The 128268-nt window shown below is 45.1% G+C and overlaps 1 protein-coding gene across 2 annotated transcripts; it reads right to left on the bottom strand.

Annotated features, from left to right (window-relative positions):
• Positions 1-21945: 21945 nt before the first annotated feature.
• PRRX1 (paired related homeobox 1) lies at positions 21946-104911 on the bottom strand. 2 transcript variants are annotated; one of them, XM_032806175.2, is made up of 5 exons: positions 104212-104911; positions 35057-35232; positions 32147-32328; positions 29784-29852; positions 22851-22934 (listed from the first exon to the last, which is right to left on the bottom strand). In XM_032806175.2, the coding sequence occupies exons 1-4, from the start codon at positions 104450-104452 to the stop codon at positions 29798-29800; spliced, it is 654 nt and encodes a 217-aa protein (XP_032662066.1). In that variant the 5' UTR covers positions 104453-104911; the 3' UTR covers positions 22851-22934; positions 29784-29797. The 2 variants fall into 2 exon arrangements, with proteins under 2 accessions (XP_032662065.1, XP_032662066.1); XM_032806174.2 differs by lacking the exon at positions 29784-29852 and having other exon boundaries at positions 21946-22934.
• Between the last annotated feature and the right edge of the window lie 23357 nt (positions 104912-128268).

The raw sequence follows: 128268 nt of genomic DNA, 5'->3' as shown, positions 1-128268 counted from the left end.
ACACCCACCCACCCCCCAGGGAAGAGCTGAGAAAGAAAAACAAAGGAAATCAGCTGTTGCCACCAGCTAATTAAACAACCTGTGCACAAGCCTCTTAGAACACAAAAATCCTAATCCTGTTCTTAAAAAAAGATAAATTTTATTAAAAACAAAAAGAAAGAAAATACATCTGGAACTTAGACTATTACTAGATTTTAAAAGAGCAAATATAATAATTAAGCTTCAAGAATGGTTTTATTGAGGTCCATCTTAGTGGTTACAAGCAAAACAAAAGCATTTGGGGGTTAGAACAGAGAAGTCCACAAGCCACAAAGAAATAAAAGGGATAAACCTAATCATGTCTTCCTAGACATTTCCTGATCTACTTACATACCTGGGGTTTCAAATGAGTAGTTTCTAAGTATGATTTAATGATTTTCCATACTTGGCGTAAGCTCTTACCACATAGTCCGGTCCTGTGCCTGCTTTCCGGGAGAACAACCATACACAGACAAAAGGGGAGTCTTGTTTCAATTTTAAAAAGTTCTAGCCTTCCCATTGGCTCTTTTGGTCAGGTGCTCACTCATTTCCTTTTACCTATGCATAGCAGTGAGACTTTTCCAGGTCAAACAAGTAGAGAACAGCTACCAAGAGGGATTTTATAGCTAATGGTCTGGCTGGGTGTCCATAAAAAGGGAGCTACCTCCCCTCCACCCTTCATTTATCACAGGGGTATGGCGGAACCTTTGGACGGGTGCAACTGGGGCTCAGGCCAGCCCCCATGGGGGGTGTGGAGGAAGTGTTACTCAACACCGCTCCTAGCCCTGGCCCTGGCTGACAGCCCCGTATTCTGCACTCAGTGCGCTAGCTGCCGGCCCCATGCCCAGGGCCGTGCTCTCGCGCCCCCCAGAGTCCCAACTGCCAGCCTCAGCCCCCACCCCCAGCCTCAGTTCCCTTACCCCTGTCAGTGTCCGCCCCCTCCCAGAGCACAATCCTGGCCCTGGCTCGGGGGATAGCATGGACAAGGGTATAGGAGGGCGCAAGGTAAAAAGTTTGGCGACCGCTGATGTACATAGGTGCATGTCCAGATGTACACTGATATGACAGCACTTCTGTAGCAGATGGCAACGGAGGACAAAGATGCCCAGATTTCTATTAAAAAAACAAGCTGCTTTGGGTGGGTTTCTCATGTCTGAGACAAACCCATGATTCAATTCCAAGCTGACGCACAGAGGAATCTGGCCAGGGAAAAAGTAGGGTATTTCCCGCATGAAAATAAGTCCTTATATAGAAAGATCTGCTCTTAAGTACATTGCCACATTGACTCACTTTTTTCCCCACCAATCAGGACAGTGCTGTGAAAGCCAGACCTGGCCGATGGAAATTTCAGCCCTTAAGTCAAACATTGTTTCAAAGTTAATGACAAACAAAATCTATTTTTGCAGTGGTCTTGTATAAAATATTTCCCCTTAATACTCTGCAAATGACCATAATTGAAAACAGGGCTTTGAAATGCCAGTGCATATTTCTTTCATTCTATCCTGTGCCATCTGTTTGCAGTTACTGAAAAACTATTTTTTATGAAAAACAGGCTTGTGCCCAAGGAGACTGGGACTGAAATAAGAAAACAGTTCCCTTCTGAGGCATCGTTCAAGCCAATTAGCTTTAATCATTACATAAATCTTCTTTTAAGATTTATATCCCATCATAGGGCCCGTTCAAGTCCAGACCGGCCCAGATGGAGAAGCTACAGTGGGTAGAGGATAACAAAGACTCAAAGTCTCCTCTTCAGGTTCCGTGTGAACTATGTGAGATTAGAGCCCAGAGCAGTGCTAGCTTGGGGTTGAGCTTAGAGATATGGCCATATCCCCTCCACACTTCCCAAAGGAGCTGGGTCCCCTGGGGGAGGAGCTGTAGAAGCCTTGCCCTTCTCCAGCCTTCCCACAAGTGACTGCAGCTCCAGACGGCAGAAGCCAACTACGTTCACTCTTGTGCCAAGCTCAGCAACAGACCAAAAAATGGCCTGCAGTGCTGAACTGTGACACTAAGTGCCCCTGTGTTCACATCCCAGACCCTGGTATAAGAATCTTTGTACAAAATTTGCCTTTTGAGGTATCATTTGAAAACTAATGACTCACTGGCCATTAATAATCTTGCATCATGTATATATATGGTGGGTATTAAGACTTATGGACATATGCTGAAAATGATAACTAAAGTGTGTTCACACCAGGTGTGTTGGGGCAGGTGTTAAACAGGTCTGTCCTAAACAAAGGAATGCGTGTGTACCTCAATTTACCTATAAGCTGTAAACTGGCCAATCAAGCTAACAAGGGGTAGAGACAAACCTCACACTAACGAGTGAGGGAGAAAATAGCCTGGCATCTCCACCCAGCAAGAGAGAAAAACTTGGTCTGGGTTTTACTTTTGAGAAGAATCCATTTCAAATGTTTACTGGGCTATAAAGACAGTGGGGGGTTGAACCTCCAGAGATAAGCAATTGAATCAACTGGTTGTATAGAATATTATTGTATTATAAGAGTGCGTAGAATAAGAGGTCTTTTCTGACACACTGGTAATTAATAGCCTTGTAAAGGAGCTCAACACATGGTTGCTTTTTGTTCTTTTCATTCTTTACTAACTGGACTAAACCAATTCACATTTCTAGGTCTGACTAGATGCTTATAATGACCCCTCCTGGCCCTAAGAACTTATGAAGCTTGCACTGTATAGTGTCCTGAAATGTACTCATAATACCCTTTTTATGGTACCTTCCATTCCAAAGGATTGCTTCTCCCATCACCGATGAACCCACTTCTGGGATGGAAAGCAGCTGCTGTCAGACAACATTCAACAACACTATATTACAGGCTAGGGCAAGAAATGAAGGAAAACAGTACATCAGTTTGAAATATTTGAGGGATTATAGTTGTACAGAAATTAGAATTTGGACAGGCCATTGTAAATAGAGACCCTGGCCTGGCAAAAAATGACATGAGATCTTAGAGAACTTTGGTTGCCATTCCCCACACCCCATCCGATATGATATTAACTCCAGCAACACAAGGCCCTCTACCACCATATGGCGACATTGGGCCTGTAAAGCCATGATCCTACATAACTGAAATCAGTTCGAGCTTTGACATTGACTTCAGTGGCCACCTATTACATCATCAATAGTACTCTCTGCTATCCCATGGATTTTGCCTATAGGTTTTCTCTCCAAATAATGACCTGATCAAATCCTGCTAGGGCCCGGATTCTTCAAACACATGCATAATTTTATGCACTCAACTTGTTCCCTGTGTGTTTTCAAGAATGAGACCTTTGCAGGTCAGAGATGATGGCCCAGATCTTGCTTGTATTTGATAGTTCATAGCTAACTCTATAATTACCCAAATATTGGTAAAACATAATTATATTCTGGATTCCCAAAAGGAGACGGTTTTTACATTCTTCTGCTGCTGTTCCTATTTAATGCGGGATTTGCAGATGACATCCTTGCACTTGCTGAACATTCAGAGCCTGTGGAGGGGAATACGCAAGAGGTCTGTTATGGCAAATACAGAATGCATGACTAAGAAGAGATATGTTAGAAGATGAAGAGGTAAGTGAATGCTTGAGGGCAAAAGAAACCTTTAAGAAATGGAAAGAATTAAAGCGAATTAAAGAATTCCTTCCCCCCATCCTTACAGCAAGGGAAACTATCGCTTCCAAAGAGCTGGCCCAGAAGGTCTGCTCATTCTGGGAGTCCATTTTCAGAGCTGAGGGAGGAGGTTGGGTTTTGGCAAACATGCAAAACCGAAATGTTTCCAGGTTCATCTTCCCCTACAAAATGCATGTTCTGTATTAGAGTAGTTTTAGATTATATGGCTTGGGTCCTAGCTATTTATCATAGAGGTGGGTGATTTTTTTTGTTTGTTTGTTTGTTTTTAGAGTGTAGTACATTTGCTGAAAAATGCATTTTTCGGGGCACCGAAATGATTCACAAATTCAACAAATAGTTTTGGCAAAAAAAAATTGCATTTTTTATTAAGTCAAAACAGTTTGTTTTCATCTTTCATTTTGGAAAGGCATTCCATTTCAAAACTTAGCTAATTTCAAAAAGGGGGGGAAACATCTAAAAAGGACCCCAAATGAAAAACCAAAGAAGTATGTTTTCGATTGAACATAATATTTTGATCAGAAATTATCTTAGGACCTTACATGGCCCCGATTACCATAGTATCTCACTGTCTTTAATGCCAAATCTTTAAGTCCCCAAAAAATTCAGCTTAGGTTTGAACTGAACTGATTTCTTTCTACTTATTTTTCTGTCCAGCCCCTGAATCACCAAAGTCAACTACTTGCTTGGCTCTAAGTGATCTGTCTATCTCTTGCCTATAGAGCAGCAGTTCTCAAACTGTGGGGTGGGATCCCAAAGTGGGTTGCAAATGGGGTTGCCAAGTCTGGTGTTAGACTTGCTGGGGCCTAGCGCTGAAGCTGAAGCCCGAGTCCCACCATGCAGGGCTGAAGCCCAAGCCTGAGGGCTTCAGCCCCAGGCGGCAGGGTTCAGGCTTTGGCTTCAGCCTGGGTGGCGAGGTTCATATTATAAGCCCCCCGCTGTGGGCTGAAGCCCTTGGGCTTTGGCTTTGGCCCTACCCTCACCCAGGGTGGGCAGGGCTTGGGCGGGCTCAGGCTTTAGTCCCCCCTTCTGGGGTCGTGTAGTAAATTTTGTTGTCAGAAGGGGGTCACAGTGCAATGCAGATTGAGAACCACTGCTATAGAACTATCATAATAATGTCTAAGCCCCAAGAAATCAATTCTCTCAGCAGACTGGCAGGATGCAAACAAGAGTTTTTCGGTCAAGGCCACTGGAAGAAACATCTCATGAAGGGAGACACGGTGTGACAAAATCTGCCTGTGAGCTCAGTGGGGCTGTATGGAGCAACTGAGGGCACAATATGGCCCACTAATTGGGGATGTGAGGTTGTGATGTGTCTATCACTCACGTCATTCCTACATAAGGGAATCCAAGGATAACAGCGCACTCTAACCCAGAATCAGACTCCACTCAAATCAACATTCCAGTGGGTATTGGCATGGAAATCAAGGGTCTGAATTCCATACATGGACTGTACTTTGCATCACTTTCTCCAGTGTCCAATATAAATGTGCCCTTCCAATGCATTCCAGAGAGCAACCTGATGAAGGATGGAGCCTACAATCCAGCTTCACTCCCCCTTTTCAAACAAGATCCTTTCACGCTCCAGTCTCTCTCTGAAAAAAAAAACCATCCTGCTTTGTACAGTCTTGCGGGGCATGTGAGTGGAATGCTTTAGGATTCACAGCCACTGGAAAAAAATACTACTTGCTGCAAACTTCTCTGCCTACTACCAGCAGGACAGACAAATCCAGGGCACCTCTAGAGAGGAAGGATGGTTCAAGTGATTGAGGTGCTAGGGTAGGACTTGGAAGACCGGCAGTCACGTCCCCTAGCCTCACTGTGCCTCAGTTCTCCACTCTGTGGAATGGGGAGAACAGCTGTGCCCTCCCTCCCAGGGGTGTTGGAAGGATAAAGACAGTGAAGATGGCAAGGTGTTCAGATACTCTGACAAGAATCTAAGATTCTGAGCAACCAGTAATGATGCCAAGCAAGACAGGGAAAACGGATGAAGCCCTAAAGGGGGACAGGGAAAGACACATGCCAAAGAAGGCAGTGACCTCCTTCAGATCCAGGAAGATACATAATGCTATCAAAGGTTTCGCGCTTGCTCACTGTGCTGGTGGCTTCTGAATGGGGTTGGCATGTGTTGTCAAGAGCTCTTAAAGCTGGGGTGATTTCCCATCAAGCTGACTCCTGGGCAATGGAGTTTTACAGTCAGGGCACTTCTTCACTGACCAGCGCCGTGTGGGACAGCAGCAGAACTACTTACACCGGCACAGCTACATCAGCAATGGAAAAGCACCTACATTGCCTCTCCATTGCTTGAACTCCCACAACTATAGGGCTGCCCTAGTACTACAAGCAAGGTGACTATATTGATTTAACTACAGAGATCTATCAAAGGGGGGCAGATGTGTGTGTGTGTTTGTGGACATAGGCCTGTGCCCTGAAATATGGAGAGCTACATCAATCCAATTGTTTGCAGACCAGGCCACAGAGCTGGAGATGGAGCAAAGATAAGCAGATGAGATGTGAAAGGAATATGATATCCAATATCTGAATAGTCAAAGACTTCAGCCCTTTGGAAACTCCTGGAATCATACACCATGGAGCAAGAGACTCAGGATTTGCTCATTTTCCTGCTATTCTGGTCTTGCATCCATGTTCTACAGTTGCTATTCCATGCAGGGTGAGGGTCAGTTCTTGGTCCAGATACTGAAGGAGTCCCTGGTGCCTGGCAAGGAAGCCTAGTATGGATTGTTCCAAAAGTCTCTGAAGTTCCTTTGGGCAAGCTGTTCATCATCTGATTATCAACACCTTCCTGAAGTGCATCATTCCTATTCTTCAGGGCTGATTTTCAGCATGAGGGCAGGGAGATGACACTCAAACTCTGCCAACTGGTATCCTCATTGCATTGGAACCAGGGGTGGGATAAGAACTGAGACTGCATTTCCTTTTCCAGTATGTAGGGGCTGCATCCTTTCAGCACAAGGAGCTGCAAATGGGCCAAGTGGAGGCCAATTGGTTGAGCAACATGGGGGAAGCTTGTTCTGCTTCCCACGCTGTACCTGGCCCATGGGTAAAGAGAAGACATCAATCTAGCACCTTTCACTATGCAATTGTGGGACTGTGCTCCTCACCCTAGCTCATGCACACATCCAGCCCGAGTTCCATGGAGCAGTATCCACTGACTCCCTTGACATCTTCTTGGAGCAGTGGTTGCTGTCCAGGAGGGTATGCTCAGTGTTTCTCACTGGTTGCCTTTTATTATCCCTCTAGCCTCAGTCCATGCATTTTTGGATTAGTTCCCCATGTTCTGCTGACCTGGGTCCTTTTTGGCCCCTCCCCTGTGGCTAGGGGAGGGGGGAGTAGGCCATTCTGTCCATGAGTGAGGCTTCCTTCAGAGGCCATGCCTGTCAAAATGGAGATCAAATAGGTCATCAGTTTTCACCAGTGCCATATTCTCTCTCTTTCTCTACACACACATACACTTCTTGTTAAAAGAAATCGGCAATAAAAGATGGACACATTAAATCCGCCTACCTGATTACTGCTATGAAATCCAAGCTGCCCAGCGAGACAGTAACGAAGTAACTTTGGCAACAGTTGCCCACTGTCCCTTGTCACACTATGGAAGTTATCAAAATAGGGGAGGAAATGAGAAAAAAGGAAGAGAACCAGAGTAGACAAGGGTGAAAGAGCAAAGTGGGAAAGTGCTGGTAAGAGAATATGTGGGGGTGGAAATGAGGAAAAGTTGCCCACAAAAGAAAATAGTGAACAGCTAAAATTTCCAAAAGCATCTGTCTGACTTAGGAACCTAAGTCCCATATACTAACATGACTTAGACACGTAGGGTACATCTACACTGAAATAAAAAAACCCACAGCATCGACTCTCAGAGCCCGGGTCAATTGACTCAGGCTGCGGGGCTAAAAACTGCAGTGTAGCCATTAGGACTTGGACTGAAGCCTGGGCTCTGAGATCCTCCCTCCTCGTGGGGTTGCAGTTCCAGAGCTCCAGCCTGCACCTGAATGTCTACACGGCAATTTTTTAACCACGCAGCCCGAGCTCAAGTGAGCTGACCCAGGCTAGCTGTGGATCTTTTACTGCAGTGTAGACATAGCTTTAGGAGCCAGTAGCAGCACCACCTACCTCTCTGCATCAGGCTAGTCACTGCGCCATCTTCCCCTCACTCAGGCTGACTCTCTCAACCTGGCTTGGTAGCGCAGAGACTTGCTGCAGGGATGTGACTCTGCGCCCAAGTCATTAAAGAGAAAGTCCAGCCCTTCCGGGTATCCAAGTCCAAACCAAACATAGACGAGTCAAAGGTTGGCCTCACCCCTCCGTCCTGAGAACCTAACTCCTCTCCTCTGCTCTTCTTGGGCTCCTTTGAGGCTCTCCCTGCTCTCCATTGAGCAGCAGCTCTCGGGGCTTCCAGACAGCAGCCTCCCTTTGCTCTCCACAAGCTTCTCCCTTACCTCCAGCCCCGAAGATCTAGTTTAGCCAAATGACCTCCCTGTCATGTGTCTTGGCTCATTTTCTCCACCTAGGGAGGTGAGCTGGGTGTGCCACACGTGGGGCTGACCCCATCTCCCCTGAGAGGCCCAGCCACCCTGTGATAGACTCTAAGTCACTTTCGAAAATAGAACTTAGGCACTGACGTCACTTGGCTGCTTTTGAAAGATTTTGCCTAAAACTCAAAGGATGATGTACACAGAAAGGGATGAGGTCCAGACTGAGCTCTACACGGAGTACTTTGGAACGATGTTGCACAGTTAAGTGCTCTATTTGTGGAACGATTACCAGTAACTGATCCGTAGAGACAAAGCTCCTGATCCATGCACATGAATCTGGGTTCAAATCCTGAAGAGTTTGCAGAAAACTCTTTCTGAAACCCTTAGCCCAGGCAGACACCTCTTTCATGTCCCAGAACCGAGCTGTCTTGCTCCCCTGCAGATAATATGGCAGAGCAGTCTAGTCTGCTGCCACGACTCAACAGACAGTGTGCTAAATCCAACAGTCAAGATACATTGGGCATGTTTGCTTAGACTATAGCTACACTTGCAGATGTAGAGGGCTGGGAGTTAAACCAGCCCTCAGAGATAGCAGTAGGAAAAGTGCTGCCGTCTATTTACACAGTCAGCTGCAAGTGGCATGGAGTGGCCACATTAGCATTTCTTGCAATGCCACAGAGCACAGTGCATTGTGATAGCTATCCCAGGGTGCAAGTGACTGCAGCATGCTTTTCAAATGGGAGGGGAGGGTGTGGAGTGTGAGTGTTGTGTGTATGTGGGGGAGAGACAGTGTGTTTTGGGGGGGCAGAGTGAGCATCAGCATGCTGTCTTCTAAGTTCAGACAGCGGCAGGGGAAACCCTAACATCAGCCTTCCTTCCCCCCACTCACACACACACACACACGCCTGCCTCGGCGGCAGTAGCATTCCATAGTAATCGTTTGCTTTGTATCCCAGAGCAGATAAGCATGCGGGATGTCAGAAATGGAGCTTTGAAAAGGGATATTGGCATGCCTGCAGCCGAGTTCAAACAATGACCAGAGTGGCCACATGACTTCAAGGGATTATGGGACATTTCTGGACACCAATCATTCATGGAGGTGGATTACCAGGGGCACTCCAGCCACACAGTCCAGGCCCTCTACATGCCTTGCCAGCGTGGACACCAGGAGTTAGGGTGTCTTGTGCTGATTTAATTCTCACTAATTTGCAAGTATAGCCGAGCCCTTAGTGTTTTCCTAAGATAATAGAACTGATGGCTGTTTTCAGAGTGCTGCACTGAGCCAATGTAGAGGGTGGGGATACAGGCCAGCCACTGGGCTACAAAAAACAACCATCATCCCAAACCTCAATGCACACTCCAAACCTCCTCTGAGTTTGGAAAGGTTATGTTCCCATTTCCCCCATGCCTTTTAGTCTTAAGATGAGGCCAGAAGCGGCAGCAGCTGTCTTACATCCATGCAGCCAGATCAAAGCCTACATCACAAACACATGCCCGATTTGCCAGCCAGAATGCCATTCCCAGCTCTGTGCACATGATCTTCTCTGACGACGACTCCAGCCCCAATGGGCCACTTATGTCGCCTGCTTCTCCCTTGGAGAGGTACATTTTGGTGTCACCTTCTGGTTTCCTGAGTGGCTAGAGATGGTGTTAAGAAAGGGCCACTTTCTCCACATTCCCCATTTATGGGAAAACCAGGACATTCTGTATCCCTTCTCTCTCCACCCAAAGGCAAAGGTGCCTCTTTGCCTTGAATCTCCACCTGGCAGGAGAAAAGCCAAGCAGGAGAAGGCAGAGAAGACATCGTCTTGGCCTTCCCTTCTCTTTCCAGGGCAAGGATGTGTGTGTGCAGGGGAGGAATTCTAGTTGCAGCCCCAGTGCAGACTTCTCTTGGGATACTGAGAGACAGGGTACAAGAAAGATGTTCATAAGCACCAAGGTGAATAAGAAGCATGAATCTGACTTTCAAGTGCTTTTGAAAGTGCCACCCACAGCCTTTTGTGAACCTGGAAGGTAACTTTCTGGAAAAGAAAGACCAGTCTCTTCCCAGCACTCCTGCGTGCCGTGCCTTGAGTAATGGGATCAGAGGAAAACATCTATGGCAGAGATGGAGAAAATGAAGCCTCATAAAAGAGAGAAGCTGGCACAGAATGCAGCTACAGCACTTCAAAGCTCTCCTGGAAGCCAGTGGTACTAGAGGGAAATCTGAGGGGGTGACATTTCCCCCCCTGCTACATATGGGCAGCTCAGAAGCATTGGAGATCTCAAATACATTCTAGTGGACTGCAAAGTGTTAGACAAGTCATATCAACATTTGAAGGACAGGGTGATCCAGACATGGACTTCTTTTGGGAAAGGCTCCTGGGGCCAAGTTGTCTCCTGGAGTAATGCCACTGAGGCCAGTGGAATTATCCTAGCAAGTAACGTGGCCTTTTGGCTTTCTAAAAGATGATCTGCCAGGTGAGGCCATTGACTATAACAATAGACCTAAGTCACAAAGCTAAGTCATGTGACTATGAACAGGTTACACATGGATTAATTAGTTTCCTTAGCTTTTTTCCCCTTCCCAGGAGAAGCCAAAGTTTCTAGGGGATGTGGACAGAGGAGCATGCTTGTTGAAATGCCTCGTCTCGGGGCAGAGTGCCATTCAGGGCTGTTGTGTAGCATCTCTCCTTTGTATTCTGACTCCCTCTGCACATTATGCTGCGTAATTTTTATTTGTATAATCAGAATACATTACCACAGGATGAGATTCCATTTTTATTAGGCTAATTGAGAGTCTCTTTTTAGTATTTCTGGGACTCTCAGATTTTCTTACTGGGCAGAGACCTCATAATCAAGAAGCCTCATGTTGTTGCCTCCCTGTACATGTGCACATGTGTTTCCCATTAAAGCTTTCCCACTGAAAACAAATCTGACGCCTCTTAAGGCTGGAGTTAAAGGTCTGGATTTAGTCTTGCATGAGCCTGAAAAAATGTTACACAACCAGATTAACTCTGTACTCACTAAAACCATCTCATAGGCATTGGACTTGTCTTCCCACACTTGATTTTCTTGGTCTAAGGCTTTTCAAAGTTGCCTAAGGATTCAAGCCAATCAGATTTGAGCACCTAACTCCCATGGGCTTCTTTGAGAATTGCAGACCAGGAGAAGAAGGTGACAAATGTAAAAGAAAGTACTTGATAAATCATGCTCCATTTTTGTAAAGCTGGTTAACATTTTTGACTAAAAAATTTTCCTAACACATGACAGAGTTTCCTAGAAATAGATATTTTTCACAGGAAAATGTTGATTTTGACAAAAAGAAAATCTGATTTTTCAAATGGAAAATGATAAACATAAATACTAATTATAAAATTTGAATTGACATTTTGAAAATATCAAAATTGTCAACATTTCAAATGCGAGAGAAGGTGGGTGAGGTAACATCTTCCAGTGGGTTACCTTCCATTGATGAAAGAGACAAGCTTTCAGGGAGCTAATGAAGAGTTCATAGGCTTGTCTCTTTCACCAACAGGAGTTTAAATCTACATTTTGAAACGTTTCAGTTCAATCGAAAACAACATCTTTTTCCTTTTTGATATTTCCAAACAGAAATATTTTGGAATTTTTTTCACCCCATGGAAATTTTCAATTATTTTGACCTTTTGTTTCATTTTGGGACAAACTCAATTATGAAATAATCATTATTCCGAGTCGGATGGAAAGTCCATATTCCAAACAGCACTATTCCTGAGAGACACATACATGCAGACAGAGACAGAAATTCAATCTAGTAGTAAAAGAGACAGAGGTGGGCAACTGTCAAAATGTTTATTTTGCCTCAAATAAGCAGCCAAAAGTTTGGATGAGTTTCTAAGGCTCATTCCAATTCATTCCTAAGCACTTTGGTCTTAGTATCAACTTAGATATTTTCTGCGAGCAGTTTGCAATATTCATTACCCTTCTTTTGCCTTGCTAATCATTGCCTTTAAATACAGTTTTTCATCTACAAAGGAGTAGATGACTAATTCTCACGGAAAGATGCGGGGGGAGGCTGAGTAAGACTTAAACCACAGAGACAAGTGAAAATGTAAGAAAATAAATATGTTACCCTAACTGTTTCCAGGTTCAGAGCAGTAGCTGTGTTAGTCTGTATCAGCAAAAACAATGAGGAGTCCTTGTGGCACCTTAGAGACTAACAAATGTATTTGGGCATAAGCTTTTGTGGGCTAAAACCCACTTCATTAGATGCATGGAGTGGAAAATACAGCAGGGAGGTATAAATACACAGCACATGGAAAGATGGGAGTTGCCTTACCACGTGGGGGATCAGTGCTAACGAGCCACTTCAATTAAGATGGAAGTCTCAACCTTAATTGAGTTGGCTCATTACCACTTAGGTTTTGATTGTGTTGCATTTTGCTACAGAATAATCCTATCCATTTGCACCTCTGCACCACATGGATCCAGCCCTTTATCAAACCTAGTAAAATCCAAAATACTGTCAATCCTCCTGGATTATTAACACAGAAACATCCTCATCAAAAAAATTATCCTGACAAGAAAGGCTCAGCCCGGCTTGGCCCACCTTCAGCTCCCTCCCCTCCTTTATAACAAGTTCTTAAGAAACCGGCTGCAGCAATGAGTCATCACCCCCTTTACCCTTTCTAGCTAGCTCACTCCTGGAGAAATAAGGTGGGTATGTGAGGCACACTTGCCTGCTTGTTACCGTGTCCTCCTCTTGTTGAGTGCCTTTGTTTCCCCATCTAGGTTATTGGCCCTCATAGCCATCTAACCATGTTGCCCACTGATCCATTCTTTCCCCCTGCCCCATCTGCTGAGTGCCCCATACTATTTCCTCCCACCTGCTGGTTCCTCCCCTCCCTGATGCCTCCCCAAAACTCCAGAGGGCTCCCCCACCCACTTTCCTTCACCTGCTGGTATTTTTTCTTTCCCCCCACCCTCCCTCTGGAGAAGGTCCCATTTACTTTTCCTGTCAATCACTTCCTCTCAATCTCTAAACTATTGCCCCTACCCAACAGGGAGTCAAAAAACACAAATGGAGAGATCCAGGCGCTAAAACCACAGGAATGTTCTGGGCTGGCCTGTCCATAGACCCACCCCTTTCCCCACTTAGAGAAAAATATACTTGTTTTACTTGCATCCACGCCAAGAAATTCCATTTGAGGAGCTACAACTCAGCAGCTCTGGGTGAGACACAGGTGAACTCACAGTCCATTCTCCCTGCCCTCCTCCTACCCACGTTGAGAAGTAGTTAGCTGCATTTTTAAAGTTGTGCAAAAGAATAGCTGTAGGGCAGGTGGGAATTTTTAGAATTAAAAAAAGGGGTTGGGGTTTTTTTTGGAAATTTTTTTTTTTTTTTGGAGAAAAATTGTTGACATTTTAGCAATGTTTCATCTTCTGTGAAAAATATTGTGACTATTGCTTCTACATTTCCCCCAAAATTTTAATTAAAAAAAACCAACCCATTGTTGACATGCTTCTCATGGGTTTTAGGTAAATGAAAAATGTCAAGACTTGTTTCATTTTTAATAAAAAAATTTGGAGTAAAAACATCAGATTTTAAAAAAATATAAAAACAGATCCCTTTGATGTTAAAACCTTAAAACTGCAAAATTTCTCATGAAAATGTTCTTATTTTTTGACCAGCTCTAGAAATTAGGGTGTGCATCTATCACAGACTAATTAAGTACCCAGTGAGGTCTAAGCCAACACCCACGGAAGTGATTAGAAAGACTTCCACTGACTTCACTGGGTGACAACGCAGGGCTGTTGGCATTACAAGTGGTAGCCTGCACTGGGGAGCCTCTGAAGCTCCAGGCTGCTCTTCCCAGGCCAGGGGAGAATGTAAGTCAGGCAGGTCTGCTCAGTGTGACACTCTGTCCATTTCTAGTGGCGGCCAGGCCAAGTGGAAATCAATGATCCTGCTACAAACTTGGCTAAGAGACCATTTGTAACCCCACCAACCCTAGATGTGTTGTTGGCAGGGGGAATCAAACCTGGGACCACTGGAGCTTAAAACATGAGCCTTTGCTTTCTGAGTAGAGCGACCCAGTCTGTAGCAAGCTGATTAGTCTCTAGATGACCTAGTTACCAGTAGAGGAGGACAGAGCACCACGCTGAGCCAGCTTGGCTGGCACCTGAACTTTTTTAGGGGCTACTGCACATCAAATGCCGTTCACCAGTTAGTCCACCCTTTACTGTGGAAGGAATACAGTCCTCTTCATTAGTGTGTCCTATCTATCATCCTTTCTGAATCAACTTACAACCATCTTGAGAAGAAGGCTAGTGAGGTGATGATGAGACTCTGGAGCTCTTGGATTTCTGTCTCTGCCCCAGGCTCAAAGGGTGAACTCACTTGATGACTGTGGGTAGGTCACATGGAGCAGGCTTTTCCAAAGTGCCCAGTGTTGGCCTAACTCTGCTCCTTCTGAAGTCCGGGGTAAAACTGTTGACTTCAATGAGAGCAGAGATAGGCCAAGGCTGAGTTCTGTGGCAATCCCCCACTTAATCTCTTTGTGTCTCAGTTCCCCACCTGTGAAACTGGAACAACATTTCCTTTCTCCCATCCTTTGTCTGTCTGTCTCTTCAGGACAGGATCTGCCTCTCACTGTGTGTATGTGCTGCATCTAACACCATGGGGGCTCTGATCTCAACTGGGGCCCCTAGGCACTTCTGTGGCATAAACCATAATAGTAAGGCCATGTCTGCACCACAGCAGCACAGCTACAGCACGGCACCTATAGTGCAGACATCGAAGCACATGTCCTTACCTCTAGGGTGCCCCCTTTTGCCTGGGCATGGCATTGAAAGGTACTTCACCTCCTGTACTCCCTTTTGTGGCCACTTCCTTGGCCATGATATAGGGTTGTCAACTTTCTACTTGCACAAAACTGAATTCCCTTGCCCCGCCTTGCCACTCCTCCAAGGCCCCATCCCTTGTCTGAGGCCACAGCCCATTGACTCCACCCCCCCTCCCTTCCCTCACTCATTCATTTTCACTGGGCTGGCTCAGGGGGTTGGGGTTTAGGAGGGGGTAAGGACTCTGGGTTGGGGTGCAGGCTGTGGGATGGGGTCAGAAATGAGGAATTCAGGGTTCAGGAGGGGGCTTGAGGTTAAGACAGTGAATTGGGATGCAGAAGGGAGTGAGGGCTCTGGCTGGGGATGTGGGCTCCAGTGTAGGGCCAGAGATGAGGGATTGAGGTGCAGGAGGGGGCTTTGGGTTTTGGAGTGTGGGAGGGGCTCCAGGCAGAGGGTTCAGGTGTGTGGGGGGATGAGGGCTCTGGCTGGGGGTGCAGACTCTGGGGTGGGGCTGGGAACGAAAGATTTGGGTTGTAGAAAGGGGTTCTGGACTGGGATTGAGGGGTTCTGCGAGAGGGAGGGGGATTAGGGTTGAGGCAGGGGGTTGAGGCACAGAGGTGGGGATGAGGGCTCCAGCTGGAAGTGCAGGCTCTGAAGTGGGGCAGGGATGAGGGGGTTCAGGGTGCAGAAGGGTGATCCAGGCTTGGATTGAGGGGTTTGGAGGGTGGGAGGTGGATCAGGGGTTGGGGCAGGGAGTTGGAGTGCAGGAGGGGATCAGGGGTGCAGGCTCCAGGTAGCGTTTACCTTAAGCAGCTCCCGGAAGCGGTGGCATGTCTCTACTCCAGCTCCTATGCAGAGGCACGGCCACGTGGTTCTGTGCCCTGCCCCATCTGCAGGTGCCACCCTTGTAGCTTCCATTGGATGTAGTTCCTGGCCAATGGGAGCTGTGGAGCCAGCACTTGTGGCAGGGGCAATGTGCAGAGCCCCCTGGCTGCACCTACATAGAAGCTGGATGGGGGGGACTTGCTGCTTCTTCCAGGAGCCACACAGAGCCATGGCAGGCAGGGAACCTGCCTTAGCCCTGCTGCACTGCTGATTGGATTTTTAACAGCCTGGTCAGCCATGCTGACCAGACCCACCAGAGCCCTTTTTCAACTGGGCATCCTGGTCAAAAACCAAACACCTGGCAACCCTACCACAATGGCCAGTCACAGCTGATGTCTTCACCTATCTCCCTCCCTAGGCTCTCTGCAGCTCAGCCTTCCTGCCAAGTCATGCAACAGATCACTCCCCTTCTGGGGTAACAAGGGTCCAACTTAGAGTCCAAATCACATGCCCAAACTGTTAGTGCTTCTGTCCCTCTCAGGCACCACTGGTGCCCTCTACTTCTTAGCCCTGGCAGAGCATCTCTTGTCTTGCTTCTTCCCCAGCAGGATTCCCCAGCTGCTTCCATTCACCAGGAACTTCAGCAGTTTGTCTGTAGGAATCTCCCAGCTCCTGCCACAGGTCCTAATGCAGGGCTCCCAGAGGGTTACTCACCCTGACTTCCTCAAAGTCCTCCAGAGGGCACTCCCCTTGTTCCTGCCTCCAGAGGCTCCCCCTCTACTGACTTCCCAGCTCTGTTTAAGTAGTGCTCACCTGCTGCACCACCACTGCTGGGGTCAGTCTTTCTAACTAGGCCTCATCACACCTGGCTAGGGTCATTAATTAGCCCTTACTTTGCCAGCTCCTCACTGAGGCTGAGGGCTAGCTGCTAAGTCAGGAGCAAGGCTGAGCACAGCTTGCCTCCAAGGGCCGGCCAGCCCATGACAAGATGCTTCCTACATCGACAGAAGGCGTTTTTTCTGTTGATGCCGTTCATTCACCCCTCCAAGAGGTGGTAGCTAAGTTGACAGAAGTTTTTCTATTGAACTAGCCATATCTACACCAGAGGTTAGGCATGAAATTTTTCACAGCCCTAACCAACGTGGATAGGTCAATCTAGTTTTGAAATGTAGACCAGGCCTCAGTCTCCAGGAGCAGACCCTGGAAAGAAAAGTGACATTGGGCTCTGGTTCGACTGCCACTCCTCCGGTGCCCTGCACCTGGTGCTCTCTCCAGACTAGCACAGCAGACACAAATGCATGACAACAAATAGAAAGGGAGGCAGGGGCTCCATTTATTGAAAATGATCATTTCTACTCTAGAGCAAACATAGTATATTTTACATCGCAAAGCAGGATATAATTTACAGAATATATTTTCACAAGATCTCAAAACCCCTCAGTGGTGTTTGCTCCAGTCCATCATCTTCACAGTATTTTTATTCTCAGCCCCCCACCCCACACACATGTACTTAAAATTTCATACAGTCCACCATCACCTTGTTTCTGGACAGACCAATGGTGGAGAGTTGCTCATCAATATTTGTCCATGAGTGTCAGAGGGGGATATGTCTCATGAACATGTTCTACCATACGGGTCCCCAAACTTTGTGACACCAAAAGTTAACTAGGTAACTTCTAAGAAGCCCAGACACAATGCACCTGAAACTTCTACTAAAGCCGTGGAGAGTTTCATGCCTTCACAATCAGGCCCCTAATTTGCACGTATATTGAAACAGTTTTATAAAATACAGAATAAACGTGTGATCACACTATTGCGCTTTTGCTGGGTAGATGAATAGAAAATCGCTTGTTGGCTGAAATCATCAGCACTGAAAACCTGCAGTTGATCAGCTTTGTCTGTGGACTATATTTACAAAAGCTGGTGGGTGCTGGGTGCATTTTTGGATGTGGTGGTTTTGCGTCTGACCCTTGTCAGGATACTCCCACTCTGACCTGGTGGAAGTTTACCAATGGGAGAGTGAGAATCCAGCAGATGGGATGACTTCACCAAAAATAAAATCATCACCACCTAAATAATAAGGCAAAACCTGGAGACATTTCTATGGTTCCACTGCTGCATATATTTATACATACGCATAACTTTACTCACATGCAGTGAATGTGATTACTGTCATGAGTGAAGTTAAGCATGTGCATAAGTGTTTGCAGGATCAGGCCTTAATTAAGTCTGGTGTTTATAGGTAAATCTCAGTTTAAGAGTCAACAATTCAGGGAACACAAATTGGGCAACTTTGGTCCCGGGAGTTTGCACATTCGTCCTTTGTGAGCTGTTTTCCCACCAACATAAGAAATGGATTCCTTTGCTGAGACTCAAGGTAATTTCTGCCTGCAGAAGATGCCTCGTGGTGTATCAAAAAGTGGAGAAGGGCTAGGATACCACCAAAATGCAGCATTCATTGATGGAAAACTTTGGCCCAGATTCTCAGCTAGCATCTGTCCTCCAGTGACTTCTTCAAAGCCATGCCACTACACATACGCTGAAGATATGGTTCCTGATTTTAATTTGGATGTGAGTCCCCTCCCCGAAGCTCTGCTTGTCACAGGACTGGGTGAGCTGAAAGTACGCCAAGTAGCAAATTAAAAGCCGAGAAAGAAAGGAAAGTGGAAGCTCTTTGCACCATTTCCTAGAAGTTTGCTATGGTGACTGGACCTCTCCAGACAGCGTCTGATCTCAAGAGTTCTGTGAAGATGAACCATCACCCTTCTTAACCCCAACACAGCAACAGTTATCCAAAAGGATGCAATTTCTCTCCGCTGGGAAAATGCAATTCTGAATTCATAGTTTAGGACACCACATAGTATTTTGTGCTGAGCTATTTCCTTTCATCTGAACATCTCCATAAATGAAGCCTCACAACACTCCTGTGAGGTAGGTAAGTACTAGTCTCCCCATATTGCAGAATAGGAGAGCCAGGCACGAGAGGCAAAATAACTTGGCCAATATCATGCAGTGAGTCGGCAGCGGACACAGCAGCACAGCCTGGGAGTCATGACTCCTAGTGCCCTGCTAGACAATACAATGCACCTCAGAAAACTGGAGATAACATTAAATACTTTCCAATATTTATACTTTCTTGTAAATTTATTCTTATATCCCTTCAAGGATGTATCTGTAGGCTGGTGCTGGAAAGAGTGGATAATTAAAGGGTGTCTTTGTCCTGGCACATATCTAAGTCCCATTGGTTGCGCCTACACTAATATTTTTCCTTTAAATTTCTCCCTATTGCACTACCATCGATCGATGGTAACAGCAGACAGAGGTTGAGTGTAGGCCAGTCACAGTCATTTGAAGGGGTAGCTCAGTGGTTTGAGGAGTGGCCTGCTAAACCCAGGGTTGTGAGTTAAATCCTTGAGGGGGCTACTTAGGGATCTGGGGTAAAATCAGTTCTTAGTCCTACTAGTGAAAGCAGGGGCTGGACTTGATGACCATTCAAGGTCACTTCCAGTTCTATGAGCTAGGTATATCTCCATATATTTTAACCACTGTGTTGCCTCAGTCTGCTCTGAGGGCTATGCCCCTCAGTGATTTGAACACCAGCAATTGTCAATTGCTATGCCACCGGCAGAACTGCACTTTTGGTAGTGTAACAATAGTGTCATCCCCCAGGTAACCAAAAATCATGAGTCAACCACCCCCAATAAATCATAAAATCAACTTAAAAATAATAGTTCATAGAAATGTAAAACTGGAAGGGACCCCAAGAGGTCATCTGGTTTGTCCCCCGCCCAGGAGCCGCGCCAGGGTTTTTGGTGCCCTAGGCAGGGGTCCTTCCGCGCTCCCGGTCATTGGCGGCAATTCTACAGCAGGGGGGTCCTTCCGCAGCTCCTGGTCTTTGGGGCACTTCAGCGGCGAGTCCCGGAGTGAGTGAAGGACACACCGCAGAATTGCTGCCAAAGACCCGGAGTGCGGAAGGACCCCCTGCCGCAGAATTGCCACAGAGGGTGGCAAAATGCCACCCCCCTAAATCCTAGCACCCTAGGCGACTGCCTAGGTTGCCTAAATGGAAGCACCGGCCCTGCCCCCGCCCTGCACTTGGGGGCATTGGGTCTTGTAAATATTGGGTCATTTTTCTTTACAGTCTAACTTTTGAGTCATTAGGTGACACTTATCAGAAGGGTAGCCGTGTTAGTCTGGATCTGTAAAAGTGGCAAAGATTTCTGTGGCACCTTATAGACTAACAAATGTATTAGAGCATGAGCTTTCATGGGTGAATACCCACTTCATCGGATGCATTGACTATTTTCCACTACATGCATCCAACGAAGTGGGCATTCATCCCACTTGAGTCACACTGTCTCACTTTTCTTCACAACCACAAAGGTTAGAATTTTGTGGGGTGCAGTAGGGGGATGCTGAATGAAAGCTGAGATTTTCTTGCAATCATGCGACTCCAGGACCTGTGGCTTTAGGAACCCCACCAAATATCCCAAGAAAGTCATGAGGGTCAGTAACCTTGATGCAATGGTGGGAAGTTTGAAGCGGAATGCTGGTGCCGACTAGGCAATGGCTGGCTGTATTATGACATCCTCGTGCCATGCACAGAACTCTTAGGGACATCCGCAACTGCATGTGACCTGCCAGCTAGAGCTCAGAAGCTAAGCAGAGTTAGATAGAGAACTAGAGGTGTGGGCCAATCTGCTTAAAAAGTTGATCTGTTTTGAAGGGCAAATTCTACTCAAATCAGAGGGAGAGAAGGCAAGTCTATCTGTCCGGCATAGCATGTGGACTCCTAAATGGACCGGCCTGTAAGATTGGGCAACACAGTTGCACCCTGATGTTGGTGACTCAGCAGGAGGCGCTCATCCCCTGGATTCAGTCCTGAACGAATCCACGCCAGAGCGCACAGAGACGCCGTCTTTTAGATACAACCAAAATCCTGGCTGCATGGGGGCCAGCTCATCACCTCATGCAAATCAGCCCAGCACTGCAGTCAGCGAAGTGACACCCATTTAGACCAGCAGAGAATCTGGCCCTTGGTTCATATGCTTTTTGCAAGTGTTAAGCCCGATGCTCAGGCTAAATTCCAATTCATATTCTGCCTACGTAACATCTCACCTTCATTTTAAATGGCTGTGCCTGGTTTTAGAATGGTGGGGTCTATTGCCAGACCAAAGCCATATTCCAGCCAAAAGGTGCCTGCTTCAGCACCTAGATATAGATCTATGGTACTGTTTGGGAAATGCTCTGTGTATATATAATCATCAGATCAGTGCCCAATGTTTAGTCACATCGAGTAGTACCTTGAACTTCAGTGGGGCCATTCAAGGACCAAAGTTCTACTCAGCGTGAGCAATGGGCTCAGCACCTGGCCCTCAGTGGCTCTACTTCTGTGCATAAGTGCTACTTGGCGTGAGAAAGGCTGACAGAAGCAGGCCGTCTGGTTTCACTCAGGTGTACTCCCACTGGCAGCAGTAAAAGCACAAGGGGATCATCTTTCCCTCAGGATGTATGGACAGAGGGAAACTTTTCAGGCACACATCCAAGACAGCTTCATAATGTTGTCCCTCCTCTCTCTAGACCCACACAGGGTTGGGGGAAGTACAGAAGGGGATCTGATAGGAATCTTATCCCTGTCTGAGTTTCACAAGGGGGAGGACATTTCAGGGGAAAAAGCACTGCTGGCCCCTGTTGTCTTACCTTGGTATGTAATCCCTCCATGGTGGGAGAACTCCCTCTATTGCTTGGCATCGCACCCAGTGGATGGTCCTGTGTCTTCGGTGAATTTCCCAAGATCTGACTGGATCTGAAGTGCTGGAGGGCCAGAGTCCTCACTTCTCTGGAGGACCAAACCCTACTCACTCCACAAAGGGAACTTTACAATATTTCTTCCCCCAGGGCCACGTCGGATGGGTTTTCCCATAGGAAGAGATGATCTAGCCCTGAATATTGACCTCCAGATTTGGATCAACTGGATCCTGAGCTTTGCCTGACTAAAGACATGGGGATTTGGCCAACAGCTTGTAATGTGCTGTGGCCTTCTGTGAGATGAAATGTTCTAAGTATAAGCTATTTATTATTGCTATGATTGAGGGCAGCATACGACCATAAATGGGAATCTGGCACTCCGATATGTATCTGTCTCTATAGGAACTTGGCTGGAGCACACACATCCTGAACGTTTTCAATGTATTTTTATTTTGTTTAATAAAAAACACCAACCAAGCTTGCATGTATATCTTATATATATAAATATATACAGTATATATAAAACAAATGCGTTTGGACAACACCTTTACCTGTGGCACAAAATATAAGGCATAGAAAGAAGTGTAAGGCAAAGTCCTAATCTTTGAGCTCTCGAGCAATCTCCCCCATGCAGACACGCAGTCTAGCTTGAGAAGGATCTTCTCTTCTTTGGCTTTTTAAAGATGCTGGGCCAGAAATAATCAGAAAGAGGCAAATAAGTTCTAAACTCAAGATGGGTATGAATGAAACGCTGAACATTACAGGTAACTGGATGAGAGGAATCCACCGTGTTGCTCATAAAGCCTCCTCAGAGGCTGATGATAACGACTTCGCAGCTGCAGCCTTGGTCTGGAGCGATGGAAGGAGAGACTTCAATCTCATCCAGATACAACAGAGAGGGCTTTGGCTTCGGAATTCCCTTTTCTAGAGTGAACTGGGGCATAGAGGTGAGGGACCTGTGCTGAACCTCAGGAAAGTCTAGAGGAGAAGTTCAAAGGTTGGATTGATAGGGTTTCTTTTGCAGTCACGTATAAAATAAACAACAAGGATGGAATTGTCCTTAACTGAAGAAGCTCATAGTATACCGAGCAGAAGCGATAAACCTGACACAAAGTGGTGGCATTATCCCACAATGAAAGAGGAACATCATAACAAATTTGCAGTTCATTTTTCTCCTGCTTTTGTCCCAATAGTCAGTTCAGGGTTTACTTTTTCAGCATGAGCAAACTGCTAAGCAGGACAGGTGCCATTTTGTTTTACTCTTTCTTTGAGACAGTGTTTAATTGACTGTCGGTACTTGGTTCCTCTGTAAACTATATTCCTTTGCTTTCAGTCTCAGGTTGGCAATGCTGTTGGCCATGTTCATGCCCTGGGCAGGGCTAGCATTGGTACACGTAGCAGAATAAGTAGCCATGGCGCTGTTAGGGTGGAGAGAAGAGGAAAAAAGAAAGAAAAACAAAATCAGAATCCAGCTGCAAATCAGGGCTGCACTGAACTCAGAAAGCAGTTGCTAGATGAGTGGGTGCTGACATGGGCATACATCATGATGTATAATGTTTCAGTTACTGGATGCAACATTCCTTACCATGACTGGACATTTTAGTAATTTCTCTTTTAGCGCACTGATGGGTCACCCTATCTAACGACATTTCCCAGACTACAAGCTGATCCAAAGTGAGCTGAAGTCAAAGGATTATGAACCGGGCCCACAATGACCAAAGTACAGGAGAATGTACTACAAATAGTCACCAGATGCAAAGCTCACATATGGAGCCAACCTTTGTCAAAGTTCAGGGGTTTTCAGGTCTGAGATCCTGGCTCTAGAATATACTGGAAGGAACATGCCTGCATTAGCAGGAAGATAGACTAGACACAGCCCTTTTCCACCTCTGATTTCTATGATTTCTAACGGCAAGTCTACCTCGGGAAAATTTGGGAGTTTACTACAGGTAAGGGAGCAAAGGTTTTGTCAGTGTGCTGCACATATTCCAAATTGCTGGTGATATTTCTAAGTGACTGCACAAGTCAGAGCTGGACCTTTAGAATTTTACATGCAGTTCAGTTATATTTGCTGCTCGAGACAGAAACTTTCAGATGATCCAGAACAGACCCTATTCCAGGTCAAGCAGCTACCAGACACTTTTCACAGGAAAATAAACTCAGGAAAGTCCATTTTGCCAAAAAGACCCAGATGGACTGTGCCACCACTTCCTGTATGGAATGGCAAGCAGTTTTCTGTCACTTGCATCCCAGCCAAGTTTTGTCAGTCACTAGCATTCATTGTTACATCACCTGAGTGGCCTGGCCAAGGAGAGAAAACTGAACTTCATACCAAACACCACCGAGAAACAGAAAGAACAGATCATAAATACTCGCATTTCTCACTGCCCAGCCTAGAAATGGGCACAGTAGCAGTGCCATGCCTTAGCTTTAGGGAACATTATCTCCTAGACTACAGGAAGTATTTGACTCATCACATCCATTCAGACATTTGTTTTCTAAACACTTCCTTTGTACTTTTGGTGGGGCTGTGGGCAGGGACGGCTCTATGTTTTTTGCTGCCCCAAGCACAGCAGTCAGGTGGCTTTTGGTGGCACGGGTCCGCTGGTAACGCGGATTCAGCGGCATGCCTGCGGGAGGTCCGTCGGTGCCGCATCATCGGTGTCCCCGCTGCCAAATTGCCACCGAAGCCGAGGGACCGGCGGACCTCCCATAGGCACGCCGCCAAAGGCTGCCTGACTGATGCCTTCACTGCAACTGGCAGGCCTCCCCCTGTGGCTTGCCACCCCAGGCATGTGCTTGGCATGCTGGTGCCTGGAGCTGCCCCTGGTTGTGGGATAAGATGGACTTTTATCACTGGATAAAACCTCAGCAGCATTCCTATTGAGACACTTTACTCCCATGGCTTTGCTCCATTTTCTCTGTTGTCCCTTTTCTTGTTTCACAGCTGATCGGTAACTGTGAACATGGATGTGGCATATCCCTTTACAGCCACCGTATGGCTGTAACCTGAGATGTCTAGCACCAATTGGAGAACGAATGCACAAGGTGTTACAGAGTGTGACAGTAGCTGCCACTCAGCATCACTGGACAGCGCATACATGATCTAACAGTCATCTCTCATAAGGCCCAATCCAAAACCTACTGTAATCAAGGGGATTCCAAACTGTCTTTATTACGAATGCTCAAACTGCTTTCGACTCATATTAACTTTGTGGATGGGAAAGATATTCAACCTGATGCAGGGAAATAATGTGGGAAAGATGTCAAAACAGCATTAAGGATGAACAGCTTGGAATAAAATACAAACCCACCTGCACCTTTGTCTTGTACCGTAAATTTAAACCTTCAACCCTGAAGCTTTCCTGAGGCTCAATAATGTTTGGTTAAATTTATTATTAATATTTATTGGTATTGTGGTAATGCCAAAGAACTGCAGTCACAGACCAGGATGCCATTGTGCTAGATGCTGTACAAACACTGAACAAAAGGATGGTCTGTGTCCCACAGGGCTTGCAATCTAAGGGTATATCTACACTCCTCAAGCCAACATACCCAAGTTAGCTTGAATCTGGCTAGCTCGGGTCCCAGAACAGGGAAGCTGTGATAGCACGGGCTATCCCTGGAAGTGATTACCCCAGGTTCCAGGCAGGATCAGATAGCCCACGCTGCTGCAGCGTATCTGATCCTGCCTGGAACCTGGAGTAATCACTTCCAGGACTAGTTCGTGCTGCCACAGCTTCACTGCTCCAATTCCTGAGCTAGCCAAATTAAGGCAGACTCGGATACCTCAGCTCAAGCTGCAGTTGTACCCCATGATTGCAGTCTAGACATACCCTGTGCAAACTGTGTTTAATTTTAATGCTACATCTACCTTTCCAGAACAAAAGTAGAAATTCCTTGTTTCTGAGAAATTCCCTGAGCAGTTTTTCAGGAACAACAGGTGTGAGTCATTCAGATAAAAGCCCGATCTGAACTGGGGAACTTGCAATGATTGCCCGATGCTGATTTAAAGATCCCGAGGAAATAAAGTGCACTGAATGAGTGAAACAATTTTTAAAAGAATCCCAATAGTTTGACAGGCTACATTTCTCATGTGTACTGCAGACAATTGAGAAGTATCAGGATATCAATTCGGTTTGGCATTTTGTCAAGGCTGATCCCAGTTTTCTGTGATTTTTAGCTATATCTAAATATTGTAATATAATTTATGCTAATAGGCTGGCATACACCCCTGCTAGGGAGACCAGATGTCCCTATTTTATAGGGACAGTCCCAATATTTGGGGTATTTTCTTCTATAAGCACCTATTACCCCCAACCCCTGTCTTAATTTTTCACACTTGGTGTCTGGTCACTCTTAACCCCTGCGCAAAAGGCCATGCACCACTTACATCCTTAAAAAACATTTTATATGAGACTTAAGTGGTGTCTGGGCCTGGGGATGAGTGCAAACCTGGCAGGCGGGGAGTGGGGGCAGTGTAGGAAGGCCCAGCATCCCTGCAATGGAAATATGCTGGGAGTTCTGCTCCCATGTAAACTTGTGAACAGCTGGGGGAGTGATGGAGGGGACCTGCAGAAGCTGGAGTGGCACCCAGGATTGGGCTGGGGAGCAGAGAGTGGGATCTGGAGGGCCTGGAATGGGCCTGGGAGCAGGTAGGATCCCTTGGGATCCTTCTTCCCAGCCTGGAGCCAACTGCCGTCCCTCCTGCCCCATGTTGAGTCTCAATATCTCCCCTTTCTCTGTCGTACCCTTCTGCCTTGCACCCAGCCCACCTGATCCTTGTGCTGGCTCTCTGTATAGAGGTGACTGTCATCCTCAAAGTTTTGAAAGCCCTCTAGTGGTCATTTTCATTATAATACTTCTTAGTACAGGAAAGAGCCTGTTGCTGGGTTGTACTTGTCTCTCGTCTTGTCTTATGCATTGATTGTAAGATGTATGGAATCATATTTTCATTATACTGGCATACAGCACCCAGCACAAGGGGGCCCAGATCTTTTACTGGGTCCTGGAGGAGCTACCACAATACAGATAGTGAATAATAATTACACTATCCAGAATCCCAAACAGGAAGAGTCTGCTTGGAGAATGGAAAAATACTGTAGCGTTTAGTAGCACAACTCAAGGTTTCTGTTTTTCATTCAGTTAAAAATCTCAACTTCATATGCACAACTATATGACATCTGGCGAAATTTCATCTTCCCTCACCAGGAAACGGCTAGACATAAATCCCAAATAGGTGCCAGTTCAATGGGATTTGGGCATCTAATTCCTTTAAACTCCTTTGAAAAGCTCCATCTACACAACCGCGGCACAGCAAAGGGTGCTACAACAGTGCCACTGGACTGTAGATGCTTCCTAAATCAACAGAAGGGGTTTTCCCATCAATGTAGATAATCCACCTCTCTGAGATATGGAAGTTAAGTTGATAGAAGAATTCTGAAATCAGCTTTGCTGCACCTACTGTGTGGGTTGGGGGCCATGAAATTTTTCACAGCCCTGAGCGACGTAGCTAGATTGACATAAGTTTTAGGTGTAGACCAGGCCTCAACCTTTTTGTTACAGTGGCTCCTGGTAGAGGCTGGTTTGGCTTCAGTGCTAACCGTCCTGTCTACACCATGAATTATAATAACCAGGTGGTCAAAGGTCTCTCAACAATAACTTGGGATAGGAGAATTTGAGGGGAGACTAAATTTTCCACTCTAGAGACATTCTACCTCAACAGCAGTCATTATACAAAAGAACAAACACCTGTCAGGGATGGACTAGGTATACTTGGTCTTGCCTCAGCATAGGGGTCCGGACTAGATGACCTCTCACGGTCCCTTCCAGTGATACATTTCTATGATTCTGTAAAATGCAGCATAGAGCTGTGTGAATAACCAATTTGTCAGTTCACCAGCAAGTCAAAAACCAATATATATATATATATATATATATATATAAAGTCATTTTGAGTCTACTCAAAACCATTTTTCAAAATTTTCAGAAAATTGAAAAGTAAAAGAAAAAAAAAGTTTCCTTCAACCCGAAATGAAATATTTCGTTCAGTTTCAAGCATTTTCAATTGTTTTTTCATTAAATGAAAGAAAATTTTGAAGCAAAAAGTTGTTTCAAGCTAAAAAAAAAAATTGATTTTGGGGTAATATTTTGTTAGGGTTTTTTCCAGCCAAAACAACTCATTGAATTTGCAAAATATTTTGATGTTGCCATATCTGCATTCTTCACCGAAAAAAAGATTCAGCTGAAATTCATGAGCTCTAATGCTGCAGGGCTCTACAACAGTCCCTAATACAACAGCTAACAGCGTCCTTGCAGCATCTTGGGCCATCACTGTAGAATACTATGGTAGTCATGGTAAGGCGTTATTATAAAACTTGGGACCCTAGGGCTGGATTTCTCTTTCCCTTACTTATATTGTACTATAGCGACCCCAGCCCAGTGAACTACTCCATAGTCTGCTTCACAGTTTGTGCAACTCTATTCCAGTGAATTTCTTAATCCACTCCAAAATATGACTAGCAACTGACTGAATTTTGAGGGGTGCAGAGAACAGAGTACACACAGGAGAGCAATTTGCCTATAAAAGATCAATAGTTTAATACCCCCACTGCTGTCTTCTTTTGGTTCCAACATAGGGATGTTACATTTAACTCCCACCAACATTAATAAGCTTTGTTTGCATACATTGTAAAATGGTGCCAAGAGGCCAGGACACAGAATTTGAAGCAAAGACCACCTTAGTTCTAATTTTGAATCTGCTACTGTGTTTCTCTGAGGCTTTGGCCAAGTCACTTGATTCCAGTGGAATTTAGGGGCCAAAATACTTTTAAGGATCTGGGCCTTAATCTCTCTGCTTCACTTTGCCTGTCTCCTAAATGGGAATAATATATCCCTAGCTAACTGGGGTGCTGTGAGACTGCATGAGCTAATGGTCGCAAACTACCTCAAAGTTCAGCAATATGTGGTGTGGTTAAGCACAATGAAGTTTATAAGCTCCTGGGTCTTCCCTTTCTCCGTTATAGGGTGGCACAAGAGTTGACAGCAGCCCATTAACCTATTTTTCAGAATAGGATAGAAACAATGGTATTTAAAACTCAGTCGGGTGTTTCCAAGACCCACTGAAGTAATTGCACAGGTGCATCTTTCCTGCATCTCCCAATAGCAAGGCAGCTCTGGCAGAGATGCCGGGAGGGAGGGGGGGGCCTAGGTGACGAGAGTTTTTTCCTCTCAGAGAAAAGCTCCCTACAGGGCTTTCTTGTGATCACCCCAGCCTCTGTTTCATGGGCTCTGCTGCTGGTGAAGGGCAGGGCGATGTGGTAAGGAAGCCATTAGCTGTTAGCACGCCTACCTCAGGGAAAGCAGATCATCTTTGTGGATCTCCCACCTTTGCTTGCCTTACATCTGCCCATGGCCCATGCCCATGGCCACTGCCTGCAGAAAGGATGGTCCCAGAGCACAAAGGGCATAGCTCTGTGTTCTGCGGGACTCCGTGCTAAGACACCTGGGCTTCAGTAGCCCAAGTAGCCCGCAGAGGGGCTTGTCGCTGAGGGCTCAGAAAAGGGAAGGATCAGTAATTGGGGGTGGGTGGGTTGGAACAGGGCTGCTTGTCTTTGAAAGATGAACTCCATGTCACAGCAAACTAGGGAGTCACAGCAGGAAGCCGGAGGATGTAGGGGTGTGCTGGGAGTGGGTGCTGACAGAGCTGGACTCCAAAATCACTGAGCACTCTGTAGGCCACATGCTTGCCAGGTATTTCTGGGCCAGCCATAAGACTTTGTGTACACACTGCAACCCTGAAAGGGAGAGGGCAGCCCTATGAACTGTGACCCTGAAAGGAAAGGAGTCTCCCTATCAACTGTCATATGGTGGGAGGGGGAACCTCTATGAGTTGACTCAGGGTAGGGGAACCCTTATAAACAGTGGCCTGGAAGGGACAGAACACCCCTAAACACTGTGACCTAGAGAGAGGAGCGCACCCATCCACACGGACCTGGAGCAGCATGGGGCACCCCTCTAAACACTGCATCTGCCCTAGGCCCACCCACCTAAGCCACGAGCCTGACAATTTCCTCTTGCTGCTGTTCCTTCTGTGCTCACTGCCAGGGCCTGGCATGGCTCCCGTTTGAGCCCACTTCAGTCCCTCCTCTTTACAGCAGCCCAGACCAGCCTAGCCAGCTGGCAGTCTCCTCCTTGCCTTTCCAGTGACCATGCTGCCTCCGCCCCACATAGCCCATACAGAATGCCCCCTGACCCCTGGAAGTTACCTTTGCAGTGTCTTCTAGAATCCATTATGAAGTCCCTCGTGTAAACAACATCTTGGGAGGGACGAGGATCTATTTTTAAAAGTGTGAGAGGTAAAAATGAGCCACGTAAGTTCAACAGATCCCTGTTACCGTGACCATAATAGCTATAGGGGGTGGGAAGGGAGCGGTCATCTGAACTCATCTCTCCTGGACCGTCTCACCACCCTACTCTCCAGCAAGCAACACTGCGGGCAAAGCCCCCAAGCCAGGATGCATGCTGGGAGCCAGGCATGTAAAAACAAGAGGGAAAGGCCTGGCCTCAGTGTACAGGGCAAAAAAGTGGGTTCATTGAGTTCACCTAGTGTCATGACCAGACCACACTCCTTGCTGTACAGAGGGGGCGTCCTAACCCCCTCTTTATTCTAACTTGAGGTTGTGGTGTGGACATGGTTGAGGACCACTGAGCAAAGATACCAACATACAGGGGATGCCACTTGGCGAGTGATTGTTTGTTGCATGAGTGCTGCGAGGAATAGGCCCAATTGACTTTGGGCCTGAGACCTTTGATCAGGTATGGCTCTCTAAGGCCAGCACAGGGGATGTGGCTTAGCTGGGCTGACATTGGGCTGTGACAGGATGAAGCAATGGCCAAGAGTCTCAGGCCTTTCATTTAAATTCAAGCCACAGTGCTAAAAGCATCCACCAGCCACCTACCCCTCCCCACAAGCCAGCACAACCTGAGTTCCCTCATACCCCAGAGAGCAGGCCCCAGCTGGCTGGGGACTGCCCACAGAAGGGAGGCGAGGGCTGTGAATTGTATGAAGTGCAAATGCTAAGGAGATTTTTTCCCTTTCTGATTTTACACTGGCAGCATTTCACATGGCCCAGTAACTCCTAGAACATGCTATCAGGCCAGCTTCCACTCGTGGAAAGGAACGCCCTCCCCTGCTCTTGTTAGCAATGTATTTATCACTTCCTCCCTCCGCCGCTCCAGAAAGCTCCCTCTGCTATGTGGTTCAGCAGAGAGGGAAGCTGGGCCCCTGTTTTGCTACCGTGTTTGTGTATTTCCAATACTGGCAAGTCACCTGTGTGAGTGGGAGCAACCAGACCTACCAGAGCAACAACGCCAGTGCCAGGAAAAACACTTTCCATGGCAGCAATGAACCTCGCCTGCTCACGTTTTCCCCTTGGCTTAGCCTTGTCCTAGTTAAAATAAAAGACCTGAGACTTTGAGAGCTCGCCAGCTTGCAAGCCCCAGCACTGAGCAGGTTCAGGCTGGTGCTCTGGGGCCCAACAGCTGAGTCTTGTTGTCTCCTTACCCAGCCATGCCCCTGTGCCCTAGAGCTGACCAGACAATGCTGGGATGACCCAGCTGAGCCTATTGCTACATCAGGGTACAGGAAGTTCCTGGAACTTTGCCAACCTGCCTAGGGATGGAAGAGTCACGTCAGTTCTTGGCCTCTCTGCTGAGACTGCCAACAACACGTTAATGCCTGTGCACTAGGAACAAGAGAGAGGAACCACTCACTAATCTCACATTTGCCACCAGAAGGCGACTTCTTTCAGAGACTGGTGCCACCCACACATGCGTTCAAACAAGCATCCCTCAGAGGAAAGACTCGGCATTCCCTCTCCGCTCCTGCTAGCCCCCTCAGGGCTCAACAGTTCTAGTTTTTTAACAACAAAAGTGGCCAGGTCCTTAAAGTGCTCAAAAAAGGCTACTATTGTATCAGCATCTCCTTACCAATGTGGGTGTTCTTGTGGTGACCCCATTTAATCTAGATGCTGTATTTCAAATGAAACAAGCCAGAAATTAGTCACATTAAATTCTATTCTTTATTTAAGAAAGCTCACAAAATATAACGGCTCCGCCTTTCCCTTCTCCCTCCATTCTTTTTTCAAGCTGTCTGAACTGCATAAAGGGGCCACAAAGAGACAAGAAACAGCCCCCTAAAGAATCTCTGTTGCAAGGGGGTTTCTTGCCTGGCACAAGGCTGACATAAATGTTCTATGCTAGCCTCACTTGCAGCCCCAGGCATAGGGGGTGTGTTGAGGATGGGCCAGGGCAGGAGGGGTTTGGCCAGAATGCTATGTGCTCCAGCTGTGCAATGCCTATAGGGTGTTGTTACAAGCCAGTGCAACTTAGAGCAGTGCTGAGGCTGCTCTAAAGTGTGCCCGGAAGCCTCACAGGTCAGAATTAAGGAGGCACAAAGGTGGCTTAAACCCTGAGTGTGGGAAAGGAGCAACAGGAAATCTGGCCCAAGATATGGCTCTCACAGGGTGCTCCCGGTGAGCGTCACTATCAGATGAAGAAGGAGCTCTGAAGTTGATGGCTGAACAAGGCCAGAGGAGGCTGATCACCTAGAGATGGGATATGCATTCACCTGTAAGGCGAGGCTGTTCCCCAGGAGAGATAGTCAGTGGGTCTTGGAGCTGGGCGAGGTACTATGGGCTGCTCCACCGCAGTCACATCCCCTGAATAGGATTTGAGAAGGGAGGCGTTCTTGTTGGCCAGCATGGCTCTCTCGTTCCTGCGGAACTTTGCTCTTCGGTTCTGAAACCACACCTAGAAGGAGGGGGAAAGACAGACAGGTCAGTGATTATAACCTGCTCCACCGACGTTCTGCTACTCTCCCTGCATTATTAGATACTCGGGGGCCCAGGCACCCTGGTGTGATGGTGGTCTGAAGAGCCAGAACCCTGTTGTGAGGAAAGGACCAGCAGTGGACTGATGAACTGTGTTTGCAGGAGGAGCTTCCATTATGCCTGAGCAGCTAATCATCTTCCCTACCCAACGTGAAGCAGCAGCATGTGCGGGGTCATGTGCTTCCAAGCTGGGACCCACAGGAGAGATGCTCATGAGCTGGACCTCTACTGCTTCTGGATATTCCAGGACCCAGGATGATGCTGGTGGCCTCATGTCTCCACCCCAGTGTCCGAGCACCAAGAATCCTCTCAGTGAAGATGCAGATGTCCTGTCTGGCCTTTAAGATCATGGCTGCTCTGGGAGAGGCTGCTGGCTGCTTGAACCTCATTCCTGAATGAGGGGGATTCTTGGGAAGCTGCTGCTGGTCCATTGCCCTGAGCTGTAGAAGCAGCTGCTTTTATGTTAGTATTTGCCCTGCTGTCCTAATGCATGGTGATCCCTTCCCCTGACTATGCCTGGCACTCATGCCCTGCCCTAAAATTCAACACACATACTTTTACTGCTAACCCATGCATGCACACACATATGTATGCACACACACAAACACTCACACACGTGTGCACAAGTTATTCGGCTTAGTACAGGGGTACTAGGTGAATTTGAATAGCCTGTGTGGTGCAGGACGTCAGACTAGATGATCTAACAGTCCCTTCTGGCTTTAAACTCTGAATCTATCAATGAACAAACATACGCATATGCACACAGGTGTTCTCTCTCTCACACACGCACACCTCTCACACCACATACCCATAAGCTCTTCCCCTTCAGTCCAAGAACTATCAGAATTTAAAAGGCCAGTTTCATTCATTCCCTGTCCCGTCTCACTCTTGTGCTGTCAAATTCAAACTGCTCAAGGGCTTTACTTTCACCCTCCACACATCTTGGGGAAATCTTGCTCGGCTAAACTAGCAAATGTAAGAACAAGAGAGAGTTTATGCTGTTATAACTCTGGTGACAACTGATGTGAACAGAGGTTTGGGAGGTGGACTATTCCCTGCAATGCCACTCTAGGCCTGGATACTCACTGGGTGCATCCATTCTGGTTAAATAAATCTAACTCAAACCTTCATCAGAACCTCTGGTGGAATCCAAGTCTCCGGCACTTGGATAAGGCTGTGAGCAATTTGTTTCCTTGTATCTTTCAGTTTCATACAGCTCTGTGTTTCTGGGCTCTGGCAAGGATTGAGAAAGGTCACTCACAGAGTGTTTCCAGCCTGAGCAGAAGCAGGAAGCCTTGGCAACCCCATGAAGAACCCTATCCTATTGTGATTCCCTACCCGATCTTGAAATCTCTTGAGGGTCAGAACAAGTCAGGGGGATTTTTAGCTGATGCAGACCATTGGTGGCACTCTGGTGGTGTGATGAGACTCCTTGGGTGCACAAAGCTGGCACAACCAGCTCTCTCTGCCTCCCTCTCTGCAGGACCTTTAAGCAACAGCACATGGTTAGAGTGATGGTGCACTCCATCAACTCCCATCCAACATAATAGCCCTTTGGAGCCTGTTACTGCTGCCACAAGTCCTGAGGCTGCTTCTTCTTGCACAGGGACACAAGAGGGGGTTCAAATCCACCTTTGCTTGCCATACTGGGTCTACACGGAGTGCACCTTAGCCAGATCAGAAGGCTAAAGCCATGATGCACAACTCAACTTTGAGATCTGACCCAAAAGTCTCAACCTTTCGAGGTTTCCCTCATCATGATCCAGAACTTTCTTCTCTACCCCCCAAAATAGCATACATTTGCCACCATAATTAAATATTGGGTGTAATGTCTCCATAGGAAGCTCAGTCTACAGTGTATAACCCATACAGCTCACTTTGGAGAAGGCTTCTTGACTTGGCATTTTTGCCTGTGAGGTCAAACTGATTACAAAAATAGACACCATTTCCAAGCCCCTGCTGAGTTGTCTCTGATTGCTAAAGCAGATAAGATCTGCAGTTGTGTTTCTTTCATGGCACATTCCTACAGAATTTAGTGAATTCTCTCCCTGCTATAGAATTCCATAATCTGGCTGAAAAATTCTACAGAAAGGATCCTATTCTCTATTAAATTTTTTGGATTTTTCAGATAGATTTGGGGCAGGGACTGAGGATGAAATTTTCAAGAGTACCTAAGTGACATAGAAGCTCCCATTTTCAAAAGTAACATGCACCCAGGAGCCTAAATCCCATTGACTTTCAGTGAGACTTTTGAAAATAGGCTTCGAAGTCACTTCTGAAAACTTTGACCCTTTTCTTTGCATGGATTTGTACAACACCTAACGCAATGGGGCCTCAATCCCAATCTGGGGTTCCGGGGCTCTACTGTGATAAAATTATTGTTATTGTTCTGTTTGATTTTTGGAAAACCCTAATGTTTCACCCTATGAAATATGATAGAGCTTTTCAGAAGGATCTCTATGGCATTTACTTGTATGAGAGCTTTACTGACAGTAAGACCTATATTCTTGTAATGATTTTAAGGCCCTTGTTCTTTAACAATCCTCTGTCTCTGCAGCCATCCTGCTGGCTGAGTGAACGCTAAAGCCGTGGCTTGCTGACAGTACCTGGATGAGATGGGCAGAAGATTGACTTCTGGCATTACTTACCTGAACTCTGGCTTCAGTGAGGTTGACTCTGCGTGCAAGGTCTTCTCGTACAAAGGCATCGGGGTAATGTGTCCTCTCAAAGACTCTCTCCAATGCCTGGAGCTGACTGCTGTTGAAGGTGGTCCTATTTCTTCTCTGCTTTCTTTTCTTCTTCTCTTCTGAGTTCAGCTGATCATCTAGAATGGGAGAGAATCAGACAGGTGAAGTGCTGGAACTAGATTACTCGTATTTCTGAAGCATCAGCATTTACTTTTTTTTTTCTTTTTCTTTTTTTAAACACACCTAATTTAGATCTCTGCATCATTTGGATGAGAGATAAAAACCAAGATCCTGGACACTTGGATCAAAGTTGAGATACACATTTTTCATAGATTCATATGAATTAATACATTCGGAGGCCAGAATAGACCATCCTTATCATCTAGTCTGACCACCTCTGGAACACTGGCCAGAGAACTTCCCCCAGTGATTCTTGTATCAAAACCCATAACTTCTGTCTGAGCTAGAACAGACCTTTTAAAAAGAGATTCAACTTCGATTTTGGAAGTCTGGGCCTATGGCTTAAGGTCCCTTTCTTCACCTATTTGTCCCCTTTCTTGAAGCTGTCTTTCTAATACAAATGTTTCCCTCTGTCTCACATTGCAGAGGGGAGCAAATAGATGAAAACCTTCCAAAGTTTGGATAGGAAATGTGGAGGGAAGTGGAGACTAGACTGAATGCTTCCCTCTGCCCAGTGCTGATAGAAGCCCTTCTGCGCAGACAGCTTAATGCAGATATAGGGTCAGAACCTCGTCTGATATACACTGGCATAGCTCCATTGAAGTCAATGGACCAGATCCCCGTCTGGTGTAAATCAGCAAATCTTCACTAAGATCAATTTTAGGAAAAGAAAATAGGAACTCTGGATCTATTCAGCTTGGGGAGCTCACCATCAGCATGTAGGGCCCTTGATACAGAGAAATTGCACTGCTACAGCAGATGTCCAAGGTCCATCAGGTCTGGACTGGGATTCCTCAAACCCCTTCAAACTCTACACGATTTAGAAGGCCAACCTCCTTGCCTCTTCCGCTCTGACATTAATTCATCTTTCCACCCCATTAGACTAGGATAAACAGACTGTTCTGTGAAGGTAGAGCAGCCTTGAGATGAAGGCACTGGCATAGCATTTAGGAGACCTGGTCTGCCATGGATTTTCTCTGTGACTTCGGGAAAGTCACTTAATCTCTACAGGCCTCAGATGTAAAGTAGAGATAACAACTCCTTCCTCCCACCTTCTCCCTGTCTGTTCATTTACAGAGTGGGTTCTTTGAGTCAGGAATTGTCTCTTATTATGTATTTGTACAGTGACTAACATAATCGGGCTCGCATCTCACTTGGGACTGCTAGAAGCTAACCTAATACACATTATTATTGGAGGATTTTTGTATTTGGTTTTTCTCTTGGCACATTTTTTGCGCTGAAGAGGATAATGTTGTTCTCTATCACTAGCTGCTGCACTCGATGCATGCTGCTGAGATCTCCCTAATTCCCACCTGCTTTGTTTTTTTGCAGCTAAAATTCTTTGACTGGCCATCTTCTTCTGCTCCAAAGCTTTGCCAGCGAGACCTACCATAAATAGTGGCTGCTGCATATTCCCCCTCCTCCATCCCTTTATGGCCAGAGGTGATTGGTTCACATGGCTGAGCAAAGGACCAGCTGTACAAGCACCACCCATGTCAAGCACCTACCCTATTGCACTGAAGCCAGAGCACAAGTATTGAGCTGAGGATTTAGCACCACCAAGATAAAAACCATGCGCACTGCATTAATAGAGAAATGCAGTGACAATCCTATTCCCATATGCATAATTGTCCCAGGATACTTAATGAACAGCACAGTGGTCAGATACAATGGTAACCGAGATGCAGGGCCGGTGCAACCATTCGCAAGGATTTGGGGGGCACCATTTTCTTCGGCAGCGACCGCGGTGGCCGGATCTTCGGCTGCCCTGGTCGCCACAGGCATTTAGGCAGAGGGAGCTGGGGCAGGGGAGCGCGGGGAGGACCGCCTGCAGCAAGTAAGGGGGTGGGGAGGTGGCACGCAGAGGAACTCCCCACCCCATCTCACCCTTGCCTCTCCCCCTCCCCGAGCACACCATGGCCACCTCACTTCTCCCGCCTACCAGGCTTGCGGTGCCTAAGCTGATTGGCGCTGCAAGCCTGGTAGGCAAGAGAAGTGAAGCAGCGACGGCTTGCTCGGGGAGGAGGCAGGGCAGGGGTGAGTTGCTTCATTTCTCTTGCCTTCCAGGCTTGCGGTGCCAATCAGCTTAGGTGCCGCAAGCCTGGGAGGCAGGAGAAGTGAAGCAGCAATGGCGTGCTCGGGGTGCTCGTACTTGTGTGCGGAGCAGGGGTGAGCTGGAGTGCGGGGGGTGCCTCAGGGTGAAGGGGGGGAGCTGCCACGGGGAGGTGCACCTCAGGATGGAGGAGGGGAGCTGCCCTGCCGATCCACTTACTCATTGTTCTGCCACGATGCAGCTAGTCATGGGCAGACCCAGCTTCTGCTGTTTTGTGATATTGACCTAGATCTGGATGAACAATTCACCACCAAATTATTTATTGATTTAGTCCCTTGTTGCGAATTGTCCACAAACGGGTGGCGATTTTTACATATTTGTTTGCTCATTAGCGTTGTTGGATGAGTTCTGAGCATGAACCAATTTCAGCTTAGGCCTTGTTCACAAAGTGTCTGTTGCCACTATGCATTGTTCTCGGGTCACCAGTGTAGTAAGATGAGGCCCTGAAATATAAACTTTTGTGTCAGAGGCCTAGTCTGAGGCCTGAAGCCTGAACCAAAGTACTTTCAGGCATTGCTAAGCAAAAGCTGGGCTGTGAGCCAGCGGCAGGCCCCGCTCACAGAAGTTGGTGAGAAGAGGGTTGTTAGAAGCAGATGCATTCACACATATAAGTGCTAACAAGAGGAACTTGTGCCAAGATGGCACCTGGACAGCCCGATACAAGGACACTCCATAGACATAACAAGAAACAGGCAGGTGCATCTTAAAGACAGGACAGCATGATCGATAGATCTGTTTGTCTGGAACAACATGATCAAAGGGGATACAGCACCCTAATAAGCCAAGGGGCTGTACCTCAATACATCAGTAGGGATGAGTAATCTGTCCTGTAACTGTATAAAAGTAGGTCCTGGAGTGCGTATCTTTGTCCAGCCTAGGGGGCAGTGGAGTCTCCCGCCACTGACTGAGCTGTGTCCATTGCCAGGGGGCACATATTCGTAGTACGTCCTGTAGAGTCTATAGGAAACTTTTACTGAGCTTTGTTTGACAATAAACCTGGCTCGGGTTCCTTCGTACCTTACTAGAGTCTGTGGTCTTCTGGGGGTTCTCTTGGGGTTTGTCAAGCTATCTGCGCAGAGCCGGGGCAGCACACAGAGGGAACATGCACACAGCCAACTGTTATCATAATTGAACAAGAGCAGAGCACCCCCACACCGGTAGCTACTGACAACAACTGGTTGCCCTACGTGGTTAGTCACCTAACTCACATGGTTGGGTTTCCATTTACCCCAGTTTGGAAGAGCTACACTTTATAAACAGGAAGACTATTTGAAGAACTCATTGGTTGGTTGCTTCTCTTAGGAAAGCACTGGAAGATCATTATTATCCTGCTCACCAGATTCCAATTCACACCAGTGCAAAGGCATCCCAGGCAAAGGTGGAGTTTGGTTCCTCCCATTACTCCCTGCTCCACCTTATGCAAACTAGCTCGCTCGGCAAACTCTCCTTCCCTTTGCTCCCTCATTACTTCTTCCATAACAGCATCACTGTTCCTGCTTTGTCAGAGACTACAGGGCCCTTTAGTTCCACCAGAACCCTTAGTATTTGATGCAGTAATGTGGCAGTGTGGCTTCAGATGTCCCCCGAAGCATTTAGGGAGCTGTATGTTTATATACTGGGTAGTCAAACCTTTGGTCAGCTAGGTAGGGAACTATCCAAGATGCTGGAGCAATAAGACCATGTAAAACATGGTCTGAGATTCCTTCCTCTTCTCAGTGGCTTTGTTTCTGCTGAACTAGTCTTAACGAAAACACTGAGGAGTTATTTTCTCCTCTTTAAGTCACTCATTGGCCTTATAAAGAGGCTTACATCCACCATGATTGATTATTTGCTATTTACACTGGTTTTATACCAAGGGAACTTCACTAATGTCAGTAGAGTTGCACCTGCATGACCATGGTGTCCTGGAGCAGAGAATCAGACCCGTAATAGTTTGACATGGCTGCTTCCTGTAATCTATACCCTGCCTGGCTTCATATTATTCAACTCTAAGGGTAACTCTACACTGAAAAAAACAAAACAAAAACTGGCAGCAGCGAGCCGCAGAGCCCAAGTCAACTGATTTGGCTCATGAGGTTCCCACTATAGCATTAAAAGCTGCAGTGTAAACCTTCCTGCTCCAGCTAACGCCCCAGCTCTGAGAAGCCACCCCCTTGCTGGGTTTCAGAGCCTGGCCTCCAACCTGGGCGGGAATGTCTACACTGATGTTTTTAGCCCCGTTGTGTGAGTCCCGCAACCCACAGTCAGTTGACCTGGGCTCTGAGACTTGTTGCTGTGGACTTTTTCCTCCCCAGTGTAGACGTATCCTATGCTGGAACTTTCAGAGATGTCTATGGGAGTTTGGCACCCAACTGCCATGGAATTCCAAAGGGAATTGAGCTCCTAATTGAGCAGGTATTTTAATAACAATGATTTGCACTGACAGCGTCTTCTCTCTGAGGAGCTCAAACATGCATGAACAGTTTCACAGCACCTCTGTCTGTCAGGTCAGCATCTGTTTCCATGCAATGTGGGGAAAGGCGAGAGTGAGGAAAAGATCTGGGTCCAGCAAAGCACTTAAGCACGTGTTTAACTTTAAGCATGCGAATAGTACCACTGAAATCAATGGGTCTGCTCATGTGATTAAAGTTAAGCATCTACTTAAGTATGTTGCTGGACTGGGACCTTAACATTCTTAAATATAACAGACCAGATCTTTGGCTAATGTATATCAGTGTGGATCCACTGAAGTTGAAGGAGATACATCAGCTGTACCCATCTAGGGATCTGGCCCAATAGATTTAGAATAAAATAAAGCATTGTGAAGTAACCCTGCCTTGCCTCTCCCATAACAATACTGCCTTCTCCCTAGTGTCCCTGGGAAAGGATGCAGTCCCAAAACAGGAAAGTTTTTATTAAGAAAATGAAATCCAAAATGTGTTGTTTTTCTGAGCACCCATTTGGGATACTTTTTGCTGTCCATCTGGTAACAGTTACTGCACCTGAACACCTAAAATCCATACAATTGGGAACAAAGGGACATTCCACTTAAATTAAAAAGTAGTTTTCAGATTCCAAAAGGTTTACAGCTCCCATACCTTCTCTTCTCCTCAATAGACAGCCAATCCCTGGACAGATTCCTTTCTAGTCTGGGAATGCTTGGATACAAACATGCCCATGATTTCCTTGTATCTGAGAGGAAGTGTTGGGAGATTAGTTTTAAACAGGAGTTTTGAATCTTTAAGCAAGATGGAAAGGCAGGAATGTGTTAGAAAAGCTAGTGTGTTTAGGAATTTTGGAGCATTAAAGTATGGCCACATGTGGTGACAACGGGTCATCCTGATCAGGCTACAGGAAGATGAGTGAGGGAGAGAGTGGGAAACAATTTAATTAATACTTGTGTTGCGTATAGTGTTGCCATTTCTGGTTATGATTTTCATGGGTTTATTTCAGCCAGTGATGGGATTGATATATGAAGGAGATGATGCTGTACTGCCTTCCACCTTGTGTGGTCACCGAAACCTGTGCAGAGGGAAAGAACTCACCCAGTGATGTGAGGGGACAGTTCTGACAGGGTAGCATTTCACCCTCGGAGCACACAGCGCAAGGCAGGGGAGAATCAGTCTCACAATGTTTCAGTCCCTTGGACAGTGGGAACACTGCAAGACCAGCTGCTGTGGTTTGTGGGCCCCACAAATGGTTCCTGGAGGCATTAAAAAAATCCATGAAAAGGGTAAGTGCCAATACAAAGTTAGAGATTTGGCTTTTGAGGGAAGTGTCCACTTATGGCTTCCTCTGGAATCCAAATGAAGGTCTCTATTAATACAGGGTCAGTGGAGGATAAGAGGGTCAGATCAGGGAGTCTTTCCATGGACTTCAGTGGGCACTGGATTGGGCCTGAAGTAAGGGCAATGGAATAGAAGCATAAACTCCACAGAGGAACCCTAGTGCAACACTGACAAAAGATGGGCGACCCTCATATGGGCTGAAGGTTCAGTGTAAGTCATCTGTGAAGGGTCAGGTTGGTTTTTTTTCCCCAATATGTCTGTGGGAACCAGGCAGCTGTTTCCAATCAGCAGCACTGCGGGTAGGTGGTTGGGTCAATGTTCAAATAATACCACCTCACTCTTCAAGTGGAAAACCCAAGTGCCTGGGGCCTGAGCTGGACTGTTTTGTGTAGGGAGTTTGGAAAGGATTCTGAACCCCGCCCAGCTGAGCCACATGTGTTGTGTGATCCCCCGCCTCCAAGACTGGCCCGAGTTGTTATGAGTTTGGCAGGCATAGCTTCACCACAACTTCATGACATTTGGATCACAACATCCATTGGGTTACGTTGCTGCAAACATCATCACATTGTGCTGATGGCCCAGAATGTCCTATGCTTTAAGCACCCAGAAGAGGGAGGGTTCTGTGTTTGAGCTCAGAGTCTAGCTCATTGCCCTTTATGACCAGAATCTAATTCCTAGGGACGGAGGAAGAATAAAAGGGATCCAAATCCACACATACTTCAGCCTAGCATCCCTGCCACCTGAGGATCTCTTTCTCCATACACCCCAGATGGACTCTGGTCTTCTTTCTGCCTCTTAGTGCTTGATCTTCCTCCTAGAGTGGAACAGCTCAGCTCAGCATACCAGGAGGCCTGCTTTGTTATCTGTTACCCTACCTCTGACTCATTGCTCTATCTGGGACCCTACGGACTAGAGAAGGGCATTATAGGCTTTTCACTTTCCTTTGATGAATAAATTTTTGGCCAGTGCTGGAGGCAGGATACAGAATTATATGGCCCATTGGTCCAATGCCAAAAAGCAGATTGTTTGTTCCTGTGGTACCATAGTGACGGGTCACCTTATTTCTATCTTGGTTGGTCATTTCTAGACACAATGGACCTGTTTTTCTCCAACTTATAGGAGTTTTACATTAGTGTGCCTTCATTGACTTTGGTGGAAATATTCCCAATTTACACCATCGTAGATGAGAGGAGAAACCATTGGCTTCTCTTAATATTCATGGAAATATGGGTTAGCTAGAAACATGGCTAAAATTAAATTAGTACAAATCCTAGTGGGAGACTTCTTTAACTGGGTCAGCTCTTATACCGCTCTTCTCATTATAAATCTCAAAGTGCTTTACAAAAGAGTGTCAGTATCCCCATTTTACAGATGGGGAAACTGAGGGAAGGAAGTGATGTGACCTGCCAAAGCTCACCCAGCAGGCCAGTGGCAGAGCTGGGAATGGAAACCACCCAGGTCTCCTGCATGCCAGTCCAGGACTCTGTCTACCAAGCATACTGCCTCTCTTAATTAGATTCAAGAGTATCTAAGGGGGGTCAAAAATCAGATCCCAAACCGTGTATACACCAGTTCTAAGATGCTAAACATAATGATTTTAATGGGAGTTAGGCCCTTAAATATCTTGAAGAGCTAGATCATTGCTTTCTCATGTCCCAAACATTTCTCAGAAGGAAGCTAGCACCTAAGGGCTCTCTTGGGGTTTCATACCTCATCTTCTGAAACATCTGGTACTGGCCACTATCAGAAACAGAATGTAGGGGTAGGTAGACAGTGGGTCTGATCCAGTCTGGCAATTGCTACATTCCTGTGTGACTGTTACACATGAGAAGCCCTGAGCTCAGTGCTGTGGGGATGGGAGAACAAAGGAGACGGCCTGAAAAATGCCAAATAATAATGTGCATCCTGCCAACAGCCCCAAAAGCATCATCACAATTTGCTTGGTTCTTCCTGGCATGAAGGGAGATGCCAGTGATTCACAGCTCACTCATAACAGACGGGATCCAAAAAACAAAAGGTCAATAAAAGGTGACTTGGTGCAGGCACTGAATGGAAAATTATGAGCAATCATTATATTCCAGTGACTCATGTGAAGGTCACCCAGGGCCAATTCACCTCTGCCATCTATTGGCATGGAGCGTGGACATTGCTCACCCTATTACAGGAAGTATCTGGACACAGATTGCTAGGCAGCTAAGCCCAGAGGTGGTTTTCCTTGACCACAGGCTTGGGTAAATTACAGGGACAGAGACGACTAGAGGGTATAGCCACACAACTCCCAGTAACGTCAATGAGGGCTGGTCTACACTACGGGGGAAAATTGATCTTAGATACGCAACTTCAGCTACGTGAATAATGTAGCTGAAGTCGAAGTATCTAAGATCGAATTACTCATCGTCCTCACGGAGCGGGATCAATGTCCGCGGCTCCCTCTGTCGATTCCGCAACTCCGTTGGGCTTGGTGGAGTTCCGGAATTGATATAAGCACGTTCGGGGATCGATATATTGCGTCTAGATGAGACGCGACATACCGATCCCCGAGCAATTGATTGCTACCCGCCGATACGGCGGGTAGTGAAGACGTAACCTGTGTGGCTAAATCATCTCTTAGGTAGCTTTGAAAAATCTCAACCATCCTCAGCACCTTGATTTCTAATTCCCCTCCTACCACTATCACCATTTCATTTCCTGGAACACCCTTTTCTTTTCTTCTTCATCCTTTCCTTCATTTGCTGAATAGCAGAAAGTGGTCAAAACCAGCATCTGACCTCTGCTCTCTGGTAGTTCAGAAACAGGAAATATATCATGGCTCAATTTGGTTCACATCCTCCAAGGCCCGATCCCCTGGCATGCCCATACCTATCCCTGCCTACCAAGCACCCACGCCCACCCCATCTCTGGACGAGACCCATGACATCTCTCCAGAGGGCAAGGAGAGAACATTGCAGGGTAGACACATGCCCAGAACTAAACAGAAGTAGAGAGCATATAGCACTTTGCTGTCCAGGTTACTCAGCACATGCTAAAAGAGAGAGGAAGGACCATCCATTGGTTAGAGCATTAGCCTAGGATTTGGCTTAAACTCCTTGTTCTGTCATATGCTTCCTGTGTGGCCTGGGACAGATCATGTATTCTCTAGAGGCATCAGTTCCCCAGTAGAGATAATAGCAATGCCCTGCCTCGCAGGTGTGGTGGAAGGTGCTCAGATATTATGGAGATAGGGGCTGTATAAATACCATAGAGAGAGCCTGAGAGGAGGAAATAGAAAGAGGGGAAATAGGAAAGAGAGAAATACTATAATAGGACACAAGATTTGTGGGTCAACATTTGCTGTTATTTAGATTGTAAGTAAAAGGATTGGCAGGACTTGAACGCAAGCCTGGAGGCCTCTCACACAACCAACACCCCCACACTGCCAGCCGGTGGCAGCTGCAACCTGGACGCTCCCTGTGAGTCACAATCCACAGGGACTGATGGACAGTTGTCTTTAGTGACCCCTGATTGGCTCCTTGATCCTACATAAGCCCATGGGGCTTACCTGGAAGGGCCTAGGCAACAATATGGATTACCAGCTAGCTGCCATGACAATCCTGCTTCTCTGCCTTTGAACTCCCGGTACTGACCTTGGCTCTGATTTGGATCCTCATTTCTGATTGACCCCCTCAACCCCAACGCTAAGATTCTGATATGTAGTATTGATCCCTGGCCCAATTCCTGACTTTGTCTCTGACCCTCAGCTTTGGCTCCTGACTGAGGGTATGTCTACACTACCTGCCAGATCGGCGGGTAGCGATCCATCTATTGGGGATCGATTTATCATATCTAGTGTAGACACGATAAAATCGATCCCCGATCACTCTGCTGTCGACTCTGGAACTCCACCGCGGCGAGAGGCGGAAGCGGAGTTGACGGGGGAGCTGCAGCGGCTGACTCGCCGCCGTCCTCACGGCCAGGTAAATTGACCTAAGATACACCGACTTCAGCTACGCTATTCGCATAGCAACTCCCACCCCACTGTAGACCTAGCCTTACACTCTAGCTCTGACCCTCAACTTGACTCCGACTCCAGCTCTGATCCCTGGCATCAGTTCCTGGCTCCCAAGACCCTGCCACTAGTCCTCCCTGACTTTGCCCGGGATCCTGACATTAAGCTTTTTGAGGCAGGGGTTGCCTCTGACTATAAAAATTTGTACAGCACTATGCACAATGGGCTCCTGTCCTCTGTAGGGTGCTCCAGCCACTGCAATGATAATAACTGTCAGAAACTGAAACAAAAGAGGAATCATTTAGACACAGCTACTGATTACTATAAATACAATAATCAAATCCACATTGAAACTAAACAGTTTGATTTAATCCAAGAAGGGTATGAGGCTTTTTCAACCCAAGACATTTAACCACAAAGCATAGGATGCGCCAGGAAAGATTTTTCACATCAGTTGTGTAAGCTGGAAGCTCAATGACTTAATTCCAGCAAGAATACAAGAGCATTGAAATATGTTCCCAGGTCTCAAAATACTGAGTGAGAAAATTTAGCGGAAAATTTAACTTTTGGTAGAAAAAAGTAAAACTGAAAGTTTTCTGCCAAAAGCCAACAAAAAATTTAGGTTTGGTGTTTGCCAGTAGAAAAAAGCAACACTTTTTTGAGAAAAATAGATACTTGCTGTGAAAATTTTTGTTTAATCAAAATCCAAATTTTCCAGACCAAAAAAAAAGGTTTGATGGGAAATTTTTGAGTAACTTACTTCCAGGAGTTCCAGGAGATTCCTTGCCAAAGTAAAACTTTGTATATGGCCATAACTCTTTGCCCAGTTCGATGCTTGCTTGGCCCTAGTGACATTTCCTTTTATATTTGAAATACTGTGTCCCCCCACTCCCCCGCAACACATTGTGCACTACAGAACAGGGAACTTAGAGGGGAAAAGGGCTGAGAAAAGGAATTCAAAACTAGCATTAGGTTTGTTTATGAAAAGAAATTAACAAAGACATCATGAAAGCAATCCTTACAGCATGATAGCAATCTATCCAGCTCCAAATTATCAACAGAAGTTACTTTTCCCATTACAAATTGCTGAAGGCAAAAACCATTAACACAGACAAATTCTGGAGAGGCAGTGCCAGTTTCAGGAGCGGAGTCCATATGTTTTTGAGTTGCTCTGTGAGTCAGTGAAACTGGAAAAAAAATCCTCATGTGAATGAATATTATATTCTCTCAAAAAGTCTCTTTAAGAGAACATCTTCTAACATTCGGTGGTTAGAAAATGCCAACATTAAGTTTTCAACTGCAAACTTAAAGAGACTGTGTCAATCTGAAGATCACTTTTTCCCTGTAAAATTTCTATTTATTATTACTAGCAGTAACCCCGAAGACCCCTATCATGGAAAGAGAGTTGAGAGAAAGATTCTCTCTATTTTTCTTCAGTTTATTTTGTGCCTTGAACAGCATTTGGTGTATGGTCAATTTCATCACTCCCTTGTTGAGGGTCATTTGCACGTGGTGTCTCATGCTGAGATCACTCTTATGCAGTCCTCACACTCTGCAAGAGTCTATTTACCAGGAGTAGCAGTAGTAAAGTTAAAACTGGAAAGGCAGCAGGCAGGTGTGAGCACAGAGAGAAAAAGGGGGAGAAGAGACCCAAGCATGTAAGGGTTTGCTCTCAAACCTGCACAAAATATCCTTCCAAACACCCCTTAGATATACAAAACCCTTATTTTTATGTTTAAAAGTCATTACAGAGTTGTTGCAATTACCAAGCACTGCAAACTCAGGAAAGTAAGAGTTAAGGTTACGATTAAAAGAAATATAAAATTGTTCAGGTAAGAAATGCCCAAGTAAGTGATCCACACAACTTAACTCTGCCCTTTAGTGACACAATGCAATGACCACACAAATATAATTTTTAAAAAACCAAAACCATCTGACCGCACACTACTAGATTGTGACCTGCTACCCCATATTGGAACCCAGAGGGGGCCTCATTAAACAATTACAACCATATTTGCTGGGGACCACATCCTGAAAGAAATAGTTTCTAAAGTCCCTCTTCTGGCCTTCAAACAACCCTCCAACTTCATCAGAAGCAAGCTCCCCACAGACCAGGACACTCAAAGTGGCACCAGACCGTGCCAGAAAAACAGATGCAAAACCTGCAGACATATCTCCACTGCTACAATGATCAACATCCCCCAGAACACATCTTTCAAGATCCATGGCTCCGACACATACTTATTGAAACATGTCATGTAACTCATCCAGTGCACTAAATGCCCCAATAACAACTGTGTGAGTGAAGCAAGACAAGGTGGGTGAGGTGATATCTTTTACTGGACCAACTTCTGTTGGTGGGAGAGAGAAGCTTTCACCAACAGAAGTTGTCCCACATTATCTCTCTAATTATAATTAAGACAGTTTAATATTTGTAATCCCAGATCAGGTTGTACTGATTTTTAACACACATCAATTTTTTTTTCACATTTTCCCCCCTCATGGCAGACTATCATTGTTAAGTTAGTTGATGGGTTGTTTCTTTTCCAGATATAGCCTGTACACAAGACTTTAACTGATTTTACTATATAGAAAGTTTGGCTCTACATTATACCATTGTTAAAGTCATTCGGGATAAAGGAAAGACTGAGTCAGATGCTAAATGTCTTAAAGGACCCAGTTAATATTTAATTTAACTCAAACTAAAAAAAAAACAGATTTCCTTGTTAATTCTCAGAAAAGTCACTTGTCCTCAAAAGAGTAAGGGTGATAAGTTTGGAAAGCAGTAAGCACTTGTTGTATTTTTCATTCAAAACAAAGATCGAGTCCTTCTTTAAATGTAAAATGAACTTGTGTGTGTGGATATATGTATGTATTATTTCCTGAGCAACCAGAGCTGCCAAATGCATATATGTACACCATGAATACTCTTCTATTTTTAGCATATTAACTCAATCAGAACTAACCTGGGTATGTCTGCCTGATCTGGAAACTACACCTCTAGCTGAAGTGTAGACACCACACCAACAAGGTTATGTCTACACTACAATAAGTGGTGTGATTGTAGCACGTATAGACATGCCTGAGCAAGCTTTGAACAGCAATAGCAGTGAAGCTGTACAAGCCCAGTTGGGACCCTGGTATGTACTCCATCAGAGCAGCCATGCAGCCGTCCATGCTACTGCAGTTTAAGTGCGCTTGTTATCTGTGTTACCTGAGCTAGCTTTGATCTAGATATGTCTGCATACTCTGCAGTCACACCTCCGACATCAGTGTAGTACTGATGTTGGGCACAAATGTAATCCTGACAGAACTGGAAGAAGGGCACAGATTCTCTCATACCAGTAGTTTGGAAAACTTGTCACTAGATGTTAACCGTCAAAAAAAGTATTTACTGGAAAAAACACACCTACAATCATATTTATAATTTGATATAAAGCTAATGAGCATCTCACTAGATGCCACAGACAAGACTAAACTGCTGTAACTGGGTTCCTTTTACTCTGGATATGATTTCAGTTAGGATTTGTCACACCCTCCTCTGCCCCTAACACACGTGCATAGACCCAGCCCTTTGTGTCCTTCAGTGATTATTAAGGAGAATGGTTAGTTCTCCTTTTGTAGCAGGGTTTTTAACCAGGGCTCCAGGTCAGATGGTTCCCATAATATGGTAAGTCCTCCATGGATCTCGGACTCCAAGGCATGTGTTTGGAATTCCTTGTCTGTTTCATATTTTATTTTACATATTATAATTTTTATGTGACTTATCACATTGGTCCTTGGGAAATGAAAGAAAAACAAACACATTGTAAAAAGCCTTGCCAGTGGCGAATTATAGAGGTCAGGCTAAATGACCACGAAGGTCCCCTGGCTCTATAAACTATGAATCTATGGCATGTCTACACTCCAATCAGAGGTGTGATTGCAGCTCCAGTGGATGTATTTGCACTAGGTTTACAAGCACTAGTACAGCTAAAAATAGCAGTGTAGGTATGACTTGGTAGGCATCAGCACAAGATGTATAAGTCCACCAGTACCCATGGCATGTACTTGCATTGCAGAAGCTGGAAGCCCTGCATCTACAGTGCTAGTTTTAACCATGCTACCACAGGTGTAGCTAGCACAGGTATTTCTACCCAATCTCCAGTTGCACTTCAGACTGCAATATAGACGTACCTTATGTTGTGTTTGTAACTGGTCAACACACCCCAATCCACTGGTGCCTGTTGTCACATCTCTTAGAGAGCATGCAGTGACATAAAACTATGCAAAACAATCCCAAAGCCAGCACTACAAAGTCAATAGATATCATCCCCTCCCTTATATGTAGAAACATTGGGTTCCATTGCCCACCTCACATTCACAAGACTCTGGCACTGCCAAAATTAACACACGCGTTTAACACTGAAGTCTATAGCACTACTCAAGAGTGAAAATATAAGTCTGGGCATAAATCTTTGCCGGCTTCAAAGCCAGGTTTACAACATCTGCATCTCTGGCCATCTGTTCCTCAACCCCTCAGTCATGTCTGGTGATGTCTCTTGCTAACCAAAAACCCTTCATATCTTTTAGTGCAACAGTTTGAAATCAAATATTGTATAACATAGTTTTAAAAGTTCCTGCACTCTGTTTTCATTTCCTCCAGCAGCATGTCTACATGCTTGCTTCCTTTTCTGTCACCATTTCATTTCACTCCAAAACAACTTTTCCTTCTTCCCTCTAAAAAAACTCCCTCTCTGTTCATTCATTGTGAAAATTCCTGGATCATCAATGGGTTAGCGTTAGATTCCTTCCTGACTCCAACGAGTGATCATCTAGTCTGGTATCTCATCTCCAGGGGTGGCCAGTAACAAATGCTTCAGAAGAAGGAGTAAAATACCATAGAAAAGGCAATGAGGAAATATCCCACTCACAAGCAAACTATACTAATCAATTTGCCTCATTAGTATCCAGAAGCAGTAAGCGCCACAAGGTAATTGTAAAATGCATCAACAAAAAGTATTTCCAGATATCTCTTTTACAGTTGCTGCCCCTTTAATGTTTTAGCTGGTGCCCTCTATTTCCTGTACTTGGATACCTTTCTCCTTGTATGGGGCAAGAGTAAGGGGTCTGACTGCTCACTTTAACTGGACAAAGCCCACAAACATCTTGAAGCTGTGAACAGGTTTAAAGTCACATGAGACCCCCATAAGTCATAGTGTAAAAAGAAATCAGCAGAGAAACACAGAGTATTCCTAAGGACCCTCTGGCATTTCAAGGACCAAACTGCTGGTTGGTTTTTTTGTTTTTTTTTTGTTGTTGTTTTTTTGGACTGCTGGAAGAATAAAACCCTAGTAAAACCATCTTTGGGGATATTATTTCCTATCTGTTATCCTGGCAGAGTGCTCCAGCCCTCACTAGATCTCACACTTTGGTGGAGGAGCCATGCTAGGTAGTAAACGTTCCACAATTCCTGAAGTCATCGTAAAACAGGATGGAATTCGCAACATCTTTCTGGCTTGGTGAATTCTTAGCTATAGTATTCTCCTTATTTGAAGCCTATGATGTATATGACTTATGAGGGAGGAGAGTACCCAATACCTGTCTGGTTTTAACTTGCACCCTGAGGAAAACCAGCAAAAAAAACCCATCAGGCCACATTTCTGCCCTCTTAAATCTGCAGTGACCCCACTGAAGTTAACGGATTGCATGTGGTGCATATCTAGGCAGAATTTAACCCATCATCCTTGGACCATACTCATAAAAAGCAGAACACCTGGAGGGTATCCCTCGTCATTTACATTTTTTCCAGTATGGCAAAATATAATGTGTTTGTTTTTACAGATTATTTCCCAAGATCCTCAGCCCTTTTCTGGTCCCTGTGTATCACATAAAAGTGCTGGAGCAATGTGAAGGGTTTGTTAAAGCCTCATATCTTCCCTGGGCATAGGCATTGCAGGAGACAGTAGTAATTCTGTTGTCAGAGGACCCTCTTGCAAACCCTGGTGTAGGAGCAAGCTGAGGATGGGGCTGGGGGTAAGAGGGCTGTGTCAGAGGCAGGATCGGAACATGCAGTACGGTGGAGACTCCAGGTAGCACTGCAGTCAACAGGGCAATTCTTTAGGCTAGGGGGCGCTCTAAAGAGCAGCTCAGTTTTCAGCAGGCACAAAGGTGTCTTAAATCCAGCTCAACCTGCATCTCCCTGGGCTGTGAGTTCTGTGGTGCACATGTAATACAGACAGACCACGGTCGTCAGCAGGCAGGATCAAACCTGGGACCTTGGGAGCTTAGTGGATGAGCTAAAAGCCATGTGACTGTTAGCTAAGGCTGTAGAGCAGGCTCATTAATCTCTCTCTCAGTGCCACTAGACGGGACAGAGCACCACACCCAGGAGGTGTGTGGGTTACACACAGAATCTCACCTGTTATCGTTATTACTATTCATTTATATTGTGGTACTGGCTAGAGGCCAATGAGATTGCTGCCCATTGTGCCTTCCAGCCTCTCTCTCAAACAGGCCAATCTGCGGCCAGGAACACATGCGGCTTCACTTGTTTTTACTTTGTACTCAGAAAACTGTAAAAATCCATGTGGGTTTCAATTGGAAAGAATGGAAAAATAAAAGACATTTTGCACACAGCTACTAAAAATATTTTTGCAAGGAGAATTAAAAAAAAATTGCAAACCAATTGTTTGGCATTTTGTGCATTCCTAACAGCCTTTTCCAAACTCTGTGGGAACTACAATGCTCTGCAAAACCACCCAGAACTCCCTTTAGCTTGCACTGGCAAAGAGTTACTCATTCCTACTTGATTCATGAATAGCTTTGCTTGTTTGGGTCCCATAGCGAGCTGGCTTTGCTGCTGGGAAGTGTCATTACTACATAGCCTTGTCCCACCTGTATCTGGAAATTCACTTTGACATGTTATTTTGTATGTATGGCCCATGTGGACCCACAGTCAATGGCCTGTGTGATATGAGCGCCAGCTGGCCTCCCCAGTAAACAAGAATGGTATTTGCAATAGATATTTCATCTATTTATAATTTTAACACACAGACCTCAGACAGCTAGAAGAATGTCAGCTACCGATCACCTAGTGTGCCACATCCTGTTAGTTCTTGTTACCAAGGACTGGATCTATAGTGCTGTAATTCACGGCATTGACAGGATATTATGGGAAAACATAAGATGCAAATTAACATGAAAAAGAACATTATGGTCAGATCTCTGAAAAGGTCATTTTCCTTTCATTCATATCCAAATGTATTTTGACTCAGTTAGATGATTTTCCCCAAGTAACGCATGCATCCTGAAACCATTAGCAGATTCTCATTTAGAAATCCCGATCTAAACCACTAAAGCATTTTATGGGTCCCTCCTGATCAGGCCTGGAAAAATGATGGCATAAGAGATCCAGTAACAACAGAACTTGAGCCTCGTTATTAGCTTCTAGGCTACATGCCTCATCCAAGAATGGAACATCCAAAGAGGCACTGTTTTCTGTGGATGCTGAATAAAAACCTTTTTATCTAACATTGTTAGAGTACCAAGTCTGTGGGATTAGAGAGTTTAGAGCTACTTAAAAAACTAACTTTGTTCCTCATTCTTTTCACTGAAACCGATAGCCTGCTATTAGCTGGTTCTAGCTGAAAGATGATAGGCCTGGGAAAAGGAAGAGTCTGCGTTTTCTTAGGTACAACTTGCAACTCATACAAGACAACAAGATTCTGCAGAATTAGCAAAACTATGGGCCAGATTCAGAGTTGGTCTATAATGGTGTAAATCCAGAGTGACTCTGGCGACTTCTCTGGGAATTCTCTAGATTTACAACAGTGTAAACGGAGATCAGAATCTGACCCAACTTGTATACTTAGCCTATTACATACACTGAATGCATTTCATATTAGCTAATAAATTGCTCCATCTTATGTGTCTTAACCTTTTGGAATGATGAATATTTGGAATGTATTTTGAATGGTCCTCTGCCAAAGTCTAACAGCTATCTAGAGATTTGAAATCAAAAGGATGAGAAATGGAAACCTATTCATTCCCAGTAGAGGAGGCAGGGTAATTATTATCAGAGCTTTTGAGAATTGGGGAGAATGAGTGATATGTTGGAATCTACACTGTACAATATTGCATAATGATCTTCACTTCCATGTAATGAATATATTATCAAATAATTCTCCTTTACTGCCCTTAATCAGTCATAATTAGCTGACACCCCAACCTGGAAGTCTGGATGATTCAAGGGATTAGTAATGAGCTACAGAACATTGCATCCTAGAATACTGCTTTAAATTTGGTTCAGAGCAGTAATAGCACTTCGCCCTTCTGTTGCATTTTAATCTAAGGATCTCAAAGCACTTTAAATGCATACAATTTACCACACCCCTGTTAGGGCATGTTATCATCATCCCCATTTCATGGATGAGTAAAGTGAAGCAAAGAGATTTAATGACTCACCCAAAGTCACATAGCTAGAAAAACAAGGGATGGAAGCCCCAGCCCCCTTACTCTAACCACTAGGCCATGGTGTCTCAGTAAACAAAAGTCATGTGATGACTGTTTCACGGGCTATTTGCAATCAGTCAATTAGCTCAGCCACAAATCTGGGATCTTGGATACAAAGCCACCATCACAGTAGATGATGACATCACTTAGTATGCTTGTCTTGTCAGAGAGGCCAACACTTGAATGGGCCAAAAAGAAAGCTACACTCTCACCTTTGGCTATGGACTGTCTAGACATGCTGGCAGGGCAGTGCTGAGGGATTTATATTGCAATTTCCCTGCTTCCTGTGTTCTGCTGAAAGAGAATTTCTGCCTCCAGGGCTGGCAGTATGGCACCTTGGATAAATTTCATAGAGTTGGCCAAAAGAAACCAATAATTCTTGTATAGGAAGATTTTTAAAATTCATTTGTTTTGTTTTTCCAAAATTCCTTCAGAAATTTTTTTTCATAAAAAAGCAAAAACTGAAAAAATTGACTATTTTTGTTTCCAAAAAAATCAGTGTTTGAAAACCAAAAAATGACAATGTTAACGACAATTGCAACAGAAACCTGAAATATTTTAACAGCCAATAAAATTTAACCAATGTTTTCTCTCTCTAAAGGTAAACATTTCAATGCCGCATGTGTCAACTCTCATACTACCCCTGACCATCTCTTGTGAATGGCCATTATATTAAAGCAGGATCATTTTATCTGAGATACGGAAACCAGCAGAACCGTATGTTTCTCACACTCATTCGGTTAAAAAGTCTCTCCTAGCAGACTTCCAGCTATACGTTTGAATGTCTAGGGTAGGGGCAAGAAACAGAAGCTAAAATCAAATGTATTTAAGTATCAGATTGTTGTAACTATGCAAGGCCACAAAAGGGAATAAACAGAACAAGTCCTAGTGCTACCTAGAGACTGAAAGATGTCACCAAACTGCCCAAAGATAATCTAGTGCCCTGACCTCACTTATATCCGCCAAAGGCCAATGTGGTGGGGTAGTCTGTCCCTTGAAGGCACTACTGGCTAATGGTAAGTCCATCCTGCCATCTGGCATGGTTCTTTATGAGCTGAAAGATCTGATTGTAGACACCAGGACATGGGAGATATTGGAAGGGAGGAAGCAGTCTTGCAAGTAAGAAGTATTTGGGAGGCAGGGCTGGTGCAATCCATTAGCGACCTAAGTGGTCGCCTAGGGCACTAGCATTTGAGGGGCGGCATTTTGGGTCCTTCGGAGGCGACCACGGCGGCTGGATCTTCGGCCACCCCGGTCGTCATTGGCATTTAGGCGGAGGGAGCTGGGGCAGGGGGGCATGGGGAGGGCTGCCTGCAGCAAGTAAGGGGGGGCACAGCACACCGGGGAACTCCCCGCCCCAGCTCACCTCTGCTCCACCTCCTCCCCTGAGCACTCTGCCACACTCTGCTTCTCTCCCTCCCAGGCTTGCGCTGCCAAAGAGCTGATTGGCGCCACAAGCCTGGGAGGTGGGAGAAGTGGAGCAGCGACGGCATGCTCGGGGAGGAGGCGCAGCAGAGGTGAGCTGAGGTGGGGAGCTGGCGCGCAGCTCCCCAGGCCAGGGGGTGCTGCCACAGGAGGGGGCAGGCACCACAGGATGGAGGAGGGGAGCTGCCGCAGGGGGGGCGGGTCAGGGTGGGGGGGGTGCGGAGAGCTGCCACTGGGCTCAGGGGGGATGCAAGGTGGAAGTTTCGCCTAGAGCACGAAACATCCTTGCACTCGCCCTGTTGGGAAGAAATCCCATTATTGCTTCTTTAAGAGCTGGAGCTTTGCAGAAGGGATGGAGTAAAACTCTCCTCTCACCCAACCAATCAGGGATGAGTTGGGAGAAGGGGACCAGCATAAATACTGCAGAAGACTGCTAAACCCTCTGAGCCTGAGGACCAAGTGGGGTTGGCCAGGGCCAGCTCCAGGTTTTCTGCTGCCCCAAGCATTTAAAAAAACAAAACAAAACTGCGGCAGCGCGATCGCACCGCTCCACTGTTCAGTGGCAATTCGGCAGCAGGTCCTTTGCTCGCAGAGGGACTGAGGGACCTGCTGCCAAATTGCCACCGAAGACCCGGATGTGCCACCCCAATAGCAGCCAGAGTGCTTCCCCTTGATATTGGCCGCCCCAAGCACCTGCTTCTTTAGCTGGTGCTTGGAGCTGGCCCTGGGGCTGGCTGAGGGAGAAGGTGGCTACAACCCAGCTCCAGAAGTACAGCTGGGGAGCCCTGGTAAGGAAAGGGACAATAATTGCTTGAATGACCCAGCTTCAAGAGGAGGGCTGGGGCTTCTGCCAGAAGGAGAAGTCACGGAGACTGAGAAATGATTATGAAAGGACTGGGAACGGAGCTTACAGGACAGGCTTCAGGCGAACCCTAAAAGCCAGACGCACCTTTAATTTAGTTGGGATCTTTTGTATGAGGTTTTACAATAAACCAGCCTCCCAGAAGGGTATATATTAAGTCAAGCATCAAGATGTCCTGAAGTGGATTTATTGGCTTCCTGAGAAGGGAAACTGAGGCAGGGAGTCGCTGCATCACCACACTAACTCAGCAGGGGGCACTACAGGGCAGACATGCCCTATGACAGGCAGGGTCTTCTCTGTGTTTAGTACCTTAACCAAAAGCACAACAGGCAGATGCAACAAATCAGAGATCTAGACCAAGATGAACATAGAAGGCCAGTTACCTCTCAGTGCAAAATCAGTGGAGTTACTCCAGGGATGAATTTCATCCAGAAGGACAAACTCAGCAGTGGCATAAATGATAAGGTAAAGGCTACATGCTGGGTATAGGGTGGTTAGAAACTAGGTGTAAGTGACAGTGTTGGCTTGTACCAGCTCAGCATTCAGGAGGTGAGCAAAATGAGTGTCACTGAAATGCCAGCTTAGTGGAAAGGTAACTAAATACCTCCATCTAGCCTGTGCGACAGGCCAAGGTGGGCATATCATTCATTTTTTAAGATTACCAAATGGCAGAGGTTCTCTTGAGGACCTGATTGCTAGAGCATCCACACACCATATTAGTGGATCAGATGCAGATACACACTTTGTATCCACACAGGGCTCTCCTGGTTGCTAACAGCCATTATTGTCACTGCCTGCGGGGAGCACAGCATTTTTGCTGTCAAGACCTCTGCCACTTGGGCTCAGAACCAACTTGGTTTCTCATAGCTAGCCTTTGGGACTACACAACCAGTCCCACCCTAGGCCTCATCTCTGGGCTGATCATAGACAGAGCATAGAATGCTAATTCCCCCTTCTGTCCTGTGCAGATCACCAGCTCATTCAGGTGGAAGGCAGAGCTGTTCCTGTGAACCACTGTGGTGGTCTGCTCGTGACAGCACATCCTGGGCCCTTTTTCTTTCCCAATGTTCTTAGGAAAATCCTACCCAGCCAATAGGCCCAGGGGAACAGAAGAACCAGTCAGACACTACAATCACTGTAGGATGGACACTCCTTCCTCTCATGGCAACATCCAAAGCTCTCGTATGACCCAATCAGAGAAGTGGGAAGGGACATCAGCACAGGCATAAATAAGCTTTGCCAGAAGGGATTCTTATAAGTCAACATTCCTGCTGTGGAGGAGACAAAGATCTTCTCTTCCACCGTCACTCACTGAGTCACACTCCACAGAACTAACCCAGACTGAAAATCAAGTCTTCAACCAGCAATGCTTGTCCTGAACTCCAGAACCCAGCCCCTCTGTTGTGAGGAGCTACCAGCCCACTTCCCTGAGATCACGCACACCTGCGATGGCCTCTCTGGGCATCAAGGGCAGCAAGCCAAGCCAAGCCAAGCCCGGGCCCAGTAACTTCCTCCCTCCAAGGATTTGGTCCATGCATGCCTAGGAAGCACTAATAGAAATCTGAGCCATGACCTACCGCCCATGCCTAGTGAGAGAGGTTAGAGAATTTGGAACGCTTTGTAAATGGGATCACCAACCTTTCCTTTGAAGAAGGAAATCTGCCTCCTGCCTTGAAACATGAACTACTCTGAGCAGAACTTAAGAAATCATTACTTAATATAGTTGACTCACAAATTACTGCTCAGTGTCCCTCCCATTTCTGAGCAAGCTAATCAAGAAGCTAGCAGAGAATCAACTCCAAGTCTACCTCTCTACTGCCAACAGGTAGAGCCCTGCACAGATACAAAATTTGTATTCACATCTGATCCCCAATCCACAAACATGGTCCATGGATATCCACAGATTTGCAGAGCTCTACTAATGGGAACCCTATGAGACAGCTCCAGCCTTTTCCATCTTGACTTTCCTATCCTTCTTCTCTGACTTTCTCAGTGAATTTGGGCAAATTATGGCACTGCTCTGTGCCTTAGTTTCCACATCTGTAGACTGGGTATATAATACTTGCTTCACAGGGGCATTGTGGAGATTAATTAACTTTTGGACAGTTCCTGGGACACTCAAAGTCCTGTTTAAATGCTAGGTGATGGTATTTAAAAAACTGGAGAGCTGATGGGCCTTAAATCCAGTTGGGAGAGGACCCTTACTATAGAATTGGCCATCTGATCCTAAAATGGGGTTTTTAAAATGCAGCTCATTAAGTGTGTGCTGGAAAAACAGAAAAGCATTTTCCATACAGAAGAGGACATCCAAGAAAAGCCCTTTTGGACTGAAGTTGGCAAGGGGCTGCCGAGAATTTATCTTTGGCACAGAATGTGCTCTGTCAGGGGGTTGTAACTAACAATACACTGAAAAACATGCCACAGACTTCCACTGTATTTTATTTGGCATGGAAGGATTATTCCTCAGCACAAAGTATTTGCAACTGGCATCAGTTAAACGAAAAATTACAACCTTTAAAAGATCTATTTATCATTGGCCACAAAGTAAGGAATTTGCCGTGCAGATTATGCACCATAAACAGCACACTCACATACTCTGCTTCAATGTGTTTGGCAGTGAACAGCTAATTTAGGATGGAACAGTTAAGAAGCTGATGTTTGGTGCCCCTTCTTCAGAGATTTTGCAATAAATTACTCTCCGCAACCCCATTCCTTCGGTTTGTGTGGCTGACAAATTCAGAGCATTTGGATCGAGCTACAATCAGGCTGATATGCTTTTTAATTTTTCCTTTTAGAATAGCCTGTCAGAGGTAATCAGCAATCTGATAACCAATTCTTGCCACTGGCTCCAGCCAGGCTGCGAAGTAACCCCCTAGAAACAAAGCAACATTAAGCCTGGTTAAGGGGTACGTTATTTAAAATGCTGAATACATTGGGTTCTGATTTCACTTCAAACAGTGGCAATCCAGAGTAACTCCAATGCAGTCTGTAGGCTAGATTCTCACCTAATGTGAATCAAAGTCAATGGAGCTATGCCAGTTTATCCCAACTGAGAGACTGCCTCTGTATGTTTCGGTTTGAAGTCAATAGAGTTGTTTGCTCTGGATTTATACTGGCATAAGGGAGAAAAGTTTTGCCTTTAGTGACCAGCATCTTCATACTGGCACAAACTAACTTAAACCGCCTGACTACCCAACTGAACTGGAAGTCTCATGAGAAAGGTCTTTTTCAGGGTATTCCCTAGAACAAGGAGAGGCCAGAACATAAGAACAGCCATACTGTGGCAGACCAAAGATCCATCTAGCCCAACATCCTGTCTTCCGACAGTGGCCAGTGCCAGGTGCCCGAGAGAGAATGAACAGAACAGGTAATCGTTCAGTGATCCATTCCCTGTCATCCAGGCCCAACTTCTGGCAAACAGAGGCTGGGGACACCATTCCTGCCCATCCTGGCTAGTAGCCTTTGATGGACCTATCCTCCAGGAATTTATCTAGTTCTTTTTTAAACTCTATTATAGTCTTGGCCTTCACAACATCCTCTGGCAGAGAGTTCCACAGGTTGACTATGCGTTGTGCGAAGAAATACTTCCTTTTGTTTGTTTTAGACCTGTTGCCTATTCATTTCATTTTGTGCCCCCTAGTTCTTGTGTTATCAGGAGTAAATAACACTTCCTTATTTACTTTCTCCACACCAGTCATGATTTGATAGACCTTTATCATATCTCCCCACCCCCACCGGTTGTCTCTTTTCCAAGTTGAAAATTTCCAGTCTTATTAATCTCTCTTTATACGGCAGCCGTTCCATTCCCTTAATCATTTTTGTTGCCCTTTTCTGAACCTTTTCCAATTCTAATATATCTTTTTTGATACGGGGCGACTACATCTGCATGCAGTATTCAAGTTGTGGGTGTACCATAGATTTATATAGAGACAATATGATATTTTCTGACTTACTATCTATCCCTTTCTTAAGGATTCCCAGCAGTCTGACTGCTTTTTTTTGACTGTCGCTGCAAATTGAGTGCAGAAGATATGAATACATGAAAAATAAGCATTAAAAATATCATTTAAACTTTTTTGGCCTGTAAGAAGGTTCCTCTCAGGTTTGGGATGAGTGTTAGGAGAAGGTTTAGACAAGCAGTTCATTTGTCTGCACCGGTTTGCTCACACTTAATGGAGGAAACTTCAGCCAGATCTTCAGTGAGTGTAAAGTGAAATCAGCAGAGATGTACCAGTTCATACCAGCTGAGGAGCTGGCCCTTAGTTTGCAGCCAATATTTTCTAGACTAAATACCCCTATCACAAGCTTTGTCTCATGCACTCTGACGACCTCAAACTGTGTGGCACAAGACTAAAGGACAAGCGTCTTCAACCACTAGAGAAGGGCAAGGAACTGCATTTTTTTAAAATGAGAATTACCCTTTCTGTCTGTTAGCTTGCATGTGCATGTCTCTCTTTTCCTGTACCCTGGCCCATCCCACATTGAGCTACATCCCAAGGGACTCCTCTCAGAAGGATGTTTCCTCCACAGCATCCTCTTCCTACCAGGTCCCTCTGGTGGGGCACATGGAGCCCCATGAGGGATCTGAGGGTGACAGGACATGGAGCAGGGGAAGTGCTGCATTCCATCCCCTGCTGTGCACCTGGGTTTCCATATGGTAATTACCTTCCTCTGGCTCATTTCTGTGGCTGCTATTGAACAGCACCTGGAGGATCTACCCATCTGCAACATAGATCCTGCAAGAGTCAAATCAGCCATGGAGAGGGGGACAGCTAAGAGGCAGATGTCCCTGCAGGACAGCTCCTGCCTCTTTGCAGAAGAGTGGTTCCTTTCCCACTGAGATATGTGGGGCAGGGAGAAAGTGCATCCCCGCAACCCTTACCATTAGAGGTTATGCTGCTGAGAGCTCTGCAAAGGAAAAACCTCAAGGTTCTTTTAAAACACTTCTGACATTTCCAGAGGGAAGCGGAGGGAGGTAAGTAAGTGTGGGTGTGAGTTAATTAATGAGCTCTGACTTGGTGCTATTCTTTTCCAAGAATCACACCACTCTGGATATCTCTAATTTTGGTAAATTAAAAGAGGGACCGAAGCCGATTCTCAGTCCAAAACTAATCTCTTTCCATTGGCTCTTGGAATGAACTCACAAGAAGGGAGCCTGAGCTAAATTAAAGCTTTCATCCAGCAAACCCCAGGCCCTTTTCCTGAGTGGTAAATGTTCTCGTTCTCTCTGTGAGAACTTTACTGTTTCCTTCCTCTGGTGGAGACCATGCTCTGATTCAGAGAAAGCAGCTCATAACAACCTGTAAAGACCAGTTTTATTTGACAAAGGCCCTTCATTTAAGCTGCTGGGGTGGGATATTTAAATGTTTATAGGGTTTTCAAAACAGAAAAAAAAGGTTTGGGGGGCGGGAGGATTAAAATGATTTCAAAGGGCAGCTCATCTACTTCCACAAGGGGAACATGTGCTAAAGCAGTACTTCTGCTGGAAGCGCTCCTGGAAATTCATAGGATTACAAAGAAAATAAAAAAGAGCCTTGTTATTTGGTCCTGTTTGAAACAGATTTTAAAATGCTAGCACATTCCACATGGCACCTGAATTAGCCCCTGATCCTGAAGACTTACCAATGGGTTTAACTTTAAGCAAGTGAGTTGTCTCGTTGACATGAAATTTAAGCACATGCGAAAGTTCTTGCAGGATCAGGGTCAGAGATATTAGCTGTGCTGCATCATGGCTATAATAATTCATTGCATTCTGGGCATGAATTGAGGGCACAGATCATCAGTTGGGGTAAATCGCTAAATTAGACCATTTGAGTTTAGGGCCCTAATCCTGCAAATGGGTGGCCCTGATTACAGGATGGAGGACATAGGATGAAGAAATATTTATGGGTCTAGGGCTCTTCTCGATGTGGCTGTATAATTCTCCATAGGGCCTATTCCCTTCTTGACAGGTTGCATAACTCCCATTTTTATTATGATTTATTACTGGTAACATGGCAGAACTATTGCTAACCCCAAGCATTCACAAATGATGAGTCAAGCTCCCAAAATCATAAGATAGGCTTAAAAATAATAATGAGATGTTTTAAAAAAATAATATATTGAAGGTTATTTTTATTGATCTCCTGCTTGCTTGTTTTTTTGGTTTTGTTTTGTTTTTTTACTTTTAGGCTGCATTTGGGTCACATTTTCAAGCTTTACTCCCTAGCTATAAAAGCTAGAGACTGATGTATTTTTTTAAAAAAATGAAAGCCAAGGTTCTCACCTATTCACATGGCTCCAGGAGCTGGGGCTTGAAAAAGAACCACCAAACACTGCAAGACTCACAATAAAACAACAAAAGTTGGCAACACTGCAACTAAGACCAGAGCCCAGTTGTACCAGGCACTGCACCTACATGTAGTAAGAGACAGTCCATGCCCTAAAGAGCTTACAGTCTAAATAAGCAAGCCACACAAAGAGCGGAATGCCATTAATAATAGTCAGTGATTAGCTAGTTTAGCCAATTTTTTAATTTTTAGTGCCTAAAGTGAGCCGCCTAAATCCATATTTAGAAACCGGAAGCCAATGGAAGCACAGCACCTCTGAAAAATCAGTTCATTTATAGTTAGGTGCCTAAATATGGATTTAGATTACTAGCTTTAGGTAACAATATTTGCAAATGTTGGCCAAATACTATGTATTTTTACTCAGGCAAATCCTGTAGTCCTTTCTCAGTTCTTATTCAGGTAAAGAGCCCACTGAAGTAGATTTTTAAGTTCACTCTGCTACACATCAGTGAAGAGACTCGTGGTCACCATCAGAGCAGGGCCAATAACATCAATAGTTATTTGAATCTATTTTTTCCAACAATTGATGTAAAAAAAAGTATCAGAATGTTATTCACCTAATCAAACCATCAATCAAAATTGATCAAATAATTAAAGATATATTTGCAAATGATCTAGGCACCAGTCCAGAAAGATGTTTATTCCACACAAGCTTAACTTTAAGCATGGGTTTAGGTGCCCTTTCTGAACAGGGATGCTTCCCTGAATCAGGTCTTACTTAAGGAACAATTCATCACATAAATTATTGCTAACAAATATTTTGACCAACTCTGCTCACAATATTAGAATTCTGGGAGCTGGAGAGGAAAAGCCCCTGTTAAACAATAGATTCCATCTCCTATTCCCTAATAAAGGAATTAACATTTATGAAATCTGATATTACATTTAATTTTAGCTAATGGGATTGGCAGTTCTGTGAATACATTGAAAGAAGCAAAAATACTCCTGGTGACTATCAATTAATTGCAGATAATGTACAAGTCGTATAATACAGTTATAGAATGTAAAGGTTTCCCAAGAAATCTATTTTTATTAAAATTATGACAGACCAAATGTTTCCTCTTAGTTTGTATTTCACTAACCTTAGTGGTTTTATTATAGAAACAATAACTATAGGTAGGCTTGGAAGGATTTGATATGTATTGGTAAATGTCAGTAAATATCTCTGCACACACACAAACTGATGAAAAGTACTTCCACTGATAATAATCAAAATGTACAGATAGGCAAAGTAAGAAAAATGCTGCTGCAAAACTTAAAGTTTGATTTAATAATATTTACTGTGTACATTGTAACGTGATCTGGACAATTTGTGTTTTAATAGTTATAAAGTCATATGAGTACGTAAGACAGTGATTCTGGGTGTCCCATATGTTGCATGTTCAACTTGAGACACCTTAGCCTATTTCTGAGAGAGCAGATGCTCAGGACCTTTAAGCTGCCGTAAGCTGGACACCCCAAATCACTAGTCCCACCTGAAAATTGTGGCCAGAACACTTTTGATCCCAGCTTTACTCCAGTGGGACAAATGCCATCTATACAGAGCTAGCTCTGCTGCTGCTTCCCATGGGAGAACTTCCATTGTACTCAGAGCTCTGCACTGAGGCAATTTGATGTGTAATGCCACGCCCCACTGTCCTTTTAGCTAGATTGACAGGGAGATGTGCAGACCTGTTATAGGTCAAGTCCAGCTAGGGATGGTGAAACAGCCCAGATTAAATAAAACAATCCTGATTCCCTGGAGTTTCATTCCTTACTTGAACTAAGCCTTCTTGCTCCCCCCCACTTAAAAAGTTTGAATAACTTTTGCTGTTGTTTTTCTTTCTCGTTGCTGCCTCTGTGTACTCAGGCTGTAGCTCAGAGAAGCTATCAGAGGCTGCCAGGGAGCTCTTTTCCTGGGATTTTCAGCTCAGTGTTGTGGAAGCAACTGATCAAAGCGGCATCTGATTTATAGGGTACCTAACAAATTCCCCAAAAACAAGAAAACTGCACCATGCAAAATACCCAGAATCAGAAAACATTATTGCCCTGAGAGCCAAAGAAAACAGGCTACATAAGTCAACCTAGCAGAGTCACTGACCTCTGTGCTACTCCAAACACAACTTCCTCACCTCTACTTCTCGTGACTAGTTATGAGCGAATAGTCCAAATCACATTCATTGCAACTCCACTCAACTCCAAATGAATTCTACCTATCACCAGTTTGTTCACAAGTACATACCTAAGGAGTTTAGGGTGTGAAGTAAAGCCAGCGTAGAGACTTCCATTAATTTCAATGCATTTTGGATCAGGCTTTTAGCACCCCATGAATGCATATACAGTGTATCCTTTCTTAAGGAAATCTCTGCATGGTACATACATGGGACCCCCATTGCCATGGGGCCTGATACCTCACAATCAGCAATGTATCTACACTCACAGCACATCAATGAAGTAGGGAAGTGCTATTATCCCCATTTCACAGATGGGAAACTGAGGCATGGAGAAACAAAGTGACTTGCCCAATTCACAAAGGAAGTCTGTGGAACCACTGGACCATGCTTCTTCCCCCATACTGAATGAAACTAGCTACAAATATTACTATGTTTTCAAATGGTTGTGACTGGGGCATATGAAAACCAGGTTTCTTCAAGGCCGGGTCCTTCTCCTCGGACAGGACTGTTTCCATGGCAACCTGCAACTTTAAAAGTTCAGCCATTTCAGCTTTTAGATCCCTTCCGGAGAAAGTGTATTTTTTCCACCTTCCTCTCACTCAAAAGTCCTTCAACTGTTTTGGCCTGAACTTTTCCAAACTATTCACCTAGGGGCAGAGAACAAACCTGGCAAATTTCAGCTTCAAATATGAATGCTTCAGAAAGTTATGGGTTATTGAAAACTGGAGGACAGAAAGGAAAAATCTTCGCAACCTTAACTATATGGGAATGTCTGTACAGTGCAAGTCCAGTTATGTGAAAATCCTAGTTATCTGAATCCAGGGTGTACCTCATGTAACCCTAGTTAGTTAATAGCACTACCCTTTATCCGAACATTCAGTTATCCAAAAGTTTCCAATATCCTCCTGGCTATTCAGATAAACAGGAGTACACTGTATCTGTGTCAATGACCCCTTTTGGTTTCTCTGTACTGCACCTTTAAACTGCAGCAAAATGAGATCTATGCTTAACAACATACCAGGAGAGTGGAAAGAAAATTTGAAAAGCACCAGAGTAACTAAACATTTCTCTTTCTTTCTTCTTGGGCTTTGCACTCAGGACAGTTGGCATCTAGCTCTCTTCACAGTCTGCCATGTTATAGAAATGTACTTGGGGCTTTCAAAGCAGCCACAACAGAGAAGGCCTTTTCTCCCTAGAGAAACACCGCATGGGACTGTCTGGAATCATGGACAAAATCAGGCCAATGGGGAATGCATTCCAGAAGAGAGCAAGAAACAGAGAGAATCCAAGAGCCATAACTCCCATTGGCTTCAGTGGGAGTTGGGTATGTGCAGGAGAAGCAGAATTTACCCAATGGTGATTTGCCCAATGAAATCCTATTGAGTTGGCTGTCTAACTCTCTTAGGCTACGTCTACACTACCCGCCGTATCGGCGGGTTACAATTGATTGCTCGGGGATCGATATATCGTGTCTCATCTAGACGTGATATATCGATCCCCGAGCTCGCTTATATCGATTCCGGAACTCCACCAACCCCAACGGAGTTCCGGAATCGACAGTGGGAGCCGCGGACATCGATCCCGCGCGGTGAGGACGGGTGAGTAATCCGATCTTAGATATTCGACTTCAGCTACGTTATTCACATAGCTGAAGTTGCGTATCTAAGATCGATTTTTCCCCGTAGTGTAGACCAGCCCTTAGGCTCCCTTGAAAATCCTGGCCTAAATTCTTAAGCCTTCCACCTTCCTTATGCCTCAGTACCCTCGTCCCTATTCCCTCCATCATCCCTAGAGAGCTGCACTCCCTGCGGCTCCTGTCCTTTCACCATCAGATAGCTGCTTACATCTTGCAGCTGGAGAATCAGGCTCTGGCAGACTAACAAACAATCCGCCCACTGTAAGACTACAGCACTGGAGGAATATAGGGAGAAATTCTGGCTCCATTGAAGTCAATGGCAAAACTCCCATTGACCTCCCTACGGCCAGGATTTCACCCTTAGGGTGTGTCTACACTGCAGCTAGGGTGGTGTGATTGCAGCATGTGTAGACATAACTAAGCTAGTTTTGATCTAGGTAGATCAGAGTTAACTCAAGTAACAACAGCTGTGTACAGGGCAAGGCACCTGGGCTGTTTCAATCCAGCCCCCTAGTCTTGGATAAGCGAGCTTTATGGAGGTCTCTCACGTGTTACATTCCTGCCCTGACTCCCATATTGAAGGAGTGAACAGAACAGGGATCTGTCATGTGGCACTCCCAGCATACCTTACTATTGCTTGAGTGCACAGTGCAGATCCTATGTCTTTTTCAGGTATCACAGGGGTAGCCGTGTTAGTCTGGATCAGTACAAAGCGACAAAGAGTCCCGTGGCACCTTATAGACTAACAGACATATTGGAGCGTAAGCTTTCGTGGGTGAAGCGGTTAATCCCCAAGACATTACACTATCCTGTCCTGAGCATCTCCAGTGCAGTTGTCTATCTCCTGGTCACTCTGTAGTTGGTTGCTGTTCTAACTAGCATTGTTCTTCTATCTTTCCATTTATTCCCATTTAATCACTTTTAAAATGTGACTCTACCCTCTGTCATGTTAAACAGCAAGAGGACAAACACAGGTTTGAAGCTGCTGCCTCATTTCTGTTCTCTCATCCTAAATGTCCTTTATTATCATCATTATTAGAGTGGACAACCAGGTCTACCATAGCTAAGGTCAAAACCATCTCTCTGTTTAAAGCTTGACTCGTCTAAGTTCTTGCCTGCACAACTACTCAGACTGACTTGAAATTTGGTGTGCTGCATGGGGCAGGATTAGTGATCCAAATTTGGGGTCATTTGGTCCAGGGGTTTCCAAGATTTTATATTACGGTGGTACCTAAAAGACCCCAACTAAGGTGAAGGCCACAACGAGCTTACAGACTAAACCCCTAAGACAGACAAAGGATGAGAGGGGAAACAGGCCCAGAGGGGGAAATGATTTGCTCAAGGTCACATACTAGGTCAGTGGTAGAGTCAAGAACAGACTCCACATTTCCTGAGTGCCAGCCCAATGTTCTGTCTGCAAGCCCACACCGCCTCCTGAAAGAGACCTTTACTAGTCACATCTTTACAGTGAGAAGCCTTTACCTGCTGGTTAGGCAAGTACCAGTCTGTCTGGCCTCTTTCTTTAGCAAGTTGGCCGTCTGCACAGCACAGCCAGCCAAGAACCCTCTAAAGAAATCAGTCAGTGAGGATAGGTTTTCATACTGCTCGCTTATCTCAGCCTAAACTGTACACAACTCAGAATGTTCTTTGTGAGAAGATGGATGGTCCTTGGGACCTGGGAGACCAGCTTTCCTGTCTGCTATTGATTTCCTGTGTAACACTTGGCCTCATTGGGTACATCTACACTGCAACTAGACACTCGCTGGTACCAGTTGCTTTGGGTTCATGGGGCTCGGGCTAAGAAGTTGTTTAATTGCTGTGTAGACATTCAGGCTCAGCCCGAGCTCTGGGACACTCCCTCTTTGCAGGGTCCTAGATCCCAGGGTCCAGTCCCAACTCAAACGTCTACACAGCAATTTTTAGCCCCACAGGCCAAGCCCCACAAGCCTGAGTCAGCTGAACTGGGCCAGCCATGTTATGGGTCTTTTATGGAGGGAGTGTGGGGTCTGGGAGGGAGTTCAGGTGCAGGAGGGAGCTATATGCCAGGGGTGGGCAAAATATGGCTCCCAGGCCAGATCTGGCCCATCTAACATTTCTGTCTGGCTCGCCATGACTAACATTTCTGTCTGGCCTCCTCTGCCCCCTCACGAGCTCCAAGTCTGGGCCACTAAAAGTCCCGCGACACAGCAGGACACTCAGGCAGGCTGACTGCCTGACATGGCCCCACACTGACCCCAGAAGTGGCTGGCTGCGGCTGGCACATCTCTGCGCACCCCTGGTGGCAGGGAGGCAGGGGGTAACTCTGCATGCTGCCCTTGCCCCGAGCTCTGTCCTCACAGCTCCCATTGACTGGAACCAGCCAATGGGAGCTGTGGGGGCAGTGCTCGTGGATGTGGGCAGCGCACAGAGACCCACTGCCCACCTCCCCCGAAGGGGCACGCAGAGATGTGCCAGCAGCAGCCAGCCACAGCCACTTCCAGGAGCGGCATGGGGCCATGGCATGCAGGCAGCCTGCCTGAACCCTGCTGCGCCGCCGTCCGGGAGCTGCCTGTGGTAAATGCCTCCTGGCCAGAGCCTGCACCTCGCATTCCCTCCTGCATCCCAACCCTCTGCCCCAGGTCAGAACCCTCTCCTGCACCACACTTTGTCCCAGAGCCCACAACCCTCATCTTCTCTTGCATCCCAACACTCGCCACCAGCCCAGAGCTGCCTCCTGCATCCAAACTCCCCCTCAGACCCTGCATCCCCTCCTGAACCCCAATCTCCTGCCCCAACCTGGAGCCGCCTCCTGCACCAAACTCCCTCCCAGAGCCCACTACCCTCTCCTGCATCCCAACACTCGGCACCAGCCCGGAGCTGCCTCCTGCACCCAAACTCCCTCCCAGACCCCGCACCCCCATTAATATAGTAGAAATATGCATCTCGTGATGACTTATCAAAATTCATGGAGTGGCCCCCCTGTGAAAATTATTGCCCACCCCTGCTATATGTTTAGCGCTGTGAGGTGCACAGGTACTACTGTACAGTCATATAGGCACAGAAGACAGACAGACCCCTAATATGCAAATCTCACTGTGTGTCACTTCCTGTTGTCATGGTTACATCCCATGTGAACAATGGACTTTTTGGTTTGCTGACAATTCTGGAAAAAAAATTATACTAGTTTCAAGCCGAACCAAGAATGTATCATTTGAACATTCCAGCAAATCAAAAAGTAAAAATTTCAGGTTTAACAAACTACTTCATTTTAACAAACTCAAAAAGTTTTGTGTCCATTCTGACAGTTTTTGATTTTTTTTTTAAAATAAATGTAAAGGAAATTTTGAAATAAAAAATTGTGTCAAGCCAAAAAAAAAAAATTATAAGCTTTTGTTTCACAAAATGTCAAAAAGAAATGTTTTGATTTTTTTTCAGAATTTTTTAGGGTTTTTTTCCTCTTTTTCAACCAAAACAATGCGACAAAACCAACACAAATTCACAAAATGTTTCAGTGTTGTTGCCACTGCATTTTTCACTGAAAAACTGTTTCATACAAAAACAACGAGGAGTCTGGAGGCACATGCATCTGTAATTTTCACTCCAGGCATCTGAAGAAGTGGGTTTTTTACTCATGAAAACGTATGCCCAAATAAATTTGTTAGTCTTTAAGCTGCTACTGGACTTCTTGTTGTTTTTGTGGATACAGACTAACCTGGCTACCACTCTGATACCTGAGTTTCACACAAAGTATTTTGCCCAGGTCTAGCCATAATTGAACTCAACCAGTAGATGGCACTAAAGTAATGAAAAAAATAGTCTCCCATTCTCGTCCTGTCCTTTCCCCTGTTCAAACATTAGCCCATTCTAGCAACCTTCCCTCTTGCTTTACTATCTAAAGGCCAAACATTAGTCCTTCCTCTGAGATGGTATTGAAAACGTTTTTTCTGAGCTCTTCTCAGAATTACATTCACAGACTCCACTTCTGCACCGAGTCCAGTACTTTTCTTTCAAAAAAGCAAACTCTCACCTCTCACGTGCAATTGTTACACTGGGGCCTGGTCTACACTGGAGGGGGAGGGGAGCATCGATGTAAGATACGCAACTTCAGCTATGAGAATAGCATAGCTGAAGTCGATGTATCTTAGTTCGACTTACCTTCACAGTATGGAATCGATGGCTGTGGCTCCCCTGTCAACTCTGCTTCCGCCTCTCGCTCTGGTGGAGTTCCGGAGTCGATGGGAGCACATTCAGGATCAATGTATCGCATCTAGACGAGATGCGATACATTGATCCCCGATAGATCAATCGCTACCCGCCGATCCTGGGGATATGGAGCACGTATGGGTTGGAGTACTTGTGAATAAGAAGCACATGACCACAAGGACAGCGGTCCTGATTCAGTGTGGTGCTTGAGCATATGCCTAACTTCAACCATAAGAAGCATCCCATTTTGTTCACTGCTTAAGTGCCTTACTGAATAGAAGCCCTGATCCCAATCCCCACTGAAGTCAGCGGAGTCCTTCTGGTGACTTCAGTCGGCATTGGATCTGGCCCCGTATACTACAGCTGTAGGGTGTTAGGGGCAGCTGGGGCGTGTGGGATTTTTGCAATGTTCATTTATACACAATCCATATTAATTTCTCTGAGCCAAATTCCTCTCTCAGCTACCCTTGGGCAGCTCCATAGCCCTAGCTGATTGGTCCTTCTGGGAAGGACATGGCAAGGTCAAGCACCTTCTGACATTTGGGAGGTTGCTCACAGACATGGAGATGGGCTGGGTAGTCTCACTTTTACTCCAAAGATGAGACCAAACTGGCCCACAGAACCTGAATCCTTCTGATCTTTAGATCCAGGGCTGACTCCAAACCTCACCGTTCCAACCCATTTCTACCCAAAGAATCTCCCATCTTCACATATTACCTTCAGCCATCCATTTCAACAGGAGCCTCCTGTACTGACCTATTTTAGTGCACACTAGTTATATTAGTGGTCGTTCTATCTGGCCTATTCTCCTGAGTCCAGCTCCACTCCATGACATCATACAGGCCTCCAGCAACATCAATGAACACCTTGTAAGGAGTTGGTGGCTGCACCTTGGTAAAGAAGTGCTCAGCCCAGCAGGGCTGCCAGGTATGCTGCATGCATCCTTGTATTTCCCAAGTTTGACTGGATAGTCTCTTAAAGTAGTTTCCAGAGCCTAGGTCCAATCTAGTCCATTCCCCGTCACTGGACGTGGCTTGGGCTTTTGCAGCTGTGCCCAGAGACCATTCATTCAAACCGATGAAACAGAGCAATGCATACCTGGCAATCATGTGAAGGCAAGCACCTTTTCCCAGATGCCTTGCATCCCAGTCATTTTGAACAGTTGTTCTGTTCACAGTGATGGTGAGACACCAACCGGGTGCAGCAGCACTGAAGAGTTAATACCAAAGGAACGCAAGATAAGCCCAGACCAGAACCCAGCATCAGCCCCACCCCATCCCCAGCCTCTCCCTCAGCCTCCATTTTGGGAAAGGCCAACTCTGGATCTGTACATTGTGTCTCATACCTATTGCTATAATGGGTCAAAACCAAAATCCTCAATACAAACACCCTTGAACTTTTGGAAAGTTCTGATTCAAATCTGGAATCCCCCTCCACAGAGGAGATGCCAGACTGGATAAGACCATAGAAAGTCAAATATCCTGTGCCCAACAGCGGACAGTATCCAATGCTTCACAGGAAGGTGAGAAATACCTCATAATGACCAGTCTGTTGCACCATGGTGAACACAGTTACCTTCTGGAACCCTACTGTGTTCAGCTGGTGCCCTGAAACAGGAGCTGATTACCTTTATCTTATCCTGTGTACTATTTATCATTAGATGATAGCCATTATGAAAGTTTTTAGTAAAGCCAGTCACAGGGGGACTCACAGGAAAGTCTTGACCTTCTTCTTCAAGTTCAATAGGAAGCTTGAGTCCTTCGTACAAGTCTTTTCTTTGGGAGTTCCCACAGCTCTCCAATTAATTGCTCTGTCCTCCCTCTCACAAGACAATTTCACACCCCAAAATATTTTTAGTCAAACATTTAATAGATTAAATGATTCCTTTAATTCCTTGAGTCCAGAAACTCTTCACAGAACACACACACACACACACACACACATACACACAACTGTATAACTAGCAGTTTAACACAGAAGGAGCCATTGGGAAAGTCAAACCTGTTTCCCCTTTGTTCCCAAGAGCGAGCTCCTGTTTGCTAATTCCCCTCCTCCTCCATGACTGTCAGCATGATTATGAAGTGCAGCAGTTGCCAGCTCCAAGTCAGCTGGTGGATTATCGTCTCAATAACACGCATGCAGAATGAGCATCTGGGGCTGGGCTGAAACAGCTGGAGAAAAGTGACTCACAGCGATTGCAATGCGCACACCTGGTTGCTCTGATCTCATCGGGACAACAGGGTTCAGTCTGGTGCGTGAGAGTCATACAAGCCCCAGAAAGGTTTAACAAGCAGCGCTGGCCCTGAGAGGCCAGTAGAACCCAGAGGTCTGGTCCTCCACTGGCTTGGCAGTGCTGTGACTCCACTGACTTCACTGGAATTACTCCTGATTTACACCAGTGGGACCAATGATCTCAATCCTGAAAGGTGCTAAGCACTCCAGCCCCGATCCAGCAAAGCTTTGCTTTAAACTGGTCCAAAGGACACTGGATGAGTCAGTGGAAGTGGTGGGAATAAGAGTCAGGATTTCAGGCCCCCAAGGCCCTATACTGACCAGCAGACATCATTCCCTCCCTGGTTCAGATCCTGTGCAGAGTATTTCTGTCCAGGGAAAAGCAATCCCTTGATAAGCATTTCACAGTTGAGATCAATAAAGTGTCTAGCTAGTGATGTGTCAGGCAAGGAGCCCCTAGTGCTGCATTCCAGCTTGCAATGGCTGAGTGTCAAGGAGGACTCAGCAGGAGACGAGAATGGCGAGCAGCCAGGTGTAGGATTTGCCTGTTTTCTCAAGAAGAGAGTTAAAAGATGGCTGGGGAAATGAGCAGGATTGGAAGAGAGATAGGAGCTAGAAAGGCGGAGCAAGATGGTTGAGGGCTCTCCCACCCACTGAGGGAGAGACAAGCCACCTACTGAAGGAGGTGCACACCTGGGACTTTATGATGACTAGCGATAAATCCAGGGAAGGCTCCCTTTGACTAAGGCCACAATCGAGTGCCTATTGAAATCACTGGAAAGATTCCCACACACATCAGCGGGAATTGTCCAGGCCCTTATACACTGCTATGGCACAGGTGGGGGAAGAGAAGCACTGGCATACAGAACAAGTCTCCATTTATGACAGAGCAAAACTAAAATGTCTATAAAGATGAAGACCCTTTTTAAAAAAACAACAACATATATTATCCCCTTCAGCCTCGACACAACCCAATCAGCCAGAACAGACCGAATTCTTCTTACTGGCCACATAGGGCGATGATGATTATGGCACAGGGTTACCTATCCTAAACCTAGTAATGAGGGCCCCTTTTTCCTTTCAGAGCCACTAAACTTCACCTGATACTTTTTTCAGCTGTGACACACAGAACCCTGATGGAAACCAACAATGAAAGCTCCAGGCTAGGCCAAGCCGGGATAGCTGCCTGGTTAGGACTCTAGCCTGGAAGGTAAAGATTCAGATTCAAGTTCTGCTCTGCCACAGGTTTCCTTGGGAAAGTCACCTAGCCTCTCTGTGCCTCAGTACCCCACCTGTACACTAGCACTTCCCTGTTACCAGGCTGGGGTAGATAACCATATTAAAGCTTGCGAGGTGCCCAGATACTAGGGTAACCTGTACCAGATAAGTACCCAAGATATGTACACTGTGAAGAACAACTATAGTTACTGAGGGCTTGACTTTTTCAGCCAACATGAGCTAGTTTGGGGTACATCTGTGGTGAGTTTGGAGTATGTCTGAACCAAGTTCCAACTAGCACATCCAGGGGAAGTTTGGCATGAGCCTGGGGGTATATTTGGAGTAGATTCCAGCAAATAATTTATCACAATAAAATTTATTTGATTATTTTGCCTTCCCCCTCTCCCTGCAGAGGCAATGTGTGGGGGGAAGGGGACCATGTAGGTCATATGTCCCCCAGATTCGCTGCTTAGCTTGGAGTGAGCATGCTCACACAGACTGAGCATGCTCAGTAACACTGCTGAAGCCAGCTGCCCTCACTCTGTTCCCCCCCCCCCCCCCCCCCCCCCCCCCCCCCCCCCCCACACACACACACACTACTGGCAGGCTCGGTGGTCTCTGCCTTCCTGTTTATGAATTGTCCATAAGCAGACTGCATTTCTTCAAATACAGTTATTACCACTTGCAAAATAATTTCTGGGATTTTCCAAAGTGCCTACTAGAGCTAGATGCATTTGAAAATACCACCCTCTGCAAATTATCCTTTGCATGTAGTGGATTTGTGAAAGGTCTTTGAAGATGAGAACCATGGAGGCAGTTAGTTGTGTGTGATTTAATATCAGAAATTCAAAATTCAACCAGCTTCGATGGGACTGATGTGATTGTTTTTTTCCCCAGTGTGACGAAGGGAGATCATAGGATCAGCTTACCAGTGTGAAACACTCATGATTAGGAATTGAGGATTTGATTCTGGGACCAATCTGCAAGATTTGTTTACATTTTTCCATTTTCATAGGCAATCCTGCTAGTAAACTTGTTTGCTAGGATATTCATGGAAAGTGAACACCAAATAGAGTGCAAACAGCTGAAGAACTGGCTTAAATTTCCAACTGAAAGTTCACAGCAATTGTTCTGCAGTATTTTTATTATAAGAATATAAGAACAGCCATACTGGACAGACCAAAGGTCCATCTAGCTCAGAATCCTGTCTTCCAACAGTGGCCGATGCCAGGTGCCCCAGGGGGAATGAACAGAACAGGTAGTCATCAAGTGATACATCCCCTGTCACCTGTTCCCAGCTTCTGGCAAACAGAGGCTAGGGACACCATCCCTGCCAATCCTGGCTAATAGCCATTCTTTTCTGAACTCTGTTATAGTCTTGACCTTCACAACATCCTCTTGGACCAGGACTCCATTGTATTGAGCAACCAACCCAGAATTTCACCAAAAACCCACATTCACTCCAAATTTGAAACTCTTTCTGAGGCTAGAAAATGTTTAAATAACCTTTTTCCAAGTTCAATAAGATCAAAAGAACCACAGTTACCAGAAAGGCAATTCACACGGAATATTCAGCACAGCCAGAAGTGGGAAATACCAGAAATCTCGTGTGAAATCTTGTTCATCTAAGAATTCCAATTTACTTTTGTGGACTCAAGGAATCCAGAGAGTGCAGAGAAGATGCATAGAGATATCCAGTTAGTTGCCTACTAAACTCTATATCTTTAGTGGCTTTCCCAGCATCACCATTAACAGGGTGTGGGGGATTGTTTTGTTTTGTTTTGTTTTGTTCCGTAAGTGAATATGGAGTCTGGTTCTAATAAGGGAAGGACTGGGATATCGTCCCCTGCATTATCATCAGAGCTAAGTAAATAATGCAAAAAAAAAAATGCTGTCTTTTGTTCAAACCTATAACCAAATTTGCACTGAATGTGTTTCCTTTCTGCAGCCATTCCAGTGAATAAGTTTACTGGCAGGAGTGTTCACTGAAACCACAAATTGTAAGTGAATGTTGCAAAACATTCATAGATTCTAAGGCCAAAAGGGTCTCCTAGAGTCTGACCTCATTGGTGACACAGGCGATAGAACTGAATCCAGTTACTCCGGTATTAAACCCATTAACTTAAGTTTGACCACAGCAGCTCTTCCAGAGAGACAGCCAGTCTTGATTTAAAGACTTAAGAGACGGAGACTCCACCACTTCCCTTGGTAGTTTGTTAATTGCCCTCACTGTTCACTTTTTGTGCCTTATTTCTAATTTGAATTGGTCTGGCTTTAATTTCTCAGCCATTGACTCTTGTCCCGCCTTTCTCCACTAGAGATATTCATGGAAAGCAAATTTCAAATTCAAAATGATCAATATTTGCAAGGGAAACCTGATTTTAAGAGTAACACTCATCCTGTCTGAGGACACAAACATAGCATATGCCAAATCGAAACATTCTCAGTTCAGAGCTTGATCTCTGGAATACTTGAAACACTAAACACATCAAACAGTTCATGAACAAACTGAAAGCTCAGTGCCTCCTATAAGAAAATCAGCATCCTCATCTACAGTGAGTGTCAGACAGAGAACGGTAGCAGTGATCACAACTTCCCACATGCCCAGCCATTATCCATTTTCTGTGTGTTTTCCATTAGAGGTGTCTTGAAAGAGGACAAGGGAGTGGCTCTATGGATTTGGACTGGGAGCTTTTCATACTGGTGCTGGAGAAAGCCTGAAAATAGTTGTCAGGGAAGCAGAGTGATCTAGGCTGGCATGGTCAGCAGAGCTAAGACAAGAGGTGGTGGGATCAGGCCCCAAATTATACAAACAATACACATCTATGGAGAGAAAGGAAGATCGTGTGCCTAAAGGCACTGCACTCAGGATCAGCTCCCATCTCTGCCACAGCCTCCCTGTCTGCCCTTGGGCAAATCATTTAACCTCTCCGAGCCTCAATTCCCCACTGTATACAATGGGAATAACAATGCTCTCTGTCTTGCTTGGCTATTTCAATGGTAAACTCTTCAAGGTAAGGATGGTCTTTTACTGGATGTTTGTACAGCACTCAGCACAATGGGACCTTGATCTCAGCTGAGGCCTCCAGGTGCTACATACAGTAACAAAACCATCTTCCACAGAAAGCACCAGTCCCAGCAGATCTCAGGGTGGTATGGGAGATGGAGATGGAGTTTTTCTTCTTAGCAACTTTGTGTCTTGCAAAATCTCTATTCTTTCACACACACACACATACACAAACACACACACACACAGAGTTCTGGATCAAACAGTTGCTGTCCAGTTCCCCAGCAGTGATTCAGTCTCAAAGAATTTGTTTTCCATTTTCCCCCCACATGCTTTGTCTTGTTCTGTCATGACGTAATGCCTCCCTGGTGCCTCCTGGACGCCTGACCTCACCCAGCACAGCAGCCTTCTGTATGTGTCCAAAAGGGAAAGAAAAATATCCCATGCTGGGAAAATGGCTCTCCTGTTTTGATGGAGGTAGCAATTGGAGACTGATGCTCATTGATCTGCCTGCTAAGGGTAATCAGATCACAAGCTTCAGGGCACAAACTGACCACCACAGAGATCAGGAAGAAATTCCACCCCTGCCCATTAAAATGAAGCATTTCACAATAGCAAAGTCCCACATGCTCTTTCCCTGCACAAAGACCAATGAAGTAGGGTTTGCAAAGAGGAGGTGGCCAAAGGGAATACATCTATGGAGCTCCACTGTAGGCTGTTCATCCAGTCTCCCAGCCCCCTGCACACAGAAGTGTTTAGCCAATGGGCCCATGTTGTCAAGGGTCAACTAGCCATTCCTTAATCACATGAGACCGAACGGAGCAGAGCCCCAAACGATCTTGGAAATGGCAACCATGCTAACTCAGCATGCTTCTTTTAAGTGACAAATCTGAGGAACTGTCCCAGATTGAGGTGTCATTAGAGGAGATTTTGGAACCAATTGATAAACTAAACATTAATAAGTCACCAGAACCAGATCGTATTCGCCCAAGAGTTCTGAAGGAACTCAAATGTGAAACCGCAGAACTACTAACTTATCAGCTTCTGTACCAAATGACTGGAGGATAGTTAATGTGATGCCAATTTTTAACAAGGGCTCCAGAGGTGATCCTGGCAATTACAGGCCAGTAAGCCTAACTTCAGTACCAGGAAACTGGTTGAAACTATAGTAAGAACAAAATTGTCAGATACATAGATTAACATAATTTGCTGGGGAACAGTCAAGATGGTTTTTGTACAAGGGAAATCATGCCTCACTAAATCTATTGAATTCTTGAGGGGAGTCAACAAGTCATGTGGACAAGGGGATCCAGTGGATAAGTGTACTTAATTTTCAGAAAGCCTTTGACAAGGTCCCTCACAAAGCGTCTTAAGCAAAATAAGCTGTCATGGGATAAGACGGAAGATCCTTTCATGGATTGGTAACTGGTTAAAAGATAGGAAACAAAGGGTAGGAATAAATGGTCAGTTTTCAGAATGGAGAGAGGTAAATAGTAGTGTCCTCCAGCGGTCTGTACTGGACCCAGTCCTATTCAATATATTCATAAATGATCTGGAAAAAGGGGAAAACAAAATGAGGTGGCAAAATTTGCAGATGATACAAAATTGCTCAAAATAGTTAAGTTCCAGGCAAACTGTGAAGAGCTACAGAAGGATCTTTCAAAACTGGGTGACTGGGCAACAAAATGGCAGATGAAATTCAATGTTGATAAATGCAAAGTAATGCACATTGGAAAACATAAACCTAACTATACATATAAAATGATGGGGTCTAAATTGGCTGTTTCCACTCAAGAAATAGATCTTGGGAGTCATTGTGGATAGTTCTCTCAAGACATCCACTCAATGTGCAGCAGCAGTCAAAAAAGCAAACAGAATGTTGGGAATCATTAAGAAAGGAATAGATAAGATAGATAATATCATATTGCCTCTATATAAATCCATCATACACCCACATCTTGAATACTGCATGCAGCTGTGGTCACCTCATCTCAAAAAAAAGATATATTGGAAATGGAAAAGGTTCAGAAAAGGGCAACAAAAATTATTGGGGTATGGAACAGCTGCCATATGAGGAGAGATTCATAAGACTGGGACTTTTCAACTTGGAAAATAAATGACTAAGCGTGGGGATATGATAGAGATCTATAAAATCATGACTGGTGTGGAGAAAGTAAATAAAGAAGTGTTATTTACTCCTTCTGATAACACAAGAACTAGGGGTCAACAAATGAAATTAATAGGCAGCAGGTTTAAAAGAAAAAAAAGAAGTATTTTTTCACACAATGCACAGTCAACCTGTGGAACTCCTTGCCAGAGAATGTTGTGAAGACCAAGACTATAACAGGGTTCAAAAAAGAATTAGATAAGTTCATGGAGGATAGGTCCATCAATGGCTATTAGCCAAGATGGACAGAGATGGTGTCTCTAGCCTCTGTTTGCCAGAAGCTGGGAATGGGAAACAGGGGATGGATCACTTGATGATTACCTGTTCTGTTCATCTCCTCTGGGGCGCCTGGCACTGGCCATTTTTGGAAGACAGAATACTGAGCTAGATAAATCTTTGGTCTGACCCCCACATGATATTGTTTCTGTTTCCTGATTGGATATCTCAAACTTTTATTTTAAAAAGGACTAAGGTGTAATGAGAAACAAATTATGAGTAATCAGCACTACTGACTAGTGACCACTGTTGTTCGTGCACAAATACCCTTGATCCCATGTGACCATGGGACATGGAAAAACCCACATATACAAAACAAACTGTCAACAAAGATTCATTGCTCAAAAATATTCATGAAGAATGACTAGCCATTGGAAATAACATGGCCAAATCAAAATCTATTGGAAATATGAATGTATGTCGGCGACCTGCACTGGAGTTACAGCTTCAATGATGCTACATCGATTAACACCAGCTGATGACATGATTCGCTGGTTTTACAATAATTACCAGTTTACAAAGTCAAATCCTCAGTGCTTTCCTCCAGCCCTCTCTGTAACTCTCACTGATTCTGGCCACCAAAGCCATACCATGGTGTGATATAAATGACCACACCTAACCAACACAGCTCATATTCAGAATGTCACATAAGAAAGACTGTCACAGATCAATCCATTGGGTAAAAATAAAACTTACCCAACACATGCTGAGTGAACTTAAATACATTCGAGGAAGTTGCATTCTATGAGCAGAGAAAGAGGATATGTTTTACAGTAAATTATTTGCTGCAAATTACTATCTCAGCTCCAGGAGAAGAACGCAGGCTTATTTCTAGCTAAGAAATAACCATTGAGATGCTGGAAAGTAATGGACCAGCTTAGAATAATCAAGGGCCAGAGGAGAAACCAATGAACCTCACTGTGTCACTAATAATACCTAGCTGTTGTATAGCACTTTTCAGCAGATCTCAAAGCATTTTCCAAAAGGAGGTCAGTATCATTATGCCAATTTTACAGATGGGGAAACTGAGGCACAAGGTGTGACTGGATATGTCCACAGTCACTCAGCAGGCCAGTAGTATGTATAGGACCCTGGCTCCTAGTTCAACAATATATCCATTAGGCCAGAGGTTCTCAGACTATGGTCCATGGACCACCAGGGGTCCACAAGCTCCATTCAGGTGGTCGGCAATAGTTCCCTCTAAGGTGCATGTCTGGGTGGCCGCACAAGGGCCACCCACTTAATTAGTGGAGTCATGCAGGCACATCAGACACAGGGACTCCTTTCCACTTGAAGGTGCAGTGCACAGGAAACAGAATGATGAACTCCCTTTTCAGTTACCCAGCTATCGAAACATAATAGACCTGAGCTACATAATTTGGTCAGGATTTCAAAACCCCTTCAAAGGCCAATGGATTTGGAGCCAGGTTTTGGTTCAGTTCATTACAGAGAAAGGAGCCAACTGTGCTCAAAGTATGGGGACACTTTGATTTTGGATATGGATTTGGCCTGCTCTGAATCTACTTTCTCCAAGTTCTCACAGATAGGTGCCCACAATCAGCTCTATCCTTGGCAATCACAAGGGAGAAGCCAAGGATTGAATGGGAGCCATGGAGACTGCACTGCTCTCTGACCCCTAGCAATGAGCCCTCCCTCCAGTTCAGGGTGCAGGCAGTGTAAAGGAAGCAACATACTGTACCTGTTCTGTGGATAAACAGAGTCCTTCACTGTCCAACAATCTCTCCCTCTCTCTTCTACCCTCACGCTATCTAGATTAATTCCACACAAAAAGCTCTGGTAAAAGGACACTAAGGTTGCACAGTTGAGCAACTGAAAGCAACTTAAAGCATGTGTAACCTTATCTCTGCTTCCTTTGTGCCCTGCATTACAATACACCCTTCGCTTGCCTGCTCACATACTACTTGTCGAACAATACAGTGCAGCAGGCCCTTCTTTTCCACCACTTGCATTTCAATTTTGTGACTACTTTTTTTTTAAAAGGAAATAAGGAAGAAAACAAACCCACCCCATAACAGGAACCAGGGGGTAGCAGTGTGACCCCTATTCTGCCTCCTCACAAAGCTCTCTGGAAGCTCAGCTACTATGGCACTAAGATTTCTACAGTGAAGTCTTCCTCCATGCATGTTCCTCCATTACAACCATGCATATTCCTCCATTACAACCCTCACTTAGGGCTCAGTCCTGCAACCCTGGCACATGGGAGTGATCTTAAATAAGTTATAGCAATGGATGGCGCATGCGAGTAGCCCCATACACCTTCACATCTCTCCATCCCTGAAGCACACAAATGCAGTCCCTGGCCCGGTGGCCCAGTGAGGGGTCCTTCTATAGGGATGAGGTTGAGATGAAGTAAATGGAGCGACTCTGATTTGCACTCACTTAGGATCTAGCGCTCAGTGGTTTGCTAAACATCCCATGGAAATGCTGCTCCATGTCCTAACATTGTCTTTTCAGGGGGATTAAGTAGCAAGTCCCCACAAATATTTGGGAGCCACAGACCCCATTTTTGCTAACTTTCCATAATGACGTGTGGCTTGGGAATAATTTGTCCCAAGCTGTGACTTCCCCACTGGGTTTACTGATAAAAAGCAGCAGCTCTTCCTGCCTGAATGAGAGGAGAATCCCATATCGTTGTTCCGAATGCAGAGTAATAATGGTTAGAACATTCTATACAGGTCTCCACATATGAAAAGGCAAGGTCATTATAAAGATCCTTAAGAAAATAGCCCAGGCTTCATGGGGGGAAAAGCAATGTGGGACCTCACAAGGCAACTGCAGCCATTTCTAAAATGTCAGATCCCAAAACTAACAGCAAGGGCTTGCCCTCCACACAGAGTTAACTGGCATTGGAGCTCAAGTGTCATCCCTATATGGAGGCCCATCCCCACACACAGATCATCAACGACTTAGATGTTGGCATAGAAAGTATGCTTATCAAGTTTGCAGACGATACCAGCTGGGAGGGATTGCAACTGCTTTGGAGGACAGGATCAAAATTCAAAATGATCTGGACAAATTGGAGAAATGGTCTGAGGTAAACCGGATGTTCAATAAAGACAAATGCAAAGTGCTCCACTTAGGAAGGAACAATCAGTTTCACACATACAGAATGGGAAGAGACTGTCTAGGAAGGAGTATAGCAGAAAGAGATCTAGGGGTCATAGTGCACCACAAGCTAAATATGAGTCAATAGTGTGATACTGTTGCAAAAAAAGCAATTGTGATTCTGGGATGCATTAACAGATGTGTTGTAAACAAGACACGAGAAGTCATTCTTCCGCTCTACTCTGCGCTGGTTAGGCCTCAACTGGAGTATTGTGTCCAGTTCTGGGCACCGCATTTCAAGAAAGATGTGGAGAAATTGGAGAGGGTCCAGAGAAGAGCAACAAGAATGATTAAAGGTCTTGAGAACATGACCTATGAAGGAAGGCTGAAAGAATTGGGTTTGTTTAGTTTGGAAAAGAGAAGACTGAGAGGGGACATGATAGCAGTTTTCAGGTATCTAAAAGGGTGTCATCAGGAGGAGGGAGAAAACTTGTTCACCTTAGCCTCTAATGATAGAACAAGAAGCAATGGGCTTAAACTGCAGCAAGGGAGATTTAGGTTGGACATTAGGAAAAAGTTCCTAACTGTCAGGGTAGTTAAACACTGGAATAAATTGCCTAGGGAGGTTGTGGAATCTCCATCTCTGGAGATATTTAAGAGTAGGTTAGATAAGTGTCTATCAGGGATGGTCTAGACAGTATTTGGTCCTGCCATGAGGGCAGAGGACTGGACTCGATGACCTCTCGAGGTCCCTTCCAGTCCTAGAGTCTATGAATCTATGAATCCTGAGCTCTAGTGCAGTGGTACTTTTAAAGGAGTTGACTCACTCCAAAGGGGCTAGAAGCTAAAACTGGGCTCAGCACAAACTGCCACAACTGATATGTAATGTTGAGGCAGGCTAGTGCCACTCAAGCACTGCTAGTCTTCCAACACCATCCCACAATTCCCTCTGTGCATCCAGAAAAGACAAACAAATTCTCCCACAATTCACTGGGAAATAACTCACAGATCCCACCAGTTTACCGTGGTGCAAAGAACCATGGAATAACTTCTTAGCATCACACCCACATGAGGGCAGCACCAGTGGGGACACAGAGCTAGGGAGTTATTTCATAACATGGCCATTCTTACTCCAACCAGGCTAACTTGAAAGGAGTAACTCAAGTGTAGATAGCTCAAATTAACTCTGCAGCGAAGACAGATCCAAAGAAACACTTCAGAAGGCAGTGCAGTCTCCCCCTGCTCCACACCAGCCCTTTTCCCTCATAGCATTTGTTCTTTTACAGTTGGCAGGGAAGATAACAGCAGGTGAACCAAAGGCCCTTTACCTCCTGCTAGGCAGGGATGTTTACCATTCTACATCCCTACCCAGGAGCCAAAACTCATTTGGGAATTTTTCTCTGGCGGGGAAGGAGAAACACAGTGATTCAACCTTGCCATGGGTCAGGTCAGACTTTACAGAGGCCAGAGTATATAATATTGTGACACACCGTAAATTACTCATGATGTGCTTAATTATGCAACAAAAAAACTTTTCAGGAAAATAACCACGTAACCCCCTAGGGTGTACTTAATATGTAAATCACAAATGATTAAGAATAGAATAAACAACAAGCAGCACTGAACTACCTGGCTGTAATCCCATCAAGGGGTTCTGGTGATGTCATAAACCAGGGGAGCAAATTTCAAATGGCCAGAAAACCGCAGAATGAATTCTTACCCTGTAATTCAGCACTTGCTTAGTCAATGGATGTTTTAAAATCTCATCTTCTCCCACACTTAACTTTTTTTGTTATGCCCTTTCCCAGCGCTTCCACTACTCTTCTCTCATGCCCAACCCCTCCATATACTCTGAAGCACCTCCAACATGACCGATGTAAGCATAACTGATGCTGATTGTGGGAAACCTCTGTTAGTTAAGGGCCCACTTCTGTTGCCACTCTGAGCACCAAGCAACTATACAGTCTAGGCCCAATTCTGAAGCTGCTACTAACAGGAATAGTTTCATTATCTTCAGGAGAACCATTCACATGAGTTGGGGCTGCAGAATCAGGCCTCTGTATACTAAGGAATGAAATATGCAAACTTTGCACTCATTGAGCAGCATTTACTCACATTAGCAGTCCCACTGAAAGCACTGGTGTAAGTCAAGTTTGCACAAATTAACCCTAAAATCATATTTTCCCCTATGCAATGCGATCAGTCATTGTTTTATACATCGTTAAATGGGACAAAATACACTTCCTCGTAGTAGAAACTCAGTGCAGAACACAGAATGCTGATGGTCATTAAAGGCAGTCCGTCAAATACCTTAGATAGAACATTTTGGTTTTATAGTTGATTTCAAAATCTAGTGTTAGAAATATTTTCACTGCAATTGTTTGGGATTTTTTAAATAAAATTCAGTAAAACCCTTTTTAAATTAAAAAAGTTGGAAACTTTGTGCTGAAGTATAAAAAATACAAACACAGCAGGAGAACTAGGACTTGAAACTGATTATAATAAAAAAAAACAACAAGGAGTCCGTGTGGCACCTTAAAGACTAACACATTTATTTGGGCATAAGCTTTCATGGGCTAGAACCCACTTCATCAGATGCATGCAGTGGAGAATACAGTAAGCAGAATATATATATTATAGCACATGAAAAGATGGGGGTTGCCTTCATGTGCTATAATATATATATATATTCTTCTTACTGTATTTTTCACTCCATGCATCTGATGAAGTGGGTTTTAGCCCACAAATGCTTATGCCCAAATAAATTTGTTAGTCTCTAAGGTGCCACAAGGACTCCTCGTTGTTTTTGCTGATACAGACTAACATGGCTACCACTCTGCAATCTGATTACAATAATTTGCTCAGTGCACAAGAAAAAAAACTTTACTTATAGTACTGCAGACAGAGCACATGCCGCTTTATTCAGCTAATCAGTGACTCTCAATCTTTCCTGACTACTGTACCCCTTTCAGGAGTTTGATTGGTCTTGCATAGCCCCAAGTTTCACCTCACTTAAAAACTGCTTGCTTATAAAATCAGACATACAAATGCAAAAGTGTCACAGCACACTAGTACTGACAAATTGCTGACTTTCTCACTTTTACCATATAGTTATCAAATAAATCAATCAACTTACTGGAATATAGATATTGTACTTACATTTCAGTATATAGTATATACAGCTGTATAAACAAGTCATTGCTTGTATGAAATTTTAGTTTCTACTGACTTCGGTAGTGCTTTTTACATAACCTGTTGTAAAACTAGGCAAATATCTAGATGAGTTGAGTACCCCCTGACAGATCTGTCTGTACCCCTAAGGGTATGCATACCCCGTGGCTGAGACCCACTGAGCTACATAACAAACGGAGGGGCAGGGGTCAAAACACCCAGTAAGTAAACAGGAAATAAGGGAGGGGTGGTGCATGGCTCCAACCTATTATACTCTGAGTAACTCATTTAACACCTTGGCTACCACTTTACTGCAGATCAGGAAGTGAAATTGATTATAAACGGAAAAGTCTAGTTTTATTCTCTAAAATAAGGGCAATGTTCAAAAATAATGAATTGAGCTCCAGAAAACCATCAGACTTCTTTTAAAATAATACATTTTGGAGTCTTTTTCTTTGCCTTCAGGTTGCACTTGGATCACGTTTTCTAGCTTTCCTCCGCAAGCATGAGAGCGAGAAAATTGCTTTAAAGGAAAGGAAAGCTGAGATTCACATATACTCCAGGAGTTGGGGCTTTAAGACAAATACCAAATACTGTGAGACTTACAGGACTGTGAGTGACATGCAAAAAATACACACGAAACATAAATGGAGAAAAGTAAATCAGACTTTAAACAGATTTTTTTTTAATTATCTAAGTCCTGCCGTACAACCTTTACTCACCTGAGCAATTGTTACTCATGCAAGAAGTCTCAGTTTAGTCAATTGGACTACTCACCCGAACAACAATTACTCAGATGAGTAAAGTTTGTACGATCTATCACCTGTGGTTATTAAAATGGAGGTAATTAATGTTTTAAAAATAATTTTGGTCTAAACCTAACAAAGTGGAAAGGATTTTTCTCATTAACTTCAATAGGAGCAGGATTGGACCCTGAATTTCTATTTTGACAGCATTTCTTTGGGGATGCCCAATTACATTCAAGAGTTAAATGCATTGACTGGTCTGCCTTGTTTACATGGTCTGTAACCTGTTGATGTAACCAGCCAAACATTTCTGTACAATTTCCATTTGCCTACTATTACAGAAAGTGGTGGAAAAAAACACTGACAGCTGCTAGTTCTAGTCAATGTAAAGTCCCTAATTATTTTTTCCTATTTTTTGTCCCTCCAAAGTCCATAAACTCCACATCTCTGGGGGAAAACCCTGAGTTTTGAGAATAAAAGATGCTAAAACCAGGAATGCTGAAATAAACCTTTCCAAAGAAAGAGCTTGAATGGGATCTCTGGATGATCTTTGCCCCTTATCTTGCATCTGCGGTCTGTGCATCTCACCCAATCCATAAGGCAAGTTTTCACTTGTATAGCTTTGGAGAGATTGGATGTTTCATATTGGTGGCAGGCTATCACATTCGGGCAGAATGCAATGTTCTGCCTTCTTTTCAAAAGCAAGTTGTTTTAAGGGGGTGTCTATGCAAATAAGAGCACTTAGCAGTACCAGTGGGAGTTAGGCACCTAAATATTTTTGTGAATCCTACCCCGTATGTCTATCATGCCATTGATCTGAGAATCTCAAACAACTCTACAAACGACCCTTCCTATCGAAGCATTAGCTTAATTTACAGCCAGCATGTAAAGTGGTCAAACCAGGACTGGAAGCTCTAGTTGAACCAACAAAAGGGGAAGAGGAGAGCTGTGGGAGAGTCCTGCTTACCAAGCCCAGGAAAGGATGGGGAACAGCGAGCTGTGTTCCTACCTGCTTCCCTGACTTTAGTTCTGGCTTTCATAGAAGTGAACAAAGGTACAGAGAGGTTATGTGACTTGCTGAGATCACACAACAAGACATAGAAAAAGCCAGGACTCCTGACTCCCAGGCCTGGGCTTTAACCATTAGCCCATAGACACAAGCGAATCTAACCACTTAGCCTGGGGAAAGACGCCTCAGTCCTAAGCCAGTTAAAAGAACTATAATAAATTAAGATGACAGGGATTTGTACATAAATCAGGTAGAATTGATCGGGAAATTATTTTTCCCCATAAAAAAATTCAGGGAACAAATATTTTCTCATGTTTGTCATCGTTTTTCTTCCAAAATTGTATAGGTTTTCATTTTTTTTTAAAGAAAAAAAATCAGTAGAAAGGTTTTTAAAGTTTCAGCCAAAAAACTGTTGATCAGCTCTAAAGCTGAGATCCTGTAGCAGCACTCTGATTCAGAACGTCTAGAGACCCCACCCTGAAGAAGCCATAACACCTCCGTTAGGGTGTTCTCCTAAGGAAGGATACAAAGGACATTCAAAGATAAGTAATGCTGGGTTTTTGCACAAGAGAACTTTCCCAAGGAAGTGCACAGGGAAGAAGAGATGGGAGATATGGCTGGGTATCTGTAATGGGAGGGGTTGTCCTCTATGGAATGGAGGTCAGTGCCCCTGTTGAAAATTGAAATACAGGTCCACCTCAGCTTTAGCAGGAGACTCATGAAACAACAGCATCTTAAACTAAACATCGGTTTTGGTTTGTCTTATGTTGTGGGGGAATTTGGCCTTTAAAACACTTCCAGTTCAGCTACAGATGTAGGTCAGTTGGCTATATATTAAATTGGCTTTTAGTCTTTTAGGGTCTGATTTTTAGAGTTGCTGAACATTTGCAACTCCATCTCAAGTCAACAATCCTGAAAATCAGCCTTTTACTATGGTGACAATAGTCTCCTGATAGACATTAAGATAAAAGTCACTACTTTGTCAGATTCTATATGCTATTACAATGGGGAAAAAATGAATGAAACATTTACCCATTGGAAAATGATGTTTCACTGAAATTAAATTTTTCAGTGGAAAAAAAATCAAATTCAGCTGAAATGTTTCATTTCAATCAAAAAAGTCTGAACAAAAATGTTTCACCATTTCTGATTCAAAACTTTCTGCAACTTTTCATTATACAAACTGTTTCAATTCTTTTCCTCACAATTTGGGACTAAAATAAACACTAAAATATTGGAATTTCCCACAAGATAGAAAAATCAATTTTTGATCTTTTCTGCCCACTACAAAAATTTCTCTGAATGGTTCTTACTGTCCTTCCTTAAGCAATGTATACAACAGTGAAGCCAAGATAGATAGATAGATACATCTGTCCTCTAAAACAGATCTGATTTTTTTCAGAGAAGGAGAAAAGATAATTCCATTATCTCCAGTATATTTTTCTTACCTTAAAATACTTTTAAATTATACCTTATAGGGATATCTGCTGCCACAGGACCATTACTCCAAGGTCAAATTGATCACCATATTTGGAATCACAAAAAAAATTCCCTTCAGCAAGGAAGGAACCATCTGATATTTTTGGTCCTTTTCCTGCAGGAATCAAACCTTTGAGTTTGGGGGACAATCATTTTCTTGCTATTACTGTGAGCTGATTTGGACATTAGTGGAGATTACTTATTCATATCTATACATCGGTGTACACTTAGGCAACAAAATATTGTTTTCCATGAAAATTGGCTTTTTGATGGAAAAGGAAATTCTATGCAAAATGTCCATTTTCATCAAAATATTTTGGGTATTCGTCAAAAAATGGAAGTGCAAAAATGTTTCAGTTTTACCCTCCCTCAAAAAGTCTGGTTTTGGTTCTGAAAATTGAAATATGATTTTTGTGGGATTTGACAAACCTCCTCCCCCCCAAAAAAATTCTAAGAAAAATATTTGTTTTTGTTGATTTTTCACTAGGAAAAAAAATCATTTCCAAATTAGCCCTAATCAGGAGCAAGCAACTTCCAATCCCAGGTAGTTTTTGATTGTCACTTTCCTGTCTGTCTCCCGTAAAACACTCGATTCCCGAAGGACTGGGATAATTAAAGGACACAGCTGGTATTTCTAACCTTCCCCTCTGCCTAGTTCACAGAAATACTTACTGTACCATTCACCAGTGCCAAACATGGCAATGGAGAGATTCAATCCCAATTCCATTTACCTTTAGTGTGACTTGCTTTGCAAGCTAGAAGAGCCCAAATCAGAACAGCTTCTTACTACTGTTTATCTGAAATGCAATCTGAATGACAAAATGATGTCTTGGGTTCAATTTAAATTGTATGTTAAGTCTTTGCTAGTAACATGTCATAATAGTATCCTTGTGAAATACATCCCTGTAGGGGCTTTTGGATTGTGTAGGAATAATGTAGTGATTATTAATAATTATTAATAATTGCGTTTGTTGTTCTTACAGATTCTAAAGCCAGAAGGGACCATTGTGATCACCTAGTCTGATCTCCTGTATATCACAGGCCAGAGAACAGCCAGAAAATAAGTCCTAGAACAGAGCTTTCAGAAAAAGAAATCCAGTTCTTCAACTCCTCTGTATTATCGTACATTGCACTTTATATTATTATGCTCCCAGTTCTGCAGTCTTTATTCATGTGAATAAGAGCTGAAAGATTGGGTCTTTAATTATAACTGTATTATTATTTCAACAGCAGATCCAGTTGGCCACTTTACTGAAACTGCTGTGCCTTTACATTACCAGATTTTGACGGCAGGGATTATATTCTCTGTGTGATCTATGTTGCAGGTAGAGCTGCGCTGTTAATCAATTTTTCGGTGTGGGGGCTGAACTTAAATATTAAAATTAAATTAATAAAATCATTTGGGAGTTACCTGAAAAGATTTTTAGATTTGTTTATTTTTTCGTGAAGCAAAAATGTCAGAAACATTTTACTTTGAGTTGAACAAAATGTTTCATTATACCTATAACAAAACATTTCAGGTTTTTTTTAACCTTCTTAAAAATTATAAAGGCAGTTAAATTTGAAGCAAAAGACTCTTGTGAAACAAAAAGTCAAAACATTTCAATTAAAAAAATGTAGAAATAAAGCTTTTTGACTTTGTCAGAATTTGTTTCTTTGTTTTTTGACTGAAACAATTTGGCAATTTCAGCACAGATTCAAGAAACCTTTTTGTCCACCCAGATCTGCATTTTTCTGCAAAGAATAGTTTCAGCTGAAAAATTATGCCCTGCTCTAGTTGCAGGTCATAAAACAATGTGAATGGCTAGAGGGCAATATAAATAATTATGGAAATGTTGGTAGAAATGCTATAGTTAAGGCTATATTTGTTTTTTCAGTTAAAGTGGAGTTTAAGTAATTTTGTTAGGAATGTAAACAGATGTTAATTGTAGGCATAATTAACCCAATCACTTCCAGGTAGATTCCATTTTCTGGATTATTACAAGTAAAGCTTTTTAATTATTTAGAAGTTAGAAGGAGTTGAAAATAAGCTATTTTGAAATATGCTATTTAACTTTTTTTGTTCTAAATTTAAAAATGGCTTTAGTTTTAAATATTAAACTTTAGATAGATTTCAGTCTAAACAATACCTACCATAGACTGTTTTTAAAGACAAAGGTTATTTATATTATTCCTCATAACCATTTCTAGTTCCACTACAAGCTCAGATGGATTAAAAATTACCCAGGCAAATGGTAACATTTGCAACTTTACATATTAAATCACTGGCATATTGGAATTGTAGCTGTGAGCTCTTTTGAGACGGAAATACGGATAATCCCCATCAATGCAAAACAATGATGGATCATGTGGGTGAGTGGGTGGGTGAAACATGTATTTGCAGAAGGAACAAGTGTTCTGTTTGTCCTCAGTTGGGGGCAGTATTTCCAGCAGAAGATGCTAAGACCCAGTGAACCCCTTACATCTGCTTCTCAATTTGGATTTTCCAGGAGAAGAGAAGCCCATTTTTCTCCACATTCACCCAGACCGCCGCTGACACATAGCTCCAGCCCTTCAGAGAAAGGACTCCTCTTCAGGAGCTGTAGAAGAAAAGCCCCTCCTGATTCCCACTTCTCAGTAAGCCTGATCCAACTTTCCCTGAAGTCTTTCCATTAATTTAAATGAGAGCTGGTTCAGACTCCAGGGATTTGCCAAAGTTCAAACAGTCTATTCTCCAATGTTTTGTACCTAGGATGAATGCAGAAGCCAGATATAAGCTAAATCCAGGTGCTCCAGCCCCAGAGAAATGCAGAAACCCTCCTCCAGGCCATGTCTACAGTACAAACTTTGGTTGACGCAAGTTATGTCAATGTAAAGCTGCCGCAGTTAGTATATCACTTGTGCGAATGCATACTAGGCTACTTGTGTTGGCGCTGCATATACTCACCAGAAGTGCTTGAGTCACTGTACAGTGTGGTGCACCATGAGTAGGTATCCCAGCATGCAACTTGCCACCATTCAGTGCACTGTCTTTTTGGACATTTTGGCAATGCCTGGTGGGGCAGAAAGGAGTCATGCGTGTGTGAATGGGAGCAAGGAGTCAACTTCCCAGCACGTAACTGTCTCCATCCCATCATATTATCAAATTCCCATAACTTTTGCATCTTTTTAAAAACTCCTATGAATCTTCTCAGCACTCCTCTGACAGAAGCATGGGACCTGCACAGCTATGCACTATTGTCATAAGCTTTGCAAACACGGGATGCACAATCCTCTGTTATTTGCAGAGCCTTACAAAGAACCAGATCAGCAGGGAACATGATTTCTTGGAGGACAGATTGCAGTGGGACATTCTGAGAACCAATTCAAGGTTGTTGGTGGTGTTCCTGGAGCAGCTGCAGATGGTGGAACACCACTTCTAGCCAGAGAAACAAGCATTTACTGGTGGGATTGCATTGTAATATAAGTTTGGGAAGATGAGCAGTGGCTGCAGAACTTTTGGATGTGCAAGGCAACATTCCTGGACCTGTGTGCCGAGTTTAGCATAGCCTTCTAACACAGGGACATCAAACTGAGGGCTGCATTGACAGTGGAGAAGTGAGTGGTGATCGCACTGTGGAAACTTGCAGTGCAAATTGCTATCTGTCAGTGGCAAATTATTTTGGAGTTGGAAAATCCACTGTGGAGGTGATTGTCATGCACATGTGTGGGGCCATTAATTATATCCTGCAGTGTGGGATTATGATACTTGGCAATATGCAGGACGTAGCAGATGGATTTGCAGCAATGGGGTCCTCAAACTGTGGTGTAGCAATAGACAGTATGCATATCTCAATTTTGGCTCCAGCCCACCTTGCTGCAGAGTACATCAACATAAAGAACTACTTTTTATGGTTATGCAAGCATTGGTGCATCACAGAGGATGCTTCACTGACATCAGTGTTGGCTGGTCAGGGAAGGTGCATGATGAGTGCGTCTTTAAGAACACAGGACTGCTCAGAAAGCTAAAAGCACGAACTTTCTTTCCTGACCAGTGGCTTTCCATTGTTGATGTTGAAATGCCAACAGTGATCCTGGGGGACTCAGCCTACCCCTTGCTTCCCTGGCTCCTGAAGTCATACACCAGCTGTCTCAACAGCACCAAGGAATGATCCACCTGCTGGTTCAGCAGGTGTAGAATGAGAATTTAATGCACTTTTGGTAGATTGAAGGGATATTGGTGTTGTTTACTCACAAGATTGGACCTCAATGAAAAAAAATATCCTAGTAGGTATAGCTGCCTCCAGTGTCCTGAATAATATCTGTGAAGCAAAGGAAGAAAAGATGCTTCTGGGGTGGAGGGCAGAGGTAGAGCAGCCTGAGTTTGAACAGCTAGACACAAGGGCTACTAGAAAAGCTCAACACAGCTATAAAGCTCAGGTAAGTTTTGAACAAGCACTGTAACAGTGACTAACAGTAATACATTGTGATGTACGGTGTTCTACCTGACCCCAAACAGCAGGGCCAGTTAGAAGCTGTATGGTCCTTGGAGTACATCTATGAATATAACTCTGACAATGCACCTATTAATTTTGCAGAGCTTGCTGTGCATTTACAATAACACTGTGTTTTTCACTGATCATGTGAGTTGTATCTGGTGTGTTCAGAACTTCTAGGCACTCTGTAGCATATGTTGTGATGAATTATTTTCCAAATAATAGAATTTTATTCAGTAACAAAACCAGCACAAAGAAAAATCTTTGCAATTTAAAAGCAAATACATTAAAAACTTAATAAATTAATGGAACAGAACAGGAGGAAAAAACATTCACATCCATTTTACCTATGTATACATCAACCATGGCTCTCACAGGTCAGTGTATGTGAAGCTGTGTTTGTACTTAATGTCCCCTGGGGTGCACTGGTAAAAGTAGGAATGCAGACCCTGATGCCATATGGAATGTTAAGGGAGATATAAGGAGGTGCTGCAATGGAATTCTTCATGGACTTCAAAGAGAGGCAAATTTGGGATTGTTGAACTTATAGGTCCACCAGAGTCTGCAGCATCTGTGCTTGCTTGCAAAGAAGCCCCATTATGTCCTGGTATGTCTCCCTCTCCTTTTCCTGCTGAGACTCCTGGGCCTTTTGTCCTGCCCACTCTTTCCTTCTCTGGGCTGTCTGCAATGCTCACCCTCCAGGACCTTAGTCTGATGCAGCCCTTGTAGGATCTCACTGAACCTGTCATCCCAAGTCCTCTTCTTTCTCCTCCTTATCGGTTCGGCTGTTCTGCGGGTGTGGAGGGAGAGCCCCTCAAGGCCACAATGGCAGTAACTGCAGATAAAACACACACAGGTACCATTGTCATTATAGCCACCACAGAAAGCAAAAGTTAAAATTCAGAACTCCCCTCCCTTGCTCCCCTAAAGTTTTGAACAGGACACCCTTATTGACACTTCTGTTTGGAGTGTTTGTGCACGGCACCATTCACAGCACTATGGAGAGCATGGCCCACCGGGGTGAGGGGAGGGAATTGCTCAGCTGCATGCAACTATGAGCACAGGGTAATGGCACCGGCAGAGGTGATGTTAGCTGATATCTCACTCCTGGGAATAACCAAGGCACAGAGGGCACAGCTGCTGCTGGCATCCTGAAGATGCCTGGGCCAGTAGCTGCTATCCTGTTTACTGCAATGGTGTAAGCCAAAGTTATCGCTGACTGGCATGGGAAAGTGTCCTACCACGGAGGAAGAAATAAAGCTGCCATTGCAGAGTATCTCCATGGAAGTTTCATGATCTCTCAGGAGGATTCAAGGGACATCCCTGTGCACATAAACAAACTGCTCCACATGGTCCGTCCCCCCCACTCTCCCCCCGCCCACACACACCTAACTCTACAGGGGAATGAAAAGCAGAGAGCAACTCCATCTCTCTTTGTTTTACTGCTACCTCTTCTAGTGCGAGTAAATTAATGACAAGGTGATAGCTGTGTCCTGTTAAATTGGGGGGGGCATCAGTACATCACTGTAATGGGGAAATAAAATTATACACTTACCAGAGGTTCCTTCCCTTGCATTGGGCTCGCCTGTGCTTCACTGCCAGGACTGACCAGACTGGAGTCTCAAACAGGTCCTGGCTTCAGGCATAGCTGGACCCCCTGTCCATGTCTTCTATCCTCCTCTGCTTCCTCTTCCACTTCCTTGCTGTTCATGCTAGGGGCCTGTGACTCGGGTTCCTCAGAGGTGTTCACAGTGGTTCATGAAGTGGTGGTGGAGTCTCCGCCAAGGATGGCACGCCGCTCTTTGTCAAAGCCGCAGATCTGCAGCTCAGCACCAGGCTGACTGTTTGCCTTCCTCGTCTGCCACAATTCCTTTGCTTTCATGTAGTACTGCTGCTGATCCCTGTTCTATCTCTTCTCCTGTATCCCTCCTACAATCTGCTCATAGATGTCCATGTTTCTACAGCTGTTCTGTAGCTGTGCCTGCACAGCCTCTTCTTCCCACAGGCCCAGGAGATCCAGTATCTCCCATCTACTCCAAGCCAGAGCGCTGCTGGAGCATGGCCAGCTGGGCAACTGCACACAATGGAGAGCTACTAGCTGTGCTCACCAAGCTGGAAAATCATGAAAAGGCATTTCAAAAATTTGTGGGGCTTTAAAAGGGAGGGGTCCTTCGTGTCTCTGTGATGGGCAGTGGAGTTCACAATTGTGACCAGAGTGGTCAGTGTCAGGCATTGTGGCACAGCTGCTGGAGGACTGTTAGGATAGACAGAAATAATGCAGTGGCTACATCCATGCTGCATTAACCTCAGTACATCAACCAGGCAGGGCCGGCGCTATCATTTAGGCAGCCTAGGCAATCGCCTAGGGCGCCAGGATTATTCGGGGGGTGGCATTTTGCCGGGGGGGCGGCAGGCAGCTCCGGTTGACCTGCCACAGGCATGCCTGCGGAGGGTCTGTTGGTCCGCGGCTCCAGTGGAGCTGCCGCAGTCATGCCTGCGGACAGTCGGCTGCTCACGCGGCTCTGGTGGACCTCCTGCAGGCATGCCTGCGGCAGCTCCACCAGAGCCACGGACCAATGGACCCTCCGCAGGAATGACTGCGGCAGGTTCACTGGAGCCGCGGGATCAACGCAGGGGGCGGCGAAATGGCCATGAGCCTAGGGCACGAGAAACCCTAGCGTCGATCCTGCAACCAGGGCTCGATGCAGTTCAGAGACATGGTGTTACTGCATCACCATAATGGGGCACTCACACCACACCAGTGGGAGATGAATTTAAAAGTAGATACATGCACAACTAGATGGATGCAAGGCAACTCATGTCAACTAACTTTGTACACCAGGCCTCAGTCTGATTCTAAAATCAGCCAGCAGCATAAGCTCAGATACACCCGACAAGGAGAAAACAACAGCCCTGGACTCTGGGGAAGCTCAGTTCTCCAGTATCAGCTCAAAACGTCACTCTATCAGCTGTGTTAGTTTAACAGCTTCAGAGGAGTTTACTTTGGATATAAGGGCAAGAAAACCCAAAGGCTGGTTTTCAGTGTTTCCCCAAGTCTCCCTCCCCAAGTCTGGTTTGACTCAGCAAAACACGTGTGTGTTGGTAACATTGAGATGTAAATATTCTCTTTTTTCTGTACTTTGAAATTTGCCAATGAGAAGCACAATCCGAGAGCTAGTTAATAAAAAAAAAAATGATAACAAACACTTTGGCTTTGATTTTGGTGTGGAAGTTCAGACTGACTGGGGATATCTGATAGATGATTTTTGACTTTCAATTGAAAATAAGGATAACATTTGCAGGTTACCTTTGCTGGATTTACCTTCAATAAAACAAAACACAGTAACACACTAATACTAAAGGATTACACAAGTTTGCCTCTTTTGAGCTGAAGAGTTAGTACCCTGATCTATGCTGGGCAATGGTTTACTGGAATATTACAATCTCTTCCACCCTCATGTCAGGGGCTGCTGTTATATCCACCCCAGAAAGCTGCTAATTCAGGGGTAAATCCAGCTTCATATTTTTCTTCCTCAGAAAAAGAAAGAAGTCTCTTTTAAATCGGATTTCAGACAGAGCCTTGGAGCTCAGAGTAGTCTAGAGAAATGTAAGGCCTGATCCAAAGGTTGTTGACTTTAACAAGATTTTTACAACTGCACTTTGGATCCGGCCTTTCCAGCAGAGCAGGCAGCCCCCATGCAATGCACACAGGGGATCCTCAGAGGAGTACCCAGCTGCAAATTGGGGGCTGACACTGTGCATCCCCGGAATGGGAAGCGATCTCTGCTAAGCGTCCGGAGAAATGGTGCGGCAGTGGTGAGAGGATTCAGCAAACTCGCGCCCAGATAGCGAGCTCCACACAGCAGAGACATATTTGCATCAAAGTGCTTTAGCTAGCAGGGCTTTTAGGTCCGTCCTCTGCCCCCTGCCCACCTCCAGCAAACCTGGAAACCCAGGCAACTGGGGGTTACGGACAACAGCCCGTCATAAAGTAGCAAGCACCTGGACATGCTGTTTTAAAGGAAGGTTTCTTGTTCTACAGGGCTGTTAGGTACAAACCTTTAATTACTGGCATGGTGGGGGATAGGTGTGAGATCACTATGTTTACCCCCGAGTTCTTAGCGCATTTGAAAACCCTCACTCCACGATTCTTTATTCCTTAGACACTCCATTTCAGGCCTAAATCCCCCATCACCTTACTCACGGGAGTAAAGGTTGCTCACAAAGGCATTTCGCAGAAGTCGCTGCGGGTACTTTTGCTGCGGGATCGGGCCCTCCACGGGAATTCAGTTTTTCTCCGAAACGATCTCATTTCACCGGATCGGTGAGGAGAGGTATAGAACTAACACCGGTGGCTTTATTCAGATCCGGCCACCTCTAAAATCAAATTCGATTTTTTTTTTTAACAATTCCCTGCTCTGTGCTGCTGCGCTGGATAAAATATGAGCAGATCCACGTAACCTGGATGCATTTTAGCTGTGTACATCTGCTTGTTGGTGTGGTTAAGGCTAAGCAAACCCTTTTTATAGCTTCAGGAGGAAGAATTTCAGGAGGAAGAACCCTACAGAGCTAAGGAGATTTTTGGACCACATAGACATTAGGTTACATTAGTATACATACAATTATTTTAAACCAAAGAGTAAGTTTTTTTTAAATGTCAACAATAGCAAACGAAAAGGTAGCAGATTTGGTAAGAAATGACAATGTTAGCTACGCTAATGTTGGGACTGTTGGAAGGATAGATAGATAGATAGATGGCCGCAGGGGAGGGGGGCAAGTGGGGTAATTTGCTCCAAGCCCCACAGGGGCCCTCAGGAGAATATCGTATTCTATAGTACTGCAACTTTTTTTCATGGAGGGGGCCCCCAAAATTACTTTGCCCAAGGCCCCCTGAATCCTCTGGGCAGCCCTGGATAGATAGATAGATAGATAGATAGATATTCTTGTTGCTACTGTGGGTTTGTCTATTTAATGTGTAGACTCTTGCGGTTTATATAGCAAAGACTAGCTGTTCCAAACAGAAAAACTCCAATCGCACGTCACTGGAGCCAGGATCTGGCCCAGCTCTCCAGTCCCCGTTGGAGTTCACAGGAGTGTTATAAGGGCTGACTGACTACAGAGATACTAGACTTTTAAAAACTCCAGCGACTTTTTAGCGCTGTCAAAAGCAGGGCTGGCTGGAGGTTCCATTGATCTGGGCCGGGGTGGATGGTCTGTCTAATCCCTGCCTGCTTTGTAAATGTTTGGAGACTGGCTGGGGGAGGAAACGCAATCCTTATCCAAACAGTCTTTTAACCTCCAGTCCTCTCTACCCCGTGAACGCTTTGTATGAGCCTGTCATAAGCCTTATTAATGACCCTTGTTACTTAATCTGAAACTGGACTCCTGGCAAACAGACAAGCCTCTTGCCGCCGCACAGAACTGATTTTGAAAACCATTTTGGTCCCAACGTAAATTCACCTCGACTAGTTTCTCTCTCCTACATCGAGAAATCACTGCGGCGCAGCTGCGTCGTTTACTTGTTTGGCCTCAAGATTATATGACACGCGCCCCGATTTCAGTGTTTCTCGCTTCTTTTCTTACAGCAAACGCGAAATAAAGTGGAATATACAGAATGTTAGTCTGATGGCGTCGATTTCGTAGCGATAGGGGTGTTTGTCTGTAAATCCTCTCGGAAACACAGGAAGGTAAGAGCTGAAATTCAGATACCAACCCGATTATTTAGCACAAGTCTCAGAATAAAACCTGACGTTTCATAGTGGATCATCAATTCTTCTAGGAGGCCAGATTGGGGAATTGTTGGAATAATCCCTGAAAGAGACCAGCCGCCTTCCATTCGATTCCATCGCTTCTCCCATACGGAGCACTCACTGCAGCCCGGGCATTCAGACTGACTTGGGTCCGGATTTTGTCAGGGGCTGGGTCCCTTCCCCGTGGGATCAGTGGATATCGGCAGTCCCAATCTCTGCCCCCCTCATTCGCCGTTTTGGGTTCCCGGGGAGAGAGATCGGGGTAACGCGCAGCGGTTGGGGACAGAGTTGTAAATCCCCCCCGCCCCCATCTCCATTCGGGACCCCTGCAAAGAGGCTCCTTTCCACGTGAGCTGTAACATTTTCCAGGCTCGGGGTCTATTTGCTGCTGGGTTCGTTCTCCACCCTTCAGTAAAAATTTAACAACTGCAATGATCTCACAGCGCCCTACATGTGTTTGATAAGCTTATTTGAGAAACAGGCCTATAAAATGCAGCCTCCCAGCAACTAAATACCCTGGTTGTGCCTGTCTGTTGTTATTTGCCTCCCTGGGTACGATAGTTAAGCAGATACACTGGGAATGTGCTACATTGTTTCATGCTGTGGTTAGATGGTTACTGGAAACCAGACAACGTTATTTTATGTTTTTAATTTAACTATCCCGAATGGAGTTTGCAAAGCTGTATGGAGACATTCAAAGAAGTATGACACCACACTAAATGAAGTTGCCAGATATACATATTCCATCAGGGCCTGATTTTTCACTGAAGCCAATGGGAATTTTAGCACGGTCTCCAATACAAGCAGGATCGAGCCTTTAAGAATAGCGGCTAACGGAAATACCAGTTAGGGGATAAACGACAAGCTGTGTCATTAATTACAACACGCTGGGCGGGGGGTTTAAAAACGGATCGGGGCTTTGAAATCTGCAGGAATGTTCTCTGTATAAGCGACCAGACGTGGCGAAAGTGGGAGTATGTCTGCGAGATCCGTTTGTGCGTACAGGAGAATTTCTCGCTGCTGTAGAGGTTGGTATTTTAAGGTGCGGTCTGCCAGTCTGAGCCCTGTGATCCGAAATTAGAAAAGATTTTGAAATTGTATGGAGGAGAACAACAGATACATTATAAAGTGGGCTACATCGCATTTATAAGCCAGATCTGTAGGTTGTGGCCGCTTCACATCGTATGGCAATTTCCTAGAGGAAAATGATGCATCTCAGGAATTGTATTTCTAGGTAATAAAGCATTTATCGCACAGTGCGGACAACAGTTCGTGCTGCTGGATTGGGGCACTACATGTCATCTGGTTTCTTTGCAAGAATCCCGCCTCAAAGCACAAGTCCCGCTCACTGATGCATTTATTTGTGTACCTCAAAACGATCCCTGCTTTGGGGGAAGTCATTTCACTCAAGGTGTCAGTCCAGGAGAGACTCAGTTACGATTCGTGCTGTCCCTGCGCTCAGATGATTAATATCTTCCCTTTAATCCCCTTCTGCACGATTAACCGATTTCTCCTGCCAGGGCTCCGATTTGTTTCTGTGTCTTGGTAGGGGGATGAACAGCCCGGCCCTCACTTCAGCCTGGTGTCTCTAATTGACTTCTAGTCTACCTTTTAGTGGCGACATGTGTTTCTCACAAAACTCTTATTAGGACAAGCTGCTTTCACTAATTGAGAGTTACAGAATGCGGAAGGCAGGCTGATTTTTCAGATCCACCAACTCCAGAGGATTCAGGGAAGGAAAGGTTCCCTGCAAACTCTGCATCGGGTCTCTAAGATCAAATAACCAAGGCAAACCAGTCTCCTCCTCGGAAGATGATTCCATTTCTAACCCCCCGTAAAGCATCGCAGATCCCAGGGAAACGCCAAGAAGCAGGTGAAAGGCTACCTAGGCACAGATCCTGTACCAGCCCTTGCGCGCCACGCGGACTCGCCCGAGCAAAGCATACGCACGAGGGGAAGGGCTGCCGGACTCAGCTGTCTGAGGAAAAGCAAGGCACGTGCAAGTGCCAGTTGGGAAGCTGATTAATTGTGAGCTGCTATGTCACATGTGATCAGAACCATGAGCTTTACGATTTCAACTCAAGCAGTCTAAATAAATCAATAAAACCCTCCCAGTTAGAGGAAAAGCAACACGGGGGGAAAAATTAACCCACGAGCTGTTTAAAGCACCGCCTCAGTAAGAACTAACGCAACTCTTTTAATACAGACAGCAACATTTTTATAAATGTGCTGGAAGATCTAGACGGGAAAGTTATGCGCGCGCAGAGATCGCGCGGGGAAGACACGTTTAAAGACACGTAGCTACACATGGCTCAGCTTTCTCGTGTGTTTCACTCGCTCTCTGCCGTCTGACAATGAATTCTCGGACTTAGGGGGAAGTTTGGCACAGAGGGACAAGGCCTAAAGCCATCCCCAGGCGGCTACCTCTAAAGGTGTATTTTAAATCTATCTGATGAGGGCACAAGGAAAGCTTCCCTCGGGCGTATATGGTCAGTACCTAGCCTCCTTCGCTGTGTTGGTGCGTGCAGTTTACCCCCAAAGCCCACCGATAGAATTGCCCCCCCCCTTAGGTAAGCAAATATTAACATGACCCCCTCCCCGCAGCCTGCCTTAGCCCTGAAATAGCAGAGGACTGACAAGAGTTCAGCATGCCCATTTCTGTTGTGCTTCGCAGAACTTCTGAAATATCCTGTCCACTGAAAAGAAACAATCACAGCTTAGGTCTGGATGGACGGCTAGATCAGTAATGTTCGCCTGGGATTGGAGTGGGAGGGGGGGTAGCTGGCTTTTGCAACTATACGCCCGAATGGGGTCTTCTGTACTCTTCTTGTTTCTAATGTTGCACATCAGTCAAATGTAATGTTTGTAAAAGTTGCATTTTTTTCATTCACTTGCAAACACGTCCCAAAGCGAACGTGGTTTGTCTGGGTCGCTGGCTCACACGGGAGCAAAGCTCCTCAAGCCTGTAGCCCCGGACTGGTAGGCAGAAGGGGTAGACTCATGCAAGGATGGATGGGGGCTGGGGGATGCACCCGTGAATAGCGGAGCCAGCCGATTACAGGGCGCACTGTTTTTGGGGTTAGCTTTAGTCGTGTGGCTGGCTGGCTTCAATGCATATCTCCGCGCATGGGGGTTGCTGGGGCCTCTTTCGGTGGGAAAGGTAATCTGTTTGATCCTATCAGAAAGGTGCAGGAGTGTGGGACTGTTTCTGTCCCCTTCCCCAGCAGCCACGGCCCTCCTGGCTCCGTTACAATCAGCGATCTCTCCTGGCCCATCCCCTCGAGCCAGACACCCGCAGCACTGATCGCTTGTTGGCCTCCCCCAGTGCTGCCTCTGTACAGCGCCTAGCACAACGGGGCACCACTAGGGCTCCTGGGGCGGCCCTACAGTAAATAATGGCCCTACCTGCGCCTGAGCCATTCCCTTTGAAAATAACAGGGATGGGCATTATGGCAGCGTCAGGACCCTGTGGCTGGGATGCCCCAAGATTTAGTCCATCAGCCTTTAACCCAAATCCGTGCTCAGTTCTACCCGGGGCCGGTGGGGTGGCTCTGCCGGGCAGATAAACGAGGAGGTTCCGGGCGTCCAATACGGCAAAGGGGGAGCGCTGATTAAACCGGCTCCCCAGCTCTGGCCTGCCCCCCTCACGTCCGAGTTGGCCTGGCAGGACTGGAACCGTCTGTGTCTCAGTATTAAACCCCGGTCCAGTCAATCGGGCAGTGCCAGTAAACCCAGGCTGGAGCTAGCGTTTCTGGGCTCTCCGGCTTCACTCCGCCAGCAACCCCCCTCCATTCCCGTAGAGGCTGGAATCTGGATTGAATGCCGAAATCCCGATCCTGTTCCCAAAGTGCCCCAAAAAGAGCCAGCAAGTAGCAGCTACTCGCGATCCGATCATGCTCCCACCGGAGTCAAGCAGGGATCCGGCTCTTAGGTGAGAGCAGAGGACTAGGAAATCCATCCCCACCCGCTGCCCCTTCTCTTAGGGCTTCAAACCGTCGTTGGAAGGCGTGTTTAAAAATAATGTACTTTGTCCTGTATCTAGATACCAGAGACATCCCCTAGCTCCTGTTCTTTCTCTTAGCCCCATCCCACAGAGCGTTCTCACTACAGCTGACCTGGGACAAAGGTTTTTAAATCAGCATGAAATAAAATGAAGAGCTCATATATTAAAACTGGCCAATATGGGAGAAGAAATCCATGTCTCCCACTTTAATGGGGCATCTGCTTTTTCAGCTGCTTACTACGTAAAGGAGGAAGGATTTATTTGTATTTATTTTTCAGAATGTACTAGGGCAGTCAGGTTTTACTAGCTGAGGGTGGAATGAAAAGCCAATCTCCTTCTATAAAGTAAAGAGAAACTGAGAAGAAGAAATGATAGTAAAACTAAGCATCCCACCAGGGCAAAGTCTGCAGGCTTGTTCCTTTACATTTCCACTCAAATTTAAATACACATTTGGGACTCTAAAATATAATTCTCTTTTTAGTGGATGAGTGAGAAGACTGGGAAGGACGTTCTTTGGTTTTGGGGTGATATCTTAGCGATGTGATTGTGTACCGTTGTGGTGCTTGTGTTGAAGTGGATGGGGGAAAGGTATCTGCGACCGGTTGCTCCAAGGCCCTGTTCCAAACCACCACCCCGGCAACTCCTAGAGATTTATTAAAACCCTTCGGGTTCCAATATATATTTTTTTAGTTTGTAGTTCAGTTTACAAGTCTTCTTAATTAAAGACCGATTCGGATTGAATCCGAGCTCTGATTACGGATCCCTTTTCAAGGGCAGTCATTGCCAAGGGTGGAAAGGTGTTAGAACCCCGGTATGCACTTTAGATGCTGATTTCACTGCTCCGCCAGCCCCCCTTCACAGCGCGGTGTGTCCGCGCTAGCTCCCTGGGTACCTAACCCAAACGCGCACCCCTGCTGCAGCCACCCTGTACGATTAACAACCGTGCGTTCTTGGTGAACACGTCTCCCCGACCTCTCCTGCCAGACGCACACGGTCCCTCCCCAGCCCAGCCACCCGATCTCCAGCTTGTGGCACTGACACCAGTGCCTGATTTCCCGGGACATGTAGCCGTTCCCCACCAGATAACGGCCCCTTTGCCTGATCCAGCAATAACTGCAATTGCTCACTTCCAGCGGGCCGTCTCCAAGCCCTTCAGGCGCTCAGACCTCAGGCTGAACCCTCAGCCCAACTCTCTCTTTCCAGGACAAGGACAGTCCCTTTCAAGGCCAGCATTCCCCCAGAATATCGATCCCTCTGCTAAAGGACACCGCTCGAGCTGTGCATAGTGTCATTATGGCAGCCTTCCCCCCAGCCCCCCAAAAATTAGTTTGATCCCAGGCTGTCCCCTGAGCGCTATCGCGTGCTTTATCTGCGCCCCTGCGCCGCGCGCGGGGGAGCCCAGGTCTCACTTACTGTCCTGCTGCGGGGTGTCGCTGCCGCTGGTTAGCCCCGGGGATTCCAGCAAGCTTCTGCCGGCTTCCCCTACGCTCTCGTCCGCCTGAGCCGCCACCATGTCTCCGGCTTCCTCCAGATCCAACAGGTGACTGACGGAGAAGTTCTTTTTGGCCTGTAAGTTGTCCAGGTTGCTGGGGCTCTCCAAGCGGGTGGCTAGGACGGCCTGTCTCTCCATGATGTGGGCATAGCTGGAAGTCATGGTTTCCCCCAAGTCTTAAAGGGGAAGTGCAGGCAAAACAGGAGAGGGGGGGATACAAGGGACCCTCCCCAAAATCTCAGACGCTGTCCCCGCAGCAGGGGCGCTCCCTGGGCTTCCTGCGGCAGGTTCCAGGGGGAGAATCCGGCCTCCCTCTGCCCAGTTCTCACGCGAAAGTGACACAGAAAGCGAGAGAGAGAGAGATTGAGGGAGGGGATGGGGGAGGGGGGTAGAGGAATCGAAACGTGTCTTTCAGGAGAAGCGGCGAATTCCCAGGCAGGCACCAGCAGCGAGAGGCTTGTCCCGGCTTTAAACCATCTCCAAGAGAGAGCGTTGCCCCCTTTGCGCTCCTGTGAGTCTCGGGAGTGACTGAGGTTTCAGGTCACGGGTGCTGATGTCTTGCAGATGTACTCGCGGGTATTAACTCTCACCGAAGGGAAGACGAGGGTTTTCAGGAGTCCGAGAGAGCCCCCCGCCCTCTCCTGATCTCTCTCTCAGTTGCTCTCCCCCACCCCTCTCAGTTGGATCAAGCCGCTCTCTGGCACTTCAAAAGGGCCAGTCTGGCACACAGGGGAGACTTTGCAGGGAATACATGAAAATTGGAGACCCAAGGGAGGGCAGCTCGAGACTTAATAGGGGCCTGTAATTACGTGGCAAAGTCTTTGTGCTGTTTCTGACGTTTTACAGATCCCTCTTCTCCAGCGCAAACTCTCCCTCCACCACCAAAAACACACTGATTAAGAGCTCCCCTCCCCCCTTCGCCAACATATGATCTAGCGAACGAGCAAGCGGGGAAGACCCTTTGCGTTTCTTAAATAACGATCGAATTATCTCTCTCCCCTCCTTGCACTAGGATCTCTGGCAGAAAAGTCAAACTGAAAGCCACAGTCACTTCAAACAGGCTGATTATTTTGCTTCAGCATTAACTCCTCCTGATTTGTTTTAAATCTTGTTGGAGACTCTCATCTGCATGTTTTGATAACAGCTGCAGGGGAAACTTTTGGAAACAGTCCATGTCCATTCCAATCAAGTTTTCTCCTATTTTTTTAACGTTTCCTGCTGTTCCAACCGTTTGGCTTCAGGCTATTAAGAAAGAAGAGAGGAATCCAAACAAGGGGTTGGATTTAATATACAGATATTTGAACCAGACAGTATATTATTAAATACAAGCATCAGCAAGCAACTGTTAATGAAAGTTAATGGATAGGGCGATCTGTTTAAGATGTGGGATGGATATTTCAGCCTTCATCCAGCAACATGTGGGAGAACAGGTCTCCTTGCTGTTAGAATCCATGGATATAGGGGGGTGGAAGAGATTATTTAAATAATTAAAACCCATTCAGTAACTCTGAACGATCTACACTAGGGGTAGGCAACCTATGGCACGCACATCAAGGGCGGCACACGAGATGATTTTCAGTGGCACCCACACTGCCTGGGTCCTGGCCATTGTCCGGGGGGGCTCTGCATTTTAATTTTATTTTATATGAAACTTCTTAAACATTTGAAAAACCTTATTTATTTTACATTCAACAATAGTTTAGTTCTATATTATAGATTTATAGAAAGAGACCTTCTAAAAACGTTAAAATGTATTACTGGCACGTGAAACCTTAAATCAGAGTGAATAAATGAAGACTGGGCACACCACTGCTGAAAGGTTGTCGACCCCTGATCTACACTCAGCTCTGGACAGATCAGAAATCATTAAAGCCGCAGAGAAAGTAGGCGAAGGCATTTAACTTGAACCCAGATCCTGAATTCCTATCCAGGCAAAATTTCCTTTGCCATCAACAGGGCTTGTGACCGAGTAAAGAAATGGGCCCATAGACTGGGAGAGCTGTGTGGAGAAATGGGAAAACGTCTGCTTCGTTCAATTAGCGCTCAGCCAGTTCAGAGGTTTTCGTGAGCCCCGTTTTGCAGAAAGATGTACTCACAAACTTTTGTCCTCGACTTGAACAGTCGAACCAAGAGAGAGGGGGGTCTGACATGCCCCCACCTGTAATGCTGTAGCAGCTTGAATAGACTCTTAAGGGATGAATTACTGCACGGACAGCAGGTAAAATATGACGTGCTTATTTGTAGAGATTGCAGCTCGCTCTCTCTCCAAAAAAAATCTTTTCTATTGAAGAGGGGTCAGCGAGAACTAAGAGGGTTGCGTGAGTTTTGAGTGAGGGAACTCCCCAGGAGAGAGAAAGACCCATGTGTTTAAATGGCCGGAGTCTGGGCTCCAAGCTGCCATAGCCAGCCCAGAATTTCCAGACCCCTGATCTGGGAAAAGAACATTTGATGCCATCAAAGGGCTGCAGATTGAAACCAGATGTGCTTTCCTCGGCTCTTTCCATGCATTTAATTAAGAAGGCGGGATAGAGGAGACTTTTTCATCATTAGATCTCCCCCTCCTCCTCCCAAAGTTTCCCCTTCCCAGCCTGGAGCGCCCAGAGCTGTGCCAGCGCCGCGTTTTCTCTTTGCATGGACAAATCTGTGCTAGCTAGAGAATCCGCGGACCTGTGTGTGCGTGATTAAATGCGTGTTTGGAATCCGTGTGTGTCCTGGGGTTGGAGGGAATGTTTTTCTGTGTGTGTGTCCGTCCGGAAGCTCAGGGCAGAGCGTGTCTATGTGTTGAACACGAGTGTCTGCCTTCCTGAGTGGGTCTGCCTGTGTGTCTAGATTTGTGCGTGGGTGTGTTTGGACGAATGTGGGGATCTGCGCGTGGGTGCCTGTGTCTAGCTGCAGCTTTGTGTTTCTCTTACTGGAGTCTGAGCACACTTCATCCAGCTCCCCAACGCTGAGCCCGACCCCTGCCTTTTCACTGCTGTGCTGCTGCTTTCTCTTTGAATTTGACTCCGCTTGTCCATGCCTGGCCCGGCGGCTGGTGCGCACGGGTGCTAGGGAGTGACCGGACAACCTGGTGGTGCGGGTTTGCACGCGAGGTGCAGAGGGGAGGTGGCGTTACTGTTCCCGAGGGCAGCCCGAGCTGCCGCGGCTGGCCACGTGGGGCAGCAGAGAGGCCGCGCGTGGGAGACACGCGGGCCGGAACAGCTGTGGGAGAGGGACAGCATCCCGGCTGCGCTAGGTCCAAGCAGCTGCGCCTGGTGCACCGGGCGAAGGGGTTGAAGCCAGAGAGCCAGCGTGGGTGCTGCGAGAAACGAGGGATCCTTAATGTACGGAGCTGGGGGTGAGGGGGAAGAGGACACTGGAGCTTCTCCGCGTCCGGTGCCTTCGGGATGAATTATTGTCGCCTCCACCCCCACGCCAGGAGGAGCTAACCACTGCCCAGGACCAGCTGTCAACCCGTGACCAGGGCAGATGCACAGGGCCAGGACACCGAGCCAAGGGCTCCATTCTGCGATTCTCGGCCAGACCTGCAGGGTCAGCCCCGCCCGTAGTGCCCCAGATGGGAAGGAGAGCTGGTTTGCAGTCGGATCTGAGTGATGGTGTGTCCAGTCCCCGCGTCCCGCCCCAGGGCTCGCTCCTATCTGTATTTACAGGGGACTATAAACCGCACCCAGCTCCGCGCAGGGATCGGGCTGCGGCCTGTAAGACCTCCCAGGGCTCAGAACCAGCACCAGGTGACCCGCTCCCCACAGCCAGCATAACATGAGCGGAAATGGGGGCGATTTTCACGCCCTGCTGCGGAATTAAATTCCCCTACGCGGGAGAGGAACAAGACGATCCTCCGAAATCTTCATTAATCCCTCAAACAGCTGCCTAGGCGAGTTGGGTTTATTTAACCCTGCTCTTTGCAACTACCAACCAGTCGGGAGAGAGCCCCCTGTTCCGCCCGCCCTTTAAAACGAACAGGGCTGGAGACACCCAAATCAGCCCCAGGTTTCCCCAGCTTGTGATTAGAGAGGGTGGTAAATAAAAGGAAAGAGGGACATCTAGGCCATGGATCTCTATCAGGTACACACCTAATCTAGGAGACGGGGGTGGAATTGCACACAGGCCAGAGGGGAGAGACAAGAAGTTAGCTCATTTCATGTGTACCAAATCAAGCCGTGCAGAAATTAGCGGCCAAAGCCTCAGCTGGGGATCAATGGGCATTAGGCACAGCCCCTGGACTTTCACAGTGGCAATTCACCCCAGCTGCCCAAGACGGATGGAAAGAAGGGGAGTGGGTGTCTGTGGGAAGATCCGTTTTAGCTGTGCGCACTGCCGGAGTTAAGCGGTGTGAACGGGAACTGAAATCAGGGCGGGGGGTAGCAGGAACGATCCCCCGTGTGATCGCTGCTCCAGGAGAGTGGGCCTCTGCGAGTTGAACGCACCGAACCGGCTGGGTCCGAGGGAGAGGCCCTAGTACCTGCTGCGTCTTGAGTGTGGCTGAGGATGGTGGGGCTGCTGCGATCTCTTCTCTTAAGGGGCCATCACCCCCTTCCGCTCAGCCCTCAGCTTGAGACCACTTCCAGCCCAAGCGTAGCTAGAAAGGAAACTGAACATCCCCCGCGGCTGCTGAGCACCCCTCAGTAGGCAGGAGCCTGGGTTCCTGCAGCGCCGTGGGCGATACACAGCCTTACGCACGTGCCGCGTACCTTAAACACGAGCCGCTTCGGCCCGAGCCCCGCCGGTGGGACACCTCAGCGGGCCAGCCAGAGATGGGACGGTGGGGCTGGCGTGGGGAGAACGAGCCAAGGTTTCCCTAGGCTACCTCTGCCGGTCGTGGACAAGTAGGGTCAAATGTTTGTACTTTGTTGCCATGAGCCCTAGCCTGCAAAATAAATGTGCATGGTGCTATGTGAAATGTATGTTTATCCTGGTAAGAACATGCAAAACGTTTTACATCGCCCCATAGACGTGTATGGTATGTTGTGTATCAGTAACATGTAGCATACATACGTGTAGATGTTGCTATGTTAATGTTTGCATATTACTATGGCAGCATGTATGCAACAAACTTGACGTAGCTTAGTGAGTTAAAATGTTTGTATGTTGATACCATAATATACAACGAGGTATAGATTTAATTTTGGTGTACGTTGTATAGGTAACACGCAAACCTGCCTCATTGAAGCGCATTTATTGAATGTTGTTTTACGTGTTTTCACCAAAGCAGCTGATAATACAAGTAAATGTAGCTATGTAATATGTTGACATGTTAGTATTATGGCAAAGGTACATGCGATAATTAAATGTACATACAATCAGTGTCAAGGTTGTTTTTTATTCGGGATTTTCTGCCCATATTGCAACAAGCTATTAAGAACTTTGTCCTGCGTTCTACACCAAAACCCTATTCAACGGGATAAACACCGTGTATTAATTCATATGAATTTAATATTTGCACTGCAACAATACCCACCTTTTTTTTCTTTAAATGTAACCTACACGCCTGATTATTTTTCCTTCGCGTTTAACTGACTAGAGATTAAGCCTTTCAAATCTGTCTGAGCAAAAGAAACAAAAATGAAGCCTTTATAAATGGCAACATTAAATTCCACAAAACAACTTTGGAGATGTGAAAGGAATGTTCTCTGTCAAAACTTTCCAAAAGAAGCGTACAAAAATAGAAGTAAATTGATGGAAAACAGCACCCTCCCGAACTAATAAGCGTGCAAAGGAGCTATTTAGGCATCCCATTCTTTTCACCTGTCTTCCGATCCAGTTAACGAAAGTAACTCACAAACCCTCCGCACCGCAGTTATTTTGGCTTTGGCTTGTTTCTCTGTGCATGCATCACAACGTGGAAGTCAATTCTTTTGCTGCCTATAATCTAGGTTTATTCCATTCCCCCGTCCTGCCTGCATTTCTTCTACACCCCAGCCCTGCCCAGGGGATGCTTCAAAGCTTGCCAAGGGCTACAAACTGTAGCTGGACCAGACAAGCAAATTTCATCTCTCCTTATCTCTCTGGTTAGCTGCTGTGGATTGAGGGGAATGAGTATACGGCGGTAACTTTATAGTCTCAACCCACAGACCTAATTACAAACGTAATCTGGACCTGTCCAAAAATGAGCTTGATTTCTTTCCTTCTCCCAAAACTTTAGCCATTTCTGTTGATTTGAGTCAAGGCTAAAGCAAACCCCAGAGTAGCTTAACCTGTCTGTTTCATTTGCATTTTATTTGAGGTGTGGTTGTAACTATGTTGGTCCCAGGATATTAGAGAGACAAGGTGTGGGAGGGAAAGATTTCTTACTACAATAAAAGATATTAACATCTACTGTTATTAAATAATTGACTCTTCCACTATCTGGCCCCTCCCCCTAATTTCTGGCAACTGAAAATTTAAATAGATAAAAAGAAAACGTTTAAAATCCATAATTCCACATAAGTGTGAACATCTGAATAGAAAAAGATTGAAAAACATGCTTAAAATAATCAGTATTATCTCAATTATTAAACATTAAAATTGAATTCTGCAAGGACTTTCCATAGTACATCAGAATAAAGCCACTGGCCAGGCACAATGATCTCAGCACATTTTACAAATTTTAATTGACACAAGTTCCGTGGGCCATATAGGTGGGGGAAACTGAGGCAGAGGGCAGTGACCTGTCTTGCCTTCAGTAAACGAATAAGCAAATAGCAGAGGTGGGAACAGAACCAAGCTCTCTTGACACCTAAGCTTTAGCCCAAGACTCTCCTGCCCCCTGTGCTCCCCGGCAGTATGGATAACATAACAGGATTTATATAGTGTAATTGAACAATGACACCGCAAATGCTGAAACAACATGTTATTTCAACACTTGCCTGGTCGTGAACCTGTGATTTCAGCACTTACTGACTTATCACTAGCCTGCTTCAAGCTGAACACGTGATTCCCCTCCTTGTGTTCAGCTGCCATCTCGCCCGGAAAATGCCTAAAACCAGGAGCAGGGCTTTGGCTGCATGTGTTTGTGTGTGTTGGGAGGGCTTTTCAAATGCAATTGACCAAAGGAGGTGTAGGACACCAATTTTCACGTGGACCAGACCCCCCTGCACTGCAAGCATCAAGCAGTGGAAGTTCCTGTCTCATGCGGCTGTGACTGGGCATTGCCACATGGTACAAAGAGTCATGGTGGTGACCTCATGGACCATATTGCAACAACACTCAAATTTGGCCAGGATGGAGAGGTGACTTGGCCAAACCTGGATAGCTCTGTGACCCTGTTTGGCAGGTCACAATGCCCAGAATGGGGAGCCAAACCCAGTCCCACGGGACAGGAGCTGCCTCGAGGCAGCTCACTGTCCAATTCACCACTCATTCCCACCACTCCTGGGTTGTAAAAATCCAGCTCTGCCTAAAACCCTTCCTCCAGTCCTGCACTTTTCATTCATTCTTCTCTGGAGGTCCACTTCTCCTCTGTTCATATTTCCCAGACTGCTTTTCTGGTCCTTTGGCTAATGCCTTCATGCACCACTAGATCAGCATCTGTTGGCCTTGCAAAGTGCAGATCCTACATCTTTCTTGGTGCTATCCATCTCCCACTATCTTTCCCAAGACTGATACTGTTCCTGGATATAAAAGAATCCTTCAGTAAAGACTAAGCACCTGGATTAGTACATCCTCTCACTCATTTGGGCCTTTATCTTAAAAGATGTCCTGCAATCCTTGCCCACTCTTGACTCCCAGTGGCTTTGATGCAAGCAGCACAAGATTCCACCCACCCTGGTGTCACACGGCAGAGACGGAGGGTCCCTGAGATAACTGTTGTCCTGTCTGGAGTCAGATACTGTAGGGCTAATCTGCAGTCAATTTTGCCTGTCCTCTCAGTTGTCACCAGTGAAAATATGCCTGGCTCATATTTTTGTTAGTACCACTGACTTAAATTCCCTGTAAGCTGCTCAGCTGTACAGCAACCTATTTAGCACCTCACAGGTGCTCAAGAACTCTGCCTGGGGATCTGCCACCCCTTCCCCAGCCTAGACTGGCACATCAACCTGCCACGGCGGGGGTGCCCGGCCCGGACCCAGGTGGAGCAGCCCAGCCCGGACCCAGGCGTGGCTGGAGTGACCAGCCCAGACCCAGGTGCTGCTGCAGGGAGAAAGAGCTGGAGAGAGTCCTCTCTCCCATCCAAAGCCCACTCCCACACCCCAAACTCCTCATCCCCAGTCCCACCCCAGAGCCTGCACCCCAAGCTGGAGCCCTCACCCCCTGCACTCCAACCCTCTGCCCCAACCCTGATCCCCCTCCCATACTCCGAACCCCTCAGCCTCAACCCCACAACATGAATTTTGTTATGTGCACCAATATGAAGGTGAGGTGTCGCACATCACCTCCATATTGGTGCACATAACAAAATTCGTTCTGCACATAGGTGGGTTAAATTAGACGGAACACTGCCACTGGCAACTGCAATTCACTCCTGACTCCCCTATCCTCCTCCCCCACAGTAAATTTGTGTCCCTCAATACCTAGTGGAAAGAAATGATATATCTAGAGTCACCCTCATGGCATACCCTGCTTAAAACACAAGGCCTAGATTTCACTTTATAAATTACATTCTTTTATAGTGCATTATTTGACAGTGTGATCTTAATGAAAAAGAACAAAAAAGTGATATATTATTGCAGAAGATGAGGTCAGAAGGATAACAATATACCCTGTCTTGATTTTGGAACACAGAATTGGAGTCTTCTAACTGGTCATTGGTGACATCATAGCCATGTCTATAATGCCCATTGACTGGTCTAATTCCTGTATTTTTATAGATATAAATTCCATTTCAAACCAGCAATAAGATACACTCCAGGCAATGCACTTGTCAAGTAGTAAAAATGAGCCCTTCTCTTTTATGAGGCTACCTGAGGTGTATTATAATCACTCAGCAATGCACTGCTCACTCTTCTTATTGTTTAAATATGTGCTTCTAGGAGACTGTGGCTACACTTGGTTGGGAAAGATTTTTCAGTTACTGCAAACTGTAGCTAATTGACTTTCAAAGTCCCTATCTTAGTGGCTTGGGCAGGCAGGATAGCAAATACAGAGAGCTTTGGAGACTAACAAATGCAAAAATGAGAAAGATATTGAACCAAATCACAATCATACAGTTTGAATTCAGTGCACCAGAGTCTGGGCTGAAGTTTACGGCCTTGCAACCCCAGGAAGGCTGCCTGGGTTTTGTGGTTCTCTGTGTTTGTGTCCCCGTTTTTTGTTGTTGTTCCTGGGTGTGATCCTGGAGACTTTGTGTAATTTTGCTAACATCAATGGGACTTGCCACATGTTAAAAGATGCAGTCAAGCCTGTAGTCAATCGGTCCTTTTCTTGCAAAGCACTTATGTCAATGGAACTACTCAGGTGCTTAAATGTAGGCGCATGCTTACATGCTTCACCAGATCATGGCCTCGGGAGTCTTTGGCAGAGCCAGGAAATGAACACAGATCTCAAGTCCCAGGCCAGATCGTAAACTATCATTGAAGATTATCATCCCTCTCTTGAGTTGATTGCCATAAATATTGTACAATAATGGCACAGTAGTTCTGTTTTGCTGTAATTATTCCTGTATTGGAACAGGGAAGGGAAACTTTTTTCCTTTTCCAAGTTAAATCCCTTTTTAAAAACTCTATTTAAAAACAGATTTAATGTTGGTGAAAGGTGCTGGATTAACAGGCCTGAAACTGATGTCTTTTAAGACTCTTATCCTCTTAATAGATTGTGTTTTAATATCCAAAAGAGATTTCACAGTGCAGTTTTAGATACTAGAACATTTCCACTGGCAGACTGCACTTTAGTGATCTCAATCTGCTTGCTGTGAATCTGAGACTGACCTAAATGACACAAAAGACTACAGATTGATTTGGATAGACTCATGTATGGAACACACTTCAAAAGTCAACCAAACTTGGATTTCTCATATGAATACAATGAAGACACTGTAGAAGAAAACCGGAAAAAGTTTAAGACAGGAGTCATATAGCCACTATGTTGGTACTAGGAGAGAAGGATGTGATGTTAAGCAATCCTGGATGACTAACAAAAGTGTAACCCTAATAAATAAAGACAAGAATGCAAAGATAGAAATGAGGAATACAAAAAGTTACACAAATTCAGAAATAATCGTTGTCCTGTCCGGAGTCAGATACGACGACAACCTGGTTGGCAGCACTTCAACTAGGGAAGACCTTTAGAACCTACTTGCCGCTGTGAACAATGACAGCAAGAAATACAGAATAATGATCAATGTTACAATGACAAAAGTAGGGTAATAAGAAAACAGAGCAATGCACAAAGAAGGCCACATCTATACCTGGAGGGTTAAGTGCTTTAATAAATGAATAGTTTTCCCTACTTAGGGAGTCTAGTAACATCAGACAGAAGATGCAACAAAGAAATTAAGTGAAGGATACAGCTTATAAAAAAGTGTATTTGACAACTTTAAGACTTCTGAGTTGTCCCAGAAAATTAAAAGCATGCAGCTACACTAGATTGCTGAAGTGGTCAACCCTCCTGTATGGATGTGAGAGCGGGACACTTACAAAGGAATAGAGATAACTCAGAGTATTCAAGTTTTGTGTTCTAGAAGAATGTTAAAAATTATCTGTTAGCAAAAACTGCAAATTATGAGAATGAATTTTAAAGGAGCACAACTACCTGAGACCCTAGGTAAACAATGGCAGGGCTTTGGATCTGGCTTGCGGGATTGCCACCCCCATGGTGCCATGGGGCTAAGGCAGGATCCTTGCAGCCTCTGGGGAAATGGGGGTGGCAGAGGGCTCTATGCACTGCCCTCACCTGCAGGGACTGTCCCCCACAGCTCCGATAGGCCAGAAATTGGGAACCGCAGCCAGTGAGAGCTGTGGGGGGTGGTGCTTTCAGACAAGGGCAGCGCATGGAGCCTGCCTTAGCCCTGCAGCACACCGCTGCCACCTGGAGCAGCTCAAGGTAAGCTGCACCAGGCTGGAGCATGCACCCTGAACACCTCCTGCCGGGGCAGGTGCTAGGATGTTTCACGCCCTAGGCAAAACTTCCACCTTGCGCTCAATCAGCTTAGGCGTCGCAAGCCTGGGAGGCAGGAGAAGTGAAGCAGCTATGGCGTGCTCAGAGAAGAGGCAGAGTGGGGGTTGGGTGGGGGTGGGGGTGAGCTGAGGCAGGGATTTTCCCTGCGTGCCGCTCCTCCCTTGTTGCAGGTGGCCCTCCCCGCACTCCTCTGCCCCAGTTCCTTCTGCTTAAATGCCGGCGGCAACTGAGACGGCTGAAGATCTGGCCACCGCAGTCACTGCTGAAGAAAATGGCGCCCCCAAATCCCAGCACCCTAGGCGACTGCCTAGGTCGCCTAAATGGTTGCACCGGCCCTGCCTCCTGCACTCCGCACCCCAACCCCCTGCCCTGAGACTCTGCCATACCCCTTCTGCTCCTCAGCCCCCTGCCCTGAGCCACCTCCTGCACTCCACGCCCCCCGCAACATCGCACACTCCCTCCTCCACCCCAATCCCCTGTCCCAGCCCTACATTCATGGCTCTGCATGCAATTTCCCCACCCAGATGTGGCCCTCAGGCCAAAAAGTTTGCCCACCCCTGCCCTAGGTAAAAGATTAAACATCTTAGTAAGGACACACAACTCGCCAATCAAAGAGCCACTCAATTCCAGCACTCATACTCTCCGTCAAGGTCACAGGTAAACTAGGAAGAGGAAGAAAGAGCTAGTTACACTGGAATCACCGCCAGATGGTCTGGTATCCCAAGGAGAGCAGAAGTTTTACATGTCTGTCATGACTGTGAAAGACAGGTGATGGTTGACAACCTCGGCATTGGCGATGTCACTTGAAGATCCTCTTACAGCTAGAAAAGAAGCAGCAGAGCTCAGACAGTGGTAGGAGAAACTTCTCACTTTCTCCTGCCCTGTTATTACAGTAGCACCTCCAGACCCCAGTGTAGAGCAGGACCCATTTGTGCTATGGGTTGTACAGACACATAGTGAGAGACAGTCCTTGTCCCAAAGAGTTTACAATCTATATAGATAATAGGTGAAAGAGGAACTTTCCCAAGGGAAAACCAAGGCTAGAACCCAGGTCTTTGTATTCCCTGTGTAGGGCCCGATCCACTAGACAATGTTGCCTGCAGAAGGTGTCAGGATGAGGCAGCAGATCACTCTTCATGGCCATGGTATCCTGTTTAACAGGCTGTAAAATTCATCTGTTCCTCCCCCTACTTAACAAAAATCGTCATATTACTGGTCTGTACTCTTAGGTCTTAACCCTTTGAGGTACTCAGTGCCTTCTGAGTGAGATCTTCAATACCCATTGCTTTCCAAGAGCTAGAAAATACTTTAAAAAATGTCAGCTGAGATTCTCACATAATCACAGGGCTCCAGGAGCTGGAACTTTAATACTCTTCTCCTCACCAATCAAAATAAAAATCACAAGAGATGGTGATACTGTGTGTGAAATGTGTGTGGGTGGTCTCAGCCCAGCCTCCAGCAAGAAAGCTGCCATTACAGCAGACAGCTAGCTAGCAGCTTCTTCAGAAACCTCAATGGCACAGCTAAGAATTAAATGCGTTTGGAATCATCCCTGTAAGAGACTGACTCTGTCAGGTGCTGAGTGCCTCCTGGGAGGTATTTTCTTCTACTGAAGAAGTCATCTGGCTTGTGTGATCTCTAAGAGTGGTCGCTGTGGTTCAGAACTGTGGCATGCTGACATGGGGGGGATTTGCTGCAATCTGTGTTATGTCTGTTTCATGGCTATCCAAAGGGCTTTAGTCTCCAAGGATCTTACACCTGCATTAAAGCAATGTTAAAATAAATTACTCCCCCCCCCCCAAACACACACTTGTCTCTTCCGCCCAAAATTAAGGCGGGAGAGCATAATGGATTGTTTCCTAGGGGTTTCAACAAAAGGGCTTTTAGTCAGGTATAAGACACACGATGCAAATGAGTAGAACTGGGCAGGGGGAAAGGGGAAATATAGTCTATCTATGCCAATATGCACACACACACACACACTGTGTGTGAACTGTGATGGGATCTCTGTATGAAAGAGCCCAAATCTCGAGGACTTGTTGTCCCATTCAGCGCTAAGAAATGCCTGGGTGAGGAGGGGAAGGCACACAAAACACTGCTAAAACAAAGGAGCACAAGTTGGCAGTGGTTACTATAGTGGGCCCAACTCCCATTGTCTTCAATGGGAGTTGGATGAAACTCAAAACAAGGAAGTGCCAAAACAGAAAATCTGCTTCTTTATGACAACAAGCTGTAGAGGGGACATAAGCATGGCCTCCCTATTGGCCACTGTCTAGCTGCTGGAGTGTGGATCAGTGCAAGCTGAGCACCGATCTTGGCCTGAGACGACGGGTTTCTTGATTCGTCATTGGTAGTATAGTCAGCTGGCAAAGGGCATCAGAGACTTGGGGTAGAATACAAGATGAGTGTATAACTACAACCGAAGGGGCTCCAGTACCCAGATTACACAGGAGGCCTGATTCTAGCTCTCATTGGGCGGAACCTTACTATGGCCTTCACTAGGGTGACTTATGTGGTAAGTTACTTACTCAGCCTGAACAAGGGAGGCAAATTCCCACCCTTACTTTATATTTCTGACGTAGGTGAGCATTGAGCACCTGATTCTGCCAGCCTCACTTGCGCTGAGTCAGACCCGACTCCACAAGGAGTCTCCCTGAAATCAATGGCACAGTGAGGTGCTACTTGGTGTGAGAAAAGGGAGCAGAATTAATCCCGTTCCCATTTCACTCCAGCTGCTCTGTGCATTCCCTCTGGTTGAGACCTGAAACTGACTTGGAAGCTTTCTGCAGCAGAAACCCAGAGTTTGGATAAGCCAGCAGTTTAAACAGTTTTTATTACCAGCCAGCATTGCAAAAGCACTCAGGGGTCATCCAGAAACTTTCATCAGCACCAGGGGTCACTGGATAGCACTCTGAGACAGGAGTAGTGGGGAGGGAAACCAAATAAATAAATAAGTACATTTAAACCCTGCTTCAAGTGATCTATATATTTAAAGAAATCAGTGTTCTTTACAATCAGAAATGCTAAAAGAGCTGTAATTGCCCAGCAGGAATTACAGACCAACTGCAAATTTAGCCAAGAATTTTTGTCCACATACATTTTTTTTCCCCACTCTTTGCAATTGGAGATGAAAGTTTGGCCCTGTAGTGGCTTTCAGACTGGATATCAGATATCGCTAACCCTGAAGGAAGAAACCTTCCCACCAAACCCCTCTCGCCGACAAAAAATGCATCCCATAATCAGAGCCTGGGCAGACAAATTGGCACCAGTGCTTTTTTTTCTTTTTCCAAGCGAGGACTAAGTCCTCAGAGTTTAGTCACAACTTACAAATATTTGGGGGTATTATATTGCAAGGGGGTGGGGGAACAGAGGAAGGTAACTCTTAAAAGCTCAGCTTTCACTCACAGAAAGCGAGTTTATGCTTCTCCATAAATCTCCGGTGTAAGTGGCCATTAAATAGCATCTAATTTAATTAAAAATCTATTTTAAATGCTCATTTGGACCTTGCAAATGAATGATGTCATTTGCAAGCTATTAATGAATTGAAAAGGGAAAAAAAAACAAAACCAAAAACTTTTCAGTGCATTTAGAGCTCTTTGAAAAGCAAATATTTAAATACCAGGTCCCTAATCCAGGAAAACACTTCAGCGCGTGCTTAATGTTAAGCACGTGCTTAAGTGCTTTGTTGGCTCAGAGCCGAATGCATACTTAGATTTTAGGTCCCAATTCTGCAAAGACTTATGAATATGCTCAACTTTACACCCACGTTTCAAGTTAAGAAGTACATGCATGAAACGTTGTGGATCAGAATCTTAGATTGCTAGCATTTGGCAGACTTGGAACTGAATTTGGTTTAAAAAAAGTAGTACTTGCCACATTTTTTTTTGAAACAGCTCGAATGAGACACAAAAACAACTAAATACCAGTCTTAGAGTGGGAAGGGTGAAAATCCATCCCACATTTTTCAAACTAATAAATAGGTATGTTTTTAATTAGAAACTGTTAACTGCTTCAGACCTGGATGAATGTGCATGGTGTGAATTCATGTTAAAGCAGGACGGACAACGTTAATAACGCCCAATGCTGTGGGTTCATCTTTCAAATAATAAAACAGGAAACAAATAATATATCCCAGGCTCTCAGAAATCTAATCCATCTTTAGGACTATGGCTGCAAAGTTTTTTCAGTAATTTATTAGGGGTCCAAACCAACCCTTGCTGAATAGCCTTGTAGTGTAATAAATATCAGCCTTGTTTGTTTTTGTAATGACGATAAAACCACACCGCTTTATTTCTAAAGTGGATAATTTAATTCCATTGTAAATGAACACACTGGTTGTCCAGACTGGCCAGGGAAAAACTTCAAACTTTACAGAGAGGTCGAGGAAGAAAAGAGTGCTCACACACCCAGCATTATTGAAAGGTAGGAATAGAAGATTACAGCTACATTGTTATTTCAGTAGCATCTAGAGATCCCAACCAAGCTTTGGGGACCATGTTGTGCTAGGTGCTGTATACACACACAGTGAAAAACAGGCCCTGCCTCAAAGAGCCTACTGTCTAAATCGGCAAGACAGACAAAGCATGGGAAGAGAAATAAAGGGGAAAGTGACTTGCCCAAGGTCAACCAGCAGGTCAGCGACAGAGCTGGGAACAAACCCCAGGACTCCTGACTCCCAGTCCAGTGTCCTATCACCCCCTGTCTCCACATCTGTGATTATTTCCCAGCAAGGTACAAATATCAATTTCCCCCACTGTCAATGAAATTCTGTCATTTCTGCATATATTAGGTTAATACTGGACTATCAAACGATTAAAAAAATTAATTGCAGTTAATTTTTATCTTGCAATTAATTGCAATTTTAATCACACAAACAATAATAGAATATCATTTATTTAAATATTTTGGATGTCTTCTACATTTTCAAATATATTGATTTTAATTACAACACAGAATACAAAGTGTACAATGCTCATTTTATATTATTTTTATTACAAATATTTGCCCTGTAAAAAAGAAATAGTATTTTTCAATTTACATAATACAAGTACTGTAGTGAAATCTCTATTTTGAAAGTCAACTTGCAAATGTAGAATTTTTTTTTAACATAACTGCACTCAAAAATAAACCAAACAGTGTAAAACTTTAGAGCCTACAAGTCCAAGCAGTCCTGCTTCTTGTTCAGCCAATTGCTAAGACAAGAAGTTTGTTTACATGTATAGGAAATAATGCTGCTCACTTCTTACTTACAATGTCACCTGAAAGTGAGAACAGGCGTTCACATGGCACTATTGTAGCTGGTGTTGCAAGTTACCAACTTGCCAGATATGCTAAACATTTGTATGCCACTTCATGCTTTGACCACCCTTCCAGAGAACATGCTTCCATTCTGGGAGAAAAACATGTAAAAAAAACATCCAAAAATAGTTATAATAAATTTCAATTGAAATTCTATTATTGTTTAACAGTGAGATTAAAACTGCAATTAGTTACGATTAATTTTTTAATTGTGTTAATTTGTTTCGAGTCAATCGCTTGAGTTAACTGTGGTTAATTGACAGCCCTAGTATTAACCTTTCTCCTGTGACACAGATTAAAAGAGTCTCTCATAGTTTGTGTTTTGCTGGTAGATTTTTCTTTCGTGCAAACTCCAGCTAAATCAGCATTCCCTGAAAATTACAGTAATTCTCCATTACTGCAGCCTTTGCTTTAACCTCCTGAAACCTGGATGCAAAAAAGATGCGATTAAAATACTGTGGGATGAAGAATCCTGGATCCTAAAGGGAGTTATTTCTAATGGAACTCATTTGCAACAATAAAGAGGAAGGGACTGTAGATATGGGTGGGATGAGGTAGGAAATGTTGGGATGAAAATGGCTAGGTAGGTTCCTTACTGCTTCCTGAGTAGAGCTGGGTAAAGTTTTCTGGACAAATAGTTTATTCCATGAAAAATGCAGATTCAGTCTACCTGAGACTATTTCCAAATTAGACATGAATAGTTTCAGCCAGTCACAAAAAGAGCCAGAAGAGAAGAGGAAGTTACTGTATGCTCCTTGCCCAACCCCTCTACCATGCTATAACTTTTAGCCCAGAGGGCAGGGCACTCACCCGTAATGTAGGAGACCTTGGTTCAGATCCCTGCTCTAGAACAGACTCAAAGTGGATTTTTTTGAATCACCCAAAATTTTCAGATTCAGTTCCATCCAAACCCGAGCATTTTTTGTCCCAAAACCTGGCCCCAAACTGAAAATCAAGTTATTGACTCAGCTCTATTGCTGGGTCAATGGGAGTAGGGCCTCCACAGAGCAGGGCAGGATGGGGTACTCCAAAAGAACTTATTTCTTTCCCTTGCTGAAAATATCCCTGCTAGATTCCCCATGACCCTCAATTGCCTGAGTATCAATTCAACATTAGCAGAGCGTTTGTGCCGAAGTAACAGACTAAGAGGGATGATCACCAGATAAGCATGTCCAATACGTTCAATTACACAACAAAGTCGAAGAATTACAGCCAGCAATAAATAAAGCCTCTGGTTGTCAGAACACAGGCAGTCATTTTTTCAGGCTTTTCTTGAGGGATACACTTGGCATGCTGACGTGATTGAAGCTGCGTTTGACTCCGAGCTAAGGCCCAGGTGCACCCAGATAACATTTTCATTTAACATAGCCAGCAGTTCAAAGCTGAGGTGTTAGTTATCTGATTTGCAGACAATCAGTTGGAAGTAAAATGCAGTGGTCCACACAGCTACATCGCACCACAGCCAAATTCTCTTCTCTGCCACGTTCTCAAGTAAGACGGTTTCCATATGGATAGGAGTGAGGGAGTGCGACAGGAATGGAAGGAGGAAAGAAGGCAGCATTGCTTTGGGGTGATCCATGTGACCATAGATGTTGAATCAGGCCCATGAGCTCAGAACCTCAACTTCCAGCAAAACCAAGCACTGAGAGGTGTCTAAAGACCTTTGAGGATCTGGCGCTTTATTGCTAGTCATGGCTGCAGTGAGTCAGAGCTTCTAGCCCTTTAATTGCTTGAGTTGCCTTTCCTCAGGCAGCAGTGAAATCTCATTGACTGGAACCAGTAAGGGACCCCTAATTCAGCACATGTCTGAGTGCTTTGCTGAATGGGCACCTGGGTTCCTATATGCGCCTCATCCAAAGCCCACTGAAATCAACAGGAGTCTTTCCATTGACTCCAGTGAGGTTTGGATTAGGCCTTTATTAGCTGCTGCAAGCAATTTTCTTTCTAACTAGATTTCCATATGTCTAAAAAAAAAAAAAAATCTGCAGAGAGCTGGAGTTTGTTAGAGTAAATCTGTGCTTTATTATTCAGCTCCCCGTTTCAGTCAAGCTCCCCTTTCAGTTCCTTGATCAGGCATTTCCAGCTCCCATTTCACTCCCTCTCTCCAAGTGCCTTTCATTCTAAAGCAAATATTCTCACTGCAACAGACTCCACCATGCCCCATGCCCCCAAAGAATTTATTCTACTCTGCAAGGAATTTTTATACTTGGAAATTATTGGGAAGGGAAATAGTTTCGTGTGTTGAGGAAAGGAGGTGGGGAAAATCTAGGATATCTGATCTGAAAACTTAGCACATGTTTCCAAACTGGTATGGCTGGGCTAAGGGGTCTGAGCAGAGGTGGCTGAAAACATTCAGGAGAAACTCTGATGAATATTCTACCAGAAAAGGCTTTTTGATCATTTGTGGAAGGCAAATTTCCCTTTTCATTGACAAAAACCCGAATATTTAAAAAAAAATTGAAACCAATTTGTACTCAGCTTTTGGCAACTGAGTTTTTTTAAACTGAAAATTTGATGGTTTACAAATGAAACTGGAGAAACGTAGATAAAAAAAAAAGAACATTTTTCAGTTTTGTCAAAAAATAATAATCCATTTCCTTACCTATATGTTGGTGACAGTCATTTCGGTAAGTGATTTAGGAAGCTGCATACTGTTTTCAAACATGACTTAGCCACTTATAAGCCTGAATTCCATTGCCTTTCAATGAAACTTAGGGCCAGATTTTTAAAGGTATTTAGATCATAAATACCTTTGAGGATCTGGGCCATAGGAACCTAAGTTCCACTGAAAGCCAATGGAATTCAGGCTTATAAGTGGTTAAGTCACTTTTGAAAATAGAGGTTTCTAAACCACTTGGACATTTGAACATTTTTCTGTTTAGCTCTTTGCCTCAGTTTCCCTCCCTATTTCACAGGGCTGATGCATGGATAAAATCAATTAGTGGTTGTTATAGGAGGCTAAGATTCTAGAATGCAATGTAAGAGTTTCCACTGATGTAAATGACGACTGTAAGGCAATAAAGAATCAGATGCAATGCTTTCCCTGTTATAATATATTATATATACACATGCCCCTTCCTCACCGGCATGACTGTTTTTAAACACAGAAGAGGTAAAGAGAAGAGATTTAGTGCTCATTAGAACAAATGTTGCACTGTGCCTTACAGATTTCAATGTCTCATTAAAATTGGTCTTGCAATTTACATATCCTTTAAATAAACAAAGCTTAAGATGCATAAACATTGCAGCGGATATAAATTTTAACTAAGTATGTTGACGAGGGGGGGATACTAGAACTTTGTGATCAGTAAATTGGACTTCAGTGGTTTTCAGATTTATTTGGTTTTGGAGTTCCTCCACTAAAGCTGTAAGTTTTGTAGCGTTTAAATTACAAAGTGTGAAATAAAATATTATATGCCATCAAAATTCCTCTTGAAAAAAGACCCAACTAATTAAAGTCTTTTGGCTACACACACATTCTTTTTTTTATGAATCTTCACACTGGTGGGATATTAGAAGCAGGATTAGGAGTTTAACAGCCTCACAGACGTGCAGCATTGGCAAAGATGCTTGCTTCCCTCTGTGAGCTAGGAGCTTGCTTAGCTGTTTTCCATAGTGTTTTCAGACATTTCCCTGCCACTGGAAAATAATCCTTGACTCCTGTTTGTTTGTTTTCTGGAAATCGCTGAATAAAGTAAAGACATTTCCTGCCAATCTCTAGATTTTTCAGTTTGGGGCAGGTTCATCTACTGCTAATGGCGTTTGGGCCATGTACAAAGTGATCAGGCTCATGATTAGTGAGGGCTGGATTTCCCCCTCCACAGTAATCTCGCTGGGAGAGGAGAGTAGATTACACAGAGTTGGTTGAAACAATTTTAAGAACAGAATGATCAGATACACAGATGAACATGATTTGTTGGGGAAGAGTCAACACAGCTTTTGCAAATGGAAATTGTGCCTCACCACTCTATTAGAATTCTGTGAGGGTGTCAGCAAGCATGTGAACAAGGGTGATCCAGTGAATGCAGTGTACTTGGACTTTTAGAAAGGCTTTGACAAGGTACCTCACCAAAGACTCTTTAGCAAAGTAACCTGTCATAGGAGAAGAGGGAAAAACCTCTCATGAATCAGTAACTGGTTAAAAGATAGGAAAACAAACGGTAGGAATAAGTGGTCCGTTTTCACAATGCAGAGAGATAAATAGTGGTGTTCCCAAGGATCTCTACTACTCAACATATACTTAAATGCTATGGAGAAGGGGATGAACAGTGAGGTGGCAAAATTTGCTGACAATACAAAATTAGACTTACAAAGAGATCTTGTAAAACTGGGTGACTCGGCAACAAAACAGCAGATGAAAATCAATGTCAATAAACACTAAGTAGTGCACATTGGAAAAAAATATTCCCAGTCCTCATTTAATACCAGGCACTCAAATTCACCCATCTTACTATTTAGACTTCTTGCATTTGCATACAAGCACTTAAAAATTTTGTCAATATTTAGCTCTCTGACTTCATGTGATATAATTGAATGGGAATCTTTTTTGCTTGACTGTTTTCAGTTCCTAATTATATTTTACCAACTTCTATCCTCTCTTCTTTACTAGGATATAGAGAATTTTCTTTAATAAATCCTCCCCTAAGGGATGTGTCTATCTGAACTGTGCACTCCTCCGTACTGGCTTTCCCCCGGCCCTTAGTTTAAAAACTCCTCTACAACCTTCTTAATTTTACATGCCAACAATTTGGTCCATTTTGCTTTAGGTGGAGCCCATCCTTCTTGTACAGGATCCTCCTTTCTCAAAAGGTTCCCCAGTTATTAATAAACCAGAATCCCTCCTCCCAAAACCATTGTCTCATCCATGCATTGAGACACCTGCAGTTCTGACTGCCTTACTGGCCCTAGGCATGGAACTGGAAGCATTTCTAAGATTGATACCATGGAGGTCCTGGACTTTAATCTCTTATCTAGCAGCTTAAATTTGGCCTCCAGGATCACTAGTACCTTCATATACCACTATCACTGGTTCCTCCCCAGCACTACACAAAAGCCTGTCTAGATGTCTTGAGAGATTCGCAACCCTCATACCCGCAGACAATTCACCATATGGTTCTCCTGGTCATCACAAACCCAACTATCTATATTTCTAATGATGAAATCCCCCATTACTATTACCTGTCTCTTCCTCTCCTCTCCCCCCAGAAGTTGTCCTCAGTGTGAGAGGATACCAGGACTTCATCTGGAAAGAAGGTCCCAACAATGGAAACATTTCCCTTCACTCAAGTTTTATCGTCTCCTTCCCTGAGACATTCAACAGCACAGAGGTGTCAGATTAGGGTTGGGACTGCTCTACTATGTCCTGAAAGTCTCATCTGTGTACCTCAGTCTCCCTTAGCTCCTCCAGTTCAGTCACTCTGGTCTCCAGAGCCCGTACACAGTCTCTGAGGGCCATGAGCTGCTTGCATCAAATGCACACACACACACACACCTGCCCACAAGGCAGGTAATCGTACCGTGCAATAAACTGGATTGCCCACTCTGCTGCTGGACTTCTGCATGCTCTGGTTTGCTCTTGCCGGGTTGTCTGCTCTTTTTGGGGAGGGATGTTTATTGGTCTAAGTTTAGAAAATGTGTATTGGGTGTATGTCTCTCACCCTCCATCTCTAGACTCCTTGTTTGCTAGCTTCTCTGGTCACTTAAGAAGCTTCCCTGGTCCATCAAAAGATAGCTCTATTAATGGCTATTAACCAAGATGGTCTGGGACACAACCCCACACTCTGGGTGTTTCTAACATCTCTGACTGCCCGCAGCTGGGACTGGACAACATTGGATGGATCACTCAACAATTACCCCCCGCTGCTCATTCCCTCTGATGTATCTGGTACTGGCTACTGTCAGAAGCCAGGATACTGGGCTAGATGTACATTGGTCTGACCCACTATGGTTGTTCTTATGTTCTCTTCAGTCATTCCAATGGGGGTGGAGGGAGATCAGAGTTTTCCCCTCTCATGGAATCTCCCATGGAACCCACTCTGAAGCCTGGTGAATCCCCATATATCCCAGCAGATCCACAGGTGCTGAGGGTCAGCCACACAAAGGCTTTGATCCACCATGTCAGCTCTGGGGGCAGTGTGTTCAGGGTCTAACACTGGCTGTGGCTACCTTTCTCCTTTCTAGTATCCTCAGATACCTGAGGTCAGAGATCGGTCCTAGCTGCTCACTATAGTATTGCTCAAATTGCTGGGAAAGGGTACAATATTATCTGGAGGGACCTGAACTCCATAAAAGACAGGGAAACCATCCATACCACCCCTTAAAACAGAATTTTAACAAGGGGCATCTGGGAGTCATTTCCAGCAGATCACTGAATTATTACTGATAATTAGCACCTATTCAAGATCAGGGCCTTAGTGTGCTAGGCACTGTACACACACAACAGAAGATATTCTCTGTCCCAAAAAGCTTGTAATCTAAGGCCCTGAGCCTGCAATTCAGATGCGGACCACTGTGCCCACAAAGAGGCTTGTTGAAATTCACATGGCTCCATGCAGGCCTAGCAATCATGCCATCTCCTGCAGGACTGTGGCCTAAATCATTGAGCTCTTTCTGTTAGACCATACTGCCAGTGATAGGCATGCATGCACCCATTCCTCCTAGGGGTGTGGAGATGATAAGCTGTCTATCAGAGAGATGGGAGGTGCAAGGGCTCAGAGCTGCTCCACTGGTTATTCCTCTGGACACGTAGAGGAGGCCAATTTCCATCTTGAGTGCAAACTCTACACTTCAGCAGCCGAGCCACATTCAAATCCTAATGCTGGATGTTTTAGTGCCTGGCTCCTTTTAACTGGCACATGTTAAGAGCTTTGAATTAACAGGTGCATAAAAACTGTCAAAAGCCACTTAAATCTCAAGACAGTCTGTCAGTCGGATTAAAAAATATGGTGTTATGTAACCACATTCTCTCAACACTTGCAGCATATTACGGCATGACAAAGCCAGGTGCCCCTTCCTCCCACCAAAAGCTGCAATTTTTAATCTTCCTCTTGGGGAAAAAAAAATAAAGAGTAGACTCCTGTCAGGGAGCTGTTTCCTTCTTTCCCCACCAAATGTAGAATTCTCCCACCAAAGTTATCCTAGCCTATGGTGCAGGATGGGCAATAATCAGTTCTATCATGCTGATGGGTGGAAGCTCTCACAACACCCAGACTTAGAGTTGGGGGCTCCAGGCCATACAAAAGGGGAGATTTCCAGCTTTTCCATAGGAGACAGTACTTGCTTCTAAGGCCAGACAGTTCTGGGAAAATCAGACTTTCAAGTCAGAGTATTTTTCCCCCTCTCAAAAAGCAATTTTACATCATTTTTAGAGGGTTTCTAAGATGTATTAGTTACAATTTTTCCACTCTGCCTGAGTCCTGTTTAGCTGGACTTATGGTAACAAAAGCTTCTGGCTTCCTAGGGGAAAGAATGCAGGATATAGTTCCAGTGGAATTTTCAAACTCTCTAAAACTTACATAGCAGATATGGAATACATTATGGAATGGTATTTTACTGGCCTTAGAGTAGAATGACCTGCCTGCCCCACTCATGCCTTTGACTCACGTGTAATGCAGTTAACTCAACTGAGTGCTAACACAATCCTTCTTACC

The sequence above is a fragment of the Chelonoidis abingdonii genome, chromosome 7 (assembly GCF_003597395.2).
Source record: "Chelonoidis abingdonii isolate Lonesome George chromosome 7, CheloAbing_2.0, whole genome shotgun sequence".
Lineage (NCBI taxonomy): Eukaryota > Metazoa > Chordata > Testudines > Testudinidae > Chelonoidis > Chelonoidis abingdonii.
Note: the sequence above shows the minus strand (reverse complement) of the source record. Positions and strands in the feature narration are given on the sequence as shown.

What these genes read in the sequence shown, in the direction of transcription:
- PRRX1 (XM_032806174.2), bottom strand. Translation starts at nt 104,452, where the DNA reads ATGACTTCCAGCTATGCCCACATCATGGAGAGACAGGCCGTCCTAGCC. An exon ending in CGACACCCCGCAGCAGGACA is followed by an intron (nt 35,233 to 104,211) that starts GTAAGTGAGACC and finishes CTCCCATTCTAG; the next exon opens with ATGATCAGCTGAACTCAGAA. An exon ending in TCACTGAAGCCAGAGTTCAG is followed by an intron (nt 32,329 to 35,056) that starts GTAAGTAATGCC and finishes CCCTCCTTCTAG; the next exon opens with GTGTGGTTTCAGAACCGAAG.